The 126,629-nt window shown below is 34.0% G+C and overlaps 2 protein-coding genes across 5 annotated transcripts; one reads left to right on the top strand and one right to left on the bottom strand.

The window, feature by feature from the left end:
• Window positions 1-426: 426 nt before the first annotated feature.
• Window positions 427-65,984, bottom strand: LOC129953657 (uncharacterized). The gene is made up of 5 exons (XM_056066978.1): window positions 65,107-65,984; window positions 23,793-24,199; window positions 23,645-23,728; window positions 13,522-13,693; window positions 427-2,580 (listed from the first exon to the last, which is right to left on the bottom strand). The coding sequence occupies exons 2-5, from the start codon at window positions 24,069-24,071 to the stop codon at window positions 593-595; spliced, it is 2,523 nt and encodes an 840-aa protein (XP_055922953.1). The 5' UTR covers window positions 24,072-24,199; window positions 65,107-65,984; the 3' UTR covers window positions 427-592.
• Window positions 65,985-88,313: 22,329 nt separating this feature from the next.
• LOC129953658 (uncharacterized) lies at window positions 88,314-102,941 on the top strand. 4 transcript variants are annotated; one of them, XM_056066979.1, is made up of 6 exons: window positions 88,314-88,593; window positions 88,650-88,736; window positions 99,986-100,117; window positions 100,337-101,564; window positions 101,656-101,821; window positions 102,324-102,941. In XM_056066979.1, the coding sequence occupies exons 1-6, from the start codon at window positions 88,354-88,356 to the stop codon at window positions 102,871-102,873; spliced, it is 2,403 nt and encodes an 800-aa protein (XP_055922954.1). In that variant the 5' UTR covers window positions 88,314-88,353; the 3' UTR covers window positions 102,874-102,941. The 4 variants fall into 4 exon arrangements, with proteins under 4 accessions (XP_055922954.1, XP_055922956.1, XP_055922957.1 ...); XM_056066981.1 differs by having other exon boundaries at window positions 88,315-88,593; window positions 88,668-88,736; XM_056066982.1 differs by having other exon boundaries at window positions 88,449-88,589; window positions 88,668-88,736.
• The last annotated feature ends 23,688 nt before the right edge of the window (window positions 102,942-126,629 follow it).

Below are 126,629 nucleotides of genomic sequence, written 5' to 3' on the forward strand. Positions count from 1 at the left end.
AAGGCGGTATTGGGTCTAGTATTGCATGTAAAAGTTCTTTATTTTTAAATATCTTTAAAACCATTTGCACAAAATTTATGAAAGCTTTTTTAAATTACCATTTATGGAATTATTCTGCAACATACTTACTTTAAAATTGTTCGTTTGAGTTTCCATTCTTTTAAGATGTTTAGTTGTGGTCTTTTCACACTTTTAAGTCTGAAACAGATTACAATATTTTTAATTGCTAAAGTATACATTATTTATTAAAAATTTATATAAATATATTTTTTTAAATCACAATTTTCTTATAAGTCATTAAAAGTTTTAAGTTAATACAAATTTCAATTACATAACATTGGAAAAATACTAAAATATTGTTAACAAATAATTTTTACTCAGGAATTTATTAATTTGTCTTTAATTAAAGCTTATTAACCGTTTATATATGCATTTTATTTAAATTTAAATACTATTTAACTAATAATAACTGTTGAACTTCCCCTCACACACGTTGCTCTTATGAAACTATCGGACTATGCTTCCAAAGGTGCAATCCCGACTCGATACCATCTCGTAGACAAGAATTTTGGGGAGCAGGGGGAGAAGGATGCTATTTAGTTTGGATGAGAATATCGAAAAAATTGTCGCCGCCATCTGGCATCGAATTCAGTACAAGAAATTGCTGTTCCATGTGCCGGTGCTCTTGCTTTGCCTGCTGCTGTTGCCGTTGCAAGGACGACCAACTTTTCGTCAGTGGGTGGACACAACCTGTCCATTTGAGTCCTGTACGTTTGCATTCGATCACAGTTTGGAAGTTTTTCACGTCGCAATCGCTGCCGAAATACCAAATGAAAATTGCATGTTGTCGGTTCACTAGGGTGTCGGAAGGAGACGAACAACAACAATGAGAGCTCGTCGAACTGGACATCGAATAGGATGCTAAGGACGACGACGACGATGATGGTGACGATGATGATGAAGATGATGACGATGGAGAAGAGGAGAGCGACGAAGATTGGAAGGAAGACCAAGTACATGTATCGACCCCTAGGCTAGTGTTCCTGTAACCGGTGCGAGCATGGGAATTGGTTGGGCAGTGCTTGACATATCGTGATGGTGAGGAGGTTTTGGACTTCTCCGAATTGGGATTGCGATCGGGGTCCAGAATCAAATAGCCGGTGGTTTGACTATGGGTGCCTTTCCGGGTTGATTTTGAATTCGTTTCTGTTTTAATGACCCCGGTGTATGCTCCCTGGGGTGAGGCAACAACAACTGACGACGACGACGATGACGATGGTGACGGTGGAGGTCCTGTGGTACTCGTATTACCAACAACATCGTAGCTTGGTGGTATATCATTTCTGGGATCTGCATGCACCACGTCATTCATGGAATTCCGATGGAATGCTTCCTCCTCTTTCAAGTTGCCATCAGAAAACGTTCTTGATTCATCGTACACCTCCCGATACCCGTCCTCGTTTTGGTCTTCTTCGTCAAGAGGAATACAAGCGACGAAGAAGAGTTCGGTAGTTGTTTGGTTGAGGACATTCTTGGGATGAATTGTCGTTTTATATTCATGTCCTTGGACTTTTTCTCTACCAATCCCTGATGACATAAAAGCTTGCATTAAGTTCTGCTTATCCCGAGTCCAGTTGCGTTCTGATTGAATTGTAATGCATGGAATGGACTTTAAATTCTGCAACAACTGCAACCTGACCGCTTGACCAAAGTCTGTATAGTGCTGTGCAACAGAAATTTGATGGACCTGAGTCAAATGGGACAGGATGTCCCATTTCGTGATAAATTTGCCAGAAGTTTCAAACTTTCCCTCCTCACCGTCGTCTTCGGGGTCGCCTTTTAGTTTTCTTCGACAAAGACGAGGATGAGAACGAAGTTGAGAACGAGAAGAAGTACGGCTGATATCGTGTGTCCAGATGCAATCTAACGTCTTGACTTTAGAATCAGGGTCAGATTCGGGGTCGGGTGGCCGATCGGAGGAGCACAATGATTTCCCAGTTGGACAATGAAAAGTTAACTCCTGTTGTCCGAGGAGTGCACAGCAGTGATGGGACTGAGGGAGGTTTTGATGTTGTTGATGGTCGTGGTAAAGATGCTGGTGGGCCAGCGGTGGAGGCGTCGTCGTCAACGGCGAACTGCAGGAAGAATTATATTGCTTGTCGTCGACAAAATCGTTTTTCTTCTTTGACTTTTGATTAAGTTTAAGGACGACATTGTTGACGTCCTCGTCTTCAACTTCGTCCTCGCCATCATCATCGGATTCTAGTTCCTTGTTTTCGTTGTTGTTGTCGTCGTCGTCTTCGTCCTCAGGAGTTCTTGATTTACTACCAACAGAAAGTTTATTGTTGTTTTTGTTGTTATTGTTGCTGTTGTTGTTGTTATTGGGTTTTCTGAGATAATTTAAAATTGCTTTCTCCGTTAACTGCTTGCGTTGATAGACTTTTTCTAAAGTTGGTGATGATGATGAGGACGATGAACAAGACGATGACGTTCGTGGTGAATTGTCAATCATGGTTTTGATGAGTGGAGTCTCATGGCAGTCATTTGAGTAGTTTTTCGACGATGAATTGTTGTTTTTAACTAAAACAATAGAGAAAATAAATAAAAAGAAAAATGTATCACTTAGAATTAAATGTTTTTAGTTTATTTTTTGAAATGGAAAGCAAACTTTTTTATTGCCTAACTTTGATTAATACTTTGTAGGCTTCGAACAGGAAATTTAAAATATGTTTTATTTCTAATAATGTTGAAAATTTTTGTGGTACATAAAATAAATGATGATTTTGAACATATTTTTTTTGTAATGAAACAACTAAACTTAATTTTATAGTTTAAATGAGAAGCAGGATAATAAATTGTACAATTGTGAATTTGGGTAAAATATTACTGATTTGTTTAAGAATTGCGAAAGAATTGTTCGTTAACTTCTTGTACTGGAACAGCATTTAAATAAGATACACAATTTAATGGCTTTTTTTTAAACTTACTTACCAGAAGCTAGGAAATGAGATTGAATATAAAAGTCCCGAAAACCGTAAACCAAGAATTCCAAGGTCCGGCCATTCGATTTCGGAAAAGAAAGGAAATAATTCAGCGTAAAAATCGCAGTTTCTAAATATGTGTTCAAAGAATCTTTCGGAATCTTGGGTTTCCGGCATTTTAAGCAGTTTGGGTTTTGGATTTTGTGTTTTCTAGATTTTGCATTAAAGTTTTTATGCACAATTCTAGGACAATATTTTATACATCAGTGATATCAACTATCCTGTTTTTATGGATCAATCTAGGTCAAAATGCATTTCTTGCTTCTTGAAGTAATTCAAGAATATGAACCAATTGTGAATCACCTCGGTTGCAGTGAAGTTTTAAGGTTCAAAACTGTCAATAACTTTAGTTAATTCTTTTAAGGGCAACTATCAATTTGAAGAAATATCGGTGACTTAACCGTGTTTTTATCCCGAAAGTTGTGACAAAGGAGATTTTAAACAGAGAAATCAAGTTTTAGATAAATAGACAAATTTTTATACTTGCATTATATTTTAATGCGACATTATATATTTCTTGTATTTTCTTCAATATTTAGATTGTTCAAATTTAATTAATTTTTTTGAAATTTTGAACTTCTAACTTTTTGAATTTCTCTTATTTGAACCAACATACAAACATTTTCAATTCAATTCAATTCAATTTCTTTATTCTAAACAATACACTAAGACAATGTCTTTTATAGTATTTGTACTTTGGTTGAACAATTAAAGTGCTGTTTGATTCTATATACAATAAGATAATACTTAGGCTGCTAAAAATATTTTTTTTTGTTTTTTATTTTTTTTTTTATTTTTTTTTTATTAATAATACATATAAGACTTTTCCTCTCTTCTTCTTTCCTATTTCCCCCTTAACATCCTAGTTGTTCGAAAAATGTTTAAAAACCTCGGTCTTGAAACTTACTGCATCCGTTATCCTCTTAATGCTAACCGGCAAAGAGTTAAAAAGGCGAATGCTGTGAACGAAGAACAACCGTGAGGAATTTAGATATCTAAAAGTTGGAATAACTAGATTATTTGTTCTTGACGATGTACAGAACTCAATTTTTTCATAAAGGTACTCAGGTGTTCTTGTGCGAATAATTCTGTGGAGAAAGATACAAATACGGAAATTTACGTATTCGACCATAGTGCACTTAAGAATTTTTTTGCTGAAAGCAGAGATATGGTCATATCTGCGAATACCATAAACGTAGCGAGTCATGTCATTAAGCGCCACACGTAGTTTGTATTCAGATAAAGAATCCAGTTTCGGATACACGACTTCAGAAAAGGAAATGATTGGTACGAGAAGAGTTCTCATAAGACGAAGTTTTGTTTCTTGAGGAGTAAAAGAATTAGATACCCATAGTTTTCTTAAAGTTCCGTAAATACGTGCAATGACATAATTTATATGGTCTCTGCAAGAGAGATCCCTAGAGATTTTGAATCCAAGACTAGTCACAGAATCTACAAAACTAACATGGGCACTATTAAAAGTAATCGAAGGTAGATCTCTATGGTTGTATGTCTTCTTAGAAATTAGTAGGGCTTGACTTTTATTGGGATTAAGCACTAGACCATTTTCCTTAGCCCAGTTAGAAATTCTCTCAAGATCTTCATTAACGCGAAAGATAAGATCCTCTATTAAACCGATTCTACGTGAGAGATAAATTTGTATATCATCTGCATATAGATGAAAAGAGACGTGCTCACAAACCGAAGGCAAATCGTTGATAAAGGCACAAAACAAAATTGGCCCCAGAATAGAGCCTTGTGGCACGCCCATCTTCAAGTACGTATGTGCTGAAAAATTGTTTCCAACACATACACGCTGAGTTCTGTTACACAAATAACTACCAATGAGACGAACAGCTGAATTCGAAAAACCAAAGTAGTGCTCAAGTTTTTGACAAAGAACTCGATGACCAACTTTGTCAAAAGCCTTCGAGAAGTCCAATAGGCAGAGTACTGAGATATTGTCTTTATCGTATTCAAGTCTAATATCCTCTTAGATCTTTACCATTGCTGTAGAGCAGGAATGGTTAGCTCTAAATCCAGATTGGTATGGAGACAGCAATCTTTTGGACGTAAAATGGTCAATAATTTGTTTAGTAAGGATTTTTTCGAGAACTTTGGACATGCAAGGTAAAATGCTTACTGGCCGGTAGTCGGCGAGTTCGGAAGGTGTGGGCTTTTTCGGAACAGGAGTTATCCTGGCTGCTTTCCACGCAATAGGAAACGTAGAAGTGACAATACAGTGATTAAAAACATGAGTGAGAGCGTTAATCAAGCAGGGTAGGACAAGTTTCAAAAATCTTAGCGGAATACCATCTTCGCCTATAGCTTCGGACCTCAAGGATTTAAAAGTTCGTATAATTTCGTCTTCAGTTACCGTCTCAAAGCAAAAATCGTTAACTCCATCATAAAGTAAGCCAGCCTTGGGCTCAAAGCTAGTAGCTAATTGATTTGTTTGAGTAAACTGATTGTTGATGTCATTAGGATCAAGTTCACACTTAGAAATTGGCTTTTTACCAATACCAATGTCACGAAGATTTTTCCAGAGCTGTTTAGAAGAAAGATTTGTATTGAGTTTCGAGGCGAAAAAGTTACGTTTGGCGCAACGGGTAATGAGAGTTGACTGATTACGAAAGTAGCAGTATTGTCGCCAAGTTGTAGGATTTGGAGAAAGCCGCCACTTGAGGTAGTATTTTCTGCGACTTTTAATCGCATTCTTTACTTCAAAGTTGTACCATGGACATTTCTCGTTTTGAATTCTTACCGTTTTTAGAGGAACATGCGTTTCGAACAATCTCTTCACATGGTTGTAAATGAAGTTTAGTTTGTTATCTACATGCACTAAATTGTAACAATCACTCCAGGCCACGCTGCTGGCATCAATATAAAAAGCTTCTACATCGAGGGCTTTAAAATTTCTAAAAGTAAATGTGGAAGGAACTTGGGAATGAGAGAAATCAATACCATAAGTACAAAAAACTAAGTCGTGGTCTGATATTCCATCAAAACATAATTGATCATTTAGAATAATGTTTGTTGGTTCAGATACAATAATGAGGTCAAGTAGGCTTGGGGAACAATTTGGAGCGTATCTGGTTGGGTATTTATTGATAACATTAAGACCTGAACCAGCAATAGCGTCAAGAAGTTGAAATGAAGTAGAGTCCCTTTTAAGTAGATCAACATTGAAGTCACCACAGACAATTATGTGTTCATATGATATAATGAAAGATTCTAGTGCTGTGAAGAAAGGAGTGAATGAACAGGTCCTTTTAGGGTTGTAGACACATGCTAGCAAACATTTTGTATTCGAATCAGAGATTTCTACTATAATGAATTCTATGCCATTATTATCTGACCTGGATAATATTTTACATTTTAGACTCGATCTACAATAAATTGCAACACCACCGCCCGTTGTAGAAGTGACCCTATCATTCCGTATTAGGGTGTAGTTACTTAAATTACGAATGTGGTCAGGAATTTCAGGATCAAACCAGGTCTCACTCACACAAATAACATCTACTTTTGTACCATCGAAAACAGTTTTTATGTAGTCAAATTTTTGATCATTCAAACTTCTAGCATTAAAGTGGCATACTTTAAAACCAGACCTCGCTTTAGATAAATAATTCAACACTAGTTGTGCGGATTTGAACTCAGCATTGCCATATACAGCATCATAAAACTGTGACATTAAATTTTAAAATAACATTTAGAGTAAACAGAAAGCACCAAACAAGAGAACAGTAGCAGCAAATAACAACCGAAGTAGGGAAATTCCCGGAAATAAACAATAAATAAATGGAAAACATGAATACGAAGAAAAGAAGAAAAGTTTACACAATAGATAAAAAATAAGTAATTATATAATACAATAATGAAAATATGTAGTAAATATGCAATTAAAGAAAAAAATAAAAGTGTAAATATAAATAACAAGTGGGAGCACTGGTAGGCTCTCTTTATAAAGTGCATGTTTTTATTTGTTTTGATCGTTGTTCATAATAATATTAGCTGCGCTATGATTCAAGGTCAGAGATGTTGTTGCTTAGTCGTGCTGAGGCGATTTTATTCTGAATTCGTGCCCTTGAAAATCGCTTCAGTAAAAATTGTTAAGTTGACATTTTAAATGAGTATCGAAAACGTACATAATAGCTCTACTTTAACTATCGCAAGACAACTGAATGAGAGAATGTCTGTGGGACAGCATTGCTTAAACGTTGCGAATGCTTCGCACTATTTTCGGACAAGGTAATGCACCTTTGATAGTGATAGTTAATCGTTTGTGAGAAGAATTCGATAAAACTGATGATGAGATGAAAGCCACACTCATAAGAGGAACATTTGATCTCAAGCAAACTTAACTATAGTACAAGACACTATTCGACGTCGTTTACAAAAACAGGGTATATCGCATTTTAAAAAACAGTTTAATATGCATCCTTATAACGTTCAGTTGACACAAGAAACCTATGCAGATTTCTCCAGCAGGATAATATTCAGTGGTTATGCTCATTTCTACTTCTCAGGGTATTTTGAGAAATTTGGTGGACAGAAAATCGAAGGTACAGGGTCCGGCAAAAAGATCTCCCATATTTTAAAAGGCAATGACAAATAAATAAACAATTTAACAGAAATATTGTATTGAATTTTTTAAATTAAATACTATGCCATTTTACACTAAATAAAATAATTACTTAGTTTTAAACATTATATCCGTTAGATATTGTCCTCTATTATTAATACATTTACGAAGCCTTTCCCGGAAGTTTTCCATTGCTCATCGAGTTATTTGTGGTGTAATGGCTGCCACTTCATGAGTGATTGCCTCCTTAAGTGCTTCCAAAGATGTTGGGCGATAAGTGTAGACTTGGGCCTTTAAATGTCCCCAAAGAAAAAAAATCACATGGTGATAAATAGGAGAACCTTGTTGACCAGGTAATGCCTCCTCGTAAAGAAAGAAGATGCCCTGGAAACATCTCTCTCAAAATGGTAAGTGAAGTGTGTTCTGTAGCTCCATCTTGTTGGAAGCAGACTTCTTTGGGTTCCTAGTAAACTGATTTAAGTCTGGTTTGAAGGAAGGTCTCAATCGTGTGCCAGTAGCGATCCGCATTAACTATAACTTTCTGCCCATTTTCTTCAAAAAAATACGGATCTTACAAACCAAATTCAGCAAAAGCACACCAAACTTTTACATAAGGGCTGTGAAGTGGTCGTTGATGCATTTTTTGAGGGTTTTCAGTTGAGGTTAAAGGTCAGCTGGTCGATTTTCTCTTTAGCGCAGAACCCGTTGCTCTAAAGTTTGATAACCAAGCTTGAACTATTTTTCTATCCAGAACAGGATCATGTCGTTCAAGTTGAAATCGAATGCGAAATGCTCGCTGAGTAGTAATCGCAGAACCACCTCAATCTATCTATACCCGGAATACCATTTTATCTATAAATAGCTTTAAATATAAACGTCTTAAAATAGGGGAGGTTTTTTTGCAGGTTCCTGTATATCCAAGAAATGCAAATGTACCCCGAATGATGTGCAATTGGGTGAGGATTCTGGTAGTAGACGTTATTAGGAATGGTAAACGATATTGGGATATGACTGCATTGGAAGAACTCAAAACGAAAGGAATTAATCTCAACCAAATGAGGTTTCAACGAAATGGGGCTCACACACTCTGATGAGCCGATGAGGTTGTTGCTTGATAGATTTTCTGATAAACTGAAATCAAACCAGGGTAACCAGAACTGACCTCCCAGGTCATGTGACCTTACCCTGTGTGATTTTTTTTTATAGAGATGTAAGGTTTTTCAATAGGGCTGGGTAGATGTTGTGTGTATATGTCGTAGCGTTTGCAGTGTAGCACGTAGCGCTGCGCCGTCCTGCTGGAACCATATGTTATCTAGGTCCATATGGTTTAATTTGGGCAATACAAAATTAGTTATCATCGTTATGAGGCGCTCGCTGTTGACGGTGACCACCTAACTAACGTCGTTTTCAAAAAAGTATAGATCAATTACGCTGCCGGCCCAAAATCCTCACAAAATCCTAGCGTTTGTTGGTGTCGTCCTATATATATCAATTTTGCTTGTTATCACAGCCATTCATCTGAAAATGCGCTTCGTCACTAAAGATGATTTTTAGGCCAAAATTGTGGTCTCTTCCAAACGATTCGAAGCCCAGTCAGCGAACAAACGGCATTGTCTATGATCATGAATTTTGAGTTATTAAATTTTATTATTAAATGTCAGGAAATGACTTTCTCTAAAAAACGTTCTTCTTTTTTGTTTTGTTATAAAATATTTTGTTATAAAATATTTATAGTTTTAAAGATCATGGCGTTCTTTTTAATTCTAATCTCGATTTAAAGGAGCATATTAACTTTATCGTAAGTAAGTCCAACTGTATGAATAAGAATTTGTCAAACATTGGTCTTAAGAATTTTCAGGTCCCTACGTTACGTTCGCTTCATGTAACATTTAATTTTTAACATTTAGTAATTTGGTCCGCCCCCATCTAGAGTACCGACTTTGAACTACGGCCGAAATTTGTTTGTAATTTGTAGACGTTCGTGGACTAAGCTATGATGACAAAAAAGAGTTAAGAGTGTTCTCAAATTAAAATTAGAATTGTCAAGTCCTTGTTTGAAACATGTTATTTAATTGTCTCTTAACCAAAGATTTGTCAAATTTTTTGTTTATTATTCAGTTGTTTATGCCAAATCAATACGGCAAGTTACACGATTGAACAACATGTATTCTTTTTGCACCAAATAACAAAAATTTTATAGATTTTATGCTTTTGAAGATTTTCATATCATTCAAATAGATACAAATATTACTGTATGGTTCACAAATGACGTAACCCATTGATAGCTAAGATAAATAGTAGAGATCCTAAATGGCTACCCTGGGGAACTCTTGATTTGGCTGTGAAAGGGTTAGATAAAAAACTTCTAAATTTACCTTGATAAGACCTGTTTTTGAACATAAGTTGAAATCCATGTGATAAACTGAAGAGGAGGCTTAATCCAAGCGTCGAAAATATCACTGACGTTAAGACGTCCGTAGCAAACGATTCAAATAAGTGAATTCACTGCATTCTAAAGAAATGGGCATCGCTTAGAAATCAACATACCCATACAAGGTCATAAGTTGACTCAAGAATTTAAGCCGTTGGACCATTTGAAGTGACGTTCGTTTTCGATTGGACTCTAGAGAAGATGCCACAAGATGATGAAAGTCGTTGGTAAATCATCTTCAGTAACGGAGTTCATTGTTCTCTAAAAATATGCGTTATTTGTCGGATAAAAATCGACATTTGCTGAATAAACCACCAGTTCATCCACACTACCGATTGATTATACCCGAAGTTATTAATAAGTAAGTTTAATGACCGTGTTATCACAAGAAAACTGACAATTATTTTGAACATTGCACTACAAATAGGGCCGTTTCAGTCAAAATGTTTGACCGAGTCACCGAAAATTGGGTCCAACACATCGATCGCTGCAAATGTTTTGACTGTACTTCAAGACGATAATTAAGGCTGCGAAATATTTCAAATGGTTTGCATATTTTTTTTTCTTAATTGTCAGGTCCTGATGAAATAACTTATAACAATATAACAGCTAATCTCTTTTCCAAGTTTTGTCCCTAAAGACTTGATTGATCTAACCTATTTCTTCATCAAGCTCAAAGGCGTTAGAACTCTGACTTAGATCTTAGTGTAAGATAAAACTTCTATTTATTAGACCGGTCCGATTTGTCATTTCTCGTCGTTTCAAGGTTCCTAGATTCGAAATAAAAGATTTTTAGAAAGATGTCAGTGCGCGCGTGTGTAAGTACTCGTACGTTTTTACGTCCGCACGTTCGCGATGTCTTGTGACCTCGAAAATTTTACGAATAAAAAATGATTTCATCTCCAAAACAATTTTGTGCAACAAAGAATAACGTTTTTAACGTCTGGTAAAATTTTTATAAAGATCAAAAAAAAAACTAAGAACCTTAAAAAAAACAATACTAAAACTTGGTAAAAATTTGTATACAAAAAAAAAATAAATAAATTGGGTGGCTCAACATTCCGTTTAAGAACTAGGGCCTAGTGACTGACAACTCTTAACCATTCCTCTGTGCGAGTGCTGTTGTCAGGGATGGAAGGACCTACAGTTTTAAGCCGAATCCAAACGGAAAATTTGAGAAAGCAGTTTTCATGACAAGAATTACTCATGGAGAATTCGTCAATTCCTCGCAAGAGGCAGTACCCGCGAAAAAAATTTAGTTGTCGAACCCAAGACCTCTCGCATGACAGTCCATCGCACTTACCATCAAACCACAGGTAAAAATTTGTATAGCCTTTCAAAAATTCAAAATATTGTCTTTAAACTTTTTTTTATTTCACATAAAATATTGTTTTCGATATTCAGTAGTTCTTTTTTTATAAACTTCCAACCGTATGTTTTTTTATAAAAAAGAAATAAAATCTACAAAAAAAAACAAAAGCGAATTTGGTAAAAACTGATGTTCGGCTTGATATCTCTCAAATTAATTTCATTCATCCAATTTCTAATAATTTAAGAAATGCTATCAAAATTTGTGAAAAATTGTTTGCGACTAAAAATCTATTTAACAAAACTAGATTTTCAATTGTTGGTAATTTTAAAATTTTTAACAATAATTCAACTGACAACTTTTGACGACCCAACACAAAAATCTACAAACTTTTAAGCACGACAAATCGACACACGGGATGGGAAGCTATCAGTGTGGGTCGCATCCTAGCCTCTTTTTTTTAATTTTTGGACTCTCACAACAAATCAAATAAAGTCCGAAGCAGTATAAGCCTGAAAACTAAAACTGCATAACGACATTTTTGTTATGATTCTTTGTTCAAATTGTGCCTATTAACGTTCTTCTCTGACAAAATTATAGCAAATCTCAATTCTTTACTGAAAAATAAGACTTTCAAATAATTACAACTAGATTCTATGATTCTACTGTAAAATTACATTGGCAAGGTACTCGTCCATGCTCAAGTGGTTCACCTCTATAAATAAAAATAGACATAAATCAGTCTCTCATTTGCCTTATATTATGCCTGAAGAAATGGTTGACCTTGACAAGCAGCGTGTATTTTCCTTAATGTTGCTTATCACTTTCTACCTCTACATATTATCTATTATTCACAGATTAATATCTCAAAACATTCCTTTCACTTCAAGTGGTTGATGGACGACTTATCTATGCATTGGATATTTTTATTTATTTCATCCAGACGGCTTTATGTTCGACTAAAATAGTAATTTGTTCTTTTCTTCTTCCTTTCGTTTTTCGTCTGATTTATCTAAAGAAAAAACAAAAATACTAAAATAGTAGACAAAATAAAGAACAGCAGAAAAAAAAGGATTCCATTTGCCACACTCCATTAGGTGGAGTGCACAAGCCCATTTGGACAAGGATATTAGCGGAAATTTTTTCGTCGGTCCATCTACAAATATGATTCTTGATGTTGAAATTGAAGTCTCTCTAACAAGCTGAAGAGTTAGAGGCAAATCCGATTTGCCATAGAAACACACCCATTATCTTATATACTCAGTGGCGGCGTATGTAGTATAGAACACTAGAGACTATACCTAAGCGAATCCTTCTTCTCTATACTGATATATGTTTGTTCAGTCCGTCCTGGTACTTGTACTGGTTCTAGTTTTGGTTATGGTCGTCGACTCGACTTCTTGTCCAGGTCCAACTCACTCACTCAGTCCAAAATATATCCTTTCTAAATGTGAATATCTTTTTTGTTCTGGTTGGGAAAACCCCTTTGGTCAAATAGCAGGATCCTAAAAGCTTTTTTCGTTCCTCTTTTGACTTCATATAAATTACTACCTATAGGAGTATATGTACAGAGATACCTACGTACGTACCTAACAGCAAGGAATTCTTCGTTTTGTTATCTCCTAGATACAACAACATGTGTATAATGTGGACAGGACATATAGAACTATAACGGCACTCTGGTATGTATCTATGCCTAATGTTATTTTACCAAAAGAGAGATAGATTAATGATTGAAATCCCACAGGACATTTTTATTGCCACTGGTTAAAGCGCTCTGGATGGCTGGTGTGTTGTAACACACATCGAATAAACCAGAAGAACATATCCTGCAGAAACTATGGTGTCCGAACTACGTGTTTACTATCGGCGAACATGACATATAGCTCATGCAATGCCATTGTGTTCGCACCCATAAAGAAAGGCACTTAATGCTCCTGGACACTATATGGGAGCATTCCCAACTTAACTATATACATATATGAACAGACACACACATAGATAACATTTAAAGTCAAAAGAGTCCTTACTAAGAAAAATTTGCCATACCATACTGTAGTAATTCGTATGTAATGTATGTATTTATGTGTAAATGTACATTACTACTCTCGTATATATGTATGTGTACATTGTGATATGTCGTTATCCTTACCTCCGTCGCAGGGAAAACTCTCGGCGAGCAGTGTGAACAATTTATCGGAGAGTAGGCATCTTCCTCGTGGTCCAAGTGTGACTCGACAAATGGGACATTTGACTGTACGACCTCGACAACTATTGCACAGTACGTGTCCATTACAGCATTGCCATCCGGGCGGTTTAACAATCTAAAAACAAAAACAAAAAACATATTGTATTATTCCCAAGTTAACATTAAATTACAAAAGAATTTTAAGCTTGGGACAGAGTGGGAGGATAATACGTAGATAAAGCTCCTTGTTCACATCATATACGACCAAACGAGGGTTTATTGTTCCAAAATTGAAACCTTAGAGCGGGGGGTAAATAGCTTCATATTTAATAAATTCCGTCCTTATTACCTTTAGATTACGCAGTACACGAGTAAGGTACAATCAAAATTAATAAAGATGATTTGAGTAATTTGAATCTTCATACAAATTTAAGAAAAATGCAGACAAAATAATTTAAGAGTTCAAAAAGATGAGCTAAGGTAATTTTGAAAATGTGTGTAATGAAGGGTGCGTCTATAATTACACGTGTTTTTTTAAATTATGCTTTATTTGTGTTATTGGAAAAAAAATTGAAAGGCACACAAATACTTATTGCAATAATCTCAGATTGCAAAGAACTGTTCCAGTTGATATTTTCTTAATTGAAAATAATACCGTCAAATGTAAAATACTGGAATTCATAAATTTCGAATTGATACTGAAACATTTATACATTTTTTTAACAAAAAGGATTTGTCTTAGGACTCGATAAATTAATCAGTTAATTAACTTTAAAATTTAAGATATTTTTTTAAGTTACGAGGGACCGATAATACCCTTAATATTTTTAAAGTTTAAAGACAGTTCCAGTTTTAGGAAAATAGGGGAAGATTAAAGAGGAGATATAAATGCACATTGGTTTTAAAGTTTTGAATATCAAAATAGGGAAAACAGAGTTGGGTGAAGCATTCCACATTCTCGATGTGCGGTAAAAAAAGAATATAAATACCTGACAGTGTGTCCCAGAATTGTAAATATCCAAGGTTGCTTGAGGACAGGAGGTGCAACTGGCTAATTCGACAGAACAGTGATTTTTTTTGGTTATAATTAGCGAACACTAAAAGGGTTTTGTATACCTTTAATATGCTAAAGACACAGTGTGAGTATTAGAAAAAGTGAAAAGGGTTCGATAGGAGATATCGGTGTACATTGATTTCGAATTCCTGAACATTGCAATGATAGGGAAAGATAGAGCTTGGCAAGGCATTCCAAGTTCGCGTAGTACGGCTAAAAATGAATCTATCTACTTCATAGTACGACTAAAGTGAGGCTCAAGGGTAAATGATGGGCATCCCTAGAAGCGCGGGTATTGTGGTTACATTGTTTAAGATGAAAAATGTAACTTTCTATTTCACTGACTAGAGCATTGTCCCTTAAACTAAACTAACTAAACTTGCATCGTCTCAAAAAACCTAGACATCTTGCGGCATTTTTGGCGACATCGCGTACGTGATCGCTATACAAAAAGTGGTTGCTGATGCACATTCCAAGAATGTCTAAATTTTCAGTTTATTTAAAGGTAGTGCCACTCATAGATAGTGGCAAGGAGGGTATATCTTGCTTTAACGATTCAAGATAGCAGTGGGTTTTCGTTAAATTCCACGCTGTTTTTTATACCCCATTGTACAAAAGTACAATGCTGTGTAACTCAGAATTTAATGAGCTAATCATATTTCGCCTTTGCAGTTCCACATCCGAAGAAGATGGTTGTGAGTCTGAGAACGAATATGAAAATCGAAGAGTGCAATCGTGAGCGAAACACTGTATAGGATTAGAAGTAAAAGACAGGAGATCATTTATAAAAATGAGGAAAACAGTCGGAGACAAAACGGAGCCCTGAGGCACACCAGCATTTATTTTGTGGGTTTCAGAATTGATTACGTAGAAAACAACTTGAATTGAACGGTTCGAAAGACAATTTCAAATATAACAAATAAGAGATTCGTCAATACCAAAAGCACGCATTTTCGATGAAAAAGCAAGATGCCAGACTTTATAAAATGCCTTGAAATATCAATTGGAATAATCTTACTTTCTCCAAAACGATGTAAAGATTTGTTCCACTGTTCGGTGAGATGAACCATGAGATCAGCAGTGGACCTATCGCTACAAAAGCCGTATTGCCGGTCATTAAGAAGCTTCCGTTCCTTAAGATATTTCTTAAGCTGATAAATAATCAGCGTTTGCATTACCTTAGAAAGAAGGGACGTCAGTGCTATCGGTCGATAATTTGCGGGAGAAGAAGATTCACTTTTTTTTTAGGTTGGCCGAACAAATGCAGTTTTCAAACTACTCGGAACGAACCCAGAAGAATAGGATAGATAAAAAAGCTTACGTAGTGGTTTTGCTACCGAGGAAAAACACCTCTTCAGAATAATAGCGGGGGTACTATCCAGATTTAGGAATGTTGAGTTCTTTAAGAACTCTCGCCACAGTACGAGAACGAAAATAGATTGGTCCCATAGTATCATTCAAGAACTGGGGGAGCCGTGACACTGTCTGGTAAGATAAGGCAAAGAAGTTAGCTTTATAAATAGAGCTAACTTAAGGAGTTTCATTGACAACAAGCGTATGAACCGAGGAAGAGGAAGAATTCCTCATGTTCTGTACAAATGATCAAAAATTCTTACTGCCTTGGGACATTGCAGTTTTTTGTGCCGTAATTTTTGGTCATGCAAAAATTTGGTCCTTCGAATATGGACGTTGCAGGCCTTTCTGGCTTGTTTAAACCTTTTCCGGTTTTCCTCATTTGGGTTGGCTCTAAATCACCGGAAGCTTACCTCTTTCTAGTTGATAACCTTTTTGCAGCTCGAATCGAACCATTATTTAGTATTAAGTTTATTACTTTTAACCCTATTGGGGATAAAAGTTTTCATTCCCAGATGAATCATACTAGTAATCATATCTGCACTGGAAAAATTCTGAAGAAATTATTGAGACCGTCCCGTGTAGCTCTTTCTTTAACTGGATTTGTTTGACACGAGATATTAGCAGATATGACACTATGTTTAGATGTGCCTAAGGGCGTCTGATTGTGTACTTACCAGGATCAGAAGTGAGAAACGAGTCAAGTGTATTTTCTGCTCTGTCGTAAAGTCTGATATTGGAGTAGGCTTATGGACAAGCTGAGTAAGATGGTTAAACTCAGCAAAAATCTCAGCACACATTCCTTCAGGTGTTGTCTGGCAAGAATGGAGAAGCCACAAAGAATATTGTGAACATTTAAATCGCCCGTGATAACGATTTTAGTGTGAGGATACAGGGAGACAATTCTTTAGATGGAGTCAGACAGAGAATCAAATTCCTCTGTCCAGCTTTGGGCTGCTATAAAAAAGCCAATAGTGAATGATGTGTTTATTCATGGAAAGCTTTAACCACATAAAATTAAAGAGAGAGATGGTAAAATGACCGTATTGTGGTAAAAGTTGATATGCAACATCATTTCTAATATAAGTGATAGGACCATGGTGTGAAAAGAATAATGGAACCAAGCAATACCCATGAATTCAAAATTCAGCAGGATCGGAATCTTCACCTACTTGGGTTTTTGATTCCCCATTTGACAATGCTGTCAAGATTATATATTATAAAAAGCTGAGGGTAGTGTAGTCAGCAAAATAGTTCAATGGATAAGACTTGGCAGACAAGAGATAGTTTATTGATATAAGAAAAAGAATCGAAAACAAAACAGAGCCCTGGGGAACACCAGCATTTATTTTATGAATTTCATACATAAAACCATCCAACACAACTTGTTCGAAAAGTAGTTTCTTATCCAAACAAGAAAAGATTCATCAAAACTAAAAGCTCACATTTTTAATAAGAGAGCTTCGTGCCAAACTAGTTGAAATATTAAGTGCAATAATTTTTTTTTTCTCTAAAACGATGCAAAGATTTTTCCATCATTCCAAGGCCTGTAGAGTAGGAAAGATGATAAAGATTAGACAGTGGTTTTGCTTGCGTTGAAGAATACTTCTTCAGAACAATAAGGAGGATACTATACGGACCAGTGGACTTGCGTAAGTCAAGGTCTTTTGGTACTTTAGCAATTGCACTAGTGCAAAAGAAGATTCGTTCTATATTTCCGTATTTTTCTGTGTTATAGGTTTGGAAGTATTGTATAGCTGCAGCCTAAAAACATTGCTGAAGGGTTTCCAAGGTTTCGTTGCATTTTATGGTATTGTTTATTTTTATAAATTTTCAAAGTGGATAGTTGGTCAAAACTGAATTTTAATTGATTATACTGGTCAACAAAATAAAGCTATTTTTTTACTAACCAAACAATACTTTTTCATAAGACTTTTTATCTGTCCTTAGAATCTACCTTTTTCTCTATTAGGTAAGGTTTTGAAATGTAACTATTTAAAAATGAGTAAAACATAAAACTGTGTTTTTAAGCCTAGGTTTGAACATAACAAAGTTCTTAACAAGAAATTAATAATGATTTTGTATAGTACAAATTTGAATCTTTCAGATACAGTTTAAATAATTTTGTTATCTCAATTATTTTTCGGGAATTCTCATAAGTTATGAATGAATTAAAGGTCTTCATTTGACTCTATATGAAAATTAAAAATCTTGTTATGTGTTCAAAATTTTTAGAAATATGTTTTGGAGTTAATTTTTGGCGTTGATTTCGAATCCAAACACCGATTCTAGCTATACTCGTAGGCTCAATTTTAAAAACAATCGTTTTAAACTTCATGTTGGTAATTGTTTGTTTTAACATTGCAGTTTAAAAAAGGGTGAAAATTTTGGTTAACCCTGAATATCTTACGAACAAATGCCGGTAGAGACTTGAATTAATTTAATATTATAAATTGTAACGAGATACATTACAGGTATATTTTTCGACAAAAATCCAATAAACGGTTTTTATAAACGGTGATTTTTTAAGAGCTTGCGATCTTTTTTTAAAAAAAAAACGCATAATATTTGCAAAATCTCATCGATTCTTTATTTGAAACGTTAGATTGGTCCATGACATTTACTTTTTGAAGATAATTTCATTTAAATGTTGACCGCGGTTGCGTCTTAGGTGGTCCATTCGGAAAGTCCAATTTTGGGTAACTTTTTCGAGCATTTCGGCCGGAATAGCCCGAATTTCTTCGGAAATGTTGTCTTCCAAAGCTGGAATAGTTGCTGGCTTATTTGTGTAGACATTGTGTAGCTCCACAAAAAATAGTCTAAAGGCGTCAAATCGCATGATCTTGGTGGCCAACTTACCGGTCCATTCCTTGAGATGAATTGTTCTCCGAAAATTTCCCTCAAAATGGCCATAGAATCGCGAGCTTTGTGGAATGTAGCGCCATCTTGTTGAAACCACATGTCAACCAAGTTCAGTTCTTCCATTTTTGGCAACAAAAAGTTTGTTAGCATTGAACGATAGCGATCGCCATTCACCGTAACGTTGCGTCCAACAGCATCTTTGAAAAAATACGGTCCAATGATTCCACCAGCGTACAAACCACACCAAACAGTGCATTTTTCGGGATGCATGGGCAGTTCTTGAACGGCTTCTGGTTGCTCTTCACTCCAAATGCGGCAATTTTGCTTATTTACGTAGCCATTCAACCAGAAATGAGCCTCATCGCTGAACAAAATTTGTCGATAAAAAAGCGGATTTTCTGCCAACTTTTTATAAAACAAAGGTTGGTTTATTAACTTCCCATAGGAAGTTATTGTAATGGGTCCGATTTGTCACATTGAAAATTTTGACATTTCACGACGTTGCAAGGTCCCTAGAGTCGAAATAAAAGATTTTTAGAAAGATGTCTGTGCGTACGTTCGCGACGTTTTTTTTCGTCTTCCATAGCGCAAGAACCAGAAGCGCTATCGACTTGAAATCAATTTTGTTATACAGGTAATAAGGCAGCAAGATGCAGAAAGGGCTCTCAAGAAAATTGAAGGGGGGGGGTGGTTTTTTTACCATAGCAGCTTAAAAAAAGGGTGAACATTTTAGTTAACCTTGAATATCTTACGAACCAATGCCGGTAGAGACTTGAATTAAATTTAATATTATAAATTGTAACGTGATACATAACAGGTATATTTTTCGTCAAAAATCCAATAAACGGTTTTTTATAAATCAAAAAAACTGAAAAAAAATTTGTCACCTAAAAAGTTTTACGACTAAAATATTATTTTATCTCTTTAACAATTTTGTGCAAAAGAATGTTTTTAACATCTGATAAAATTTTGAGAAAAATCGAATTGACAGTTTTTTTTTTTATAAAAAATAAAAACCTAAAAAAACATTACTCAAAGTTGGTAAAAATTGAATTTCGACTCAAATATCTTTTTAAACATTAGAGATTTTGGCTTAAAACTTATTTTGTCTTGTAAAAAATACTGTTTTCAACATTTGGTAAAAATTTGAGAAAATTCGAATTGACAGATTTTTTTACAAAAAATAAAAACCTAAACAAAAAATTTAATAAAAGTTGGTAAAAATTGATATTCGACTCAAATATCTTTCCAAAAATTTGAGATTATGGATTTCAACCAATTTTATCTTATAAGAAATATTGTTTTCAACATTAGGACAAATTTTGAGAAAAATTCGAATTGAAAGTTTTTTAACAAAAAATAAAACTCTAAAAAAAAACAATACTAAAACTTGGTAAAAATTTACTTTCGGCTCAAATAGCTTTTCAAAAATTAAAAATATTGGCTTCAAACTTATTTTATTTCACAGAAAATATTGTTTTCAATATTAAGTAATTTTTATATAAAAAATTTTTCATAAAAAATAAAATCTACAAAAAATAGTGCGCAAATTTGGTAAAAATTGATGCGAGTACATATAGACAAACTTTTAAGCAAGACAAACCGACAGACGGGATGGGAAGTTATCAGTGTGGGTCGCATCCCAGCCTCTTTTTTTTTTAATTCGATATATCAAAAACAGGTCATCATTTTTTTGAAATTCGTATGTAGAGCGTCTATGAAATATGGTTATCTTTCTAGGGTTAAACAGACTTTTTGCATGCAGGAGCAAGTTCCAACAATCCGTTTTTTTCATAAAAAAAATAAAATCTACAAAAAAGGGCACTTAATGCACTTAGTAATAATTATTTTATTAATCCATTCATGCTTAGAACCAAAATGTTTACTTTCAAATTGAATGAAAATTTCGGTTTTCACCTAAAAGTATGCAACTTCCGGGCACAATTTTTAGGTATTGCTTTTTATTCTAAAACTCAATCGTGACTTGACTACTTGACTCAAGCTAGTGACTTGACTACATACTCGTAAGCATGTAGGTAGTCAAAATTCAATTTGCTTTGTGAATGCAAATTGCACTATAATGACAGATACGAATATGTATATAAAATAAGAAAAAAATTTGTTTTCAGAACTTTAAATAGTTTTGTTTTCTTTTTAAATTTAATAAAACCAAATAGAAGATATAATATAATTGATTTATATTTAAATTTAAATACCAAAAGATTCATTTCAATTTGAATTCTTGTGTCCTTACCGAGCAGCTGATTGTGAAACGTCAAAACTAGTGTGCACTGTAGCCGAAATTTTTACACTACGAGGGGAAATTTCAACTAAAGGGTGATTTTTTTGAGGTTAGGATTTTCATGCATTAGTATTTGACAGATTACGCGGGATTTCAGACATGGTGTCAAAGAGAAAGATGCTCAGTATGCTTTGACATTTCATCATGAATAGACTTACTAACCAGCAACGCTTGCAAATCATTGAATTTTATTACCAAAATCAGTGTTCGGTTCGAAATGTGTTTCGCGCTTTACGTCCGATTTATGGTCTACATAATCGACCAAGTGAGCAAACAATTAATGCGATTGTGACCAAGTTTCGCACTCAGTTTACTTTATTGGACATTAAACCAACCACACGAATGCGTACAGTGCGTACAGAAGAGAATATTGCGTCTGTTTCTGAGAGTGTTGCTGAAGACCGTGAAATGTCGATTCGTCGCCGTTCGCAGCAATTGGGTTTGTGTTGTTCGACCACATGGAAGATTTTACGCAAAGATCTTGATGTAAACCGTATAAAATACAGCTCGTACAAGAACTGGAGCCGAACGATCTGCCACAACGTCGAATTTTCAGTGAATGGGCTCTAGAAAAGTTGGCAGAAAATCCGCTTTTTTATCGACAAATTTTGTTCAGCGATGAGGCTCATTTCTGGTTGAATGGCTACGTAAATAAGCAAAATTGCCGCATTTGGAGTGAAGAGCAACCAGAAGCCGTTCAAGAACTGCCCATGCATCCCGAAAAATGCACTGTTTGGTGTGGTTTGTACGCTGGTGGAATCATTGGACCGTATTTTTTCAAAGATGCTGTTGGACGCAACGTTACGGTGAATGGCGATCGCTATCGTTCAATGCTAACAAACTTTTTGTTGCCAAAAATGGAAGAACTGAACTTGGTTGACATGTGGTTTCAACAAGATGGTTCTACATGCCACACAGCTCGCGATTCTATGGCCATTTTGAGGGAAAACTTCGGAGAACAATTCATCTCAAGGAATGGACCGGTAAGTTGGCCACCAAGATCGTGCGATTTGACGCCTTTAGACTATTTTTTGTGGGGCTACGTCAAGTCTAACGTCTACACAAATAAGCCAGCAACTATTCCAGCTTTGGAAGACAACATTTCCGAAGAAATTCGGGCTGTTCCGGCCGAAATGCTCGAAAAAGTTACCCAAAATTGGACTTTCCGAATGGACCACCTAAGACGCAGCCGCGGTCAACATTTAAATGAAATTATCTTCAAAAAGTAAATGTCATGGACCAATCTAACGTTTCAAATAAAGAATCGATGAGATTTTGCAAATTTTATGCGTTTTTTTTTCTAAAAAAAGTTCTCAAGCTCTTAAAAAATCACCGTTTACTTTTGTTGTTAGATTTAGCCAATCAGAATCCCTTGACTTTTGCCACTAGCTTTGTGAAAGCGACCAATGCCTCTAAATACACCGTTCGCATTTTTAACGAAAATCAAAGCAGAATTTTTTGAAAAACATTTCAGTTTCAAATATTATCTGAAAATTCAATAAGATTCCATCAAAACCCTTCAAACAGAAACCTTTATTCCTCGTGTTATTTGACCAACATAAAGAGTATCACTTTAAAAGCCATAGTCAAAATCAAAATCAATAAAATTAAACAAGCAAGATAAAAGAGTCGACATTTATAGATACATAGCTCAAGATACACCATGATATGGTTAAAAACGTCACGGTTTATTATTTTACTATATTTTCATCATCTAGTAATTTTGCTCCATTTGGCAAATTCAACCACAATATCACAAATGCCTTGTGGCGATTTACAAAATTCTATACCTTCACAAAACACATCCTCCATTGAGGAAGGACGAGCGAGGAAACGAGCGAGGATATTCAACAAACATTCTAAAACTATAAACTTGCAATAATGGTGTCTGTTACTTTAGTTTGGTCTCGCAAATTCTTCCTTTCATGACCGACAATGCACTGCATTACTTTATGATGTTCGAGGCTTGTTCTAATGCGTGCGTAACTAGGTTAGTGTACTTCCTGCAGGCATCACTGTGCAGCATGTAGGTACCTATAGATGTACAGGGCATAGGTATAGAGAACTTTAGTCCTGATGGTATACTAATGGAAGATACCTCTCAAAATGGTAATGTTCTTCACCGGCCGTTGGTTGTTCAAATTTGCACCACCCATATAAAGACTAGAAGTAACGTAACCCATTTAAGCCACAAGGCAATATATTCATATAGCTCTTCGTGTGTTGGCCTTAGGGAATTTTGGTCACTGCTGTAACATTTATACCCCCCACCAGAGCCACCAAGGATATTTCCGAACTTCAAATGATATGGAAAATGCACCTAAATATAATGAACATCATGAAGATGACAACAACAGTTTAAGGACAACGATGACGACGAGTATGAAATTTACCTCGAAGAGAAAAGCCTGTCAAAAGGTTTTCAAGCTATCATAAATTGTGTAAAGGTACGAGTTTGTTTATAGAGCTCAACCAACTTAAAATTTCCAATTAATTATTAAAAAACTCAAGTTTACCTCAAGGCAGATGGGACATTCCAAAAGTTGGGCGACATTTTGAAGACACTTTGCAAATTTCTGCAATGAATCTTGGTTTACAACCTGAAAAAAAAAAAAACAAAAATTACTAGTGGTTCAAAAATCTTTAACATTTTGTCGGTCTCACAGTATTTTCAGTCTTATTACGCCATATCAACATCGTTACATTTCGACAGCCTTTTTTCCAATGACTTTGTATTTTAGCTGCTAATTCGGAAATTTTATGACCTAGCACATCACAGTCATTTAGCTCGAGTACCGTATCACCGGTACGCACACCGGCCTGGTACGCATTCGAACCATCTTGCACTCCACTTACCCAAGGGTATGGATCCCATGGAGCGCGACTTAAATGTAGACCAAGCGTTCCGTTCGGGTAAGTTTGAATCTTGCACAATTTTAGCATTACTTTTTTAAATATACTTAAAGCTATACGCTATACTCCTACTTCGTTTGGGCTTCTTTATAGTTTTAGTTAGTGAATGCGAACATTTGGGTTCCGCTTTGAAGAAGGCAGTTACGGCTATTGTTAATCTGGAATGAAATTAAAGAAACAAAAGCAATTAAATTTAAAGTGCATTTTGTTGTATTTTATTGTTTAAAGAGTTTAATGTTTTAAGGTGAATTTGTCCATAAGAGCTTTTAGTAACGTTGGAAATTATTTTAAATTCATCTGAATATTGCCGAGAGGTATGCAAATAAATTGGTAATGGTCCAATATTGAAAATGTCACAAGTTTTTGATGCGGTACGTGTCAAATATGAATAATGTATTGAATGATAGTGAAGAAATATATGAAAGAATTTTTTTAAAAACCTGTGTTTTTAAAACTGAAACATTATTAAATTGACAATAATACGTAACTGTGAACTGAGATCATTTTCTTATAGGAAAACTTATTCCCTTAAAACAAACATAACGATGACACGAACATGCTTCTGTATTCAATGATTTTGTTTTAAAATTTAAAGTATGAATATCGAAAACAATATTTTCTGTGAAATAAAAAAAGCTCGAAGACAATATTTTTAATTTTTGAAAAGCTATTTGAGTCGAAGCAAATTTTTACCAAATTTTAGTGCTGTTTTTTTTTAGGTTTTTATTTTTTGTAAGAAAACTCTCAATTAGGTTTTTCTCAAAATGTGTCCGAATGTTGAAAAGAATATTTCTTCTAAGTTAGAATTAGTTGAAAGCCATTATTTCAAATTCCTAAATCGCAAATCAATTTTTACCAACTTTTGTTGAATTTTCTTTTAAGTTTTTATTTTTTGTAAAGAAAACTGTCATCAATTTTGTTCACTCAATTTTTTACCAACTTTAGGAAATGTTTTTTCTTATTTTTGATTTTTCTGAAAATTTTACCAGATGTTAAAAACGTTATTTTTTGTTACACAAAATTGTTTTGGAGATGAAATCATTTTTATTCTTAAAATTTTGGTATCACGATATCTAATCGTCCTTGATTCGTAAGATATTTAGGGTTTACCAAAACTTTAAACTTTTTTGTAAACTGGTATGGTAGAAAAAACACACACCCAATTTTCTTGAGAGCCTTTCCTGAATCTTTCTGTCTTATTATCTGTATAACAAAATTCATTTGAAGTCGATATCTCTTCTGGTTCTTGAGCTATGGAAAACGAAAAAAAAAACGTCACGAAAGTACGGACGTACGGACGTACGGACGTACGAACGTAGTTACACACGCACGCACAGACATCTTTCAAAAAATCTTTTAGATAGGGGTCTTGAAACGTCGAGAAATATTAAAAGTTTCAATTTGAAAAATTAGTTCTAATGGGGTACCCCTCTCGAGCAATATAAAAATATGTTTTTTTAGCTCTCTAAAAATAAAATTTTAAGGAATAATTTCATAAAAATACGTCAAACCATTTTCCAGAAAATTTTCGATTAAGTTTTGCTTTCAAAAAATTAAGTCTTTTTTTTGTTGCTCAAAACAAAACAATAATTTTTATAAAGGAATAAGACGTCTTGAACTCGAATCTTTGTGAAACTTTTAATCGTTCTTCAAAGAATGAATGAAGAACTAGAAACGAATTATAAACCATCACGAATTTTATCGAAAAAAGCTACTTCATGAATTTAGATAGCCTAAAAAAGACTTTTATGTTTAAGGTAATATCTCAGAAACCAATCTTTCTTCTGAAGTCAGATTTCAATTAGGGCTATCAAACCGATTGAAAATATGCAATTTGATTGCTAGAAGCAAAACTTTGTATAAAAAGCGGAATTTTTGGTATGATTTAGTTTTTTGTAAATAAATCGGCAAGTGGATAATTCTAAAAATGTTACCTCATGTTAACAAAACTGGTGCAAAATTTTAAACAACCTATTGTAAAGGGTTCAACAATTTACTAGTTAGCAGTTTGCTTAATATTTAGCAATTCTAGGGGGCTCCCAAAATTTTAAACCTTTCTTTTCATTTTGCTAACTACTAAATTGTTAATTGCTTTTGATTAAAAAATTAGTGTTCAAACAAGTCTAAAAAGTGACAGTTCGTGAAAATAAATAAAACAAATACTCGTAAACGGACCTTTTAATCCTAATTAAAACTGTTGACTGGGCCATTCTATCCACACTTAGAAAAAATAACTGCACAAGTCTCATATAGATTTAGAAATTTTTTTTTAAATTTAAAATAGCCATTCAGTGATTTCAACTTTAGCAATTTCTTAAATTAGGTAAATCATCTTTTAAGCTTAGTTATTTGCTAAAAATGGCTTTAAATATTGGTACACGCAAGATATCTTACAGACCGCCCAAAATGTAAATTAAAAAATGTGGCTGGAATGCCACCTACACTGATAGCTTTCCATCTCGTCTGTCGATATGTCATGCTTACAACTTTAACAAAATATTCATAACAGTTTGATCCAACTTAAAATATAGGATAGTTTACATCTCATTTTATGATCGTAAGATAAGTTACAGTTACAACAGTTAAGAACCAGGGCCTAGTGACTTACAACTCTGAACCATTCCTGTGTGCGATAATTGTTGTCAGGAATAGAGAGGACCTACAGTTTGCCGAATCCGAACAGCTAGATTGAGAAAGCACTTTTCATGACAAGAATTACTCTACTAGAATTTGTCAATTCCTCGCAAGAGGCAGTGCCTGTGAAAAAACTTTTAAGTGTCCAAGGCAAGGATCGGACACAAGACCTCTCCCGAGGACAATTGTCCGTTAGCTCCAACAACATCTGCTGGCTGAATTGAGTAAGTATTCAAAAGATGGCGCTATACCAAACTTTATATAAACGTTTTATATAAACTACAATTTAATGGCATAACCAACACAATGTTGCTAAGGTTAAAGTATGTTGCACAATTATTTTGTAGTAAACGATATACCTACAGTGAATTTTACTTTTTGTGTTACTTAGACACATGTATAGCTTGAGCCAATTCAGTTGGCCAACCAACGGTCGGTTGCGCAGTGAAATGATTAATAGAACAAAAATGATGAGCAAAATATTTAACTTTGTTTTTCTTTAAAAATTAAAATGAGAGAATTTATGAGTTTAATTTATTTATTTGACCAATTTAATCGAACTTATAATTTAATAAAATAAATAAATATAAAACAAATAAAATAATATAAATAATAAATGTTTGTTTACATACACTTAGTTTTCAGAACTAATGTCGCTTTCATATTCGGTTAAAGAACCGCCATCGGGATTAATTATAATTGAATCTGAAATTGTGTCCCTAATCAGTTGGGACATGTATCTACCAATGTTAGCCTCTGCTCCTTTGAAATTTCACTCGCATGAGGCTAATATCATTTCTTTCACAGCGAAGTTTTTGGTTGTTTTGGGTTTTTGTAACTAAAACTGTTGGGAGAAGTAATACTTAAGTTAACCCGCCGTTGGTGACGCAAATTTGACTTTGATCAATGGTGATGCCGGTCACATGGAGCGGGTTTTTGAACTGAAGATTTTTCAAAATGTGATACTAATAATTCACTTTTTTAAATATATGTTCCTTGACAATAAAACAATGATATTAAATCAACAGAAACTCTTTTATTACAATACACAAATTCAAAATCAACAAAAAACAATAACGGAGAAGATATTTATTCGCATTTTTTCGCAAACCCTGTCTCACAGACCAGTAAGTCACCATTGGCGGGTTAATATACAGATCATCCTGGACTCGTTATCTCAACATTTTTAAGGATATCATCTTTTTTTCCTCATGGTGCGTTATACGCACAATAGCTGCAATATTGAATTCGTCTATTCCAGTTTTCCACTTCGTATGGTGTAAATTGTTATTTGGTGACAACTCCTGTTTTATCGTATTCCTTAATAAAGGGTGTCCCAAAATTAACGCAAGATTTGAATTTGCCACCATTTGTGCAGTGAAAAAAAGCAATTTGACAGCTAACAGTATAGGGTTATTAAAAATAGAGCGTTACACGATAGAACAACGTGTCTTCATCATTGAAGAATATTTCAAAAATAGCGAAAGCTTGGCGGCTGCAGTTCGAAAATTTCATAGAAAATATGGTCGGAATAGTGTTTTAACTTCGTCAACTGTGAAGAGATTAATTGAAAAATTCATGGAGACTGGATCCGTTGGAGACGCCAAACACACTGGTCGTCCAAAAACAAGCCGTTCAAATGTGAATGTCGAAGCAGTGCGTGAGAGTGTTGCTGACAATCCAGGAACCTCAATTCGACGTCGTGGACAAGAATTGCAAATTTCAAGAACCTCTCTACAGCGTATACTCACCAAAGATCTGTGTCTTCATGCTTACAAAATTCAATTAACACAACAATTGAAGCCTAATGACCATGCACACAGAAAAGAGTTCGTTGAATGGATTATTGAACATCAACAAATGGACCCTGATTTTTCGAGCAAAATCATCCTAAGCGATGAAGCACATTTTCATCTTGATGGTAGTTATGTCTTACTCAATTGCATTTTACAGTAGACTTATTTTTTATTATAAGTGTACTCAAATTTGTCCCAATAATAAAAAAATTAAATAATTTTTTGTTTGCGAAGTAAAGTTTACACCTAAAAATGTTTTCTTTTTTTTATTTTTAAAAGAAAAATAAAACATGATCATATCTTTTTCAAAGAAAGTCCATCGCTAAAAATTCATTTCTATTTTACTGTGAGCAAAGCTATACACAAAACTCACCCTCCTTAGTGCTTCAGTAGGATCGGATCATAGCAGCACCATTGGCAACAGTGCCAGCATGTTCACCTTTTTTTCTCTTTTTTCAGGGATTTGTCTGTCTCTTTTAGAATCATGCAACGGTACACGTTCGGTCATCAAAAAGATTACCGGAAATATTCTTGAAGCAACCATTTTAACTGGAAAGTTAAACAAAACTGGTACTGTCAGGTTCTACCATACCCTTCAGAACGTTAGAGTTTCTTATTTGGTAAGCTTTTGCCATGTCTTTAAATAGAGTCCATTTGTGATTAAGATTTGGAAAATCTTTTTTTTTTAACTGGAAGCTGTATGTTGCATATTCACGTTTTGAAAATTTAAAAAACAAAACGATAAAATGTCATGACTGCAAACAAAATCTGTTATTCTACCACCCACAATCTTTATTTTAAATTTCAGCAAAAATATCAACAGTTTTTTGTTTGCAAATCTCTCATATCAACTAAATACTATTTTTAGTTCATTGTTTAAAATTCAATTCAGTCAAAAAATATTCAATAATACCAAAAATGGCAGTAGTTGACGGTACCACCAAACAAAAACGAGAGCCTATTTTTATATCCAAAATACTGCTTTAATGTTGCCATACGCATTGGTAGCATTAAAAATAAAACGCGTGTCTCTTTTACGTGTTTCTGCCATATAACCAAGGCTGATATAAGCGTCAAGCGAAGCAAGCCAAAACCAAACATCAGACGAATATGTAATTTTTATTGAGGCAGTCAATCGTGGGACGTGACTAAACCGTAGCACAATCACCGCAAAACCATCCGCCATCAAAGTCACTCCAGATGGAACTTTTAAGATACTATTTTGAGGTTCTTGCGTTAATTTACGATCGAGTTAGCTGCAGACAGACAGTTGAATGCTCAAGGCATCTATATAGGTTACAACAACAATATATATTGAAGGATGGATGGATGAATGGATGGAAGGAAGGGAGGGGACACCGAATCTGCTGAAACCCTGCAAACTACATAAACCTACTACCGCTACCGCCACGGAATACTAATGGTTTTGTAATGTGAGCAATTTGGCAAGCGCACCGATTTAATAGCTGATGGCAAGCGCGCAGAGTGCGAGAGCGAGCGATAACCTTGACGATAGGTGTATTTCAACAGTTAATTTAAAGGCAGCTTATCACCTGCCTTATGGATGGATGCGGTTTAGGTTAGATAGATGGCTAAAGGTCGAACTCCTTTTATGTACATAGGTACCTATACGAAATATTATAGTTTTAGGTGATGGATATGGTGTGATAATAAAAGCTAATCGGGGTTGAAATGGATATACGAGTTAAGGGTTGTCTATAGCGTATAGCGATGTATATTTGACGGTCGTCGTTGCGTCGTTCGTCGCTCGTTGTCATTGGTGTGATGATGCGGTGCTGGCATTTTGATGACTGACAGTTATAGTATAAATTATAATAATGTGAATATATTACTTGGGTGACCTATTAATAGGATATGCAATGCACGTTTTGCTAAGGCCATTAGCTGAAAACTTTGAATGGCAACTAAAACATAAATTATATCTGCCTATTTTGGTACGGTCACACTTACCCACATACAAGTTAGGGATGGATTCGTCGTTACAATATTTTTATTGGGCTTTATGAAAGATGACAGTTTGGGAATGTGTTTGTTTATGGCTTATGAGTTATGACTAATTAACCTATAGCTTATGAGTTATAAAGTTTAAGAAATTCGATAAGCCGTCTCTTAATTTGGTCATATTACATATATGCATTTTTGGAAAATTTGAAAAAAATATTCTTTAAATAGTTTCTGGAATTGAATGTTTGAAAATTAAGGAATTTCAAGTCAAGATATTTTTGTATCAGTTATTTTATCTATGTTCTTCGTTTCGAGCACAATTTTCATAAGGTTTTTAATGTAAATATAACAAGTTGTTTTGTATGACGATAATTTTGAACTGACTTGTTCTTAGGTTTTTAATAACGTAACTCTTTGGTAATAGCATGAGTACTATAGGGTTTTTTAATTGGCGCGGGTAGATTTTGGTGCCCCATGACGGCCATTCTGTTTTGGTGGCATCTGTCAAATCTTTTTTTTATGAAAATCATCATATCTAGTAACATGTTTGAACAGCAAAATCTAAAATTTAAATATCAAAGCGTTTACAGTACACGCACTCTCAAAACTTTGGCATCGCTCGGACCTAATTCTGGCGCATTATGGGAACGGATCTTAGTTTATGCTCTAACGATTAAGCGGACTCAAAAAATTATACTAATGGACACTTTGAAGTGACGTAAGTTTCTTGATTGGCCTCTGGAGAAGATGCAACAAGGTGATGAATTTGATCGCAAAATCAGTGACGGTACGGTAAAAATCAATAGTTGGGTCATTAATCACCACTCCAACCACATGCTGGCGGATTTATTGGTTCATAATTTTTCTTCAATTCTTCAAAAAACAGCGTTACACACATTAGTACTAGTACGTACCATTCCTTGCTGACTATCAGAAGAATTAACTCAAAATTGGGCAACTGGATTCGGTAGCAGAGCTCTACCGCAAGGTGGTGTTTTATTCTCCTTCCTCTGAAACTTAGTGGTAAATAAAAGACTAACTGGTATAATTGCGAAGGGTTCCAGAGTGATTGCCCATGTGGATGATGTTGGAATAGCTTTCTCAGGAAGGCATCTCACACCCTAAAAGAACTGTTACAAATGCCTTAGACAAACTACTACAAATCCAAATTAGTAATATTTTCGTGGAAATATGAAATTCCATATGTTAACCCCAAATATTAAGAAAATCCAATTAAAGTTTTCAGACGAGGCTTAGTACATGGGTATTGAACTGAGCATTGGTTACATACATCGGTAATCAGACCGATTTACATGTATACGCGTGTGGCAGTATGGTGGATAGCTTTAAAAAAATCTTTAGACCATGACAAACTTAATAAAGTCCAACAAACAGTTTGCATATGTATAAGTGGATCCCTTTGCATGACCCTATCTGCGGCACTTAACACCCTACGCTACCTAACACCTCTTGATATATTTAGCACAAATAGCTGCAAGCTCTGCTTTTCGCCTCAAATCTTCGTCGCATTAGAACAACAACAACATTGGCCACTCCATAATTCTTAAGTACCATCCCAAAACTGCAATTTCACAGAAGCTTTTAGATGTCTACATATATCTTCCAGGTCTTTCTGGATAGGACATTCCTAGAAAATGTGTCAATCCACTTTTACACAGATGGATCGAAAAAAAATGAAGGGGTTGGTATAGATGTGTACTCTTACTCTAAAGTCTCTCATTCCGCCTTCCCAATTATTGTTGCGTGTTCCAGGCTGAACATTTGGCAATACAAAAATTTTGCTCGGGCTTAAAGAAAACGTGATATCAACATCTGATGTCCGTATTTTCTCAGATAGTCAGGCCACTATCAAATCTCTGGGCTCTGTCTCTACGAACTCTTTAACTGTCTAGAACTGTTGAGCATCTATAATCAAGATGTCACAATAGTTTAATATTCACATTTAATGGGTTCCGGAAACTGTAAGGCAGATAAACTCGCCAGGAATGGTACAGTACGACCCATTCTGTCACGTTTGGAAAATGCTGGCATACTAATTGCTGTACGTTGACTATTGCTAATGCAGGACGCTATGACGAAGGTTAACACCAGGTGGAATAACATCACCTCGTGTGAGGTCACAAAAAACATCTGGCCTACTCTGCATTTAAAGCTCTCAAGGTGCTTGCTATCTGTAAGCAGATCGCATAAAAGCTCGATAATCTGTGTCATAACAGGGCACTGTAGAATATTAAAGGACGCTACGTGGCTAGGCGTATTCTCAAATGGCTTTTGAGATGAGAAAGAGGAGGAAATAGTTGTTCACCTCCTCTATACATGCCTTACTCTAGCTTAAAATTGCCCGAATTACCTAGAAGAATTTTTCTATAACGATCTAAACGATCTTTTACGTTTCGTAAGGGACTAAACCTGGTTTCATTTAACTTAAAAGTAAGCCTAATTCATGTAGATTCATAGGCCATTGAACAGGGCAGGGCCTGGCTCAAATAAACGCAACAATTACGTACGGCAGCAATATCGAGCCGATATTTTGTTCTTAGGCTCCCCGATAAAAACGAATAGATTTTTGTTTGTTGTTCCAGAAAGTGGTGCATCTCTTGGCAAGTTAAGGTGTTCAGGATTCTTAAACCTTGCACTTCCGAAAGGTGAATTTGAAAAACTTTACAATCAGCATTGCTGCCTAACGCACCTATATCAACCATAATAAACCGATATCTTGCATCCACAGCCGCCATGGATTGTAGGAGAAGCTTTCCTTATAATTAAAATATAAGTTTCCACTATTTTAAAGAGAAAATGGAAGGACATATTTCCCATCTATTGCGGCTAAGCAATTGGAAAAATTCCAATATTGTAGAAAATCGTTGGATATTCTAAGCCAATCAGCAATAGTTCGTCTGCTGCGAATTAGTTTTTCAAGATATTTTAACACAATTGTGTCAACAGTTTTGCTAATGACACATCTTATAATTGATTCTTTCATCCTGAACCTAAATCGCAAATCAACAAAGCTCGTGCCGGAAGCTAAAAATCTGTGATTTTCGGTACAGTTAATTTTTTTTGCAGCATTTTTATATTTAATCTTAGTTATGGTCAGCTTCTCTTTAGCAGTCCAAGTTGTTTGGTTTTAGTTCCTCTTTAATCAAATCAAGAATGCAATTAAATTTTTCCATGGGCATGTGAAAATATTGTTGGAAGCGTGTAGGATAATTTTCAAGCTGGTTAACTAGCAAACAAAATTATCCTTTTTTGTGGCGATCCATATTGTTGATTGGATATTTTTTTTAATATTTTTATAAATCATACAACTTCTCAGAAGCCACTTTTTCCGAAACAAATTAAGCTTTCTTTTAGACACTCTCATTATTTTTGGCAAATCATTCGAGTTGACAAGCACAGGATTGTGTTTGAAATATAGAATAGTGTGGCATTGCAAAACCTCATACATACATCAGATCTCATACAAAAAAAAGAGGCTGGGATGCGACCCACACTGATAACTTCCCATCCCGTCTGTCGATTTGTCTTGCTTAAAAGTTTGTCTATATGTAATCGTATCAATTTTTACCAAATTTGAGTACTATTTTTTGTAGATTTTTTTTTTTTAAACGGACGGTTTTATTTTTATATAAAAATTACTGAATATCGAAAACAATACTTTCTGTGAAATAAAATAATTTGAAGCTAATATTTTTAATTTTTGAAAAGCTATTTGAGTCGAAAGTAAATTTTTACCAAGTTTTAGTATTGTTTTTTTTTTAGAGTTTTATTTTTTTTTTTAAAACTTTCAATTCGATTTTTTCAAAATTTTATCAAATGTTGAAAACAATAGGTCTTATAAGATAAAATTAGTTAAAAGCCAATATCTACATTTTTGAAAAGATACTTGAGTCGAAGTAAATTTTTACCAACTTTTATACATTTTTTTAGGTTTTTATTTTTTGTAAAAAAACTGTCAATTCGATTTTTCTCAAAATTTTAACAGATTTTAAAAAAACATTATTCTTCGTTGCAAAAATTGTTGTGGAGGTAAAATCATATTTTGGTCGTAAAATTTTAGAGGTGACAATTGTTTTTAGCTTATTTTGATTTATAAAAAAAAACCGTTCATTTTATTTTTTTCAAAAATATACTTGTTTTGTATTACATTACAATATATAATATACAATTTAATTCAAGTCTCTAGTGTTTTTGGTTCGTGAGATATTTAGGGTTAACCAAAATGTTCACCTTTTTTTCAAACTGCCATGGTAAAAAACCCACCCTCGCAATTTTTTTGAGAGCCCTTTCTGCATCTTTCTGCCTTATTATCTGTAAAACAAAATTTATTTGAAGTCAGTACCTCTACTGGTTCTTGAGCTATGGAGGACGAAAAAAACGTCGCGAACGTACGGACGTACGGACGTTCGAACGTACTTACACGCACGCACAGACATCTTTCTAAAAATCTTTCATTTCGACTTTAGGGACCTTGAAACGACGACAAATGACAAAATTTTCAATTTGACAAATCGGACCCATTACAATTATTTCCTATGGGAAGTCAATAAAACAGCCTCACATTTTTAACAAGTAATTTAATTCTACTTAACTTAATTTTCTGGTAGTATCCGTAGCGTGATGGTTAGTGCGTTGGATTGTCATGCAAGTGGTCTTGGGTTCAATCCCTGCGAAGAATTGACAAATAATCCACGAGTAATTCTTGTCATAAAAAGTGCTTTCTCAAATTAGCCGTTCGAATTCGGCATATAAACTGTAGGTCCCTCCATACCTGACAACAGTACTCGCACACATGAATGGTTGAGAGTTGTAAGTCACTAGGCCTTGGTTCTTCATAAACTGTTGTGCCACCTTATTTTTTTTTAACTTATTTTCCTGATTAAAATTAACAGTTCGTCTCTGTCCCTGTTAGAAATAAAGCTCATGTGAAAGAAAAGTCAAAATATGCGAACATCTACAGTTCGAGTTCGTAGCTCACGTGTAAGATACTTTACTTTAAGCCAGAGTTTACTTTTTCATTTTTAAACTTATTTTTGAGTTTTTGAAGATAGAATATTTCGACAGTAGATCTAAGCTATTGCTTTTCTTTTGATAAACCAAGCACTACTTGTGATTAACTTTTGTATTTCATTCATAACAAACGAATCGAAAAAATGTAATGAACTCAAAAGCACATATTAGTTATACAAACAATTATATTCCATAAAAATGTAGTTCGATATTTCATTTAAATACATAAATAACACTTCTTTGATCTTAATCAATGAAAACATAAAATAAGTAAGCTAATTTATTTATTTAATTTACAATATTAATATCAAATCAATCACTTCGGTCTACTGATGAGCTACATAGTTTTATTGGTTTTGAATATCTCGGTGCGTAATTAAATCATACACAATCAATTACCAGCAAAATAATCTGTATTCGATATACGATATATCGTATGTAGGTATATTTTGGTTGAGCTAGGCATTTCTAGGGCAAACCTCAGAATATCGACACCATATTAAATATGTACGAGCATAGAAGTCCATGTTGATGCCTTCGGGACATTCTAACTAAATTTGTAATCATCAACAACTAAATGAATCAAATTGAATGTCAAATCCCCAAATCTGTATTACGTGCATAGGAATACGCGATGGAATGGACTTCTATACCTATGAACATTAGACTGATGCGTCACAAAGCAAACTTAAACGTTTTTGATTTTCAATACAACTAGGTTTTGGTTAGAGCTTGATGAAATAATAAGATTGATATTGAGACTTCTTCATAAGGTAAGACTATTTATCAAAATATAGCACCAAATAAATTTTATCAAAACTTCTTTAAAATTTCTTTAAGAAAAAGTGACATTCGTGATAAAGTAAACCTAACAAGTTCTTATGTTTTTTTTTTTACAAAGAAGCGAAATGGCTTAAACGTCTATACAATGCGCCACCTGGTCTTTCTCTACTACGCCGTCCTTCAAGATTGGATTCAAAGACCTTCCGAACTGAAGCGTTGATGTCCATTCGCTCTACATGACACAGCCATCTAAGTCGTTGGACTTTTATTCTTTTAACCAAGTTAGTTCAGGCACAGTTTGTCGTTGTATCTTCTACTCCACTCTCCTTCTATGAAGACAGGACTTACAATCACCGAATAATTTTTCTCTCGAAACATCCTAAGACGTCTCATATTTCTTTGACAAGGTCCAGACCTCAGCGCCATAAATGAGAACCGGAATGATCAGTTTCTTACAGATGTTGATGCTTTAGAGAGGACTTTACTACTTAATTGTCTTCTAAGTCCTGCAAAGAAGCAGGGATTTGCAAGAGTTATTGTCTGAATTTATAGCGGTGCCTAGGTAGACCAAGTTCTTACCTACCTCAAAGTAACAAATAACCTGGTGACGTTTTGTTCAACACGTCGTTGTTCAATGTCCTTTTTTGATTACAGGATATGCTTGGTCTTGCCCTCATTGACTACTAAACCCATCTACGCTGCTTCCGTTGGAATGCTAAAAAACGCTCCACTGACATCAAGCTTTGATCTCCCAATTATGTCAATATCATCTGCGTGTCCGAGTAACTGGATGGACCTTTGGAAGATTGCGCAAGACAGTGCATTACCTTGCCTAAAACCTTTTTCGACTTCAAATGCATCGGTGAAATCTTTTCCGACCTTGATAGAGCAGTGTGCATTCTCCATCGTCATTCTGCACAAACGGTTAAGTCTGATAGGAATATCAAAACTAGACATTGCTCTGTAAAGCTTCCATCTGTAGATGCTGTTATGCGTGGCTTGAAAATCGATAAGATTCCTGAGGTTTTTTCCAAGATCTGCCGTAGTGTGAATACTTGGTCAATGGTGGACTTTCCTGGTTTGTAGCCATACTGATCAGGACCTATTAGGTTGTTGATAAGTGGCTTCAGACGTTTAGATAATACGACAGAAAGGATCTTGTATGCGATGTTCTGGAGGCTAATGCCTCTTTAGTTGGTGCAATTCAGATGTTCTCCTTTCTTGAGCATTACTGCGATTCCTCTCATTGGGCATGCTTTCTTCTAACAAAAAATAAGTTTGTGAATACTCCCTACCACATCATAGCCTGCTTTATTTGCAGCTTTGTTGCGACCTCTTAATATCACTCTAAAAAAGCTTACATTTCAACAAGACTATTGTTTCACCAAGCTCTAAAGATTTTGGACCAGTCTATTGTACATGCGTATATAGATAGATACTTTAAATAGCTTGTTTTAGAAGGAAAGCTGAAAGCTGAAAGAAATTGCTACCACAATCCCCCGCATTTTGTACCGCACGGTTATTACTCAAACGAAGCTCCATGATGCTCCTCATGATGCCATCATCAGATCAACCTCAAACACCCAAACGAACATAATAATATTTCACTCAATTAACTGATGCTGCAGAAATATCTAATGGCACACAAGGCTCCAAAATTTAATCAGATGACAAACAACAACAAAGGTAATCGTCCCCTAAACTATGTCGAGCAAAGAAAACAGCATTATAACCTCAATGTTAAGGAATAAACGGCGGGCGGCGGTGACCATACTCATTTGTTGGGCAAAAATTTAAATTAAAAAATTTGACTAAACTTTCGACTTAATTTAGTTTTTTCTCATTACCGCGTCGACGACGTTATGAGGGCCTTAAATTTAATTTAAAAAAAATTAACTGAAATATTAATGCCAACAAAATTAACATACTAGATTTTGAATATTGAAGATGTTGTTTGGTTTTTACAAATATTAATAATGTTTATTCATTTCAAATACAAATTCATGGAATATATAAATTAAAACCGTAACACGTAACTCTGTTTCAAAAATTCATAATGCAAATAATCGTTTTGATATAATTTTAAGCTAATAATATTTAAATTGTCCTAAAAACAAACTTTTACCTTGCAAGTTAAATTTGTTAATGCAACTATGATAATGCAAATTATGATTTACGAGAGTTTCAATAATGAAAAGAAATTGAAAATTTACAAGAATTTAGGTATTAAATGTTGGCAACCCTAAAACCAACTCACATTAATGATAATACTCTTCTTACGAGTGTGGAAGGGAAGCTTCATCATCGTTCAAAACAGCTGTTATCATAAAAGGAAGCCCTGAATGTCGTGGCCAATTACAGAGGTATATCTTTTATGAATGCTATAGCTAAATTATTTCTAGAAGGCCGATTTGGAAAAGGATAGAAGAAAAAAGCTGGATCTAGATAAAACTACTCCACAGATGACCAAATCTTCTAATTGACATCGACAGTCACAGCATTTCAAGTTAAAAACAAAAAGGTTTGCGTGTCGATTTCAAAGCAGCTTTTGATCTGATTTTTCGAAATGGTCTTATTTTCAAACTTGCACGGATATTGTCTCAGACCGATTTCTGGAATCAAAACCAATGTATTGTACTGACGACTCTGTTATATTCTTAGAATCAAAAGAAAATATAGAATTGTCCACATAATGTGAAAAATGGGCACTTCCAACCATCACTGAAAAGCAGAAATTGACGAAATCCGGGAAATACGATAAGATGGGCCATTAAAAAAGAGGATCAAAAACTGCGATGTTTACTATGGTGACTGCTACCGAGAAAACCAACAGCGCTTATTTTGGTGCTGTTTTGTCATTAGAGCCAGACTAAGCAAGAAGTCTTGAGCTATAGGTGCATCAACAAGGCCCTTATGACCATTCGCATCAAGGCTTTATTCTGTAACATTAGCCTGATATGCGCGCACGACCCACATATGAGAAAGATATAATAATAAATGCTAATAACATAGCTACGATATTAAAATTGTCCTGCACGAAAACACACTTCCGACAACACATACAGCCCCATAGATTTTGCAGCGGGGCGAAACGTCATTGTAGCCATTACGCGTTTTCCTCACTTTAACATCCACAAAGGAACTTTTACTTCTCCAGATCAATCTACCGTCAACCAGATTGACCATATTGCGACCGACGCCAGACACGCTTCCAGCATCATGGATGTACGAACTTTGCGAGGAGCTAACATTGACTCGGACCACTACCTCGTTGTAGCCAAGGTAGCACTTCGGGTTTCTAGATCCAAGGCAAAACAGGGAGATGGTACAACGTCGAACGGCTTCAATTGACAGAGATCGCCAAATCCTTTTCCGACCAAGTTACAAGTAACCTCTCTCGAAGTTCTCTGCCGCCAAAACAATCTATCGAAAACTGGTGGCAACATTGCCAAGATGCAATCAGAGAAGTCGCCTCTAATGCGCTGGGTTTCAAACAGCCAACAACAAGGAACCCCTGGTTTGATGAGAAATGTCGGCAAGCAACGACGAAATGCAGCCAAACAACAGGCACGCAAAGCGGCGCTGCATAAAAGGACGAGAGCTGCTCATGAGCTCTAGAAGCAGAAGAGGCGAGAGGAACGCCGACTTATCAGAAGGAAAAAGAGATGGCATGAGAAGAGTGCGGTCCAAGATGTTAAGAGGTTTAAAAGCAGAAATGAAGTTCGAAAGTTTTATGAACAGGTGAAACGAAATTCACAGGTACATAAACCTAGAACCGAAGGCTGCAAAGACGATAGTGGAAACATCATAGTGGAACCGCAGTCAATGCTGAGGATATGGAGGGACCAATTCTGCAGACTGTATAACTGCGACGATGAACCGAATTCCGCTGTCGGGCAGGATGATGCATGCAACATAGACGACGAAAGCCAACAATCCCGTCCTCAAGACTTAGACAAAGTAAAGATTGCCATATCTAAGCTGAAGTCTAATAAAGCCGCTGGAGCTTGAATGCCGAGTTCTTTAAAGCAGCTGGAGATAAGTTTGTAAGGACCATGCATCAACTTATTTGTAAGATCTGGTCGGAATAAACCATGTCCGATGAATGGAACCTCAGTATTGTTTGCCCGATCCTGAAAAAAGGAGACCCTCTAAACTGCACCAACTATAGAGGAATAAGTCTACTTAACATCGCCTATAAATCTTCTCTGCCGTAATATGCGAACGGCTAAAGCCCATCGTCAACAACCTGAAAGGTCCTTATCAGTGTGGTTTTAGACCACAGTTAATCAAATATTCACATAAAGGTCGATCCTGGAAAAACCCAAGAACATCAAATCGACACCCACCATATTTTCATCGATTTCAAGTCCGCACATGACAGCATCTACAGCGACGAGCTGTAGAGCTATGTCTAGTTTTGGCATCCCTGCCAAACTCGTCCGTTTGTACAGGATGACCATGGAGAATTCACGCTGCTCCATCAAGGTTGGAAACAACTTAACAGAATCTTTCGCTGTCAAAAACATCGTACTTTAAAGAATAACATGGACTTAATCAGACGAACTTAGCGTGATGTCAATGGGTCTTTTGTTAGTATTGACGCAGAGGCGGCTAAAACTGGTTTAACGGTCATTAAGGGCAAAACAAACTACATGCTGTCGTCAAGAAAGGGCTTAAAATACAACACCGACGTCTCGGTCAAAACGCAACCATCGATAGCAACACCTTAAGTAAGTAACTGACGTTCTTGTAGATAGACCAGTCATCCCATCATCCTAAATAATGTTAATTATATTTTCACAACAAAACGTGACATTCTAAATAGGTATACTGTACATATGTAGATCATCCTATTTAATAAAACGTGGAGACTATGCTGACGTGCTTTTCAAGCTAAAGTATTAGGAGTTTTTAAAGTTTCCTTAAGATCTTTATTTCAACTATTCTGTAAACAAATGCATAGGCATGGTAATCAAGGCCCTTTGCGTTAATGTCACTAAGTCAAAACTGGTAAAAGGGTACCATTGGGAGCTATGTTTACTTAGTGAAGCCAACATGGTTATCTTCCTTTGGATCCCAAGACATTTAAAGGAATGAAATAAAAGCACAGACAAATTGAAAAAAACCGGATCACTACTTCATGGAAATGAAACAGTGAGGAAAAAAAACTCACCAAAATTTTCCAAAAAATATTTGGCAGCAAACATGTCGAGCCTTTAAAGCTTGCAGGGTTTATAGGTATGCATGGATGAATATTTAAAATAAAACAAGATACCTTTAACAATTGAGCTATGTATAGTATGTATATATGGAAGTCATAAAAATTTCAAAAAATCAGGATGGCTAAGGCACTACATCTAAACTTATGTCTATAATATCATGTTGAGGATAATGGATACACAGAGAGTAGAACCTAGCTATTTTAAATTATTAATTTAATTGATTTCTTTGAACGGTTATGAAATTTAAATCAATATGCTGACCGTATTTTAATTTGTTTGTATATGTTTTTTGTTTGTAAGTAAAGTGTGCATACCATTATTCATAATTTGAAACCTGTTAAGGGCATAATTTTGTGTAATTATACAAAAAAACCATAAAAATAGAGAATGAAATGATTACAAAGCTTTAAACTTAAAATTTGGTAGCACCATCATCTTAATTTATTTAACACACTCTCCAAAATTCAAAAACTACACACTTATTTTTGTTTTCTATTTTCATAATATAAAATATAAAAAATAGTATGCAAATCAAAAGCAATATTTCATTTACAGTTTAAGAATAAATAAAAAGAAAAATTAAAAACTCGATTTTAAAGAAGCGACATTTATTGAAGAACAAATATTTTTGAAGAACTTTTTTCTTTTAAAAACAAAACAAACATTCATTGTTGTTATTTACTATATGACATATAATCTTTAAATTTATTTGAATAAATAATTAAAAAATTTACACGTGTGCTACCGTAAAATTAACTTTTAAAGAAACTATGACTGCTGAGTGACTGATAATTTTATGGTACTTTAGGATTTTTGTAGAAATTTTAATGTTTCAAAAATTAAAAATTCAGTCCCAAATTTAAACAAATATTTCTATATCGTTGAAATGCGAGAAGACAAACATTTTTTGAGAATAACTTGAAGATTTCTAGTTGTACCAAAGTTTCAATCAATTTTATTATGTCCTTCCAAAACTATATATTTTTTTTTAATTCGAAAAATGTTAAAGAAATAAAATTTAAATAAATAATATGTTCAATAACGAAGGTGTTTGAAATGCTTGCTGAAAAAAGAATAAGAGTTTTTTTCTCAAAACCAGTGGAACACTTACCGCGATATCATTAAGGAACTAGCCGAGACTGCCATAGGCCCCACCAAAGAAAAGATTCCTTGGTATGATGATGAACGCGCAATACTGAAAAAGGAAACGGTAAATGTACGGCAAAGAAGAACAGGTAGTTAGCGGTTTGTCAGCCAGATATCTCAAGGATTTCAGACCCTTAGCCAACACACGCTGCATCGGTTCTTTATATTGAAGAACAAAGAAGCATGAGAAGAAGCAGCGCAAAGTATTAAAGAGGTTAAGAAAGCCAGTCACAAGCCTAGGAATAACCAATTCGCAGGATCAGATGACCCATTTTTTTATGAAATGATACCTTGGATCAGCAAGAGCTGAACTTGGGACGCCTAAAAGACCGATCCAACGTTCAAATGGAGATTCGCTATCATGGTGATCTCTTGAACACAGTCCTGGAGTGGATAGTGCACAACGGTGGTGTTTACCTAAAAGGCAATTTTTTTTACTAAGCTAGTGTAACCAACAAACAAATCTCACCAGAGAGAAAAGAACTAATCGAGAGAACCAACTTCGACGGCTGATCTCTTTTTCCCTACAAGCTGTGATTTGCACACCAACTTGCATAATGTATTAACTCCATAGAAAAAAATGTGGGGACAAATACTTATGCAAGAAAATGTGCATTCTCGCCACCTTTGAAAAATGGCGGATCGGATGAAGTCAGCTATTCAGAGGTGTTTAAAGAAAATTCAAAATTGTGCATGAACAACTTTTTGTGTTCGTTTGGGAGTAATATCATTCGAATATGAAGTGCATAAAACTCTGAAAGCACTACAACTATTTTTTTGTTATTATTAGCTGCGTTTATGAAAAATGCAAACAAAACTCAAATTTTTTTTCAATTTTCAGAATTTATCGACTTAATTTTGTCGATGCGAGTATTGCAGGGACATTGAAAACGAGAGTTACAGAATGTAAACATGGATCATGAAATTAAAATAACGCAGGAACATTGATAACATTTTTATAAACTCATCTCTTTTTTCCATTCCAAAAAGCTAGAATTAAGTGATTTAAGAAGAGACTAAATAAAAAGACCGTCAACTTGTTACTTCAGTGGCCAATTTTCATTGCATTAGATTTGTGAATAGGTGATAAGCTATTGTTACTTCTTTCCACTAAGCTAGTGTGTTGCTTTTAGAGACTTTACTACATGAGCCGAAAAGTACTTTTGTACAAAAGTAAAAATATTTGTATCCTCGCTAGGTCAGTGTTTTTGTGAAAAGAATATACAAATTTGTTCTTCAACCAAAATGCTTTGTTCAAGTAATTATCATAGCAGCCAAATTTTATAATTGATTTTTTATTGTTTAAAAAAGCTGTAATGTAATTCATGACCAGTAAATGTTACGTTAACACTAAGTTGCAGAAAATGTCGATTGATACCGCAATTGCAGAAGGTATAGATGTTTTATATAAATATGCCCGGTAAACTGTAGAACTTTATTATTTTCGCCTTTTATAATTCAATGTAAAATAATTCAAAACCTTAACTTTGTTACACTCTTTCTGAACACATCTTTTCTTGTTTTGGTTTTTAATGTCATCTATCTGTAACTCTGAGAAAGACAAAGGAATAATTAAATTCATCACGATCTACCGTTATAACGTTTACCGTAATTTATTGACAAACGAAATATTTTTGCTAGAATTAATTTGTGAAAGCCAGAGAGAGAAAGAAGTATCAAATTTCTCAATCTCTTCAACTGAAGTTTTTTCTCTGCTATCCGAGGTGAAAACATGTATACACCAATATGAATTCAACAAGCTATAAAAAATGAGAGTAAGAGGTTTCGAAGAGACGGAGACGAGGAAATTTGACTCTCTCGATTAGTTTTTTCTCTCTTGCCTCAACTTTCCAATGCCTTGGACAAAACGTCACTGTCGACGTTGTCAAGTTTACCTACCTCAGAGATATATCAATTCCAGCAATGAAGCAGAAATCTTAAACTACAATTTTGCCAAACAAATAAGTTCAAAACTCCTTTCCCGAAAGACAAAATGCACTCCACAAAAGAATCTAATTTTTCCATTTCTACTCCTGGACATTTTCCAGAGAAAAATTTTTCTGAATATATTTGTTCACATATACCTACGAAGAGGACGAATGGAGGGAAAAATTCAATCTGAATCGTACCAAGATGTATGTAGATGCAGTCCCGAAAACTAAAACACGCTCACTACGCTAGATCTACAATATCGAGCAAATTTTCAAAAACGCTTCAGAGATGTCGATGATGACGGAACCTCCACCACAGGGCCCTGGCGGTTACTGCCGCAAGAGCACTTGGTCTCGACAACTGGAAATAGCTTTCTATGGGCTGTAAACGCAGAAAAGAACACCAGCGCTGAGATCAAACGCAGAATAACTCTTGCTAACCGCTGTTTATTTGGACTAAGAAAGCAATTGAGTGGTAAGGTCCTCTCTCAAAACGGCGCACTACAGCGCTAATTGGATCTCAGGCTAGGTTGCCTTGAGATCGCCATTACTACCTAAAGTCCTCTCTCGAGGGACCAAAGTGTTGCTATATAAGACCCTTATCATCCCCGTCCTGCTATACGGTGCAGAAGCATGGACTATGACAAAAGCGGATGAAAGCACCTTGGGTCGCTTCGAGAGAAAAGTTCTTCGTGTGATCTACGGTCCCGTATGCATCGAAGGTGAGTGGAGGAGAAGATGGAACGACGAGCTGTACGGGCTGTACAGTGACGTAGACTTAGCCAGTCCAACGACTAAGATGGCTGGGTCACGTAGAGCGCATGGAAACCAATGCACAAGTGGAAGGTGACCTCACCCAACTTGGAGCGCGAAACTGGAGACATCTAGCTAGGGACCAAGCTAGATGGAGAAGTTTGTTGGGTGAGGCCCTAGTTCACACAGGACTGTAGCGCCACCTTAAGTAAGTAAGTAAGAACATTTTGGTTAAAACTAAATATCTTTCGAACCACAAACGCTAAAAACTTGAATTAAATTTGATATAATATATTGTAACGTGATACTAAACAAATATATTTTTTGAAAAAATCCAATTAACGTTTTTTTATAAATTAAAACAACTGAATAAAAAATTTGTCACCTGGAAATTTTTACGAATACTAAATGATTTTATCTCCAAAACAGTTTTGTGCAACGAAAAATAACGCCGAATTGACGTTATTTTTATAAAAAACAAAAAACTAAAAAAACATTACTAAAAGTTGGTAAAAATTGAATTTCGACTCAAATATCTTTTCAAAATTGTGAGATAATGGATTTTTACTAGTTTTAACTTATAAAAAATATTGTTTTCAACATTCGGTAAAATTTTGAGAAACATCTAAGTTACACTGTTTTTTACAAAAAATTAAAACTTAAAAAAGAAAATAAATAAAAGTTGGTAAAAATTGTTTTTCGACTCAAATATCTTTTCAAAACTTTGAGATATTGGCTTCAAACTACTTTTATCTTTAAAATAATATTTTTGCCAACATTCAATAAAATTTTGTGAAAAATCAAATCTTAGTTTTTTTACAAAATATAAAAACCTAGCAAAAAATACTCAAACTTGGTAAAAATTAACTTTTGACTCAAATAGCTTTCCAAAAATTAAAAATATTATCTTAAAATTTGGTTTATTTTACAGAAAATATTGTTTACGATAATTGTAATTTTTTCAAAATTCCAACAGTTCGATTGTTCATAAAAAAAAAAATCTACAAGAAATTTGATGTTCATTTCTTGATATTACTCAAATTAATTTCATTCATCCAACTTGTAAGAATTTAAGAAATGTTACTACATAAAAATTTGTTTTCTGCTAAAAAGCTATTTAACAAAACTAGATTTTTAAACTAAACTATTTCTTTACAAGAAAATTATTGTTGGTAATTTTACAATTTTTAAGAATAAAAAAGTAACAACTTTTTTAACCCAACCCTACAAACTTTTAAACAAGACAAATCGACAGACGGGATAGGAAGTTATCAAGCCTCTTTTTTTATATATATCTGATAGATGCGAAAATATTCAATAACTCATTACACAACATGTCCCCCAAAACAAAGTTGTTCAATGAAGAAGGTTCTAACTTTAAAAGCCGCGTCAAAGCGATCTTACTTCTGCGTGAAGAAGTAAAGACGTATGTCATCACCTAATATGTAATTTAGAAAGTATTCTTTGGCCTAGATTTAATAAAGTTAATTATTTTCACGCTTTCGTCCAACGCGTCCTTGAGGGAGACCGGCATTTTATTCATTGCTAAGTCATGACGGTGTTGAACGCATGGCTTGGTGCATCCTTTAACAATTTGCTTAATTCGACGACGGCACCGGACGTAATTCCAGTCATGCCAAAAAATTTGTTGGCTTTTTAACCCAACAAACATTCAATAATGTCCTTAACACGTCATGTCTTTATTAAGTTTTCAGTAATGGGATGGGCTTCACCAGTTTGCGCTATTCGAAAACTTAACAAGTAGGATGCCATCAACACATTTTCGTTTACTGCTTTTGAGTGATAAGTAATAATGGTTTCAGTTTAAGTAAGCTTAGCATACTTTCTTTTAAAAAAATCAGTCAGTTTGCTTTTGCAATCTGGATGAATCCCTGCAAGATGACGTTTGATTTTTGCTGCAAACATTGGACTGTTTGACAACACTTTGCGACTTGCCACTTGTCTCAACAAATCCAAAATTCAAAAATAATTCGTGGTACATACTTTTAACTGATCTTTTTTCTGTAGCATCGACCACCGTGGCACTAATAGGTACCAGGCAAACTATTAAACTCAAAACCTTCAGAAATCTCTAACGCCGCCGGCCGCTGTCTCTATTGATTCATTTTGTAAATTTATCAACTATCAAAATTACAAGATCAGAAGCTTAAAATTAACTAGTTTCTAGTCCGTCTTGCAATTTTTTTACTTTTTCAAATGTTTCCACGGAGCACTTGAATATTATTCGCGGATCACCAAATGCTCCGGGGAGCACACTTTGAAAAACCTAAATGTAAGAAATATAGAAATAGAGGGGACCTACAGTTTTAATCCGAATCCGAACGGCTAACTTGAGAAAGCACTATTCATGGCAAGAATTACTCTTGGAATATTTTTCAAATCCTTGCAAGTGGCAATACCCGTGAAAACAAATTTTAGGTGACCCAGGCAGAAATTGATTTTTCTGACAAAAGCAGTCAAAGTTTCAAAATTGTTTTTATCAATACCTCTATACAAGATCCCGTTTTTTAAAAAATTCAATACAAATTTCGAAAATTAAATTTTAACCCTAATTTTTCGATCAGGTAAATATCTATTAGCGATTTTAATTTCTTGTGCTTGCTGAAAACTTTTTTGAAAATTGAGCTCAAAAACAAAAAAACAAACATTTTATTTAAGATTGAACATGAAACGGGATCATGACGAAATCTAGAATGCCAAAAATCTCGAATGCCGAAAATCTCGAAAAGAAAAAAAAAATATCTAGAACGCAAAAATCCCGAATCCGTAAAAATCCAGAATTAACAAAAATCTTGAAAGACTCTATCTAGAAAAAAATCTAGAAAAAAAATAAAAATTCGAGATAGAAAAAAATCTCGAAAAAAAATAAAAATTCCAAATTTTTTTTGTTACAGTTAAAACTCAATAAAAAACAAATACATCAGTTTCAAAAATCAAATGGGATGGCGTAACAGCCCGTTGTGAACCAGGGCCTAGTGACTTACAACTCTCAACCATTCCTGTGTGCGAGTAGTGTTGTCAGGAATGGAAGGGACCTACAATTTAGACCGACTCCGAGCGGCTAGTTTGAGAAAGCTCTTTTTCATAACAAGAATTACTCTTGAAGGATTTGTCAATTTCTCGCAAGAGGCAGTACCCGCGACAATTATTTTTTTTTTTTTATTAAGGTGGCACAGGCAGGGATTGAACCCAGATCCCTTGCATGACAATCCAACGCACTAACCACCATGCCACGGGTACTACCCACCACGGGTTTACCCAATATTTTATTTTCTGAGCAAGAAAAATAGTTGCAAACAATAAGAAAGGTGCATGGGTAGCAATGTGCAATTGTATGATTGATATCTTGTCAACTTTAAGTTTGTTAAGTCGAAGTAAGTTATCCAGAATGTATGTTTGAATTTTTGAGGCAATGTTTAAAATTCGCGCGAATTTTGAACATTGCCTCAAAAACTCAAACACACATTCTGAATTTTTGCATTCGAGATTTTGACATTTCGAGATTTTATTTTCTAGATTTTTGTTTTCGAGATTTTTTCAATTCTAGATTTTTGTTTTCGAGATTTTCATATTCGAGATTTTTACTTTCTAGATAATTAATTTCTAGATATCGTGGTAGACCCACATGAAACAGATGGTCACCCTAATTATATTGTAGAGGTACAAATTTAGATATATAGCTAATGTATCTCATTTGTATAGACAACACCAAAAGCATGACGTTTTCGCATTTAATAAGTTTTGTTAGCATGATGACACAACAACATCATTAACATCTCAAAACATAGTTTGTCGTCCATGGTGCGTGCGTTGCCTCCTTCGCCACCCTTCGCATCATTGTTTGTTGATATCTTTGTGTCATGTCAATATATTTCTGTCATCGACATCTATCATACTCTCCTATTGGTCCTATTCCTGAATCCTGTGAATGTTTTGGTTTGCTTCCCAGACCGGACCAGATAAAAAACTAAAGCCATCATGACTTTGGTATAACAGAGAGGCATTATGGACCATCCTGTATTAATTTAAATTGTTTGGTATTTTTTTTTAAAGATATTATTTTATTTTGTGGACAGCAGAGAAAGAGCCTTAATAAGAATTTTGTGTTTCATGTTAATTTTGAAATATATATGTAAACGGTATGTAGCTTTTGTTTTGAATAATAATAATATTGGAAATATATCCTTGTTGTCAATATAACTAGGTTGGTACCTCTGTTATAGACAGCCTTTGCGATAAATTAAATTTAAGCTTCTAACGGATGAGTATACGGAGAATAATGTCTGCACAAAGGATTTAGGAAATCTGAAATAAATCATGAATTAATGTTCTGTATGTATGTACATGACCTTGATGTGATTTGAAGGGATGTACAATGAATGTAGCCTCCGTTTCAACCTCTGCGAAGGCCAAAAATATCCGTATCACATCAGCATCATCGGTACCCTTTAATTAAGTCTCGTCTTGGTCTGGTCTAGTCTTTTCATTGTCTCGTTTCTTTTTCACAGTTTCCTTTCATGTGAAGAAATACGTGCGTCATGAGACCTTCGATCTTAAAGACTTATCATTCTGACCAAAAAAAGTAAAAAAGAAGTTCCTACAAATCGATGACTTGGATAAATAAATTTTGGGCGACAGATGTGTCGATTTTTCAAAAAATGAATCAGCAGTTAAATTTAATATTCAAGCCTAAATCTTACCAAACATATAAAAGCAAACTTTAAGAACTGACTTTTGTTGGGTATTTTGAACTTAAAAAGCCAATAATGCTAAATTTAATTTGCTATCAGCTCCATCGGAACATTAAGAAACATATTTCCCTTTCTATTTTGAAGTGTGTTCTTTGTATCTATATACATTTTGTTATTCATTTTGATTACGTCAAATTCCATAGATAGTTTGAATGAAGAAGACACGAGGCATTTCATTCGTTTCATCAAGAATGCAAATAAAATCTATAAGAATCTTTTCCATCTTAAGTTGCGAACCGGATTGTTAAAGTTGATAATAGAGTGCTGCCGAGTGCCGTGGCCTTGGCAACCAACGACGACGACGAGACGGATTCACTGTTGTTTGTATATTTTTATGAACTTGGTATAGAGCACCTCCCGTTTCTATATAAATTGTATAGGAGAAGAGTGAGGATCGGGGAGGTTATAAAAGTATATGCTGTGAAGCTGAAGCTGATGCTGTGAAGCTTCTGTTTTGTCTGATGGATATTCTTGATATTATTCTCGATATCATAAAACGTGACGATTCAATTTGAATTTTATTAGGTCCACTCGTCTTACATTGCTTTCGGGGTAAAAGACTACAAAAGTATCTGATGGATGAGTTGTTAAGTATCTATAGAGTTATGATGAGATACTACTCAAGTGGATGATACTATACCTACTTGAGTATATATATAAAACAACAGATGACGGATAGATTTATTAATTATAAGTTTTTATTTTTATTGTTTTTAGTGTTGTTGTAATTAATTTTGGTTTAATATTTCCGTTTATTGGTTTCCTCAAGCCTAAGGGCAATCAAATACATTTTTATTATAACTCGATTCATATAAAAATACATATAAACTGTCAGAATGGGTGTGTCGTGTAATGTTTGTCGTATTGATATGTGGCAACCCTGGTGTCATGCTTATATCGATGATTCGGGGTTAATTTATCACGTGGAGCAATCGATATAGTTTTTAAGTTCAGTTCTATCTTATAAAACCTAGATACTCTTATAAGTCATGACTTTGTTAATTGAAACTCGTTTGACTTTCAAGTAAACTTTAGAACCATAATAAGTTTTTAACACCGAATCGGAACCAGTTTTCTTTGTTATCCATTTCCGTCTCCCATCTGTAATATTTGTTGTGGCTTGAAGCTGTTGGGGGTATAGATACCCACCTAAAGTTGTGCAGGTGTTTTTTTGATTTTTGTTTGGTTTTCGGATTTACATGTAGATTTGCACATTACGATTATAACCTTGTTGTTGAAGCAATTACTTAATATGACGACACGGCTACGACGACGAGACGCAGCGCACGACCGTTCAGTGGCAGTAAGACGTGACTTTGTGACATAGTTAATGACAGAAATTAAACTATATGCATACATTTTAATGAATCAATTTGTTTTCATAAAACCTAAACGCTTAACTTAAGTAAGTTCAACATTATTGTTGAATTGAGCAAGATTTAAAATAATAGAGTTTTGGGTATTCCTCCATTTTTTAGTAGGTAAGTTATTTTAATGTAAAATTAGTAACTCTTAATTATTATCTGTCTGCTTATTTTGCTTTGATGTTTTTCTTTCTTTTTTCATTCGTTTAAATAATTAAGATGGTAATTTGATTCAGACCATGGATTTAACATTGTTATACTTACGTACAGTTGAATTCTAAAAATATCAGTGCGATATTAGGTATAATAATGTAGTCCACCTTTATATTAATTCATTCAAATATAATTTTGTGAGGGCTTGTTTTTAAAATGGAATTCATGTACTTCATGTTGGGCACGTTAAATTTGGCACCAAAATTGAAGTACGATTTGTATACGGCGAAGAACATAAATATGGATCTTAATCGCCCATTTAAGATAAAAGAGTCTGGGATGCGACCCATACTGATAACTTTACATTGGTGAACTTTAAAATTAATATTTTTTCAAAAAGTCAAATTTCATATAGTCATTCAGATTTTTGAAAAGTGTGCAAGCAATTATAAAATGAATAGTTCTTGAGAACTTGGGCCTAGTGACTTACTTACACTCAACCTATGTACGAGTAATGTTGTCAGGGATGGAGGAGACCTACAGTTTTTATGCCGAACCCCAACGGGTAATTTGACAAGAATAACTCTTTTGGAAGATTTTTCAACTCCTAGCAAGAGGCAGTACCTGTGAAAAAACTTTAGGTGGCACAGGCAGGGACTTAACCCAAGACCACTACCATGACAATCCTGCTCACTAACCATCACGTCACGGGTACTACGTGTGTACGCAATTGTTATTGAAGATTTAAAGGATCTGAAAACCTATTCTTTTAGATATCAATTTAAGTAGATTTTTTTAACTTTATACACTTCGTGTTACTTGGATAGGGGCAGTCTTTTTTCGTTTTTCATTTGACGTTATTTTTAACTTACTGTAATCGTTCCAAAATATTTCTTGACGTTTCAAGGTCCCTAGAGTCGAAATATAAGATTTTTAGAGAGATGTCTGAGAGTGCGTGAGTACGTACGTTCGTACGTTCGTACGTAATACCATACAAATATATTTTTGGAAAAAATCCAATTAATGTTTTTTTTTATAAATCAGAAAAATATTTGTCTTTTCGAAAACCTTACGAACAAAAAATGATTTGATCTTTAAAAAGATTTGGTGTAGTATAAATATCGTTATTAACATCTGGTGAAATTTTGAGAAAGATCGAATTGACAGTTTTTTTTCATAAAAAATACAAACCTAAACATAAAACATTACTTAAAGTTGCAAAATATTGTTTTTCGACTCAAATATCTTTTCAAACATTTCAAATATTGACTTCAAACTTATTTTATTCTACAAAAAATATTGTTTTCAACATTCGGTTTTTTTTTTACAAAAAATAAAAACTTAAAAGAAAATTTAACAGAAGTTGGTAAAAATTGTTTTTCGACTCAAATATCTTTTTAAGACTTTGAAATATTAGCTTTAAACTAATTGTTTCTTTTAAAAAATATTATTGTCATCATTCAGTAAAATTTTAAATCGAATTTATTTTTTTTTATAAAAAATAAAAAATTAAAAAAACATAACTAAAAGTTCGTACAAAATTATTTTTTTGCCTAAATATCTTTTTCCAAATTTGAGAGCATGGATTCAAACCAATTATGTCATTTAAAAAATATTGAGGTCAACTTTCTGAAAAATTTTGAGAAAAATCGATTTGTTTTTGTTTATATTAGAAATAAAAACTTTTAAATGGGAAAAATTGGCTTTCGACCAAAAATCTCGTTAACAAAAATAGATTCCGAAATCAAACTTTTTTATTATATGCAAAATATTGTTGGTTATTTAAAATGTTTAAGAATAATTCAAATGACAACTTTTTTAATCAAACAAATCGACAGACGGGATGGGAAGTTACGAGTGCGGGACGCATCCCAGCCTCTTTTTAAATTCGAAGTCAATCGATCCAATGCTTTTGGCTGTGCAGACAGATTGACGTTTTTCGACTTTTCTACAATCTTAATGTCATGTTTGATTAAAATCTCGAGTTTAAAATTATGAAAGCAAAACTTGTCAAATAGTTTTACACAATTTCTATATCTATAGTTTTGGCAAACTAATTAAGAACGTTTTACGAACTCCTGGTAACACCGTTTGGTTGATCATGAGAAATGACAACCACCATAAAAAGTATCGCTATTCCTTCTTGCATCTCTATTCTAACGTTCCGAAATGCAGTTTCAGGGAGCTCTATTAGAGAACGATTGTGTTAGGCCCAGCTATTTGGAAGATCGGTCAGAAAAAAATCACTGCTCTCAATAAAAAATCGAAAGGCTAGGTTAGCTTTTGCCAGAGAACATGAAAACTGGACCATCTCACAGTGGAAACAAATATTTTGGAATGACGAAACGAAGATCAATAGAGTCAGTTTCAATGGATAACAATATGTTCGATGACCAAAACAGGAAGCATTCAATCCTAAGTATGGAACTGTCATCCTTAAAGATGGAGGTGGAAGTATAATGCTATGGGGTTGTATGTCATATAAGGGAACCGGACCGTTACATCGCATAGAAGGTATAATAAAAGCTATACATAAAAATCTTTATGCTGCGCTATGCAGATGGAGAGTTGCCTGTGACGTCGAAATGTATGCAAGACAATGACCGATGACCGAAGCATGATTTTCCAATAATTCTTTTGATGTCATAAATTGGCCTTCATGTAGCCCGGACCTTAAATCTATCGAAAACCTCTAAAACAAATTGAAAAGAGAAGTAAATAAACATACAAAAATAAAATGCTCGACTGGGTGGCACGAACTTGCTCCTGTATGTGAAAAGTCTGTTTAAAAATGTACCTATATAAAATTTAAAAATATACCTGTGAAATAAGTTTGTCTTCAAAGATATAAATGCCACGTGATAGATCAAAAAACCTGTGATTCATCCCAAGACACAACTCATCCCAGGAAAACTCATCCCGGAAATGAAAAATACTTGAAAGCATACTTAACAAAAAAAACAATTGTTTGAGTATTCAACTAGTTCGTTCAAAGCTTTTTTCTTTGGATTTGATTTTAATTACATAATAAGAAGAACAAGGATAGAAAATAAATTATCTGAAGATAAGAAAGAGGCAGAACATGTATTTATAAACTGTAAAGCGATCGACTATAGGTTGTGTAGTTAGGTAGGTGTCTAAAACGAATAAGGAATAGTTCATTGGCGTGCTCAGCTTTATGCAGATAGATAGGTAAAGACATGTTTATGATGATAATGAAGGAATGTTATTAGTAAGGTAGAAGGTACTTACTAAAATCAAAAAAAAAAAAAAACAATCATACGAACAGGTGCAAGAAATTGCTATTCATGTGTTGTTTACAGTCAGGCTTTTGTGCGTTTTGGATTTTAGTTATGAAGTGACACGTAAGCAGTAGTTGTAGAGGTTGTAGGTAATACCTATATAGGTATAATTATACGTTGAAAAAGTGATTCCAATAGAAAATACATACATATACTCTTTCTGACCCCTTTCTTTAACTTGTACTAAGTATTTATTCTTTTATTAAGGCGAAGGCAAGTAAAAGAATAATATTTTAAAATCATATATACAAAGGTACCAAGATATTACTTCTTGATAGACACTTTAAAATAGATTGTTGATTAAATACATCATATTCGTTAATTTCAAAATTTGTTTTGTTTTAAAAATACATAAATATGTACCAAATGCATTAATTTCGATAAAATATTGGAATCTTGTTAAAATTTTATAAAAATAATGCGCTCTTTCGGGTTCATGCATAGATGTTCATTTGGTGAGATTTAATACAGTTAAAATAATTAAAAAAAAAAACTATTTTAAGATTCAAAATTTATCATGAAAAATAAGTTTGTCTTCAACAATTTAAAAGTCGCTGAGAAAATTAAAACAAAATAACGGTTCTATGAGCGGTACCTTTCCTGAGCAAAACAAAAATATGTTTTTCTTATTAAAAGAATCCAAGCTGAAAATTAAAATTTTAGAGAAAATTTAAAAAAAAATCTATCGATTTGTTTTTAAGAAAATTGAAATATCGTTTTTTGACCAAACAAATTGTATGGGGGTTTCGATCTTAAAAAAAATAAAAAAACGCCTAACGCGAATCTGCTCAGAACCTTAACTTCCAAGTTTGAACTCAATCGAGCTAATGGTTTAGGCTGTAGGAGCGTAGACAGACCCACCTTTTTCGACTTCTCTTCCATCCTAATATCATGTTTGATTAAAATCTCGAGTTCGAAATTTTGCACGAATGCAAAACTTGCCATATAGTTCCTATTTATGTCGCAATTAAAAAGGAAGCATTCTATCTTATTTCTAATCACTTACAAATCGATTCTGGAAAGTGCTTTTCCGCGGTTTTTTGAATTTATTGGTTGCAATGGTTTTACCATTTTTATAGTTTAACCATTTTGATTGTTTTTGTAGCATGAGTTAAGAATTTAAAATATCGTAATAAGGTTTAAATGCACCGTGAATACATTTTCTTTAATTTGATCATACAAAATATAGAAAGTGTATGGGATGCGACCCACACTGATAACTTCCAATCCCGTCTGTCGATTTGTCTTGCTTGAACGTTTGTAGGTTTTCGTGTTTGGTTAAAAAAGTTGTCAGTAGAATTGCGCTTAAAAATTTTAAATTAATATTTTTCACATCAAAAATAGTTTAGTTTGAAAATCTAGTTTTGTTAAATAGATTTTTAGTCGAAAACAAATTTTTACTAATTTTAGTAGCAACTCTTAAATTTTTACAAATTGGATGAATGAACTTAATTTGAGAGTAACAAGAACCGAACATCAGTTTCTAAAAAATTTGAATACTATTTCTTGTGATTGTATTTCTTTTATGAAAAAGCTGACTGTTGGATTTTTATAAAAAAGCTACTGAATATCCAAAACAATCAATGTCAATTTAATTTTTCTCAAAATTATACTGAATTTCGAAAACAATATTTCTTATAAGATAAAATAAGTTTGAAGCCATAATCTCAACATTTTGAAAAGATATTTGAGTCAAAAATCTATTTTTACCAATTTTTGTTATATTTTCTTTTAAATTTTTATTTTTTGTAAAAAAAACTATTAATTCGATTTTTCTCAAGAAATTACTGAATGTTAAAAACAGTATTTTCTGTGAAATAAAATAAAATTGAAGCCAATATTTCAAATTTTTGAAAAGATATTTGAGTCAAAAAAGCAATTTTTACCAACTTTTGTTAAATTTTTTGTAGGTGTTTTATTTTTTGTAAAAAAAACTGTCAATTCGATTTTTTTCAAAATTTTACTGAATGTTAACAACAATATTTTTTGAAAGATAAAAATAGTTTAAAGCTAATATCTTAAAGTTTTGAAAAGATATTTGAGTCGAAAATAAATTTTTACCAACTTTTTTTTTTTTTTTTAGGTTTTTATATTTTGTAAAAAAAACTGCCAATTCGATTTTTCTCAACATTTTTCAGAATATTAAAAACATTATTTCTTATGATATAAAATAAGTTTGAAGCCTAAATTTCAAGTTTTTGAAAAGATATTTAAATTTTTACCAACTGAGTAATGTTTTTTTTTAGATTTTTATTTCTTATAAAAAAAAAATTGTGTAATGTTTTTTTTTTTAATTTTTATTTCTGTAAACTGTAAATTCGATTTTTCCCAAAATTTTATCAGATATCAAACACATTATTCTTCGTTGCACAAAATTGTTTTGGAGATGAAATCATATTTTAATCGAAAAATTTTGGAGGTGATACATTTTTTTTTCAGTTTTTTTTGATTTATAAAAAAAACCGTTTAATGGATTTTTTTAAAAATAGATTTCTTTGATATCACGTTACAGTATATTATAAAAAAAAATATATTCAAGTCTCTAGCGTTTTTGAAATATTTAAGGTTAACCAAAATGTTCACCTTTTTGTTAAACTACTTTGGTAAAAAAAACCGCATACGCAATTTTCTTGAAAGCCTTTTCTGCATCTTTCTGCCTTATTATATGTGTAACAAAAATTATTTGAAATCGATATCTCTTCTGGTTCTTGAGGTATGAACTACGAAAAAACGCCGCGAACGTACGTACACACGCACGCACAGACATCTTTCTAAAAATCTTTTAATTCGACTCTAGGGACCTTGAAACGTCGAGAAATGTCAACATTTTTAATTTGACAAATCGGGCCCATTACAATAACTTCCTATGGGAAGTTAAAAATCATCTGAATGAAATGAACTACACTAAACATCCTTCTTTACAATTCCCTATTTTTTAAAGTAAATAATGTTAATAATTTAAGCACTTTTCACTTCATGAACAGTTTTGAACAGCAAAAGATGGTTATTGCCTATTTTCTTAAAAATCTATTCAAACTATTCAACTTAAAATATTTTAAAATGGAAATAAGAAGCAATTAGAAGGAAAAAGCACATACATCTGAAAATTATATTAAACATTATTAAATAAAAATTAACGCAGCTTTAAATTAAACTAAAAATAAAGTACTTAATTTTCAGCAAAAATCTTCGCTTTTGAAATTATTATAGCTTACCACAATTTATTTGAAACTGAACCAATTTGTTTCTCATATTAAAACAAATAATTAGAAATTGGAAAATATTAATTAATGTATTCAATCTAATTCAAACAAAAAAAAACTATTATTTAACTTCCTGTGAAATCTATTAACAATCCTTAAATGTTGATATTTAATTGTTCAAAATCTAACCAATAAAAAAGTGATTATAAATCATCATCGGGTGCAAAAGGCATTGATTTGATTGTCACAATGAAAAATAAAAATACGTAGAACCACAACTAACTTATGCAAATCAGCTTGTGTCAGATTTTTTTACAAACACAAAACTGCATTACTTTTTAACACAAAATACATTTCTGCATAAAAACAATTTTTAAAATGTTATCCTGGTCATTTTTTAATAAATATATAGAAAGACAGAAAAAATCATCGAACCATCCATCGATTGAAAAATAAACTCACTCATCATTAATTCTATTATTATTATTATTTTATTTTTTGAACATCGAATGTTGGCGATGATAGCTAATATATAAAATCCACAACAATAAAAGTTTGCTGCTCTTTTTCAGTTCTCAAAAAATTATTATGTTCACGTATTTGTACATTTTAAAAAAAAACATAAAAATCCTTTATTTATTTGCAAATAAAATTACAAAACAATGAAATCAATAAATAAAAACTTTAATATATTTTGTTTTTGTATGTTTTTGGTCCACATTTTGTTATGAACGTTGAGAATAATTGAGATGTGTGCTGTCATCAGGTCATTAATTTTTTGTTTCACGAATTTACATAATATCACGTGAAACAATCAAAATAAAAATCCATCGAATGTAAATTAATTGAATCACATTTGATTGTATTGTGGTTCAAGAATATGTAAAATGTTTGCCAAAGCATTGAAAATTTGAGGAAATACCATCGTTTTTATCGAAAAAAGGATACAATAATAAAATTATTTACACGTATTTATTTTGATTGTGTCTTCTATTAAAAGTATTTATGCTTTCATGTATTTGCTGACTTCAATAAGACCTGAATGTTTTCAAACGTTGGACACAGAAAAAAAACTGTTATATTAACAATCGTCGATAGTCAAAAAGTTTGTAGGTTTTCGGGTTTTGTTAAAAAAGTTGTTAGTTGAATTTTCTTACAAATTTTAAAATTACCAACAATATTTTTCATATAAAGAAAAAGTTTAGTTTGCAAATCTAGTTTTGTTCAATAGATTTCTACCAATTTTAGTAACATTTCTTAAATTTTTACAATTTGGATAAACGAAAATAATTTGAGAGATATCAAGAACCACACATCAAGTTTTACCAAATTTGCGTACTATTTTTTGTAGATTCAATTTCTTTTATGAAAAAACGGACTGTTGGATTTTTATAAAAAAAACTACTAAATATCGAAAACAATATTTTCTGTGAAATAAAAAATGTTTGAAGACAACATTTTTAATTTTTGAAAAGCTATTTGAGTCGAAAGTAAATTCTTACCAAGTTTTAGTATTGGGTTTTTATTAGGTATTTAGTTTTTATAAGAAAAATGTCGATTAGATTTTTCTCAAAATTTTACCGAATGTTTAAAACAATATATCTTAAAAGATAAAATTAATTGGAAGTCATAATCTCAAATTTTTGAAAATATTTATGATATTTATGTCAAAAATCAATTTTTCAAACTTTTGTTAAATTTTCTTTTAAGTTCTTATGTTTTGTAAAAAAAAACTGTCAATTCAATATATATCAACATTTTTTTTTTTGAATGTTGAAAACAATATTTCTTATAAGTTAAAATTAGTTGGAAACCATAATCTCAAGTTTTTGAAATGGTATTTCGAAATTCAATATTTACCAACTTTTTTTTCAGTTTTTCGATTGATAACAAAAACCATACATTCTTTTTTTTTCCAAAAAAATACTTGTTTGGTATCACGTTACATAAAATAGTATAAAATTTAATTCAAGTCCCTGTCGTTTTTAGTTCATGAGATAATTAGCGTTAACCAAAATGTTCACCATTTTTTAAAACTGCTATTGTAAAAAAGCACTTTCTGCATTATTATCTGTATAACAAAATTTATTTGAAGTCGATATCTCTTGTGGTTCGTGAGCTATTTACGACGAAAAAAACGTCGCGAACGTACGTAAAATCTTTTATTTCAACTTTATGGACCTTGAAACGTCAAAAATGTATAAATTTTCAATTTGACAAATCGGACCCATTTCAATAACTTCCTATGGGAAGTTAAAAAACATCTAAAAAATACATGTGTATATGAGATGGCGCAACAGTCCTTTGAGAGTAACAACGCTCAATCATTCTTGGGTACGAGTAATATTGTCAGGAATAGAGGGGACCTACAGTTTCTAAGACGAATCCGAACGGCTATGACCTATGTAACCGTTTTAATGCCAAGACACGGCGGCGTAAGCATTACGAAAGGTAAAGTGGGTTTGAAAGGAAGGATATGATGGTGCACATTGGTTATAAATGTTACAATGATTTTTAGGACAGAGTGTTGTAAGGCATTCTACATTCGCGTAGTTCGACTAAAGAAAAAATCTCTATACTCTACAGTACGACCAAAGTCTGACTCGAAGGTATACTTACGATAATTTAAAGATGATATCATTACCAATCAATGCCAATGCTCTACTTTTAATACTGACAAAGAGACTTAAATAAATAGCAGGAGCAACAGCTCAGAGAAGAAAGTTATGCTCAAGCTTAGGGCGTGTATAAGTCTTGTACCACTCATACACGTCCTTAACTTACGCACTAATTGTGCTACAATAAGAAATTTAAATAATTTTCTTTTTAATCAGTGTATTTCATTTATTTTATTTTAATTGGATAGAAAATTTTTTTAAATATAAAAGACCGCAAAGACCTAGACGCTCACCAACACATATGAGGCACCTGATCAAAAAATTTTACATTGCGGACTGAAGGGTTGAAGTTGGGATCGCTTCATTTATTGTCATTATGGACTGATTCAATTCTTTTAAATACTTGGGTTTCGTATTCTTCACTACCATCTTAACAAAAACCCATACAAAAGTCCAGTGCAGTCAGGTTACCTTGGGAGCCAGCGAAAGTGGAGTTCCTGAAAATAAATGCATTTAGGAATTTTGTTTTGAGCTCCACCGTAACTGGTCTGCCTATATGCGCAGTTGCTCCATCTTGCCAAATGTTGTTCAATGGGATAATTATTCGGCGCAGTTCTGGGTAAATAAAAACTCATTCAACATCTTTAAACAACGGTTCCCATTGACAGTTACTGTTACACCTTTTTCTTCAAAGAAGTATGGCCCGACAATAAACCTTCATGATACTGCGCACCACACAGTTATTCGTTTTTTGGTGAAGTTCCATCTCATGGAACTGCTGGATTAGATTAATTTCAAATACGGCAGTTTTGCTTGTTTGCATTACCGTTTAGGTTAAAATAGGATTCATCAGACATGAATAAACAATTGTCTGCTTAGGCCATTGCAATAATTTTTCGGAAAAATTCCTCGCGAACAGAAAAATCCTGAGGTTTGTAATTTGGACTTTGTACGGAAACAAGTTAAATTTGCCCCGACAAATTTACAGAAACATTTGGATCTCAATAGTACGGTCTTTGTGGAATGCTTCCATATTCGGAAAACAAGTTCACCAGCCTCAGTATTGTCCTTCTTATCGCAAGAGTACCGCAAGTCTCCCGCCTAAATTCTCTATGCTCAGAAATGACGGACTGCAAAGCATACCGTTTAAAATGTGGTAAATTTTGTTTTAACGACATTAGGCAGCATTGAGTTTCTAACGCATAAGATTGTACTTAATTTTTGATTCCCTATTTAACAAGGCTTTTCAGGTCAGAATTTAATGAGCTTTTCCATGTCCTTGAAAAGAAGGGACGTGCGATCGTTCGATAATTCTAGAGATTAAAACTTACAGTTTGAAGTATAAAAAACATTTTTTAAAAGGACTTGCATCTATCATTTCAGAGATTTAAAAGTAAATTAGAGCCTTTTTCAAATCTCCTCCATCCGTGAGAATAGGCAGCAGAATCCGAAGCTATTTATTACATTACAAGTCGTAATAAATAGCTTCGGATTCTGCTGCCCATTCTCACGGATGGAGGTGATTTGAAAAAGGCTCTAATTTACCTTTAAATGAATAAAATCAATAAAATAAAAGAATCTAATTATTCCCCTTCACTACATTTTCATTCCGAAAATGACATTTGAATTTTTTATTAAATCCTAGCAGTAAAATTGTTTTCCGTTTTAAATATCCTAAAAGTTTAATTTTGAAACAAGTTGTTTGAAATTTAGTTTTCACTTGACTCCCCATAAATTAACTATTTCTTAGTCAAGCTGGATTTGCTTACGTCAGAAATCCACTAAAATGAAGCCCCAAAAAAGTTGTTGTTTCTCTAATGTGAGGCTTGCTTTAAGTAACATTGTTTACTTATTAACTTCCGATAGGAAGTTATTGTAATCGGACCAATTTTTCTCGAAGTTTCAAGGTCAATAGAGTCGAAATAAAAGATTTTTAGAGAAATGTCTGTGAGTGCGTGTGTACGTCCGTACGATCACCACGTTTTTTTTCGTCGTCCGTGGCAAAAGAACCAGTAGAGATATCGACTTCAAATAAATTTTGATATACAGTCAATAATGCAGAAAGATGCAGAAAGGACCCTCAAAAAAATTGAGTGTGTATTTTTAGCAATTTGAAAAAATAGTAAAAATTTTGGTAAACCCTAAAAATCTCGATAAGCAATCACTCTAGAGACTTGAATTAAAATTAATTTTATATTCCAATAAAATATATTTTTGGAACAAAATGCAATCAACGGTTTTTTTATAAATCAAAAAAAAAACTGTCAAAGTTTTTAAAAATTGATTTTCGACTCAAATATCTTTTTCAAAACCTTGAGATATTGGCTTTAAGCTAATTTATCTTTTAAAAAATATTTTTGCCATCATCCAGTGAAATTTTGAGAGAAATCGTGTTGACAGCTTTTACAAAAAATAAAAAAACCTAAAAAAATTACCAAATATTGTTCAAATTGATTTTTGACTCAAATATGTTTCAAAAATTTGAGATTATTGATTCAAACTAGTTTTGTCTTAAACAGTATATTTTGTTTTCAATAAACACAAAAATATTAAGAAAATTCGAGTAGACAATATTTTTTATAAAAAAATAAAAACCAAACAAAAAAATGTTACTAAAAGTTGGTAAAAATTTATTTCCGACTCAAATATCTTTTCAAAACTTTGAGATATTGGCTTAAAACTACTTTTAACTTATGAGAAATATTGTTTTCAACATTGGGAAAAAATTTGAGAAAAATCGATTGGGCAATTTTTTTTACAAAAAGTAAAAAAGTAACAAAAAAACAATACTAAAACTTGGCAAGCAAAAATTTATTTTCGATTCAAATAGTTTTTCAAAAGTTAAAAACATTGGCTTAAAACTTATTTTATTTCAAATAAAATAATGTGTTTGACATTCAGTAATTTTTTATTAAAATCTAAGTCAGTTTTTTCTTTAAAAAAATTAAAATCTACAAACAATAGTAAGCAAAATTGGTAAAAATTGATGTTCGGTTCTCGATATCTCGTGAACAATAGAAGGTATTGACTGCATATGAATTTCATTCATCCATTTTGTATTTGTTTATATAAGAAATAAAAACTTAACAATTGCCACTTAAATTGGTAAAAATTGGTTTTTGGATAAAAATCTCGTTAATAAAAATAGATTTTGAAAACAATCATTAATCATATGCAATTTTTTTTTTAAATAATTCAACTGAAAACCTTTTTAAACACAACATGAAAACCTACAAACTTTTAAGCAAGATAAATCGACATACGGGATGAGAAGTTATCACTGTGGGTAGCATCCCAGCCTCTTTTTTGTATATAGAGAAGCTTAGTGAAGTTCTGAGTAAAAATATTAAACCAATTACCTACTTGATGATCAGAAAATAACTCCATATTAAGGTTATTATGATGGAGGTGTCATTAGTCCCAATTTATTTCGTTGAAGAAAATGACCGTCACGTTGCAGTCAAGAGAGATCGCTAAAGTTTGTTGCTTCCACCATAAAGCCCTGAACCCAAACAACATAACCAAAAACCGTCTTAATAAATTGACCCAAAGTACTTGATTATACTTAACATCAATAACTTCATAAAAGTTTCAAGATAATTCAAAGATAAGTAATGTTAACCATTGTCATGAGCCTTGAACTATTCCAACTTAGTACGTTAACCCAAGAGCATGTACCTAGACAACAACTGCCATTTCAAATTAAATCACACCAAATTCATAAAATTTATCTTAGCGATATACCTATAACTTTTTATATTCATCACACTTCCAAAAACTTGAGCAACTAACTGTATCAGAGTACCCAACCATACTTATACAGATTTCTTGAAAAATATTTAAAATATTCACGCAACGCATAATGAAGAAATCATAAATAGTATGATTAAGAGCAAAATGAATTAATAATAAGGCAGAGGTGTCTCGCTCATAGGCAAACCATAAACAAATTACTAATTCTCAAAGTTTTTTGACCGACCTTGTCCTTTTCGGATAGGTTAATGATCTATCTTGTTTGTTTTTTTATTCGTGTGCCTACAGCCTATACCTTTGTCTATAGTATATATCTTTTTAAAAATTGAAACAAATAAACTAAATTTTCTTTCAAGTTAAAAATTTCCATCCGCATTTGGTTCTTTCTTAAAAGTTAAAACAATCAAAAGAATTCTTTTGTTTGATTAGTTTATACTTCCGGTTAAATAAAAGCCATAATACGAAGATAACAATTATTACTTATACCAGTTTGAAAATACCACTCACTGCCGGAAGTTAATGGGGGTTAAGTACTCCTCTCTCAAGGCAAAACACCCAAGCAACTCATAGACAAACAATTACTTTTTGAATAAATCAAACTTACAATAAAATAAAAACAATCAGATTATGACTTACCTTATGTTATGTTTGTTTGGATGGATTTATTGAGCTTTTAACACTTTGTATGTTTTGTTGTTTCTATTCGATGATAAATTTGATTAATAACCAACAAATATTAAAAGTTAAGACACAAATCATTGGCATTAAGGTAAATAGTAATTCAACTTCAAGATAAATCAACTAAAACAAGTCACAACCTTTTTGCGGACCGATAACCGTTAAGTAACCTTTATTACCCAGCAAGTCACAAGCAAGACTTGTTTTCCATTCAGTACGAAAAACACACAGAAAGCAAAGCAAACATTGAACGCCAACAACGCTGTACTTGTACAAAATGTACACTATAGGTACTTATTCGACTTAAGCAATAATTTTGCTTTGATTGCATCATAAGCTCATAAACGCTCATACAACGTCGTCACAGATCCGCAGACTTGTAGAGGTAGACAACATATACAACAAGTCCAGTCTGTAGCATGGCATGCGGACGCTAAAATGATAAATGAACGCTGTGGTCGCCTCGCCGCATCGCCTGAAGCTCAAAAAAGCCGCAGATTGTGAGTTGTTGAAAAGTGTTTCTTTTATTTCATAACTACAGTTATAACCGTAATGTTGGTATAACCTGGATCTGAATGACACACCCGCAAACACTGACTGTCACTGGTTCTATTGCAACTTGTGCAACAACAACAACGAACGATCATTCACGTTTATTTCTTCTTCTAACCTCCCGCACTTTATTTGAGTATAATTTTGTTTTAATTCCGCTTAGAGGCCGGTTGGTGCGTCTTGGGTACATTAATATCGGACACAACGAGTTAATAGAGTGTTCTTTAACTAAAGGTCTCTAAAGGTAAACACGCGATTAATAAAACCGATCGAGAGTAACTGCGACCGTGCTTCGAAACGTTTGAATATCTTCTGATTGTTTAAGCCAAGTTTGATGGCGTTGAAGCCAAAAGACTGGTGAGTAAACTTTACGAAGCACGAGAGATAGGAAAACATACGGATTGCAACACGTTTGAGTTGGGTTGGTGCGTTATGGAGGAGAGTTGCATATTTTTTCAAGTTAAAATATACAATTTAATATTGCATAATTTTAGGTGCTAATGATCTGTTTAGGCAAATACATACATAGGCAAGCATTTTGTTGCTGAAAGCTAAAATACAAAAACACCCATCAAGCAACACATTTTTGTTCTGTCAACATGTTTGAAAGAAACTTGTTCTATATAGCATCAGAATAATAGCATCATGCATCATGGAATTAAATCTTTATAATGAGGCAAAAGGTTATTGAAATATTAGAATACTTAATTAAAAAAGAGGGTGGGATGCGACCCACACTGATAACTTCTCATCCCGTCTGTCGATTTATCTTGCTTAAAAAATTGTAGGTTTTCGTTTTGGGTTAAAAGTTGTCAGTTGAATTATACTTAAAAATTTTAAAATTACGATCAATATTTTTCATATAATGAAATAATTTGACTTGAAAAACTATTTTTGTAAACTAGATTTTCAGTCGAAAACCAAATTTTACCAATTTAGTACGCTTTTGCGTACTATTTCTTGTGGATTTTATTTCTTTTATAAAAAAAAAAACGACTGTTGGTTTTTTATAAAAAAAAACTTCTTAATATCGAAAATAATATTTTCTGTGAAATAAAAAAAGTTTGAAGACAATATTTTTACTTTTTGAAAAGCTGTTTGAGTCGAAGGTAAATTTTTATCAAGTTTTGGTATTTTCTTTTAGGTTTTTATTTATTGTAAAAAAAAACTATCAATTAGATTTTTCTTTAAATTTTACTGAATGTTGACAACAATATTTTTTTCAAAGATAAGATGTTTGGGTTTTCTAAGGCGATGTAAGAAGTTTTTCTCCCCCTCTGATCTGGCTGTTATTTACAAGACTTACATATATACGTCCAAAGCTTGAGTATAACTCCCAAATCTGGGATGGTGTTCCTGCAACTTACTTAAGCCTCTTGGATAGTATTGAACGTAGAGAATTTAGATTGATTGGTGATATTACCATCATAAGATCATTGACGTCACTTGAATATCGTCGAAATGTTTCTTGTCTCACCCTATTTTACCGTTATTTTAATGGTTTATGCTCTAGAGAAATATCCAGCTGCATTCCTCCCCTTAAACAGTTCAACCGTAATACTCGCTCTTCAAGGAATGCTCACCAATATACCCTCGAGCCCATCTTCGGTCGTACTGTCAATTACAGAGATTCGTTCTTAAGCCGTACTATGCAAATGTGGAATGCCTTGCCACACTCTGTCTTTTCCAGCTATTGCAATATTCAGGAATTCAAAACCAATGTGTACCGACATCTCCTTTCAACCCCTCTCTCCCTTTCCTAGTGCTCACACTGTGTCTACATAATAAGGGTAATATATCCCTTTGAGTGTGCGCTTATAATAAAAAAAAATAACCTATTTTAAGTTTTTATGTTTTGTAAAAAAACTGTCCATTCGATTTTTCTCAAAATTTTACCAGATATCAAAACCATTATTCTTTGTTGCACAAAATTGTTTTGGAGATAAAATCATTTTTGGGTCATTAAATTTTTGAGGTTACTAATATTTCTTTTTAAATTTTTTGATTTATAAAAAAAAAAAACAGTTTGTTGGATTTTTTTTCCAAAAATATATTTGTTTGGCATCACGTCACAATATATAATATTAAATTTTATTCAAGTCGCAAGCCTTATTGGTTCGTGAGATATTTAGGGTAAGTCAATATGTTCACTTTATTTTAAAATTGCTTTGCGGTAAAAAACCACCCATTCATTTTTTTTAAAGTACTTTCTGAAACTTTCGACTCTATTGATCTTGAAACGTCGAGAAATGTCAAAATTTTGAATTCGTCAAAATCGGGCCGATTACTACTACATGTGTGAAGTTAATAAGCAATGAATGGGAATCCTGTCATAGAAATCAGTGATCTTGCGGATTTCTTAGTTACGATGTCGCACTCTTCAAGCGAACGTAGAGTGTTCGTCATCGAGGCATTTTTCAAGAGTAACGATTGGTACGTAACTGCGCGTCGACAATTTTGTTCACGCTTCGGTATACGAAAAATATGTGAGTGATTTACTGAGTATTGATTTAATTCTCTAATGGGTGCAGATGATCCGTGCATCTTCAAGGGCTCCCGAAAACATTAAAATGGTCGAAGCGAGTTTCGTGAAAATCCACGACTTTCAATACGGGAAAGTGCAGCCTCACTGTGAATTTTAAGAGCGAATGTTTGTGAAAATTTAAAAAAAAGATTGAAAGTTCCATCCATTCGAAATTCAATCGATGTTAGAGCGAGCTCATACTTTGATTCCCAATTTTTAGAGCGTATTTAAACGGGTAGGCTAGTAAACACAAAAAGGCTTCAAGAACCCACAACCCTCCATTGAAACACCAGGGTAACTGTTTAGTGCGCCTTATCCACGCACGGGATAATTGGTCCATTTTTTTAGAGAATGCTTGGGACCAGCCTACAAACGTCAATAGTGACAGTTACTGACGCATGGTAATGGTTTTCTTTTTGCCGAACCTGCAAACCTGTACAATGGCGGATGGCTACCTTCGATGAATTTGCTTCGGGAAGGTTTCCCTTAAAAATTATCAGTTGGTTTGGGGACATTCATTGGCCACCGAGGTCCCACCGAGCAACAATCCCCGAACTCTAGTGAACCTCAAAGAAAACATCTGACAAGAAATCAGAACATTTAAATCAAGCTTACTGCAACATGTGGCGCTTAATACGAGGCTCCAATTCGAATAGTGGTTGCAACTCGCCGTTTAATATTTCAAATAAAACAATATATCAAATAGAATTTGAAAATATACATCTGTCACCAGACATCCTGAACAGTGTACAAAGGTATGTGACCAATTAATTCCTTTTTATCCCTTGACCTTGAAACTGGTTCATTCATATCATAATTTATCCTGTTTAGGCTGAAATAGAAAGCCTTTTTCTCCCGATGATCTAATGAGTGAATAAACACAAATTTAAGACAACAACATAAAATATCACGCACAAAAACTAAAGCGTGTGATTTAAAAGATTTAAAACCCAGAAAACTATATCATGAGAATATGGACGAAAATTATATCGCATTTTAAAAAACACAAATGTTATGGAACGATTTGGAACTTTCTCAATTCTATCTGAAAAGGTTTATTGGAAAGGGTTTCATATGACATTAACATAATCAAGTTAGCAAGTCAAATATATAGTCAGGCAAGTTACCTTTTAGACTTTATCCATTAAAAAAGAACAAACTGAAGGAGATTAGAGTTAATCTTAAAACTTTTGAGCTTACGAAGGAGCATGTTGTGACATCTACTTGACTTTGACTTTCGATACAATTAATAAAAAAAGAGACTTGGATGCGACCCACACTGATAACTTCCCATCCCGTCTGTCGATTTGTCTTGCTTAAAAGTTTGTCTACATGTACTCGTATCAATTATTACCAAATTTGTGTACTATTTTTTGTAGATTTGATTTTTTATGAAAAAACGGACTGTTTTACTTTTATAAAAAAAAATTACTGAATATCGAAAACAATATTTTCTATGAAATAAAAAAAGTTTGAAGACAATATTTTTAATTTTTGAAAAGCTATTTGAGTCGAAAGTAAATTTTTACCAAGTTTTAGTATTGTTTTCTATAAAGTTTTATTTTTTGTTAGAAAACTGTCTATTCGATTTTTTTCAAAATTGTATCGAATGCTGACAACAATATTTTTTATAAGATAAAATTATTTTAAGGCCAACACCTACAATTTTTGAAATGATTTATGAGTCGAAAATCAATTTTTACCAACTTTTATACATTTTTTTGTTTTATTTTTTTTTAAAAAACTGTCAATTCGATTTTTCTCAAAATTTGTCCTAATGTTGTAAAAAACATTTCTTATAAGCAAAAATAGTCAGAAGCTATTATCTCAAATTTTTGAAAAGATATTTGAGTCGAAAATCATTTTTTACCATTTTTTGTAAATTTTTTTTCGGTTTTTAATTTATTGTTAAAAACTGTGAATTCGATTTTTTTAAAAATTTTACTGAATATTAGCAGCAATATTTTTTGAAATATAAAAGTAAATTTAAGCCAATATCTCAAAGTTTTGGAAGGATATTTGAGTCGAAAATAAATTTTTACCATTTTTGAGTAATGTTTTTTTTAGATTTGTATTTTTTTTTACAAAACTTTATCAGATGTCAAAAACATTATTCTTCGTTGCACAAAATTGTTTTGGAGATGAAATCATATTTTAGTCGTAAAATTTTGGAGGTAAAACATTTTTTTTTCACATGGTTCACCAGGTGATAATGCATCTTCAAAACTGACGCTTTGGTGCGGATTTTGGGACTGCGGCATAATTGGGGTGGTCGCGGTCAACAGCGAGCGGTACATAACGATATGATAACTAATTCTATGTGGACCAAATTGAACCATGTAAACCTAGACGATATGTGGTTCAATCAGGACGGAGCTATGTGTCACACAGCAAACGCCACGGTTGACATTTTGCATGAACGATTTGAGGGTAAGGTTGATGTGAATTGGCCACCAAGGTCATGCGATTTGACCCCGCTAGACTTTTTTTCTTTTAGGTTTCTTGAAGTCGCATGTCAATACAAATAAACTACTGTCGACAGATGCCCTAAAGGTGAACATAACGCAGGCCATTGCTCAAATTCAGCCGAATCTATGCAGAAAAGTTACTGAAAATTGTACCGGACCCGTTGGATCCGTGAAACCGTAAAAATCCGGGCTTTTGAATGATATCATATTCCACACTTAATGGCATGGCCATAAAAATATATAATTTTGTTAATACCTCACACACAGTTTGGTTTATTCCATTTCAACTTCTACCCGCCCTAATTGAAATACCCCTTTACAATCAGTCCTTGTTTAATGCATTATTAGCTCCCTGTAATTCAATATTTATTTAAAAAAAAATGTGTTTAAGTTTAAAAAACACTCAATTAGGCTTTAAAACCTAACAATAAACATTTAGCGCCTAATAGACGGAAATAGTTGCACAAGGTTGGCTATCTAGTGGTTCTCTTTAAATCATAGGTTATTTTGACACATAAAAAATGTTTTCGGCTAAATCTGGACAGAAAATTAGTACCATATCAACGAGGAATAATATAAGTCGATTTATGCTTGAAACAACGTTAGGATACATTGAAAACTTGTTTGAAAAGAGAATAAAGTATTGACCGAAATTTGTCACCCACACTGCAACTTTGTGGAAAGACTAGTGTTCTGATGGCAAGCACTCATATGTGAGACTCAATCTACAATCATCATTTTTTCAATGACCTCGATAGTTCAATATTTCGGGCACTAGCTGGAAATGATTTTTCAAAAAAATTTGGAATTATTTGTATCGCAGTTTAGGACACCTTGGAGCAGCTTGAATTGAACAGTGATTGTAGTCGAAAAGCAATCTTTACGCGGTGATACATACAAAAAAAAACTGCTGCTCAGGAAGATTGAATAACACGCAATGTGGAGGTAGCGATAGTTTAGTGCGTATTGTGAAAATGTGAGACCATTTTTCTTGGAAAATACGGTGTTTCAATGAACGGTGGAACTAATAGAGCTGCCTTAGCCGGTTTTGTTTTTGACTTCTGCATAACTAAATATTTGATTTTCCTAAGTAGGTATATTCCACAAGGTTCACTACAAGCTATTTTGGATGTAAAATAGTTTAATTATTATTTGGAAAGCCTTTGAGTAGCGTTCTATATCGTGACATTCAAATTGAAATGATTAAGTGGTTAAAAAACAAGTGGTTACGAAACAATGTGTAGAGTTTAAGAAAAATAGTTTCTTATGAGCTTTCGGAAAGTAAATATTAAAAAAAATAAACTTACTTTTAAAAATATATATTAAGAAAAAAAATCATTTTCCAATCATTCATAGATTGGACCCGTTTTTTTCATTGCGCTAAGCATCCCACATTCCTTGTTACTAATTCTTACCTGTCCTTTTTCTTGATTAAGGTGCATTATTTCTAGATTTATATTCCAGCACTATATAAGTCTGAACAATTAGACTATCATTGGATTCATTAGGTATGCGCGAGCTATCTTCTAGATCTTGTTAATATATTTTTAAAATCTAACCTCTTATTAGTAGCTTTCTCAATCTGAAACGTTTAAAAGCTCTTTTTTTTAATCCACCCTTGAGATCGCAGAAATCCATTAAACCATACAAATCCCTTAAATACTAACTTCTGAAAATATAGTCACTGAGGAAAAATTACCAAAACAAACATTGCTTATCCTTTAAAATTCAATTACAAGTTCTGCTACGATATAACAATAAGATATATCGAATTTCATCGCCATTAAAACAAAAACAAAAAACAAACAAATCAAAATTCAACTTAACCACACAAACAACGTATACAATTCAACATAATATTAAATGAACTTCTTTACAAACTTACTATACAAATTTTAACATACAGTAAGACCCGGATAAGTATCTTTCTTTTTTAAAAACCAAAAATCTAAAAATTAGCTCAGTTATCTTTTAGTTGGTTTTGTTTTAGTTTCATTGACTTCAAAATGTTAATACTGTTCATAATATTCTTTATTAGTTTATCTTAAGCCTTATAATGGTTTGGCCGAATGGCCGTCTACCAGACTGACAAAAAAATCTAATTAAACGTTTTCAAAAATTAAATTTAACAAATAAAAACTTTCATTGATTATTATACATGTTACGTATCGTAAGGTACTCAAACAATATCGGTATAAGACTTTCCACCCTCATTCTCCATTCATAAATTTTATGGTTTCCTCTGGGCTGAGTACATCAATTCCAAAGTATCTCTTGCATAATTCTTTAAGAATTGGACAAACTCCCAAAAAATGGAACACGTCTTTACGTTCTCTTCGATTTCATTGATCACACAATAGAGGAATATCTGGACTGTGAGGAATAAAGCTTAAGCTGACTTTGAAGATTGTACTGATTTTGCATATGGTGTAATCGGCCAAGGTCTAGGTCTTTTTTCCAAAAAGTGGTTAACTTTACTGTATTTAGTTTTATAAAATGATGATACCGCTTCTTCAGTTTACTGATCGTAAATTCTGTGTCCGATTTTCATCAACAAATCATCACATTTTGAACTAAGGTTATCTTCAGTTGATATGAAAAAGTTGTTGAGCAATTGTTCGCCATTTTATACCATTATTATGTATTTTGAGAATATCTAAGAATAGGGGGCCTGTTCCGGTTTTTAAGTGCAGTATATAGTTAGGTGTCGTACTCGGCAGCCTTGTGGTTCTTTTGATAAAAAACGGAGGAACGATCGCACTCTACATTAGCGCTCCGTAAACAAGAATTGCTTTTGCGGTTGCTCTAAATAATTTGTATTGGCAATATATAAAACGTCGTTTCTCAAATACCAGCTTCTCCAAACGTTGCACATTGCATGCTTGGCTTCCGATACTTTTGTTCGGAGGTGTCTATCGAGATTCAGGTTCGAGACAATCATTACACCCAGATACTTGTACTCTTTAAATATTTCTTCTATTCTTCTTGAAAACTCCATTTTTCCATTCTAGAGTATGTGCCTCCACCGCTTCTAAATTTCATTATTTTATACTCTGATAAATTTACTGATAGGTTACACACCTTGCAATAGAACTGAAGTCTATTCATCATCAGCTGCATTCTGTTAATATATTCGGCAACGAAGCCTATATCGTCAGCATACATGAGACCCGGAATGGATTTTCCACTAAGCACTTTACCTCCTTTCACTGAGTTTGTTATATCGTTTATGTTAGACTGAACGGTAGCGCGCTTAAAACTCATCCTTTCTTAACTCCCATTGAGGTCCATAACTCATCGGAAAGTTGTTTTCCTTCCTTCACTAGTTCCACATTTTTTGTATACATTGCTCTGATGACTGCTATTATTTGCCAAGAGAGACCATCATTGTAAAGCTTGTAGAAGAGAGCTTCCCTAGGAATAGAGCCGAATGCTGCCAGATAGTCGGCGAAGTCGATTGTTGAGTGATTTTTTTTAACCTTTCTTGATCTCAGTCAAAAATGTTGTTGAATTCGACAGTAAGGAGTTGTAGAAATTTGGGGGTAAGATGTTTATAAAATTCAAAGGGTATTCTGTCCTCTCCAGTAAGTACGCAAAATAAAGACTTCTTGTTGCCAAACTCTTTCTATCGAAGCACTTTTGCCTATTAGTAATAATTTTTCCTTCAAATGTTTTTTTTTGGAAAGCTGCAGTTTTTATGAAAGTTACGATGTGTCTAGGTCAGGGTATTCTGGAACTTCTGTAGCTACCAGCGAATCCATCTGACTGTTTATACAGCATTTTAAAATTTCTCTGTTGTAGTCATTAAAATGAAATTTTGATGGAAAAGAAAATCCCAGAACCGCTGCTGTTTTGTCACGATCTGTTCTTAGCTTAAACGAGACCTCCAACGGCATGTGATCGTTTTTACAGCTACTTCAAATGCATCCAAATGGGAGATCCAGTTTTCCGATATAAAACAATAGTTTATTACAGAACACGATGTTCCAGATCAGAGTCTGAGCAAACAGAGTAGAGTAGAGTAGAGTAGAGTTCTGAGCAGAGTATGTTCAGAGCTCTCTGATTTAATTATGAAACAACTTGAGCACTAAACTGTCATGATTTGAAATGTCAAATGTCAGACTGTCAAACGTAAATATTTGTTAATGAAGAAAAGTGAAACTAGTTTATTGTTCAACGAAAATGGATAAGGCAATTATTTTAAGGGAAGCATTTAGTTTGTTTGTTGATGATGAAGATGAAGAAAATGAAGAAAATACTTTGGAAATTAATTCAAGGCGAATTATAAAAATTGAGAAGTATACCGAAGAAGTGGTGCCGAGATTCTCCTACAAGACTTTCAAACAACATTTTTGTGTGACTCCGACTGTATTTGATATGTTGTGCCAAGAACTTCTTGCCATGGAACAACATATTTATGGATATGGTAGGGAATCTACCGATATGGAAAAGAAAATTATGATAACGTTATGGTACTTAGGCATTCCCGAATGCATGAGGTTGGTATTAATGGTTTTTCAATACACTTTTTACTAAAGGTATTATTATAGATCGATTGCAGATAGATTCGGTGTTTGCATTGCAAACGTATTCCGAATTATCACCAGCATTTTTGATAATCTCATTAAACTAAATAGGACGAAGAGGTTTATAAAATGGCCCAATTCAGATGAGGCTGCCAGAACGTCTACGCATTATTTGCGGAAAACCCGTTTACCAGTTAACAATCACAATTTGTTAAATATTATTTAATATAATTATTTATTTTTTAAATTAAATATTTCTAAGGGTAATTGGATCCATAGATGGTTGCATATTGCAATTAGAGCACCATCTATATCCCACAACTCCTGCATAAATCGGAAAGGATTCCATTCGGTTCCACTGCAAGGAGTGGAGTGGAGCAATTCATGACGCGCTCTTATTAAGGAGATCAAAAATAATAATATAAAATCAACTCAGGTTGTCTTACTAAATTAAGTTTATTTATTTCAACATATTGAGTTAATTAAATGAAATTTATTGAAGGTGCATTCTACATAAATGAAGAGCAGCATCTATTGGGAGATTTTGCGTATCCTCTGAAGCAGTGGCTGGTAACTCCTTACAAGGATAATGGGCGTTTGAGGGATGAACACAAAATATTTATTGAGCGCGCATTCGGGTTGCTGAAAGACAGGTGGAGGAGACTATTCAATATAAATTCACTGAAGCCTGTATCAATTGTGAAATATATTATGGCCTCATGTGTTTTACATAATACATGTATAGCATCCAACGATACGGCAGGAGACTTCATCATTCTTGAAGACGACGAAAATACGACGAAAAATAGCTCAAACAAATAGAGAAAGTTTGATGAATGCATTATTTTAACGAAAAAGTATTTTTAAAGTTAAATTAATAAAAATAGTAAAATCATATAAACAAAAAATATATAAGTTTCAAAAAGAATGTCCATATCTGGTGTTTTAATTGAATTATGAATAGTTATGAAAAACTCATAAAGCTGCATTTGAAAGTTTCTGAACGAATTTTGATAATTGGAAAGCTTTTTAACCTCAATCTAAGTCTCCTTACTAGTTCTCAAAACAATTTTCAATTCTATTGGATATTTCGAAAAAAATAGTATCGTTTCATATGGATCCATATGATATGATAATTAAAATAAAACAAGAGTGATATTTGTAGACATAGAAAAATATCACTTTATTTATATTTTTTTGTACTTAAACTATTTGAAAAGTTTATCACATTTGAGTATCAATTACTACATTAAAAAAAAGAAAAAAACTTCATAAAAGAATTAAAAATAACGAAAAAATAAGAAAAAAGGAAAGTGCTACATTTAAAAAAATAAAATAAAATACTTCATTAAAGGATTAAAAAAGATGAAAAAAGTAAGCCAACAACTGCTACATCTTGTCTATTATTTTTTGGAATAAGTCTAAAAATTTATTAGAGACTTCCATTCTCTCACGATGTCGCTCACAGAGCTCACAGAGTTCAGAACTAAAAAAGAAACACGAATTTGAAGCTCTGAACGATCAGAGCTAAGAAAGAAACACAATTATTTTTTTGACAGTTCGAGCTCTGCTCTGAACTAAAAAAGAAAAACGCAAATAATAAACATTTCAATTAGTTTAAATGTTAAAGATGTTTTTGATAGGCCAATCCTTGCATTGAAATCGCAGTTTATAAACAAGTTCTCGTAGCTTATCGTTGTCTTGTTGGCAATGACTGCAGTTCAAATAATTCTTAACGATTCAAAAACGGTTGACTTCAATTGATATTTTGTCTCATTACAGCAATCAATTTAAATCTTCTTTGAAGTGCGCAGTACTGTGTATACTATTTTAATGAAAGCAAATTCCTTTAAGTACAAATTTAAAATTACTTTCCTTGTGTTTCCATCTTTAAAATAGAAATTTAAGGAAAATAGTAACAACTTTGGTGGAGATGTTTCTACTATTTTCATTTTGAATTTCTGTGTGAATAGATAAGTCCTCATGTGCTCTTAAGCGATTTTTTATTTTTTAACTACCCAACCCACAAAAATATGTGCCAAAACGGGACATTTAAGTTGATTCACTTATAAGGGTTTTACTGTACGATAGTAGCTATATATCCATAAGGTATATAATAAAAGCTGTAACTACAAATTACAGACCATTGGTTGTGCATTTAGTTTACACACCTTCCCGATGGCAAGGTAAACAAAACGTAGTATAAGCTCAATGGATATTTGCTTTGAAGCCTCAGCACTTATTCGACCACAAAAGCCCAACCTTTCCTCTTCCTTCCATATGGATGGATGGATGTTTGTACGAGTATGTTAAAGGTATAAATAATGATGAAGGTATATCCAATCCATCCTATTTGAATGAATAACTGACCCAATAAAAGAGAATGCTACATGGAATGTGAACTGGGATGGATGAATGTCCATGTCCAGTATCCAGTGCCCAGTCCAGTTGAGTATACAGTCCATCCATCAATGGAATGGAGAGAAACACAATCCAGAAGCCAGTAATTTTCAAATGAATGACACTTTGTGGTTGGGTTCCGTAAATGTCCGTATACTTATACGAGTACGTAGTTCGTAGTTGAAATGTAAATGCCACGTTTTGAACTTTAATTTATGCCAGCAGCTTAATTTAAAAATATTTACCTTCCACTTGGGACTTTTCGTCGTCGTCGTCGTAGTTCTTGTTGATGACAACAGTACCAACTACGACGATGATGACCAACCCATCACACCTCTTTGCGACGAGTGACACGGACACTGAGTGCGAGGATGGGGGAGTACAAAATGTCGTCTTTTTAACCTGATGGAATCCCTCACTGAGGCTTTGAAAGTTAATTAATTAAAAACGTTCCATTTTTCTTGTGTATTCTATACGTATGTATTTCCCTACTTTATCATTTTCATCGTAAAATCCAGACGCAATCCCAGTAAACAGTTTCATCAGAAATGGATTCTTGAAGCCTTGGCTAGTGTGAGCCTTTACCTTCATTCCATTAGGCTAACATAATGATCTGAATTTACATTGCCCCCATAGTACTATCTCACCTCCACACTTGATATGTGTTTTATATTCGAAAAGCTTTTATCAATCCTTTAAGCCGGAGCAATACTTCAGCTTCAATCCTGAATGGACTTCGATAGTTCAGTATGGGACCGAACAAAGAACGGCTGAATGAGCAGAGAGTATCTCATTGTCAAGTTCTCCACTCGATACCTCATTATCGTAGAAATGCATATCTCGCATTCGAATCGTCATCAACGTGGCTTGGCGTTATAGCTTAGGAGGTCGCGTGTGCATGTTCTCGACTCTCGTATGGTGGTGGAGCCGAAGACTCCAGACTCATTGGACCGGATACCGTGTTTGGTATTTGCATATTTCAAGTGACAGTCGGCCGGATACGAATGGTGAAAGCATCATCACGGTGGCGGCAGCAGCGGCCTGCAGAAAGGCAACGGCAACACGGAGTCTTTTGCACGTTTTAATCGTATTCTCACCTTTGTGTAAACAAAACACTCAGCCAAGCCACACTTTTAGCACCGAGGAACAATGATCTGATGGTGCGAAAGTCATTCGACTATGGATGGGTTCTACTTTTGAATTCATTCAACAATCTCGCTCGTTCAGACTTTAGGATGTAGGAAAGGAAAGGATACTCGAAACTCGAATGTCGAATGCTGGCGCTTGCCATTTCAAAATCAGAAATCAGAATATTGCATGAATCAGAATCAGAATTCAGAGAGAATAAATACATGGGCTCGATGCATGTTGTTTTAACCGAGTAGAAGTGGAGTAGAGGCAGAATGGCAAAATGAACACTTAATTTGAAAAGTCAACTAATATTAAAAAGGCATACAGAGGCAACATTGTCTTCTGGGAACTGCTTGCACAACCCGCGTCGTAGTGTCTGATTTATGAGGCGAATAATTTGCACTGCTTAAGTAAAATAGGCGTCACAGCAACAATCCTTTTGAATATAGGTAAGAGGTTTGTATACTTGGGTGAATGAGTTTTGGCCTTGAATTTAAACTTTGCTTTATTAGCTAAGCCGATGATATAAATTGTTTCAGTAAAAATGTTATTCAATGAATTAAACTGAATCTTCATTGATTGCCCGCGTAGTTCTAAGATGTTTTGCAATATCTTTAACTTTGGAAACAAAAATACAATGAAATTAAGAAAATTAAAAATGTTCCGCTTATTATGGCTTAATGAGTAAGATTAAACACAACATTCACATTAATTATGGACAAGGTCATTTAAGTAGCTGACTCGGCTGCTCTGGCTTCGTAGAAGCTTATTCTGTCACGTTTCTGTTTTCTTGACTTTCTTTCTTCTAAATAAATAAATAAGGTGGTGCAATAGTTCATTAAGAACTATTGCCTAAAGTGACTTACAACTCTCAACAATTCCTGTGTGCGAGTACTGTTATCAGCGATGGAGGGGACCAACAGTTTTAAGCCGAATCCGAACGGCTAATTGGAGAAAGCTCTTTTCATGACAAGAATTACTGTTGTAGGAGCACTAACCATAATACCACAAGAACTGCTTTTTTTCGTCTGCCTTTCAAAATATTCACATGTTGCTTTGTAAAGCACCCGCTTTTAAACTCTAAGCCTTGTTTTTAAACAAGAATGGCCAAATCATGCTACCACTGCACAATCTGCACCAAATTGTCACTTACTTCGAAGGATTCTCAAGACCACCCGCTTTTAAACTCTAAGCCCTATTTTAAAGCAAAAATTGCCAAATTATACTACCACTTCACAATCTGCACCAAATTGTCACTAATTGTGAAAGATTCTCAAGACTCACTTTTTTGTTCAAGAAACTGTTGAGAAGAAAACACGCATCATCGACAAAGACGTCATTGTCCAATTCTAAGGCCCGATACGAGAACCGCTAACAATGCAAGTGGGAGTGCTTTCTTAAGGTGGCGCTACAATCCTGTGTGCATTGGCTCTCGTCCTTATCAAATCAGGAGTTTCTTGTTATTAGCTGCTTAAAACCCAGTATGTCAGAGGCGGCTTCTTTGATTGCATCTTGGCAATGTTGCTACTGCTTCTCGATAATTTGTGTTGGCGGCAAAGAACTTCAAAAGAGGATACTTGTGACTCGGTCGGAGAAAGATTTATTTCGATGTTAGCTTTTTAGAAAGTTTGTACATCCATGATGCTGAAAGCGGGACTAGCGTCGATCGCAATATGGTCAATCTGGTAAATAGTAGATTGATCTGGAAAACTCCAAATTGTTTCTGGATGTTGAAGTTTTGAAAACGTGTACTGGCTACCAGGACGTTTTGCCCCGCAGCAAAACCAATGAGCCTGAATCCCTTATCGGAACTGTTGTCTTGCAAGCTGTTTTCCCGATTATTCCACCAAAGATGTCTTTTTTTCCTAGCTAGACATTAAAATAGCCCATCCATGACGTATATTAGACTAATGTTGCCGAATTAAGCCTTAATTCAGATGATCGGGAGCCACTCATTGATGCAATTTTCGCCTAAGCCTGGCCCAAATAAATACCACATCCAAGTAAGCGTTGTTGATTTTCTCTGTAGCATTCACCGTAGTAAACATCGCAGCGTTTCGTCCTCTTTTTTCCCAGGCCATCCCATTTGCTGGATAGCGGTGATATCTGCATTTTCTAATTCTTCGGCTGCACGTGGTCTATTAAATCGTTTGCGTTGGTCGTCAACAGTCAATCCGTCCGTATCAAAGGCTTTGGTGCTGAATTTATAGAAGTGTCTAGGCAGACAGAGTCCTTAAATACCTTAAAGCTATGGCCTTTCATAGTGACGTTTTTTCCAAGACGTCGTCGTCATCCGTTAGATGACAGAATATACTTGTCCTTGCCCTTTTCATTTCATTTAATTTATTCGTAAATACTTAATAACTGTAAGATACAATATCTTATAAAATAGTTACAAGCTAATAAAACAAATTGATAGCGCAAGCTAATAATCCAGTATATAATATTATGATACACGATTGAAGCTAAGTGATGCGAAAAAAGAAGATGACAGGAACAGTTTTTGATTAGACCTGGAAGTTAATTTACATAGATACAGAATAGTAGAGGACCCTAAATCGACTCTTGAGGAACACCGGACGAAATAGGTAAAAAAAATAGACAGACAGTCACCAACTTGAACTGCTTGTTTTCTGTTAGACAAGGAAGAATAAACGAGCTTGCCGAAAAATTAAACTGCTGCATAAGTTTTTTACACAGAATTACGTGGTTGACAGTGTCAAAAGCCTTAGAAAAGTCGAGCAAGACTAAGAAAGTTACATCACCCTTATCCAGCGCTTTTCTTATTTCTTCGGTCACGCAAAGTAGTGCTGTAGTACAGCTGTGCTGCTTCCGAAAACCAGATTGTTTTGGAGTGAGCAAAACAAAGTGAGCGTTGATTTGTCGCTGTAAAATTCTCTCAAAGACTTTAGACAAATAGGGTAGAATTGAAGTAGGTCAGATGAGATATTCAGATCAATTAGCATTTTTAGGAAGTGGTATGATTTTTGCTGACTTACAAATGTCCGGAAAAACTCCAGACATCAACATAGTATTAAAAGCGTATGTAATGTAAGGCAACAAAATTGGCAAGGTTATTTTTTAAAAATTTGGGGTTAATATTGTCTAGACCGACAGCACTTGACTTCACTGTAAGCAGACTTTCAACAACATCGGTAGCATCCACCAAACAAAAACTGAAACAAGAGTGATCGAAATGTTCCCTAAATGAAATGTTATCAGAGAAAGTCGCCCCGGTTGATGGAACTGAGATGAAAGTTTTATTAAGTGAGTTTACATCAACATCGTTAGTAGGCATATTTCTTGCCTTACCAATACCAACGTTTCGCAACTTCCTTCACAATTTACGTCCGTTTAATGAAGAACTCAGTTGATTAGACAAAATTTGAGATTTCAGCTGCGACTTTGTTTCGTAGTGAACAAAACAAGCGTCGCAATTCGGTCAACCGATATCGCTTCCAGTTGTTATATGCATTATCTCGTTGTTGCATCAACAGTCTAATATTTTGCGTGAACCATGGTTTATCATTAGAATTTAGAATTTAGAGTTTTTGTTTTCAAAGGAACATGCGTATCGAAAAGGGGTTGGATATTTTTTGCGATTGTTCGTTAGTGGAATGCATAGAAAATAATACTCTCCCAATTGATGAGTCAAGTATGATCTTCAAGATACTGAAGGTTAATGTTTTTGAAGTCACGGTATGATATTTTTTTATCAGAATATTCGATATTAAATTTGATTGTTAAAAAAATTAAGTCATGTTTTGAAAAGGCAGGTACGGAAAGTTGATCATACAAGGCTATGATCATCGTCTATGTCACTTACAAAAAACAAGTCAAGCAGAGTTGCCCCACTATCAAAAAAATGAGTTGCATTAGTGGTGTTAACTGGACTTTAACTGAGCGATCGCATGCTATCAGTCAAAGTATTGGTATTCAATAAGTTGCAATTGAAGTCTCAGCATAATACAACATTAGGGAAACCCTTCTTCAACCCAACTTCTTCTATAACTGACAAAAGAGGTCAAAAGTCTATGTTCCTATTTGGCCTATAAATAACCCCTAAAAGTAGACTACTGTCACTGCCCAGAAGATCAATGAACATATATTCAAGATTACTACCTGCGTCGGACGTAAAAACTAAACCTATATTCTCTGCTTCCGTCGCAATGCTCAAAAACGCTCCACTGACATCATGCTTTGATCTTCCAATTAAGTCAATATCATCGGCGTATCCCAGTAATTGGATTGACCTTTGGAAGATTGTGCCTTTAGTGTAAATTTTTGAGTGTTAAACAATTCTTTCCAGAACGATGTTAAAGAATACTTATTACAGTGCATAGCCTTGTGTAAAACCTTTTTTGACATCAAATGCATCGGTGAAATCTTTTACAACCTTGATAGAGCAACGTTCAGTCTTCATCGTCATTCTGCTCAAACGTCAAAACTAGACATTGCTCTGTAAAACATTTCCCTATAGTATAGGTGCCGTCATACGCGGCTTTAAAATCCATTAAGAAATGGTGGGTATCGATTTGAAATTCTTATGCATTCCAACTCTTGAGTTGTAATAATAAAATGCTTTTTATTCACTGGCCAAGTGAACATTTTGTGAAGTCCTCAATTTCTAACTTTTATGTTCAGTTCAAAGTGCAAAAATGTATCGAAGGAAAACGTATTTAACTGTAAAATTTGGGAGTTATACAAATCTAAGGGTGATCAAGTCTTAAGTTGGAAATCGAAAGTTCAAAATCACGAGTTGATAATAAAAATTCTCAAGTTATGTTTGATTTGGAGTGAACTTCATCGAATTGAGGCAGCTTTACTTTTTCTGGAGTCATATTTTTATAATTTCATTTAAAATTAAGAAGTTCTTTTCCTTTTGATTCCAAGATATGTAGCTACTGCGTACATCTAGATAATTATGGGACTTCAAGTAAAAATTCTATTGAACAAACTTAATTTTGTACATCTTCCCTATAAGTAGCATCAGTATAAATGAAGAGCACTAAGTTAGCAAAAGTTCCCAAACAACTTCTTACAATCTATTCAAAGCAATAAACCAAAATTAGTAAATGGTTTAATTAGAGGAAGAATTAAGGAATTACAAGTAAGTCATAATTTTATTATTGGTGCCCTGTAAACCAAGCAAAATTGGGTAAATTTAATTGTTTAAAAGTGAGAAACTACAAATTTCAAACTTTCATTTTACCTTGTAAACTTTTGGGTTTTCTGGTAACTTGAAAATGAAATTTTAAACTACTCAATTCTTGATTCCAATTGTTTTTCTTTTTCATAGAAATACAGAGTGAAATTCATGTAAACTGGTCAAAAAAATATTGAATTAAAAGTTGATTGTATCTTATATTGATTGTCAGAATTCCAAAAGCTGAAGGGGTTAATGCATACCAGAAAGCTAATATTAAGGGGCGTAGAAAATCATGTTATGGGATGGTTTATATTTTTATTAAACTACCGGTCTATACTCGAAGTCATAAGGATAGAAGCACGCACGTTATCAGCAATACATGCAAAATCTTAAAAATAGGTTATGCAGTGCAAGCGGAGCCCCGTTTTTTGATATACCATATAGTTAGTGCGTAATACAACTACCAATAGATCCACTAGTTTATAAATATTATCACTGGCGTTTTCAACAAAACATAGAATTTGTTTTGCCAATTCATGGATTTATTTTCAGGGGTGCGTTCAGAAGTTTCGTTTTTTTTGCTCTAGAATTGAAATATTCATAGAAACGCAGGGCTCTTATCACGTAACTTTTCTGACCACAATCGTCTAAGTGATAGCCGAGAACGATATCGTCAGATGTTTGCTTCACGCACCACTACTACCCTCGTGTCGTCTATCGTTCTTACTGAATTATATTGACAGACTCTTGCTCCAGATCTTAGTATTGGAGGGATTTACGTTGATGAATAACCGTCTTGTAAATTTATTATTGCTAAGATTTCCAAAAAAGTTTATTTCGAAACTGGAAACCGTTACATAGAACTTTTTGAAAAATGTTTGAGAAAAAAAAATTACCTACATTCTTGTTTGAAGAAATAATACATCCAAGGAATCTTTTAATTCTCTTCTCTTTTTACTTTTTGTTTTTCATTTCCCTTTAAGTCTTGTGACAGTAAAATATTATGGTTTATATTAAACATTTTTGTTTTATTTCACAGCCCAGGTCAGAAGATGCAAGGCTTTTCTCATTTTCGATTTTGTATCTAGGCAACTCTTGCTCCACAAAATTTTAGGTTCAATCATATTTGGATTTCTGTATGACACGTATTTACTTCATTTTGATCAAAAAAGTTCAAATCGCTTTGGATTTAGCTTGATGATTTATCACTCGTTTTGTGAAAGTGTGTAAATGACATTTTCAACACTTATTCATTCTAATTGAACAAAAGTCTAATAGTTCTTGGAATTTTCGAGAAAAAGTTAAACTTTGACATTTTGCATTATTTCGAAATGCAATAAATTGCAATCTTGTTCTGTTTTCATAAAACTTCAAGACTTTTAAACCATTTGCTTACTTGAGGAACTCTGAACTTAAACTAGGTTACCAATGTTATTGATAAAAAAGAGGCTGTGATGCGACCCACACTGATAACTTCAAATCCCGTCTGTCGATTTGTCTTGCTTAAAAGTCTGTCTGCATGTACTCGTATCAATTTTTACCAAATTTGCGTACTATTTTTTGTAGATTTTTTTTTATGAAAAAACGGACTGTTGGATTTTTATATAAAAAACTGAATATCAAAAACAATATTTTCTATGAAATAAAATAATTTTGAAGGCAATATTTTTTTAATTTTTGAAAAGCTATTTGAGTCGAAAGTAAATTTTTACCAAGTTTTAGTATTGTTTTTTTTTTAGAATTTTATTTTTTGTTCTGCTAACTCGATTTTTTTCAAAATTTTACCGAATGTTGAAAACAATATTTCTTATAAGATAAAATTAGTTTGAAGCCAATATTTCATATTTTTGAAAAGATATTTGAGTCGAAAATCAATTTTTAACAACTTTTGTTAAATTTTTTTTAGGTTTTGAATTTTTTGTACAAAAATTATAAATTCAATTTTTTTCAAAATTTTACTGAATGTTGACAACAATATTTTTTGAAAGATAAAAGTAGTTTTAAGCCAATATCTACAATTTTTGAAAAGATATTTGAGTCGAAAATCAATGTTTACCTACTTTTATTAATTTTTCTTAGGTTTTTATTTTTTGTAAGAAAACTGTCAATTCGATTTTTCTCAGCATTTTTCAGAATGTTCAATATTTCTTATAAGATAAATAAGTTTGAAGCCTAAATTTCAAATTTTTGAAAAGATATTTGAATCGATATTCAATTTTTACCAACTTTGAGTAATATTTTTTTAGATTTTTATTTTTTATTAAAAGAAATGTCAATTCGATTTTTTTCAAAATTTTATCAGATGTCAAAAACATTATTCTTCGTTGCACAAAATTGTTTTGGAGATGAAATCATATTTAAGTCGTAAAATTTTGGAGGTGACAAATTTTTTTTCAGTTTTTTTGATTTATAAAAAAAATTGTTGAATGGATTTTTTTCAAAAAATATATTTTTTTGATATTACGTTACAATTTATTATATACAATTTAATTCAAGTCTCTAGCGTTTTTGGTTCGTAAGATATTGAGGGTTAACCAAAATTGTCGCCTTTTTTTCAAACTGCTATGGTAAAAAAAACCACCCACGCAATATTCTTGAGAGTCCTTTCTGCATCTTTCTGTCTCATTATCTGTATAACAAAATTTATTTGAAATCGAAGAGATTCTGGTTCTTGAGCTATAGACGACGAAAAAAACGTCGCTAACGTACGGACGAACGAACATACGTAGAAACGCACGCACAGACATCTTTCTAAAAATCTTTTATTTCGACTCTAGGAACCTTGAAAGGTCGAAAAATGTCAAAATTTTCAATTTGACAAATCGGACCCATTACAATAACTTCCTATAGAAAGTTTATTATTTGAAAAAAAAAGAGGACCGATATGATTTCCTTGAGGTACTCCTGAGGTAGCGGTGATAGGTAAAGAGAGGGTCTTATTAATACGAACATTTTAAATACGAAGCTTCAAGTAAACATATAAATAAAATAAATAAATTGGGTGGCGCGACAGTCCGTTGAGAACCAAGGCCTAGTGACTTACAACTCTCAACCATTCCTGTGTGCCAGTAATGTTGTCAGGAATGGAGGGGACCTACAGTTTATATGCCGACTCCGAACGGCTAATTTTGAGAAAGCACTTTTTCATGACAATAGTTACTCTTGGAGAATTTGTCAATTCCTCGCAAGAGGCAGTACCCGTGAAAAGACTTTAGATGGCATAGGCAGGGATCGAACCCAATACCTCTAGCATGACAGTCCAACGCACTATCCATAATGCCACGGGTACCACAGTATTCATTTTCAAAAGTCAGAGTGGAAACCTATTTTTTGACCATAGACAATGTCGTTTGTTCCCTGACTGGGCTGCAAAACATTTGGAAGAGGACCTTTTTTTCGGGCGAAAAATCATCTTTAGTGACGAGGCTTATTTTTTAATGAATGGCTGTGTTAACAAGCAAAATTGACGTATATGGAACCTCAAAAAGTTACCGTTGTGTATATTGGGCCGGCAACGACATAATTGGTGCGTCCTTTTTTAAAAACGACGTTAGTGAGGCAGTCACCGTTAACAACTAGCGCTACATAACGATGATAACTAATTTTGTTTGGCACAAATTAAACCATATGGAGCTCGACGACATGTTATTCCAGCAGAACGGCACGGCGGCGGCGCGGCACTACGTGCCACACGGGAAACATCACGACATCTACACACAAGACCTTAATAAGCTTGTTTTGGAAATATAGATAAACTCTATAGCTAAAAAAAAATAAAAATGAGACAAGCTGTTAGAAAATACAACTGACATAAAAAACTTTTTTAATCTGCCAACAACAATAGGCGCCATTAAAATTATCTTAAAATGTCCGAAGTAATTTTCGAAAATCATACCCTATAAAAATATTTACCTAGGTGCATTTATTTCTCGTAATCGACTTGTACGCGCTTTTCCTATACCAAAAAAAAAAACTAGAAAATTGACTGAGCTATTACGAACTCAACCTGTTTACAAATTAAGCTCCGATTATCCAAAAACAAAAACAACAAAGTATCTATTCAACTTCGAATCGGTGCCCAAACTACCGACAACGACTAACGTTACGATGATGGCGAGTCTTTGCAAACTCGCTTTGCACGATTTTAGCTTATAGATACTAAGTCTTGTTATGGACTTATGAAAAATGTCTCGAGTGTCAGTCTATTTGAATTATTACTACAGCTTTAGAACTTTTGTTTTCGTTTACCAACTATGAAAATGCACGTAATGGTAAACTAGGTGAAGGTCGATCGTGAAGTAGTAATTCTACATGGCCTGAACAGAGCTTTCCACAGCTTCAATCCCACTAAAACTGAAGCACCTCATAAGCTACATTTTCAATCAACATCCAAGAATAAAGTTTTCATTGAGTTCAGTCATTCAGTTCAGCTTTAGTTGATATTCAGTGCTTGTGATGTATAGTCGTAAAGTTGATAGTGAAATATTTTACGATCGCCGCGAATCGGTCGGAAGTTATCGAAAGTCTTCTTTGGGAAGTGATTATGGAAGTTTAAAAGATGACTCATCATCAGCTTCTTCGTCTTCATCTTCGGATCACTATAATCCTACGTTACGTTTGTTGCAAATACCAAGATCATCGAATGGTTCTATGGGCTTTCATTTGACGCGAAGCAAGTGGGATCCATATCCGTGGGTGATGCATGCTCTGATTTTAGTGGAATTCAAATTTTGATCAAGTTAATTTTAAAGGTCAACTACTTCTTTCAGATAAGTGCCGTGGATTCAAACACACCAGCCAAGTTTCATGGTTTGAAGGCCGGTGATTGTGTCTTAGAGGTCAGTGACCAAGTAATTATGTATGATTAGCTAAAATGGTGTGTTTTTTTTTGTGTCACTTTAATACTTAAATATTGTATTAATTTAAGCCACGATTTTACATTTGAATTTATACATTTTTAAAGACTTTTCCAACACAAGTAGTTTCCAAAGAAAAACTATCAAAAGATCGCACAAACTATCTAACGTTTTATTCTGATTGAAATTTATAAATTTAAAAAAATAATATTTTCCTAAAGGAAATTCGTTAGGAAAATTAATCATTTAGACAAGGTTAGAAACGGAGTTTAGTAAAAAATCATTGAAGTTTTTTTTGAAAAATCAAAAAGACCTCATATTTTACTACATTAAAAAATAAGTTAAAAATTATGACCTGTTTTCCATCTTGTTCTAAATGTCCGTTGTTCTAAATGTCAGTTAACTGATTTTTAAAGTTCATATTACACTCAAAATGGTTCGAAAACTGGATTATCGAACAGAATAGTTCTCCAATACTATAAAACTAAAAAATCAAAAAATCACAATTGTTTGCACCAATCGAAAGAGTGTCCTAAAAGGCTGTAAGGACTGCATAAGTCAATATCGTAAATAATATCGTTTTGAACAATTTGGAACACTGGTAACAAAATGTATTGAACAAAATTTAAAGTGATGTATTTTGATATACTAGCTCGTACTTACGTTTTCGAACTCTCCGAAAACCACTATTTTCTTAAATGACTAAATATTGAATTTGCGCACTGTTTAAAGATTATCATCTGAAATTTGCATTGAAAAATAGAGTTTTTACATTGATTTTATAGATAAGTACATTTAAATATTCCATATTCATACTTAAATCGATCAATATTTATAATTTGTATTGACAAAGTCTGTTTACTAATTACTATTACTAACTGATGTTCCGAGAAATTTTCTTTGTTTTCGTAATAATTATAATTTTAAACACGGGGTTAAGAACGTGTTTTTAAATAGTCTTGTTTTTGTTTTTTTTTTTAATTTTTTAAATAACAACTCATCATAAGTCGTGATGACAATTATAGCGCAAGTATCTATACATGTAAAGATATGCATAGAAAACATCACTTAAGCTATTTATTTAAAAAATTAAATTAATTAGCATGATCACCAGATTGAGGTGATAATTTCTTTGAGTGGAAATTTTCATTTTCATGCTATTTTGATTCGGATTCTGTCCTATGTTAAGAGTAATAGCACACATTTGTTATTCTTAAGCTATTCAAATAATAATATATTTTCGAAATATGCGAATTGGAATGTTTGTTAATTGATGTAGCACTTGTTCGATAAACAATATGTGATTAATTATCTTAATAGCAATTATTGTTTGCTTTGGTTTTAATTACAACTCATTAGGATTGCTACTAAATAACAAGTTTTGGATTTAAGAAACAAAGGGCTACATTGCGACCTACATAAACATCACATATTGGTGCTCATTGAAATAATGATTGGTTTCGTAATAAGCAAAATCCCATTCATGGAATTTCGAAAAAATATCAAACATTGGAGTTAAAACTATTTTTGTTGAGATATTCGGGACTATTCTTAAGATATTCAAATTTAAAATCGATTTATAACAACTTTTAATAGTAATTTGCTATATTATAGAGATAAGGGCTTACCATTATGTTTCAAAAATAATTTCGACCACTTTTTGTATTAGCTGAGTGGACCTACTGAGGGGAAGCACTTTTTATGACAAGAGTTACTCTTGAAAAATTTGTCAATTCACAGGCAGGGATCGAACCCAAGTCCTCTGGCATGACAGTCCAACGCACTAACCAAAACGCAATTGCCGATTGAAGCCACCAAAACTGGTTCTCCTGCTTCACCCTATCAGTTTGGTCCCGTTCGGACACAGCCCTACTGAACTGGAGGAGCTCTGCTCCGCCTTGTGCCATGACGCCCCGATTGTACAGGAGTTGCCTATCCACGGTTCATCATCTGGCGTGGTAGATTAGTGGAACTGCCAATCTATCCTATATCAGACCGCATCTATCTAAAAAGAGGAATGCCTCTGGTGGAATGAAGCCGCTTAAGCGTGCACTTTCAAAATACTCTTGCAATATGACCTCGAACGAGTTTTATCACGAAATTGTCAATTCTGTTGATTCGAGCCCCGTTGTATAGGACCTCGTTGGAATAGTAATGCACATAAGAAGATTCGGCTGTTCGACATAAGCCGGTATAGCGTCGTAAACACTGCCGCTCGAACACCCGAAACTTCTCCATCTGGGAAGGGGCAACGTTGAACCACACAGGACAACCATAAAAAATCATTGACCGTATGAGGGCCATGTAGTAAATTACCTTCACTCTCGGGTCAAGCCGACTGCTAAAAAACAGCCGTTTTGTCAGAGCGAAGGCTACTCTGGCCCTGGTCAGAGCAGCATTTATATGTCTGTCGAAATATAAATACTGATCTTACCAGATACCGAGGTACTTTACTACACTTTTGCTCGCTAAGGGCTGCCCGTGAAGATCAACGATGACCATCTTGCGCCAATTCTTGCACGTATCCCTCGTGGCTCCAGCCAACCTATAATAACCTCAACCTTTCGGGCCGTTCTGTACGCAATTAGATCGTTGGCGTACGCAATTGCCTTTGTGAGACCACCTATCAAATTGCAAACTTTCCACTGTTAAACATATCATAAAGTATATACAACAATGGCTTGCTTATGCCAAGCATGCTCAGTTTTAGGTAAAGACCCTCCAAATTAACCAGAACAGCACCTGCAAATTGTCGTTTTGATTTAATTCATTGGATATCAGAAACGAGTTTAGACGCAACATGAATTGTGTCATGAACCGCCTTGAACCCAAACTGTTTATCCGGAATTATTTTGTTGTCCGCAGACCACTTAGTCAGAACCCTATTAATGATCTTTTCGAAATCTTTGCTGATGCTCGGAAGAAGACTTATCGACAGAAGATTTGACGGGTTGGAGTTGTCCTTTCCCTTTTTCGGGAGAGGATGAACCACAGCGGTCTTCCAATGCACTGGATAATATGCATTATTCAGTGCATTATTGAAGAGTATGGTGTAAATGTCAATTTCCTCCAGCGGTAAATGTCTTACTACAACGTTGGATGTACTATCGCAACCTGCTAACTTTTTTTTTATTGAGTTGGAGATGAGCTGAAGCTCAACCCTCGTCACTAGCAAGGGATTTGGTCCCGTTTGCTACAGTTCAACGCTTTAACCATCATGCACAGAAAATAGTCCAGCAGTGTTAAATATCACTTTTTTAGAAGATATGCGCTAACCAAAAGTTTCTTTCAATAAATTGATTGTATTCATGTATCACTGTCTTGTTTTATTCTAAAGTCGTCTACATCAGTAGTAACTATATTCATTTTAATAAGGCAACTAAACTGACACTGAGTTTTAATCAAGTGACAGCTGTCAAAAACACCAACGCCAACTCCAAGAACTAGTGTCGAAGTGAAAAACAGAAGACTAAAATAGCAGTTATTAGGTATATTTTTTATAAGATTAATGGCTTTGAAGTCATTACCTTCATTTGTTTTATTTTTTAAGATATTCGAGTCGAAAATCAATTTTTTGTTTAAATTAATTGAATGAGAGATCGGTATCAATGAAAATAGCAATTCGACTTCATTCATAATTCGATTAGAATCTTTGTTTGATACAAAAATTAAAATCGGCAATAAATATAGTTTTATTTTACCAAAAATTGATTTTTAATAAATAACATTATTATAAATATATTTTCTTTTTCATTTTTCTATGTTTAAAAAATGTTTGTTTTCAAAAACTTAAACGTCATCTGGTTTTTCAAAATGACATTAATTTTTCAAAATTTTTATTTGAAAACCGTTTAATTAATTTTGTATATGTAGGTATATACATTTTTAATTTGAGTTTAAAAATATTTTTCGTATGACAAAAACAATTACATTTTTGATTATCAAATATTGTTGAGCCAGTATAAGAGCTTGTGCAGAAAAAGTAATTGAAATGGGTTGATTAGTTCATAAGGGATATTCTTCTATGGCAATCATAGTAAGAAACAGAATTGTACAAAAAAATTATAAAAAAAGAGACTGATATGTAACCCACAGTGATAACTTCCCATCCCGTCTGTCGATTTGTCTTGCTTAAAAGTTTGTACTCGTATCAATTGTTACCAAATTTGCGTACTATTTTTTGTAGATTTTATTTTTTATGAAAAAACGGACTGTTGGATTTGTATATAAAAATTACTGAATGTCGAAAACAATATTTTCTGTGAAATAAAATAAGCTTGAAGCCAATATTTTTAATTTTTGAAAAAATTTTCAAAAGTAAATTTTTACCAAGTTTTATTATTGCTTTTTTTAGATTTTTTTTTGTTAAAAAAACTGTCAATTCGATTTTTTCAAAATTTTACAGAATGTTGAAAACAATATGTTTTTAAAGATAAAAGTAAATTAATGCCAATATCTCAAAGTTTTAAAAAGATATTTGAGTCGAAAATCAATTTTTACCAACTTTTACTAATTTTTGTTTAGGTTTTTATTTTTTGTAAAAAAAACTATCAACTCGATTTTTCTAAAAATTTGTCCTAATGTTGAAAACAATATTTTTATAAGTAAAAATTAAATAGAAGCTTTAATCTCAAATTTTTGAAAAGATATTTGAGTCAAAAATCATTTTTTACCAACTTTTGTTAATTTTTTTTCGTTTTTCAATTCTTTGTAAAAAAAACTATCAATTCAATTTTTTTTTCAAAATTTTACTGAATGTTGAAAACAATATTTTTTGAAAGATAAAAATAATTTAAGTCCAATTTCTACAATTTTTGAAAAGATATTTGAGTGGAAAATCAATTTTTACCAACTTTTATTCATTTTGTTAAGGTTTTTTTTATAAAAAAACTGTCAATTAGATTTTTTTCAACATTTTTCAGAATGTTGTAAACAATATTTCTTATAAGATAAAATAAGTTTGAAGCCTTAATTTTAAGTTTTTAAACAGATATTTGAATCGATATTCAATTTTTACCAACTTTGAGTAATGTTTTTTTTTAGATTTTTATTTTTTATAAAAAAAACTGTCAATTCGATTTTTCTCAAAATTTTATCAGGTGTCAAAAACATTATTCTTCGTTGCACAAAGTTGCTTTGGAGATGAAATCATATTTTAGTCGCATAGTTTTAGAGGTGCCAATTTTTTTTTCAGTTTTTTTGATTTATACAAAAACCGTTAAATGGATTTTTTTCAAAAAATATACTTCTTTGATATCACATTACAATATATTATATAAAATTTAATTCAAGTCTCTAGCGTTTTTGGTTCGTCAGATATTTATAGTTAACCAAAATGTTCACCTTTTTTGAAACTGCTATGGTAAAAAAACCACACACGCAATTTTCTTGAGAGCCCTTTCTGCATCTTTCTGCCTTATTATCTGTATAACAAAATTTATTTGAAGTCGATATCTCTTCTGGTTATTGAGCTTTGGACGACGAAAAAAACGTCGCGAACGTACGTACACAAGCACTCACAGACATCTTTTATTTCGACTCTAGGGACCTTGAAACGTCGAGAAATGTCAAAATTTTCAATTTGACAAATCGGACCCATTACAATGACTTCCTATGGGAATTTAAGAATGCATATGGAGTAGGTATAGCATATTCTTAAATGGTGCTAAACTATTCAGTTCTTAATTGTTTAATACGAATCAAACTATCTCACTTGCACTTCATAAGAAACATCGAAACACAATTTGCATTTTGGAAATTTTAAAAATCAAATTTAATCATTTTTAAATCTTCTTGTGCGGTGAAAACACCAAAAATTTTTATTTAATCTAAACTAGATGAACCTTTGGTTTAAACATACCAAAACTTAATTATCTGTTCTATTGTTTTCTCTTGCAAAATATGCCCATTGGAAAACACATAATTCTACACAACTACTCAACGAACGCAGCCATCGAGATACAAATGCAATATCAATCGTACCAACATTTGAGAACGAAATCACATAAGATCCATTAGAGACTCATAGAAATGTGAAAAACACATCCGTAGTAAGATTGTACTTTAAATTTTATCGGTAGTATTCATATTGCTGATATTGTTTTTGTTATTCGTGTAAAATGGTACTATATTATAGATTTTCCAACAAAACACGGGTATTGTTATTGGATTAGAATAAAACGAGTTTCTGTTAAGTTTGGTAGTTGGTACTTCCACCTTTACATTTAATCTTTTCGTAAAATAGTTCCGGTATGAATCTCAAAGCCTTTTGATAAAGTTCAAAGATACTACACTAAACGTTAACTTAACTGCAGAAATTAAGAATTCTTTGTCTTTTACTGACGACCACCATAATTAAATGTTTTAATGACGGCAGTTATTAAAGAAAGTGCAAATTTTGTCCTCTGTCCAAGCTTTTATTATGCGCACCATGTGAATAGGCACGTTATCATGTTGGTAGAGAGGTAAGTTCATTGGTCAAAAATATTAGATTAAAATAAATAAATTAGGTAGCCCAACAGTCCGTTAAGAACTAGGGCCTAGTGACTTACAACTCTCAACAATTCCTGTGTGTGAGAAATGGTATCAGGAATGGAAGGGATCTATAGTATTAAGCAGAAAGCACTTTTCATGACATAAAATACTTTTGAAGTATTTGTCAATTTCTCGCAAGAGGCAAGAGATTTTGAACCCAAGACCACGGGCTAGAAATTCCAACGCTTTAACAACATCATACCAAAGGGTATTACAAAAAATGTTAGATTGTTTAGGAAACTTAAATTCCAAGATTCCCTTATACCCAGCTTTTTTATATAACGACCTTAACCGTAACTGTTCCATAATAACTAATAGTTTTTTGATAGTTGTATCGTACTTTTCCAGATAATTTTCAGTTGTTCTTTACTTTAATTCGTTTAAGAAAGATCAAATTTGTATAACTCTTAAAACTTACAAAACAATGTTTGCCCATAAAATCAGAAGAAACAGAAACGCTTACCAAAAGTTCCCTTAAATAAATGGATTGTTTTGTTAGCTGTACCTTATATATCGCCGTCTTGTTAGAACAAAAGGTATTTCACATCAGAAGCAACTCTGCTCATTCTGAAATGGCAAAGACAACCGTGCAAATCAACTGACAGCTGTCAAAAAGATTAACTCCAAAACAAGTATTGACGGTTTGTAAACCATACGTCTAAAAAAGCTCCTTTCATTAGACATTTTCTATAAATACTAAGTTTGAAGTCATTACCTTCACGTGATTTTGTTTTGTAAGGTATTCAAGTCGAAAATAAAATTTTTAATACGTTTTTATTTATTTTAAAAAAATTGGAAAAAACGGTTTTATGGGTTTATGAAATTATTTTTTAGCTACTATAATTTTTGGTTCCTAAAATATTCGAGGTGATATTTTGTTCTGTATATTTTTTTCCAGTGAACTCAAGTGTTCCTCAAGGCTCGATCCTAGGACCATTGTTGTTCAATATGTTTATGTAAGACAATCCTCTTTCAGACCCCATTTCCGATAAACCTGGGGGGTCATTCCGTGCAGCGATAATCGTTAGACGATAGCGTTTCAACGATAGTCTCACTTCACGTAAGACGATAATCGTCAAAGTGATATCGTCAAAACGATAGCGTTTGCACGATAGCTAAGAAGGTATCGTCTGCTATTAATTTCCATGGACAACTAAGCAAATTGAAGTAAAAAAGTTACGGTGTAGTTTAGTTTTGTTACAAAATGTATATAAAAATTGAAAAAAAATACAATGAATTCGGTTACGAAGAAAGCTAAGAGATGAATGGGACTTTTTATCTATTCTAACTCATATGCAAGTATTTTTTTATATACAAAACATTAGTATTCTCTCTTAATTGTTGTTAAATAAATAAAACAATAATTGTAATTTTGGAATTGCAAATGAGGACTTTATAATGATTTTAAAAACAATAAATTTGCTAGACGGTTGTCGTTCTACATACATAATGTATATATGTACATTCAATATTAAAATTTGTTGTAACTATTGAAACTTTGGGCGGAGGAACATTAGTATATTCGAAAAGGCAACGATTTTAGTATCGCTCTTGCACGAAGCACTAATCCAAATTAGTTTTGGAAACAAAAAATATTTTTGAAGCCAAGTTATGTTCCCTGTGGATAAAATGAAGTATTCACTTTCAATTGAGTTTATTACTGCAGCTGATTTACAAAAATATCAGACATTCAACAAAAATTTTGATATTATAGTTTTATCTTCGGCGGCAACAAATGAAAAAGTAAAAAGTGACAATAACAATAAACATCACAAAATAGTTGGCATGTTTATTAACAATTAATTTTTTGCGAATTTTCGAAATTCATCTCATAGAGAAAAACCAAGTTTAATAACATTTTAAGCTATTGAACAAGCATTATCTTTCGTCGAGTTCATTTTGACATTTCAGTCATAGTATAATATACTCAACGAACTTATGCTGAAAACGATTGAACGAGACGATAGTGATAAAGTTACGTAAAGCAAATTATTGACAATTATCGTTTTGGAAATTACGGAATGACTCCCTTGAATCTTTGCATTATGCTGATGACAGAATTATATTGACAAGTGACGCTCAACAAATCTTAGCTTTTGAGTATAGGCTTCTGCTTGTAGGTAATTATTTAAAAAAAAATTCAGATTGACTTGTTTTTTGGAAACGCCAGTGGTAAAACATACTATCTGCGGTAAAAGAGAGCAAATTAATAAGCCTAAAATTAAATAACTCCTAGATTCCATTACGACTGGAAAAAAGTACCAAGGAATACATTTTCAAAACCGATTTCCTTTTAATAAACACGGTAGAGCAATTCCTAAAAAGGAGAGGTTGGTAATGAGGTCATTTAAAACTTTCGAAATCTATGTTTGAGAAAACTTAAATTCTGAGATAAAAGATGATTATAGAACTGATTCAAACATGCGGTTTTTGTACTTCGTAAGAAATGGTAATCAAACGAAACAAAATATTAAGTAACGAAGTATCAAATAGGTCTGCTTTCTTAGACAAAAATAGATCAAATAAGTCTCCTTATAAATCCACTAGTAAGATCCTTAATGTACTTAAATGCCAAAAACAGTTAAGTTGAAAAATATTAGTCATTCCAATTTGATATTCTTTATGTCGGGTCTTTTGCCCTGTTAAGACCAGATGCAAACTTTAAAGTTCCCTTTTACGAAAGATTTTCCCCTTTTAATTGTTGAGAATAATATTGCTAACAAAGGCTTTTATAGAATACGGTGCCGTAAAATAAGGACAAGTAAAATAAGACCAAATTTCAAAAATTAGTGGTTTTGCAGTTTACAAAATTGAAAAACGTTAATTTTCAGCAGTTGGTCAGTCCAAATTATTAACTTCCCATAGGAAGTTATTGTAATGGGTCCGATTTGTCAAATTGAAAATTTTGACATTTCTCGACGTTTCAAGGTCCCTAGAGTCGAAATAAAAGATTTTTAGAAAGATGTCTGTGCGTGCGTGTGTACGTACGTTTGTACGTTTGTACGTTTGTACGTCCGTACGTCCGTACGTCCGTACGTCTGTACGTCTGTGCGTCCGTACGTCCGTACGTTCGCGACGTTTTTTTCGTCGTCCATAGCTCAAGAACCAGCAGAGATATCGACTTCAAATAAATTGTATTATACAGATAATAAGGCAGAAAGATGCAGAAAGGGCTCTCAAAAAAATTGCGTGGGTGGTTTTTTTACCATAGCAGTTTGAAAAAAAGGTGAAAATTTTGGTTAACCTTAAATATCTTACGAACCAAAAACGCTAGAGACTTGAATTAAATTTTATATACTATATTGTAACGTGATACCAAACAGGTATATTTTTTGAAAAAAAAAAAATAAATACAACGGTTTTTTAATAAATCAATAAAACTGAAAAAAAAAATTTGTCACCTCCAAAATTTTACGAAAATATGATTTCATCTCTTAAACAATTTTGTGCAACGAAGAATAATGTTTTTGACATCTAATAAAATTTTGAGAAAAATCTAATTGACAGTTTTTTTTACAAAAAATAAAAACCTAAAAAAAAATTTATAAAAGTTGGTAAAAATTGATTTTCGACTCAAATATCTTTTCAAAACTTTGAGATATTGACTTTAATTTACTTTTATCTTTCAAAACATTTTGTTGTCAACATTCAGTTATAGTTTGAAAAAAATCGATTCGACAGTTTTTGTAAAAAAAATTAAAAACCGAAAAAAAAATTAACAAAAGTTCGTAAAAAATGATTTTCGACTCAAATATCTTTTAAAACTTTGAGATAATAGGTTCTAACTAATTTTTTCTTATAAGAAATATTGTTTTCAACATTAAGACAAATTTTGAGAAAAATCTAATTGACAGTTTTTTTACAAAAAATAAAAACCTGAAAAAAAATGTATAAAAGTTAGTAAAAATTGATTTTTTACTCAAATATCTCTTCGAAAATTTTAAATATTGGCTTCAAACTAATTTTATCTTATAAGAAATATTGTTTTCAACATTTGGTAAAATTTTTAAAAAATTCGAATTGACAGTTTTTTTTACAAAAAATAAAACTCTAAAAAAAAAACAAAACTAAAACTTGGTAAAAATTTACTTTCGGCTCAAATAGCTTTTCAAAAATTAAAAATATTGGCTTCAAACTTATTTTATTTCAGAGAATATATTGTTTTCAATATTCAGTAATTTTTATATAAAAATCCAACAGTCCGTTTTTTTCATAAAAAATAAAATCTACAAAAAATAGTGCGCAAATTTGGTAAAAATACATATAGACAAACTTTTAAGCAAGACAAATCGACACACGGGATGGGAAGTTATCAGTGTGGGTCGCATCCCAGCCTCTTTTTTTGGGAAATAAGACTAATTCGTTTTTACGGTGAGGTATGCAACAACCTCCCTGTTGGACACTATAGGATTTGGGAAAATTGCAAGGTTCAGTGTATTGCTGATATTGATATAAAACCAATTTGGATTTATTTCACTTTTCATTATATTTTACGAAATTTAAATAAGGCCAATTCTTAAGTTATACACTCATAATTAAGCAGACAAAAAAATTAAAAAGTAATACGTTACTTGAAAAACAATTGAATTAATTGAAAACTTATTATTTAAAGTATAATACGCAATTGAAAAACAAAACAAAACTTTTACTTTTATACTTATGCTAATTCTATGAAATCATTTTCTGTTTGCCAATAGGTCAATGGTGAGGACGTCCTTGGTATGCGCCTATCGGAAATAGCTGAATTGGTCAACTGTGAAACTAAGTCTATTGACAATGTGTCCCTTCTCCTTTGGAGTCCTGGAATTGATATTAATTGTAATCCAACGGTACGTATGCTATATATGAACACCATATGTGCTCTCATAAAATTTTGTGTCATTCGAACTTGACTAGTCCTTTGAATTATCCATCACCAATATGTTACTTCACTGCAACCTAACCTACCTACCTCCTAACCTATTGCAAAAGTTAATTCCCCAAAGCCCATCTGCATATATGTAGGTGGTACTGATGGTATCGTACAATCTCATTCTTTATATCCACAGAATCTATGTTGCGGACCGATGCCGTTGAATTTAGAACGCCTCACGGCGTTTACACAAACAATCCTGGCAATAATCGAATGTCCCGTCTGCCTGGAAACAATAGTACCACCAATTCTGCAGTGCCAGAATGGCCATATCCTCTGCGTAAAATGTCGCATCCTTTCGCATACTTGCCCTGTGTGCCGGCAACATTTCTACCCTGGTCGATCCTTAGTAGCCGAACAGATTTACAATTCCATCATGGGCACATTTAATTTACGCAACCCGGACAAATCGCAATCCCAATTGCAAGGCTGCAACGGCCAACAACTCTTCGGAGCCAAATACAAAAGGTCCTCATCCATATCGAGATCGACTACAACTTCGTCATCGACAAAGGACGAAAGACGACAACGACAACGACGCGAAAAGCAACAGCACAATAGCATCCGTCTAAAACGAAAACCTCCTCCGCATGAAGTCAATAAATTCGAATCACAGCAACCCTCGACAAATAAATTTTTGGCCAAGTTATTGGGCAGAGCTTATTCAACGGATAACCTAAGCTCACCCTGCAGTCCTCATCGTCGTCGGCGGCGGCGTTGCAGTCGTCGGCAATCAGCGCCCCTATTGTCTTTGACAAGGCTAACTATGGGAAGGATTGCGAATGACATCGTTGGCGGTGAGAACAGCGTCGACGACGACGATGGTGACGGTGACTATGCCGACAACGACGACGACAGTGGCAGAGGCAGAAGCAGAAGCAAAGCCAATTTCAATAGCAGCATAGATTTCGATAAGCAATTAGAGTTTGGGTATCAACGCAAGCCAGTTCCAGTTGCCTGCGAGCCACACCACCGCCACCGCTCCGTTGCGATTTCAAAGCAGTTCTCCTTATCGGGACAAGATTTATCAAAAAAGGATAACGACGGATTAATTGCCATCCAACACGAGTGTCTTTCGACGAATCGACTGCAATACCTTTGGCTCGATCGAAATTCAGTCCAAATGGCTTTACTACCAATTTTTCCACTGCTGCTAGCGTCATCACCACCAGCGCTCACACTTAACACAGGCCGACGTGAAATATCAGCTACGGCTAGCTGTGCGAAACATTTGAAGGATAGACGGTCTCCTCGAGAGTCAACAAAACAAATATCCTGTTGCACATCATCATCATCAGGACCAGAACTAGAACCAGAACAACCCATCTTCTTTTGCCCACTCAGTTGTGGTAAACAATTTAGTGGTATGTGCAGATATATGAATCCTCTGCTCCCTTCCCCTTTTTAAGGATTATATCGATTTAATACCCCTTTTCTCTGTCATTGAACATCTAGGACCAAACCTACAGCAACATATCAAAGTGGATCATTTTGCACCAATTTTATGCTATAACAGTTCAAGTGCCGAACTCGCTTTGCCTTTGAGAGCTCCACTCGATAAAGCTGCAGTACTTCTGATGTGCGATGGCAAGGACTTCTGGATAAAATTAAGGACACATGGGTAATGACTTTTGCTTCTTCTTCATTCAATTATATGTTTTCTCTTTCTATTCCCTTTGATGGTTCTTTGTATCAACATTTTCTACGAATTTCTCCACCAGCAATTCTTTAAATTCCTCTAAGCAATGGCCCAAAAGGCATTTTCGTAAATGTCCTTTATGTGTCTCATAGAAGCTAAAGTTGATTTCGTGGTGAAATATGAATTGCTGGTGAAATTCGCCTTTTGGCATATTTCAATTTCTGTGCGAGTTGGTTTGTTTTTTAATGTTAATGGGCCCAAAAGGGTATATTCGAGATGTTGATTATGGCGAAGCTTTGAATGATCCTTCTTTATTTCTGGATCTACAAGGAATCCTGTGAAATGCATTCAGTTATCCTTCTTTCGTATTTTCTTTTTGTCACAAGAGCTTATTCACATTTTAAGTTTGTGTCTTCTTTTGCTTTTTCATTTCATGTGATGCGATGGGTGTGCTGTGTCCTGTTTGCGTCTGTCTATTATAAAGGGAGGAAAACATTACCGCGTTAGCACTTTTTCAAGGATCTGAAGATGAAAGTTCAGATTTTATGATGGAAACTCGATTAAGAATTCGACCCGGCAAAGACCAAAAAGATGGTGATGATGATGATGAAGATGACAGAGACGAGAAAGACAACGACAACGACAACGAAAAAGAAGACGGAGTTAGAGACGGAGACGGAGACGATGGCTATGTCAAAATTGTCGTCAACAATGATAATAGGATACTCGAGCGAGAACTGATAACGAGGTCAATTGTTCGTTCAATGATGAAAGTTACAACGTTGTCGTCGTCCTCCTCGTCTTCCTCGTCCTCGTCGTCGTCGTCGTCGTTGTACTCGTCCTCGTCTATTGAGGAAGAAACTTATGTTGGGCTTGGTAATGATAAAGGCGACGATGATGACGATTTAGGAGTAGGAGATGTGGAGAAATGTAGAGATTTTTTGTATAATCAAAAAAATATTCGAATGATTTTTGGCGACAAAGGTATTGACAAGCAAAATCTTTTTCTTAAAATTATCATTAAGAGAAGATAAGGAAGAATATAAGATGGAAGAGACAAAAGTTTAAAGTGGAAATAAAGTAATTAATTTATTTTTGTAAATATTTTTGATTTTCTGCAACATAAGAAAAAATTACAAAAAAACAAAAGGCGCAAAAAACGTAGCACTCGTTTTTTAACATTTTATAAACTCCTCTTATTTGAAGATTTTTTTCAATACAATATTTTTTTTGTAATTAGAGTTAGAATTCTGTTTGAAATTCTTTGAAATTGTAAGAAAATTTCCTTGACACTAGTTTTTTAAGAGAAATAAGTTTAAGCTTTTTAAAGAGTGTAAAAATCATTCAGGCCACAATTATTTTGATTTCCTAACAATGTGTATTTGTATAGTTGTGTACGAAATTTCAATGGTTGGTTTTTATGTTTTGACAGTTGAGAATGTCAAAATTTCTGTTAATATTGAATCGTCTAAGGGTACAACAGTGCTTCCAAATTACATTAAAGAAAAATAAATGAGAGCACATGCCATAGCCATAGGTGACAGTGCAGTGCAGTGGTCTAAAATGACAGCTGTAAAAAGTGACAGATGTCAGAAGGGCAAGAGTACGATAACTCAGGCGATAAGATTTTATAACGGATTTGTGTAGAACATTTGAAAATAAGCATTTTTTCCTATAGGAGGGGGGGTCTTTCTTCCCCCCTTTAGGCGGAAAAAATAGTTAAAATATAATTGTAATACTTACAATTAAGTATGATACATTTTTTTAAAGTCAACATTCTGTACTATTAGCCAGTTTTGAAATTAAGTCAAAATTATTCGTAGTTTAAAGAAAAAAAAAATTAAACTCAAAAATTGAGTAAAAAATGGTAAAAAGAAGATTCAAATTCTAATTTTTCAAAACTTCAAAATCATCTACTATTAGTTTTTGTTTTCGAATTTATTGCTCTTATTTGTTTTTGATTAAAAACTGAAAACTAGATGATTTTATGTCTTCTAGTTTTTAAGAAAATTGAAAATTACAAAAGAAATATTTTTGCACAAATTTTGAGTTTAAAACAATTTTTTCAAAAACTATGCATAGTTTTGACTTGATTTGAAAATAAGCCAATAGTCAAAAGTGTTTGCTTTAAAAAAAAGTATAAAACTTAGTTGTAAGTATTACCAATATTTTTTAATTATTTTTTTCCTTTAAACGAACATATTGTCTTAAATTGCCCTACCGCCTAAACGAGGGGAGATAGACCGCCACTCCCATAGTAAAAAATGCTTGTTCTTAACACTGTTCTATAGAAATCCGTCATTAAACTTTGTCGCCTGAGTTATCAAACTGTTCCCGTCAGAAGTGACAGATGTCAACAGTGACAGATTTCAAAAGTAATAGACGTCAAAAATGACAGAGGTCTAAAGTGACAGTTTACAAAAGCGACACATAAATGGCATTCAAATTTTTTACAGGTATATTTCTATACAGGGTTATCAATTGTGCGGCTTCAAAAGTAAACTTAAATAAAACACATATAAATATATCTTATTTTCTTTATACGTATTTCTTGTTTATTATAAAGTTTGAACGTTGACAATATGTGTGAAGCACGTCATCATTTAGATGGCCAACACGAGAATAGTTGTAAGCATCGATTCATTTAAGGTAATATTCGAATATTTTTAGACACATATTGAGCGGTATCTGAATCTTAGTTTTTAAGTGTTTAAGAGTTAAAGAGTTACGGTCTTTCACGTAGCTTCATAAACAAAATTCCAGCTGTGTTAAATCGCATGATTTTGGTGGCCAGTTAATATCGCCACGGCTAGATATTACACGGCATTTAAATGTCCCTTGCAATAAGGTCAAATTCGTTCGGTTTGTGTGGCATGTCTCACCACCTTATGGCAGGCAAAAACAAATCGGTTATCATATGAGGGTTAGGGTGACTGTCGTTCCGTACTAAATGAGAAATGTGCTTCTTCGTTGAAGAAAAATTTGTTCAAAAAATCACCTTCCACTGCCTGTTGTTTAAGCACCCATTCGACGTACTTATATCTACGACGTTGTGAATATGACATGAGAAAATCCAAAGAAAATTGACAAACCGCAGTTGTTCCTGAATGTTACACTTTTGTCCAACAGTTAGAGTATCGCTTATCTATTTAAAAGGTTTTTCACGGAGACCCAAAAGCACTGTTGAGAGCTGCATGCTTGCAAAATGTTCACCATAATTGAAGTAAATTTTAACTATATAAGTATTTTAACTTCCGCTAGGAAGTTATTGTAATCGGTCCGATTTTTCGAATTAAAAATTTTGACGATTCTCGACGTTTCAAGGTCCCTAGAGTCGAATATTTTACGAACAAGAAATGATTTTATCTCCAAAAGAATCTCTTGCAATGAAGAATAACGTTTTTGATACCTGGTAAATTTTTCAGAAAAATGGAATGAACAGTTTTTTTCTATTTTGTATATTCTTAAGTGCTATTGCTTAATTGCATCAACATCGTACACGACGCAATGATCTTACGATAGTATTCAGTGACGCTAAGTACAATGAAACAATGATGGCTATTGAGGATCTTTGCATTATCATTGCCAACCTACCACTCAGTCATTTCGGCATGTATTCAACAAATCGAAATGCAACTGACACTGAATTGAGTCGTGAACTTCACTACAATACTGTAGAAATGGCAGCAAATGTTGATCGCAATGTCAAACTAATGAATGAAGAACAAAGAACCATTTATGACCACATCATGCTCGTAGTTTTAGCAGGGCAAGGTGGCTTCTTTTTGGCAAAACATTCCTTATTTCGCTAATTCTTGCTAAAATACGATCAAATAATGGTTGCGCATTGACTTTTGCATCTTCTGGCATTGAGGCAACTTTATTGGATGGAGGCAGAACAGTTCATTCAGTATTTAAGCTGTCACTTAATATTCAAAATAACCCAGACGCGGTGTGCAAAATAAAAAAAAATCATCCATTGCCACAGTGCTAAAACAGTGTAAAATTATCACATGGTATGAATGCAACGACAGAGACAGACTATTTGGCGGCACTCTGTTACTCCTTTTAGGAAGAAACACTTCCCGTTATTCCGCGTTCAACGTACGCTGATGAGATCAACGCGTGCTTAAGATCTTCGCCACTGTGGCGTAAAGTTAAAAGAGTACAACTGAAAGTTAATATGTGTGCTCAAATGCTTCAAGATCTATCTGCTGAAACATTCTCAAAACAACTGTTAGATAAAGGCGACGGAAAAGTTACTACAGATGAAACTGAATGCATACAATTACCGGTCGATTTTTGCACGATTATTGATTCGAAGTCATAATTCTAAATGGCAAATTTCGAGGTGGAAATATATTAGTACCGCGAATCCCTATATTATACCAACAAATGTGACAATCCAATTCAAAATCCTTCAATTTCCAATTAGATTAGCATTTGTAATGATTATCAATAAGTCTCAAGGCCAAACGATGTCTGTCTGAGGATTAGATTTCAGCACTTCATGTTTTCCACACGGACAATTGTACGTGGCATGCTCTTGAGTGGGCATACCATCCAGTTTGTTTTTATTGGGGAAAGATGGAATCACAAAAAATATTGTACACTCTGTTGCATTAATGGATTGATATTTTTTATTCGTAGTATTGTCATAATTAGCGATATGTATTTAATTTTAAATAATTTAAAAAAAATAAAAATTTGTTTGGTGATTTGTTATAATAAAAGATATTGACTTCAAATTAATTTCGTTTATCCAATTTCTGTACAGAAAACCTTAAAGAAATGCTACTAAATTTGGTAGAAATTAGTTTTCGACCTAAAATCCTGTTAACAAAAATAAATTCTGAAGTTAAATTATTTCATCATATGCAAAATATTGTTGGTAGTTTAATTTTTTTTTAAAGAATTTAACTGACAACTTTTTTAACAAAACACTTAAAACTACAAATCTTTTAAGCAAGAAAAATCATTAGACGGGATTTGAAGTTATCAGTGCGGGTCGCATCTCAGCCTCTTTTTGTATTTTAATTTTTTTGCAACGAAAAAATTTTCTGGGTTGAATGCCGAAAAAATTAAGGCTGGAAATTTGATGAAGCACAGATAATTATTTTGATCCAAAATAATAATTTCGTGCATTCAATGAATGACTTAGAATTCAAAACGTGGTTAGCTTTTGTTAACACATCGAGCATCATTTTTTGGAAATCATACATTTCTAAATTACAAAGAGTTATCGTGGGTGTAACATAAGTGTATTAAAGTTCACTAGCTCAACAGCCATTTCCGACAAAATGTAATTAAATTGAATTAATTCTTAATAATGCCATTGCTAATTCTTTCGTAAGTTGATTTCGTAGCAGAATAAAATTTGAATAGAGTCAGAAGTGCATTCTTTCGCATCGATGGAAAAATTCCAAGTCTTAAAAACGTTCCTTCACTTAGTTTAGAGAAGCTTTGTAAAATATTTATAGTGAATTAACACAGTGAAATATACAACAAGCGCCCTACTGCAGATAACATTGGGAGAAAAACAGTAGTTATGACATAGAAGTTTGAGAAAGCCTTGAACTTAGTTAAGTTATTTAGTAATGAGGAGGAAAGCCGGAATTAGTTCAAGGAAGCCAGTAAGGCCTGCAACGCCCATATTCGATGGACAAAATTTTTACATGACCAAATTATTACATGACCAACAATTACGGCAAAAAATACTGCAATGTCCCAAAGACTGTAACAATATATTGTCATACGTAAAAAATGAATTTTTCCTCTCCCTTGGTTTCCTCCCACGCTCGTTGTCAATGATACTCCATTTGTTAGCTCTCGAGTAAGCTAATCATGAGCTGCCAGTGAGTTTCATGACTCTGTCTGTCATTGAGCGCGTTATTCATTCTTTGTGGCAATATTTTATCGCACAAGTACTGTGGCGATATTCATACGTCCTACTCGTTAGATATCGTTCCCTAAAAAAGACCAATTCTCCTCACCCTCTAATTAACGACCGATAGTACTTCATTCCAAGGTCATGGAAACGCCGATCAACTACCAGCTCACTGGTGACGTCATGGTTCATCTAACAAAAAGTGGATCGATTCTTTACATCGTTTTGGAGAAACTAAGATTATTGGACTTGATATTTCAAAAGCATTTGATAGGGTTTGACATTAAGCTCTCTTATCGAAAATCAGTGCTTTCGGTTTTTATGAATCCCTTCTTCATTGGATTAGCAATTACCTTTCAAATCGTTCAAAAATAAATGCTGGTGTGCCCCAGGGCTGCATTTTATCTCCAACACTCTTTCTCATTTTTAATGACTTCTAATTTAATTAGCTTTTCATATTAGTTTTCAGAATCACAACCGTCTTCTACGGATGATAAGCTTAGTTAAATTCCAACCTGCACAGCATTGTACAATTGGGAATAAGAAACCGCTTGGGACTTAATGCTTTCAAAACCCAATGCTGTCTTATACATACATATCTTTTAAGCGATATATACCCCCAGCGCAGCGCCATTATGCATGGATAGAACTTGTATCGAGGAGACTGAACATCTCGATATTCTCGATACGTGTAACACCAACCACTTCTTGTGGAAAATTCCACAAGATGTTTGGGTTTTCTAAGGCGGAGAATAAAGTTTTTCTCCCCTCTTATCTGGCTGTTATCTTAAAGACTTATATACCCCGAAAGCTTTTGTAAAACTCTTAAATCTGGGCTAGTGCTACTGCAACTTACTTAAGCCTTTTTAGCAGCACTGACCGTAAATCATTAAGATTGATTGGTGAGAATATCAGCATTGGATCATTTACGTCGTTTGAACATCGTTGAAAAGTTTATTGTCTCACCTCTTTTACCTTTATTTTAACGGTCTATGCTCTAGACAGCTGCATTCTTCCCCTTAAACGGTTCAACCGTAATACACGCATTTGTATACCCTCGAGCCCGACTTCAGTCGTACTGTCAAGAGATTCGTTCTTTAGCCGTACTACTCGAATGTGGAATTCCTAACCACACTCTGGTTTTCTCAGCCATTGTAATATTGAGGAATACAAAACCAATGTGCACCGACATCTCCTTTCAACCCCTCTCTTCCTTTCCTAGTGCTCACACTGTGACTACATAATAAGGGTAATATATCCCTTTGAGTGTGCGCTAATTATAAAAAAAAATAACTGATTGTTATGCCAGATATTTTGAAGTTGAAGAATTGGTCCACATGCGAATGAGAGATGTGATTAAAGTATGCTTACTATTTGCACGAGCAGCCCTCAATTTCATCAGGCGCCTGGAGCCGTAGAAGCGGCTGTGAAGGTAGCCAAGAATATAATGAAGAAAAATCCAGGAAACGTCGATCTGGCATTACTAGCGTACCGAAATACACCACTTTCTAATGGATTTAGCTCAGCAGAATTACTTTTTGGACGGAGACTAAGTGACAACCTCCGGATGTAAATTTAACGGAAAAAACAGATTTTCGAAACTTGATAAAAAAGGAAGAATAATAGAATGGTAATAACATAAAGTAAATTCAATACTCCTAATTATTTAGGTGATTTCGCAACGAAATAAAATGTAAATGGAGTGAAAACACCATTTTCTCTCAACAATATAAAAATTCCAAGTTTTAAAAACTTCCCTTCTCTTAGATTAGTAAAACTTCGTAAAATATTAATAGTAAACTACCAAATACAATAAGAACCTACTATTCTAATGCAAAGAATGTTGGCAAGAAAAATGTTAGTTATGATGTAAGTCTGCGAAAGCGAAAGTGTGATTGGAAACAATTTTGTGGTGAAGGAAAAATAAAATTAAGAACCTTTTTAGTGGAAAAGTAATTTAGCTATAAAATAAAATATTCCTTTGCAAATGATTCCCACGGAATGCTGCTTTACTTACCGTTAACGGCTCTTGAAAGAAAATTTAAGAAAATGTTTCTATTGTTTACTAAAACTTGACTGAAACTTGTTGAACTTTTATGACCAATGTCCTATAACTCGATAAATAGTTATGTGCTTTTACAAAATCACATGCAAATCTTAAGTACCCATGAAGAGTTATTCAAAAAGGCTTTTACAAGTATGTTAAGTGCTAATAGGAATTCACTTAAAACAATATCTCCTCAATTTTAATTGTATGACAAAGGATACAAGAAAAGAAATAGTTTCTTTTACGTGTAATAAAAGATTAGACATAATCCCCAACCATTTATTTTCTATATTAAACATTAAAATATCCCCATCAGCCTACTTCAGAGTGTAAAGGTATCTTTCGTCTACACATAAATATTGTTAAAAAAATAAGTCCCACCCCTCGAAGTTGCAATGCCAAGAACTCCACAAAATGTTGTCCTTAAATTCACCCCCTGAGAATACCCTTAAAACCTATTAGGTCCCTGTAAAAAAATCATAGATGAAGCTGTTAACTACGGAATTCCCAAGCATTCCCCAATGAGGTCTCCCTGATGAAATGCATGAACACAACACATTATTGGACTTGCACACTTCATTTACCTTTATCCCACATCCACCGGAAATACCATATAACCCAATAGATAAGGATTTTCAATAAAAAACCACAGTATTCAAGGTACGTATATTCTGTGACGACAATGACAGTGACAACGACAACGGACAACGCGATATGTTGAAGACGACCTAACTACTCAACATTTCTTCCAAATAAAGTCAGATGATATACTCGTACAGGATAGGAAAGGAATGAATGGATAAAAAGCCATCCACGTGACTCAATCATTTGTCACCCATTCAAGATAAGAAATCAGTCACTCGGAGTCCTTTGTCCAATTTTGCAAAGCCTTTTTCAGAGTTCCTTACTGCAAAAAAATGTCCTGTGCATCACATTTCTTTTTCTATACGTCGCTCGTCGTCGTCGACATGGTGTAACTAAGCTGAGTTCCGGAAACTTAAAGAGCACATTATCGTCCATCATCTATGACACTGAAGTGCAAGTTCTTTTTTTCCGCCTCTTCCGCTTTTTTTTTCTTTCGTCTAGGTGTATGTTTAAAGAAGCACACACATGCAGCTTACACCGCGCGTGCACCAGGCTTGCCACATAGGATTGAAAGCCCAAATCATAATCTATTTTTAAAATTACGTTTCAGCAACGCTGTGGTAGAATGACATTTAACTGTCGCATGAATAATTTCAAACATAACAAAAAAAAATGAATTAACCACAGCATCTTTTAATATTCTTTGATTCCCCGGTTACTTTACTTATACAAACTTGTCACCGTAATTTGAGGGTGTATCAAAATTAACATCATAAAGACCATGACTGCTTTTTAACAGCACTGCAATAATATTGACACTTAATTAATTATTAATATCTAATTTTCCGTTGTTTGTTAATTAAAAATAAGTCTTAATTTAGAGGATTTGTTATTAAAATAAGGCTACTTTTACGGCAACGATTTTGAGCTACAAATATTTTTAAACTAGGCTTTCAAGCTTAGTTCAAAACGTGGCAACCCTAGCATGCACAAGCACATCACATTTTACAAGCACACACACGGGGTGCAGAGAACACACACAAATTTCACTGAGTTCTATTCTAAGGCGGAAGAGTGAAAAAGTGGCTAAAGCTCAACGTGATAGCTGCAAGAAGTTCATCGTCTTGATTTATCACAATTGTCGGAAATTTATGGGCGGTTGGGAGCAATTTGTTCGCTGAATGCCTAGCATAGAAAAGAAGCCAAAGCCGTGAACCAGAGGAACATAGATCCAGAGATGTTATATATTCAAAACAGGGATTAGACAACTTAAAAATTGGAAGGCAAATGCTTTTAAGTAAAAGAAATGGTTGGGATCTGCTTTGGTGAAACTTCTTCTGAATAACGATTTCAATGGCATGGTCGCTGAATTTCTAAAATAACTTGTGCCATCTGTTGCCAAACTGGCTAGATATCTACCTGAAGGGAGCATTCAAAATTTGATCCCGACTTTCATAGATGATTTCTAAATCTGTCCCCATCTTTCAAAAAAAAACTTCTCCTCCGCGGCACCTTGATATAAAAAGAACTAGAAGACTACTTCATCTTACTTAGTTAGGGTGGCGCTACAGTCCTGTGTGAACTAGAGCCTCACCCAACAAACTTCTCCATCTAGCTAGAAGATAATACTTCATCATCCTTCTCAATAAATAAATAAGTGGTTCTTTTTCGATACAAAAAGTGAAAGAAGTTGTCGCGAACGCAAAATTAAACAAAGCCCTGGGGATGACCGCATTCCATTCAAATTCTTCAAACACTCCACGGAAACATTCTTCTATCTTTTAACATCTGAATTCAACCGAATTTTTGAAAGTCAGTCCATGAAGATTTTCAAAAATCAATTATCTTCCCACTTCACCAAAAACGTAGCTATGAAGACGCAGCAAACTACAGAGGAATTCCTTTTCTTAACACCTGCACTAAGGTATTTGCTGGACTCATTCACAACAGGCTATATCAAAGTAAGAAGATGACACTCAAATTCTATCACAAATTATTCGATGATAGACCGTATTTTTTCCACTGGTAAACATTGCTGAATTTTATAAAAGGAGGCAGACGAAATTATACACTTTTTTTTATAGACTTTCGTGCAGCTTTTAATTCTGTCGATCATGAAGCTTTTTAATACAAACTCTGTGTAACAGGAGTGTCAAGTAAAGTTATAAACATTAAACATGCTTATAGAGCAATACACGACAACAACTTAGCCTACGTTTGGATTGGCGAGTCTATATCCGAGGAGCTAACAACAGTAACTTGTCTTAAGCAAGGCTGTATTTTTAGCCCCTTGCTATTTATAATTTTCATAAATGATATCAGTAATGAAGTAAGTGGTGGAATCGTTGTGAAGGATTGACTGTTCCAGCCCTTATATATTCAGATAACATCGTGCTATTCTCCGAAACAGTAGATGGCATACAGCTCGTGATAAATTGACTTGGGGTATACATATTGCACTCGATGGAACCTAATCTACAAAAATTGAAGATGATGATTTTCAGAGAAGGAGGTGGTGGAGATATTCAAGAAATGAAAAATGGGAGTATAATTACTAGACAGTTAATATTGTGCTAGAGTACAAATACCTAATAGATCTAGTTACCAAAAACCTGAATATGAAGAACCATCTTTAGGGAAAATTGACAAAGGCGAGAGATCTCCTCGTTATGGGAAATTAAAACAGGTACGCTACTACAGCGCTGTCAATCCTGCTTTACGGGACCCAAGTCTCGGAAAATTCCTCCTTTGAATCTGTGAAAAAAATCCTAATATATTTAGTTAAAAGAATATTTCGATTACTAAAACATACTCAAAGCAGTTGAAATGGTAGACATGTGCATTCAAGACGACATAAGCGTCCACAGGTTTTTTCTCCAAACCCACCTGTGTCTATCAACTCCTAATCTCACCTCTCCGCTGTGAACATTGGGTGCCTCAACTGGAAATTGGTTTCTAAACCCAGTGGAAAGTTGTAAGGGGCAGCAAACGAAAGAGAGGGGGGAGAGGTGTTTTAAGGCACCTCTCCTTATCAGACGGCAGCGGACAAATTCTCGAGAGAGAATCAATGGTGGCGTCTACAGTTCCAGTAAGGTTGAACTACTTAGTGAACACCTTATAGGGCTTCTTCGACATATTCGGAGCCAAGGCCTGTAAGGAGCGGTTTATCCGGCTCCCCTTCCTTGGAGTTATACTAAGGATCTAGCCCTCCAGGTTGGGGGTTGTGCCGTCGGGGTGACTTCCTGGCCACGTAAAAATACCTTAAGTTTCGAAGCACCAACAAGCCTCGGATACGGACGGATTCACTGTTGACAACCCACGCAAACGAAATAAGGATAACGAACTTCGCATCTGTACGTGGAATACTAGGTCTCTTAACAGACCACGAGCAGCCGAACAACTAGCGGAAGCCCTAAACTGCTGCAAGGCAGATATTACCGCAATCCAAGAAGTGCGACGGGATGGACCTGGCAAACGCAAACTAAAAGACTGCGATATATCCTACGGCGACTGTTACCGAGAACAAAGACAGCGTTTATTTGGGTGTGGATTTGTGGTTGGAACTAGACTCAGGCAAAAAGTCTTGAGTCAAGCGAGCGCATCACGACAATTCGCATTAAGGCTAAATTCGACAACATAAGCCTAATATGCGCGCATGCCCCCACAGAGGAGAAAGATGAAGACACCAATGACATTTTCTTCGAGCTCTTGGACAAGACATATGAGCCCTGGCTATGACATTAAACCTAGGGACCAAGCTGGCTGGAGACTCATGTTGGTTGAGGCCCAGGTCCGTCCGGATTAAAGTTCCACCTTAAGTAAGTAAGTAAGTAAAACATACTCAAAACTATATGGTTTACTTAGAAACAGGTACACCACCTTTGATCATGGACACCCATGCCATACAAATTAACTGTATTGTAAAGGTTATCAAAATGGAAAATAGACGGATACAAAAAAAGTTTTAAAACAGCTATCCAAGGAAAAGGAACAATGTTCGAAGAATGGAGTAGCTTTGCCGCAACATGTCGCACTTGAATGAACATAACATCCTATTTCAGAAATATATATGTATGGGAAGCTAGCTCGAATTTAGGTTGAGCAAACGTATAAGAAAGAGAAACTTTCAGCATACTCATCAATGTAATCATATTTCAAAATGTCAGTCTGGTAGACGGTGGATCAATAGCCATAAGTCCCTGCTTTACAAGGTCATGGAAACACTGATTAATTATCAGCTCAAGAAATAGCTTTTTAATGATCAACAATATTTCTTTCGTAGAAACAGGTCCACTGGTGATCTCATGGCTTATTTAACAGAACAGTGGAACAAATCATAATATCGATTTGAAGAAAGTAAGATTGTTGCACTTGATATTTCAAGAGCTTTTGATAGAGTTTGGCACCAAGCTTTCATTTTGAAAATGCGTGCTCTTGGTATTGATGAATCTCTTCTTCGTTGGATTAGAAATTAACTTTCTAAAAGTTCAATACAAGTTATATTGGAAGGTTCGAAGTCTGAAATTCGTAACATAAATGCTGGTGTCCCACAGGGCTTATTGTTGTTTCGACTCTTTCCGTTTCTAGATTCGCATTCTTGTCCTTCGGATGTGGAGCTTAAACGGCAGCGTATGATAAGCTCATTAAATTCTAATCTTGATAGCATTGTCTAATTGTGAGTCCGAAACCGTGTAGAATTTAATGCTTCGAAAATTCAATGCCGTCTCCTGTCGTTAAAGCGTAACACACCCCTGATGCCGATATCTAAGAGTAGCACTTGCATCCACGAAGCTAATCAACTGCCAATAGGTACTCGGTGTTTGTATCACAGCTCAGCTTTTATAAAATGGTCACATATTTTATATTGTCAACTATGCTACCAGTTCCTTAGAATTTCTACGACGGTCCAAGAAATTTGTCACCCCTTCTGATCTAGCTATAATCTACAAAGTTTTCAATATAATTAAAGCTTGAATATAATTAGCATATCTGGACAGTTACCCCTTAAACAAATTTAAATTTCTTTCATAGAATTCAAAAAAGAGCTTTAAAAATGATAGGCGATAGAACTATAAACGAAAAATTTACATCGCTATCGATGTTTTATCGATATTTTTAAAACCAATGTTCTGTCGAATTAGCCAATTACAATCCACCCCTTAATCGATTCAGCCGTAATACTCGAACTTCAGGAATGCTTTGAGCTCAATTTCGGGCGTACTGCCAAGTTAAGAGATTTTTTCTTAAAACGCACATCGAGAATGTGGAATTTTTTGGCCAACTCTGATTTTCCCCTTCCATTTTGATTTTAAGACTAATGTGCACCGGTATCTTAACTACTTACCTATTTTCCTAATGCTCGCACTGTGTTCAAATGTAAACATATAAAGGGTACTAACAAACCCTTTATTGCCTGTAAATTATTAGAAAAAAAACTATAAACTGAAAAAGAACACTGAAAATTGACGAAAAGACGTAATGAACTTTGCAAAATCTGCTTAACGGCGTCTGTATCGTAATTAATCTTGTAAACATTAATTTATTAAAGTTGAAAACGATCTCTTTTCAGATCCAAAATGCTTCTTAACCTTATCACCGAGCTTCTTACTCCTCATCAATATCAAACTTCTTTGCCTTCTTCTTTTCGCAATTATTTCAAAGTAACTTTTTTCTTCCACCAACTCTTCAAAATTCCAAAAAGATCATCAATAACTCCCCAAAATTATCTCTTTATCAAGAAACCAATCCGAATAGCTGATGTCATGTGGGACCCCGGCGTTAAGTATGATGGAGAACATAATTTCAACTCCAGAATCGTCTTAATCTAATCGTCCAATTATTGCTTGATGGCAACAAAGGTTCTTCAGATCAGCACGAAAACAAATCCACGTTTTGTTTGATATATTTCTCTACCCTTCCTACGATCGAATCAATTACGGTCACAACAAAAGTAAGCCCTCAATTAAAACAAGCCTTTGTCATTCCCGGCAACATTAATTCCTTCCTCTTCTAAGATTTAACCTGTGAGTATTTTTTTCTTATAAAATAACTTAAGGGTGGACTGTTGGACCCATCTTATTTTCCTAATGCCTTAAATATAAAAATAAAGAAAAAGATTACTCTGTAAGTTCTATGTAAAGTTAAAGCTTGATCTATAAGCTTTTAAATTAATAACAACCCTGATCAAAATCATGTAGTTATCGCCATACAAAAGTCAAATAGAGAAATGATGCGCCTTCCTTCAACGACCACCCTGCCCAATGACGACTACGACGAGGAAGACTATGACTATGACGATACGGTTCTGTGCCTGACAAATTCCTACCAAAAAAAGGGTGGGCTACAGTTCCTATATCGTTATAGGTTAGCCGTTAGCTCAAAGGCAGACAATGAAGAAAGGCTAAGCATGGCTAAGCTGTGAAGGCTATCATGGAAGCAACTTTTTGTGGTGGTCGCTTGGAGCAATTCTACAACTATTTCATTTCCCTATTTCATTGCGCTTTTGATCAATGTCATAGTTACGAACCTTATAGCTGATGATACGAGTATATTCATACATAAGTACTCCTATATATAAGAAAAAGTTTTTCTCTTTCAAAAAATGGATATAAAAATAAAGAAGCAACTATGTAGGACTTGTATCCTATAGGTTACGAGTAGGTAGATGTATGACTTACCAGAACCAACCCAAAGGAACAATCTAACAAAATATTTTGCTATTGTGTTTGTGGTGTGCGGACGTGCGGACGTGCGGACGTGCGGAGCGAGCGAAAGCAAATTTTTCCATTCCAAATTCACAACTTGGAAATGGAATGTTGAAAACGAGTTGTTAATTGGTATTTTTGAACTCCTTCGTGCCTCGTCTGATGAGGTTGGTTTATGAATATGTAGATATACCTACCCTTACCCCACATGAGTTTTTGGGTGGTTTTTATCTTTGTCCTCTTACTCGGAAATGGATTTTTCCAGGGATGTGTAGGTTCGGGGTGTGGGTAGATAACTTGACTATAGATGAGTATACTTGTATGTTAGCAACATTCATTACTCATTTTAATTGAATAAATTCAAAATTAAATCAAGGGTCTGTTTTTGTTGGGGGCTTGAAACGTTTGCAGAGTATAGGAACCTATAAGTTAAAACCTACCTAACTACCCTTACAAAAATATCAAAACTAGAAACATAATATTTTGACAGAGATGCGACTTATAGTGATAAATCACTATATAAGTTTCCCCTATCCTCATACTCGTTAGTGTTTGGTATAGGTTTAGTAATATATGGGATTTAATTTAAGGGAAAGAGTTATATTTAAGGAAGAAGTTAGGGGTATAGGTGTAGTGTTTAATATAATGATAAATGTGTTTTGTTTCCTTAAAAATTTAGCTTGGATTTAAATATTTCCTAAATTTATAAATCTTTTTAAGTCAAACCCAATTCTTGACGTAAATTTCAGGTTCAAGGCCATCACAGCCAAATAAATTATGTGTGTAGAGTTTTTGTGACTCTTGAAGACATTTTTTATTCTATCTTATTGCGCTGTTGAAATAATAGTTTAATTTTTTGCTCTTAATGTGTAATATTAAAACTTTTTTGTACTGTACTCTTACATTGACAGGTCTCCAAAGGTCTTAGACACATATAACTTAACCTGTCATTTTGTGTAAAGCTTTTTCTTTCCTTTCAATAAAATTCTTACACTGAACAGGTTATGGGCCCAGGGTTCTCTGTCTTTTTAAATAATTAATTATAATTAGTTAATTAATTTTCTTTTCTTTTTTATGTCTGAGAAAGATTTAGCTGCTGAGAGTTTTTCCGATTCTTCAATTGATTCGCATTCTGAAAATCCAAAAAGAGAAATTAAAGAAGATATTGTTCCTGAAATTCCGACTGAAACACACGTGACTTATCTGATCACAAGGTATATCACATTTATCGATTTAATGGACAGGATTAGCATCTATGGCGAAGGCAGATGGAGATTTATATGAACTAATACAAACTTAATCAATATATTTTAGGTACCCTGACTCGTCCGAATTCCGACTTTGCAGCTTGGGATGAAAAGGACGCAGAGGCGCAAGCTTTTCTGATGCGTTGGCTGGAATTGGGCCAGTTAAAATATTTGTCTGACTGCACAACGTCTGCTCAAATGTGGTCCAGATTAAGAACAGTGCATGCAGAAAAGAGTGATCAATCTGTACAGGTGCTTTTGGATAGGTTCATCAGCTGCAGGATTGAAGATGAAGAAAGCATGGCCGATTATGCCGCTAGGGTTATGTCGCTTGCTCAGCGTTTGAAGGACATAGACCTGGAGCAGAAGGAGCAAGTTGTAATAGCGAAAATTTTAGGTAGCCTATCATCAAAATTCGACAATGTGAGAACCGCGTGGTATGCGGTGCCACGGACAGCGCAAACGATCGACAAGCTAACTGACCATTTGGTTAACGAAGAGGCCCTTCTCAAGTCAAGGTCAAATGGAAGTGAACGTGATAGTTCATCCGAAGCTGCATAAATGCCAAGTAGTAGCTGGAAAAAATTAAATAGAAATAATAAAAACTTGGGTAGTAGTTCAAAGCGCAGAGGTAAATGCAATTATTGGTCCAAAGAAAGTCATTGGGCTAGAGAAACAACGAGATCAGCAGGGGAGAAACAATGCTCAGTCCTTAATAGTCGAATCTGGTCCAAAGGCTAAAACATCCTCATCTTTTACCGATCGATGTAGCTTTAAATTTTCTTTAATAACAGATTTTAAATTGTATATATATTTATTAAAATAGGATTTAAGTTAAGTCTCGAGGTTAGGTTGTTACGAAGCTTTAATCTTTTAACCCTTTCACGAAGACGACGCGAACGGGGACAAATTTGTACCAAGACAAAAAATATTATTAACCTTTCGCGACCATAACATTGTGGAACTAAATAAGATCATTTAAGCTATTAAGAGTGATCAATTGAGCTTCTAAAAATCAAATTTTAAAAAAAAATTAAGAATTTGTAACGGTTTTTTCTTTTGACAAATTTGATAGTTCGCATTTTGTTACATTATTATATACGCCACAAGTATTGTTTGTACGATTCCATAGGATGTTATTGTAATGGGTCCGATTTATCAAATTGAAAATTTTGACATTTCTCGACGTTTCTAGGTCCCTAGAGACGAAATAAAGGATTTTTAGAAAGATGTCTTGTCTATGCATGAGTGTGTACGTACGTTCGCGACGTATTTTCGTCGTCCCTAGCTCAAGAACCAGTAGAGATATCGACTTTAAATAAATTTTGTTACACCAGATAATAATGCAAAAAAATGCAAAAAGGGATTTCAAGAAAATTGCGGTTGTGGTTTTTTTTACCATAGCAGTTTAAAAAAAGGTGAATATTTTGGTTAACCCTAAATATCTCATGAACCAATGACGCTAGAGACTCGAATTAAATTTTATATTATATATTGCAACGTGATACTAAACCACTATATTTTTGAAAGAAGAAAAAATACAATTAACGGTTTTTTCATAAATCAAAAAAAAAAAATGAAAAAAAGATTTGTTACCTCGAAAATTCTCCGACTTAAATATGATTTCATCTCCAAAACAATTTTCTGCAACGAAAAATAATGTTTTTGACATATGGTAAAATTTTGAAAAAAAATCTAATTGATGTGCTTTAAGACCAGAAAATTCGAACAAATATTCACATTACGGTAGATCCTGAAAAACCTAAGAACATCAATTCGACACACACCATCTTTTCATTGATTTTAAGGGCGCATATGACAGCATCTACAGGGACGAGCTATATAGGGCCATGTCTAGTTTTGGCATCCCTGCCAAAACTCGTCCATTTGTGCAGGATGACCATGGAGAATTCGCACTGCTCCATAACGGTTGGAATCCACTTAGCAGAACCTTTCGATGTCGAAAAAGGCTTTAGACAAGGTGATGCTTTGTCATGCGATCTCTTTAATATCACCGTTAAAAGAATAGTGCAGAGCTCACACGTCAAAACTAGAGGCACTACCTTTCAATAGTCTGTCCAATTAATAGCACATGTTGATGACATTGACATAATCGGAAAAACTCAGCGTGTTGTCAATGGGGCTTTTGTAAGTATTGAGGCAGAGGCGGCAAAAATGGGTTTAACAGTTCATGAGGGCAGAACAAAGTACATGCTGTCGTCAAGAAAGGACATACAACACCAACGTCTTGGTCAAAACGTCCCCATCGACATACGTAACTTTAAGGTGGAGGAAGAGATGGAACGACGAGCTGTACGGGCTGTACAGCGATGTAGACTTAGCTAGAAGGGTAAAAGTGTTGGAAAACTTGTTAAGTTTATACTTGCGATCAAAATCCCTAAGTAATCAAGTTTTGACTATTATGTATAAAGAAAATATTTTTCAATAAAATATTCAGTCTGTCATTTACTTTCGTTATAATCAAGTCGTTTTAATATAACTCTGTTAAAAGGTTATGGGCCCAGGACAATAGCAAGATTCAAGGAATATATACATATACTGGATAAAAATGTCTGTACAACAGAATTTGGGAATCCATCAAATGGAGAAGCTAACTGGTTCTGAAAATTGGTCAACATGGAGTTTTGCCATGAAAACCCAACTAGAACTTGAAGATTCATGGAAATGTATCGAGAATGTTCCTGGCGTTGAGTTGGATCTTTCTAAGGACAAGATTGCTCGTTGCGAAATGATTCTGGCTATCGACAAGAGTCTTTATGTCCATGTTAAGAATGGAACAACTTCCAAAGAAGTTTGGACTGCTTTGCAAAATCTTTTTCAAGACTCTGGTCTGGACAGGCGCATAGGTTTACTTCAAAAACTATGCTCAGTGGTCCTGGTAGAATGTTCCTCTATAGAAGATTACGTAAGCCAAATCGTTTCGACCGCACAGAAGTTGAATGAAATAGGATTTGCAGTAAATGATGAATGGGTTGGTAGCTTATTATTGAAAGGTCTTCCTGATGATTATAGGCCGATGATCATGAGCATTGGTTGCAGTGGAAAAGTAATTTCAGCAGATTCCATCAAAATGAAATTGCTGCAAGACGTTAAATATGATTCCAAATCATCCAATAGTGCTCTTTTGTCAAAGAGAGGAAGTTTTCCCAATTCACACAAGAAATGGAAGCCTAAGTATGACAAGAAAGGGAAATATCGTTGCTTTAACTGTGGTGGGGTCGGACACTACGCTGCAGATTGTCTATCGAAGTTTAAAGGACAAGATTTGAAGTCAGAAAAAGGTGGCTCAATGTTTGCAGCGTTTCACGCAGAGTCCAAACAGCATGAATGGTGTTTTGATAGTGGTGCCACCGATCACATGACATCTGATCCTGATTTTTTCAAGCAATTCAAGCCATTTCAAGGTCAAATTAAGACAGCAAATAACATGTTAATGAATGCTGTTAGTAAGGGCGACATTTCGTTGACTGTTTTAACTCCTAAAGGAAGACGTGATGTTGTTGTTCATGATGCTCTTTATGTCCCGGAATTAAAAGTCAACTTACTATCCATAAACAAGATTGTGGATCATGACAATGTTGTCATCTTCGACAAAGATGGATGTCGTGTCATGAATTCTTCAAATGAAGTCATTGCAAATGGTAAATCTGAAAACGGTCTTTACAAGTTGGATACTGCTCCATATAAGAATGCTAATTTTGCAAGAAGTAACCTGGACAATGTTTGGCATCGAAGGTTTGGTCACTTGGGACAAGAAAATTTGAAATTACTTGCTCGAGGCTTAGTTAAGGGTATTGCTTTGAATCAAGATTCTCAGTCGACATGTTTGTCATGTGCAGAAGGCAAGCAGCATCGGACAAGTTTTCCATCAGAAGGGTCAAGGTCATCAAAAGTACTTCAGATAATACATTCAGACGTGTGTGGTCCAATGGAGGTGAAATCTATAAAGGGAAGTATATATTTTGTTACTTTCATAGATGATTTCACTCGGAAGGTATTCGTTTACTTTATGAAGACGAAAGATGCTGTGTTGAACTGTTTTCGTGAATTCAAAGCCGAAGTCGAAAACCAACAAGAATCCAGAATTAAAATTTTACGAACGGACAATGGTACAGAATTCATAAACAAAGCTATGCAACTAGAGTTGAAGAAGTCTGGGATTGTTCATCAAACAACCGTTCCCTATGCTCCAGAACAGAACGGTTTGGCAGAAAGGATGAACAGAACTCTTATAGAGAAGGCTCGAGCTATGTTGTGTGATGCTAAAATGCCTAAATTTTTTTGGGCTGAAGCAGTTAACTGTGCAAGTTATATTGTCAACCGTTCACCGCATAGAAAGCTTAAAAAAACTCCAGAAGAGTTATGGAGCAATCGCAAACCGGATGTTAGTTCTTTTCGAATTTTTGGTTGCACAGCGATGTCTCACATTCCCAAACAAAAACGACGAAAGCTGGATTCAAAATCCGAAAAATGCATTTTTGTGGGATGTTCGAATACTTCCAAAGGTTTCCGTCTGTACAGCCTACAAAAGAAAGATGTTTTCATCAGCCGTGATGTTGTATTTCATGAGGATAACTTTCACTACAAAATTCAAAATGAAAACACCAATGAAGTTCCAAAGTATACAGCTGTAGTGGGGGTACATCCAATAGAGAAACAAGAAAATCTTGTCATAGAAAACGACTACGAGTCATGTTCATCAAATCCAGAATTTGAAGAAGAAGCTGGAGAATCTGCTCTCCCACGCCGAAGCGAAAGAATCTCAAAATTACCAAGAGTAGTTTACAATGCTGAAACTGTCAACAATTTGGAAGAACCCGAAGACATGGAAGATATGTTATCCAGAGATGACAAAGAAAAATGGATAGAAGCGATGCAGAGTGAGATGAAATCATTTGAGGAAAATGATACCTAGAAATGTGTCGACAAGCCTGATGGAGCCAACATTATCAAGACGAAATGGATATTCAAGAAGAAGCTAAGTGAGATGGATAATGTACGATACAAGGCTCGATTGGTGGTAAAAGGTTTTACACAGAAGAAAGGTATTGACTATGAAGAAACCTATTCACCTGTTGTGAGATACTCTTCTATCCGGTATTTAATAGCATTGTCAGTAAAGTATGATTTGCGAATTGAACAGATGGATGCTATTACTGCTTTTCTCCAAGGTGAGTTAACTGAAGATATCTATGTTGAGAAACCGAAGGGGTTTTTGATGGGAAGAGAAGGTCAAGTGATGAAACTGAACAAAGCTGTTTATGGACTTAAGCAATCAAGTTTAGTTTGGAACACCAAATTGGATCGAGTCCTACAAAAACTTGAATTGAAGCGTTCGCAAGTTGATCCTTGCATATACTTCCATAGAAAGGATAAGGCCATGACGTTTCTAGCAATCTATGTTGATTATATCCTAATCTTCACTAACGAAACAGTATTTTATGAAAATCTGAAACTAAATTTGATGAAAGAGTTCAAAATGAAGTTTTTGGGAACCGCGAAGAATTGTTTAGGAATTCAGATTTCACGTGACAAAGATGAAATTTATCTAGATCATGAAAAATATATATCTGAGATGCTGATGAAATTTAACATGGATGAGTCAAATCCTGTAGCAACTCCTATGGATATCAACATAAAACTGTCAAAAGAGATGTCACCTAAATCTTCAGAAGAAGAAAAAGAAATGGCTAAGATTCCTTATCAGCAAGCAATTGGAAGCTTATTATTCGCAGCACAGTGCACTCGACCGGATATTTGCTTTACAGTCAACAAATTAAGCAAATTCAACAACTGTCCTGGCAATGAACATTGGACTGCTGTCAAGAGACTCTTTAGATATCTGAAAGGGACAAAATCGGCCAAACTGAAATTTTCAAGAAATGGAAATCCTGAATTTCAAATATATTCTGATTCAGATTGGGCAAGCGATTGTGACGAAAGAAGATCTGTCACAGGATACGTATGTATCTTACAGGGAGGTGCTGTGTCTTGGGCGACAAAACATCAGCCAACTGTTGCATTATCCACAACAGAAGCCGAATATATGGCACTTTCGGCCTTAACTCAAGAAGCAATGTGGATTCGTGGCCTCGAGTCTGAACTGAACCATAATTTTAACAATTCGGTCATGAATATATATTGCGACAACAAAAGTGCAGTTCATCTGGCGTCGACAAGCAAGTACTTATCAAGATCCAAACACATTGATGTTAGACATCACTTTATTCGTGAGAAGAAGAACATGAACATTATCTCTTTCATTGGAATTGGAACTGAATCAATGGTTGCAGATTATTTTACTAAGCCAGTTTCTACCGAAAAACATAATTTCTGTTCTAATAACATGGGTTTACGTTTGAGGTAAATTTTGTTCGAGTGGAGATAATGGAAAACTTGTTAAGTTTATACTTGCGATCAAAATCCCTAAGTAATCAAGTTTTGACTATTATGTATAAAGAAAATATTTTTCAATAAAATATTCAGTCTGTCATTTACTTTCGTTATAATCAAGTCGTTTTAATATAACTCTGTTAAAAAAAAGTCTAGGACTGTAGCTCCACCTTTAGTAAGTAAGTAAGTTATAATTAGAGCTAGATCGTGCTTTTCGCAATCATGCCAAGTTGCCGTTGCCTGGGCACCCTCACATTCATGCTGCCAGGATCAGCCTCTAGTGCCAGTAGTTAGGGGTTGTAATGGTGGTAAGGGAAGTTGAGGCACTACATTTATTTTGTTACAAGAGCGTAATGGTCATATAATAACCTCCTTTTTTTCCTGCTATTGAAGATGACGACTTGGAGTGTATGTGGTTTCAACAAGAGCGTGCCACGGCCCATACAACTCGAGCAAATATGGCTTTTTTGCTAGACACTTTTCCTGGCCACTTAATTTCTCGCTGTGGCGATATCACCTGGCTACCAACACCACTGGGCTTTTAAACCTTTAAGTTTTGATCACTTAAAAACCAACATTCGTCAAGTTATGGCTGGGATACCACCCAATATGTGTCAAAAAGTGGTGGAAAATTACTTCAAAAGAATCGATGCTTGCAACACTTCACGTGGTGGTTATTTAAATGTTGAAGAGTTGCACAGGTGCATTGTTGTCCCTTGTTTTTGTTGGTTGAGGAACAATCTTGCTTACTGTTGATGAGACTGAAGGAATATTAGTATTATCAGAATTTATACTTGCCTGATTTTCTGCAGAACTTTGAAGGCCCTTATTCATGAAAAACTCATCCAAGTAATTTTCATCCGAGTGCTGAGGCCTCATCTGTCGCTTAAGAGCTCCAAAAACTGTGGATACAAGGTATGTCATCCACCCAAGTTGCTTTTTTACCCTACCTCGAATCCATTTTGGTCCTCTTGAGAAGTTCTTCACAAACACCAGCTGTTCGCTAACAAAACTATTAAGTCCTCTGCTGCTTTGTAGTTTGTTCCGTCGAGGGAAAATCAAAGCAAGAGGAATTTTATTTGTGATTTCCCTGTAACAGGATTCGGTGTCGATCGAAAAGTGCTTAAATGGTGAAGTAACGCATTATTCAAGTCTTCTCCTCCTTCCATAATCTTCTTTAATGACTTTTTGAAGGTCCTTACAAAACGTTAAGCCTTTCCATTAGAGGCAGGATGAAAAGGTTCTGACATCAAATTTTGAATGACATTTGAAGAACAGAATTTCTCAAACAAATTGTCGATCATTGTCCGAAACAATTATATCAGGTAGTCCCTCCAGCGCAAAAATTTCTTCCAGAATTGAAATTATGGCAGATGACGTTGTTGTGGACATTTTAACAACGAACGGGAACTTAGAAAATGCATCTATACAGACCAAGCACATGTGTCCAAGAAATGGACCCGCAAAATCCAGGTGTATACGCTGCCATGGCTGATCAGGTGACGGCCACGACGAATACTCCTTCCTTGGGCTACTGCTTATTTCCTTGTATATAAATGTTTACCAGCAATATCTCCTTAATAGCTGCTTCATTCTTGTGATCCCCAGTGAGCAGCTTCAACACATTTGGCTGCTGCGATGATGGAACAACGACGCGAACGTGCTCAGCCTGAAGTAAAATAATATTATTTTCTGTGTTTCAACTGTATATCTATAAGCTTTGATGAGTGCAGCCTTGACGTTAAAACTTGAGTACTTTGGATAGAACGAAATCCACGGCTGTGGCACTGGCTATTTGCTTGGCATCCACTGGAAACGTTTCAATCACTTCATTAAATTGAACATGCAGACAGGAGTTTTCGCTCGTCCTGCCTCATTGGTAACCGGGACAACGCGTCTGCGTTTC

The sequence above is a fragment of the Eupeodes corollae genome, chromosome 1 (assembly GCF_945859685.1).
Source record: "Eupeodes corollae chromosome 1, idEupCoro1.1, whole genome shotgun sequence".
Classification (NCBI taxonomy): Eukaryota; Metazoa; Arthropoda; class Insecta; order Diptera; family Syrphidae; genus Eupeodes; species Eupeodes corollae.

Excerpts from the sequence above, each read along its gene's own strand:
- LOC129953657 (XM_056066978.1), bottom strand. The coding sequence starts at position 24,071 with ATGCTAAAATTGTGCAAGATTCAAACTTACCCGAACGGAACGCTTGGT. Across the intron at positions 23,729-23,792 it reads GTAATAAGACTGAAAATACT|GTTGTAAACCAAGATTCATT; the intron begins GTGAGACCGACA and ends TTTTTTTTTCAG. Across the intron at positions 13,694-23,644 it reads AATGTCCCATCTGCCTTGAG|ATTGTTAAACCGCCCGGATG; the intron begins GTAAACTTGAGT and ends TTTTGTTTTTAG.
- LOC129953658 (XM_056066979.1), top strand. The coding sequence starts at position 88,354 with ATGTATAGTCGTAAAGTTGATAGTGAAATATTTTACGATCGCCGCGAA. Across the intron at positions 100,118-100,336 it reads ATATTAATTGTAATCCAACG|AATCTATGTTGCGGACCGAT; the intron begins GTACGTATGCTA and ends TTATATCCACAG. Across the intron at positions 101,565-101,655 it reads TTGTGGTAAACAATTTAGTG|GACCAAACCTACAGCAACAT; the intron begins GTATGTGCAGAT and ends TTGAACATCTAG.